Below are 144,179 nucleotides of genomic sequence, written 5' to 3' on the forward strand. Positions count from 1 at the left end.
TCAATCTGTAGTTTATTTAGGTGTAAATGTCTGACCGAGGCTTTTATTGTGGCGGGAGCTCTATCATTCAGCCTAGGTTATAATCTTTTATTTTTAAAGGGTGTCTATGTGGTTATAATGTGGCAGAGATACAGTAGAGGGGAGAAAACTTTGTCAATGGCCTTAAATAAACTCACGATCACTGTTCCCTCTAAACTGCGCGCGTGCGCACTGGCGCACTGCTGACACGGTCTCCGCGCACAGAAAATCTGCGCTGCGCACAAAAAAATCGAACCGGAGTTGAAAATAAAATAAACACACAACAATTCATTCTGCGCTATTTTTCAATGTGAGTCAGTGAGTGTGACCGGGGACGAGCTGCTCCAGACAATTATGTGATTCACAGACGTATTTGAGCAGTTTATCCACGTCATTGAGGCTCCTCATGCGCCACTACCAGAGGTTTAGCCGATGTGGAGCGAAGACTCGCTAATGATGCTAATGATGCTAATGATGCTAATGATGCTAATGATGCTAATGATGCTAATGATGCTAATAATGCTAATAATGCTAATGATGCTAAGTGTTTATCCCCTTAACGTTCCGACGGCCCGCCCTCGGGTGCACTGTTACGCACTGTTTTGCAGCAGTTTTGCGTTTTAAACATGACGAAACGGACAAAACAAAGGAAGTACGTGACCGAGGACACTGTGGATGTTTGTACAAGTTAAACTAGAGGCATCTCGGACCCGGAGCGGTTCATGGAACCGAGTGAAGATCTAATGATGGACTCAGGAGCAGAGGACCTTATGTTTTGATGGACTGGATGCTGTTCCTGATCGGTAAGTGTGGTTTATTCTGCTATTGACTTAATTGTGGGACAAATATATCATGTGTAATTATTAGCGTTAGCTAATGCCAAAGTGTCTTGCCTAAGGACACAATGACAGAAGTTGGTGGGACTCGATCCTCCAACCTCTAACCACTGAGCCTCTGTCACAGAATGACTGTCTCACTGAACAATCATGTCCAGTGTGTTCTTAGTTTACATTTTGAAGTGTGTGTGTTTGTTCAATGTTTGCAGTGTGTGGTTTGTAAATATATATTTATTTTGACCCATACCACTTGTTTTGAATATATTTTATATACAAATAAACATTTTATATTATGTTTTGATATGATATATAAATGTACAGTAATAGAGCAGCTGTGCAGATACAGATTCCTCTCAGTGTGTGTTGGTCTTTGACTGTCACTAGTTTATGAGTTGTAAAAATCAAATGATTGTGTCATAAACTGAAAAAGAGTTAACGGACTGTCTCCCAGACACAGTAGGACAATCTCACTCAGTGCACAAAGCTTCACACAATGGATTATACTCATAATACAAGTCAGAGCTTTATAATGAAAATGTTAAGTGTGTTTTCAACATTGGAGTTTACAGTTGTCTTGGTTTGGTTGAAGCTCATGTTTTTTCATAGTTAAAATTAAATATTTATACTTCCAATAGCATTAACATACTGCACAGGTCATGAGCAAGACCTTTGTCATTTTCATTGTATAAGTGGCTAAAGCACTTAATTAAAAGTCTTATAACAGAAATGTGAATGTGGTAATTTAATTATTTTAATAAACCATTTAACTTGGATGGATGTGATGCAGCATGACCACAGCGCGCACGTCTGATGACCACAGCGCGCACGTCTGATGACCACAGTGCGCACGTCTGATGACCACAGCGCACACGTCTGATGTCGCTCACACTGGTCCATGGGACGCTCAGGGAGTTTGTGTGTTTGCTCAGACTCATGAAAAATTAGAGGGAACATTGGTCACAATATGAATTTTATAGAGATTTTGTCTATAAACAACATGATACAAAATTGTACACAACATCTTCACAAACCTGATGTGATGTGCAGTCGTAAAATACCCCCTCTTTAATACCCCATAGAAGTAAATACCCCCGCTTTAACGATCTTTGCTCTGAAGGTCCATGAGGTGGCTGTAAAGCTCCACACTCTGTCTCTGGTTTGACCCTCTGTGTCAGGTCTGCTCCTTTTCACCTCGTCCTCATTCACTTGTGTTCAGAGATGAGGCAGTTTGTCATTCAGACTGTTCTCTCTTTCCTTCTCCCCCTCTCTTTCCTCCTCCTATCTCCCGTCTGTCCCCGTTTTTCCTCCTTCCGTACCCCCCCTCCCCGTCTTCTCTCCCCCCGTCCCTCCCCTCTCTCTCTTTGTGTTGTCTTCTCATTCATTTACTCCTGTCTCTTCTCTGTTATTAGATCTTTTCCCACACTTCAAAACTCCATTCACAAGAACAGCACTCCACAAACACAACAGGACTTTACCAATGCTTTCATTGTGAAGGGCAGTCTATAAATCACACAGTGGGTTATACCACTTCTACTTATTTTTATTTGTTTATTTATTTGATTTGGACAATGCATGCTAATGAACAAACATGATACAACATGAATGTAAAGACACCGGATTAGAGCCAAAGCATCATGTCCAGCTGTTGTCCCAAGGGCCGGGGTCACAAAAGGGCCAAAATGAAAATTGCACACTACACTCATTGCACACCTCTCCTTTAACCGCCACCTTAACATGGTGGAGGGGGTTGAGCACCTGAATGATCCTGGGCTCTATGCTGTCTGGGGCTTCATGGGTCACCCATGACAAACAGGTCCAGGGGGACGGGTCAGACCAAGAGTGGTTCAAAAGCCTTTTATGATGAGGACAAAATCAAGGCTAAGGACCAGTGTTACCAGGCCCCACCCTGGACAGCGAGTGCCTCGTGGCCCAGCTTTTCCCCACGAGGCCCGGCCGGTCTCAGCCCCAAGGAGCAACATGAGGCCGTCCTCCCGTGGACCCACCACATATGGGAGGATCTGTGAGGGGCTTGTTTGGAGAGATCAGGGAGGCAGTTGAAGGCAGGGGCCTCGACGACCGGATCTCTAAACATGGAGACTCTAGGGACATGGAATGTCACCTCTCTGGGGGAAAAGGAGCCTGAGCTTCTGCAGGAGGTTGAGCGTTAGAGGCTAGATTTAGTCGGCCTCACCTCCACCCACAGTTTGGGCTCTGGAGCCCAACTCCTTGAGACGGGCTGGAATCTCCATTTCTCAATCACAGTCCCCATTATTTCAGTCAGTTTGGCCCATTCAGGACTTTTACATTTTATACCCTCCTCTGTATTCTGCCCAAACATGCAAATATGTCTCTGTAGAAAAGTTAAAATCACACTGCCACTATTGATGAATCATGGTTTGACCATAACCAGTTTTTCATTTGTGCTTTAAAATAACTGTACGTGGGACGTTCTCTCAGGGTTAATGGGAGACTATTGCACAGGTTCAGCCCTTGGACAGATACATTCTGACCAAAGGTGGTGTGTCTGTGGGGGTCACATGTCACCCCTGGTGGTGGCTCATGTGGTCCTTGCTGAATAATAATGTGGTATTTATTATTAAATTCTGAGACCAGATCAAGTTCTACTCTGTTAAGAAAGACATTTGATTGTCTTATTTTAGTATGATGTTTTGAGAAGTACTGTACATACAGACGTTAATTGTGTTTAAAATGAAGCACGAGTCCTTAAGCCAGTTATGTACAGACAATAAGACTGTGAGGACATAAGCAGCTGAACGTTTTTGGCTTGAGTGAAGAAAAAAATGTTTATTGCAAAATTGTAAAATTGCATCATCCGCATACATCTGTGAAAACAAAATTGGACAAACATTTCGTAAGTTATTGATAAAGAGGGAGAATAAAACCGGCCCAAGGATTGACCCCTGAGGGACCCCAACATCACAATGTAAACACAAAACTTTTACACCATCATCTGCCACATACTGTTTCCTGTGGGACAGATACAATGTAAACCACTGAAGATTTAACATTTGATTTCTGTTGATTTCAGTCTTGCTCATAGGCTCTATATATAAATGGACATAGCTAACTTTGGCTCCAATTTACTTCACACAGAAAAATTGTCACCTCTCTTTCTGTAACTGTTGCTGTGAGCCTTGTCATTTTGGTCTTAAAATGTTCGTATTAACCCGCTGTACACGACCCTGGTGTTATTATTTCACTACTGTGTCCATAAATCAAAATATGAACATTTACCAGAGCTCTCTTCTGCTAGCGTTAGGAACAGATTTGATTGACAGCGTTGCTAAGCGCCTGCTCCCTGCTAAACCCAGCGGACCAGGCAGGAAGCGACGTTACCTTCAACAACCTCACTCCTGATTGGCTCTTTGGTCCATATGAACTCGGCTCCAAAATGGCCGCTATAACTGCTTTAGCCTTGATGCGCTTCATTTGACTCAACTGGGGTTTGGTGATTTTATTGTGAAGGGAAGTCTATTATTCAAACATATATAGATAAGTTTTGCCATAGATGCTTTTATTGTGAAAGCCGCTGTGCCACTGGGGGTTAATCTATCGCACTGGATTGAAAAGTCTTTCTCAGTCGTTGCTCCATTGTGGTGTGTTTTATACTTTTATTGCCAAGAGCAGTCATTACTTTTATGACAGATGCTTTTATTGTGAAAGTGTCTGTATCTAGCATCATTGCGGTTGACGTTTCGTACATCAGTATTATTTCTCTCCATCTCTGCTCTAGCATTATCTGTTATGCTTTTACTGTGGAAGGTAGTCTATATGCAGTCTGGCATACATTACTTTTATGACTGAGGCTTTTATTGTGAAAATGTCTATATCTAACAACACTGCGGTTCACCTCTTGTGCCTCAACGTTGGATTATTTCTCACAGTCTCTGCTCCGATGTGGCGTTTTATGCTTTTATTGTGGAGGGCAGTCTATAATAAAGTTTGTTTTAGATGCCTTTTATGACAGAGGCTCTTATTGTGAAAGGGTGTACTGTGGTAGAGTTGTGGTGAGTTAAATACATGGATAGAGAGGAAATCCTAAACCAGAGAGTGGAACTTGTCATTGACTTTCTCTGAACAATGAAGACAACAGAATATAAATCTATGTAATGTCTTTATTTGGAAAGTGACGTTTTAAATGATGGTGAAACTTTGGGTCAAACGTCGGGTCAAATCAACTTTATTACGAATTCAATCTCCGAAAAAAATGTAAATACTCAGTAAAACAAGAACTGTACATCTTTGTTTCTATGGTCCTGCTGTAGCTTACTGACACTTACTGCGGTTAATATCATCAACGTTACCTGGGAGTGTGACGCTAACTAGAGGCACTGCTCTGTCTGAAAATCTGTTACTCAAGCGACGCTGTAATCTGAAGTTTGTTTTAGCGCAATCTGACCAGAAAGAAATGACTTACCGAGAACTACAGCAGGTGATCTGATGTATGACGTTAAATGAGTCCCGCTAAAATAACATTAGCCGCACGCTAGCTAGCATTAGCCAACAGTTTTTCAGTTAGTCGCTCTCATCTTTTTGCTGAAAAATCCATGTCCTAAAGCTCGTATTGATCATAGACTCCTGAAAATTTGTTGTTTAAATCCGTTTATTTATTTATTTTTCTTGACTTTTCAGACAATCTAAAAATGTATCAGGCTGTGTTTGCTGGTGTGTGCGTTGTGTCACCACGGTAACTGCTGAACGCTCTGCCATAAACACGCATTCAGTGCACCACCAGTGTGATGTCACTACAAAGAATTAATTTGCCTTATTTAAACTACATAATACACTGCATGGCTATAAAAAAAAGTCACCACCCCAAAAAAAAAAAGGTCCCACACTCTAATATTTGTTGTTCCGCGTTTAGCTTTGATTACGTCACATATTCACCGTGGCATTGTTTTGATTTTGCTTCTGCAACGTCATAAGGTTTATTTTGTAGTGTATGTGTTATTTTAGAATGTCTTGCTCAAGGACACACGCAGAAGCAGGTGCGTGGTCATGGTTGTTTGAGATCTGCACATTTCAAAAAGAGGATTTAACTGGATTTAACTAAACTCTGACTTCTGCTCGTTCCGCTGCTGTGACGCCTCCGCCAATCAGATTCATTTATACTGCCCCATTCATCTGCTGCCAGCGAGAGACAGTTAGCTCTAAACATAAACGGTAAATAGAAGCGAGTGTGACGTCACCCGCCGCCTTCAGCTGCAGCTAAACGAAGCTAAGTGAGGCTAGCACTTATAGCAGCTAATCTGAAACCAGGGACCATGTTTGGAGCTGCGAGCGCAAAACCAAAAAGCCAATCAGGACCCAGGATGTTTAAGGTACACGCCCCCCTCCCGCTCGCACCCTTAGCAATAGCATAGCAATGACACTGTTAATGAGCCTGTTGCTAACGCTAGCGGGATAGACCTCGGGGAAAACGGCCACGGATTGGTCTGTTATTAATGTTCAAATCTTAATTCAGGGACAAAATCTTGAAATAAAACCAGAGGGTTAAGACAAACGTTTTTTAAATGACCACGTTTCAAAAAGAAATTAGTTGTAACCAAAGCTCGATGGAAGCTAACCCGTGTTCATTTAGATATTTTAATCCAAACTTTGCTTTTAACTGTTGATTAAACCCTGACCAGTGGATTATGAAGAGCAGGTTCAGACTCGTCTCCTCCTCGTCAACAAGGCTAATGTTTAACCACAGTTCCCTTCTCTCCGTCTGACTCTATCTCTAAATCTTCCCTCTTTCTATTTCTCATTCCATCCCTTCACTCCTCCCTCCCTCTTTCTCTCCTCCTCTTCTTCTCCTCTCCTCGTGTAAATATGTTCACATCCGTCTATAATAGAAACTATAAATGTCACGGTCACGTCTCATTCATCTAATAATACCTGCGGTTTTTCCCACAATGCCTCACTGCATGTCGCCGCCTGATCCGTGTTATCAACAGGAAGTATTGGCTTTGAAGGAGGAAGTGAGGTCGTTCCCACCATAAGTCAAATCAGAGCTAATCTAAACCCGCTGTGATGTGTTCAGGGCTCAAACCTCAGAGGGAGAATAAAGAACTGTATAGTGACAGGCAAGTTACAGGCCGGATCTGTGGAGAGGCGATGGTGTGCGCTGGACTTTTAAAATCACAATATTAATCTGAAATTACTTTATCTGAAAAGTGTAGTTTGCAGAATGGGTCTGATTTAAAAAAAATAATAATAATAAAACAAAAAAAACTGTACATGAATAGATAAAAGATGGAGAAAAGTTACATAGTGCCGCTTTAATAAGGATCAGTCTATTAGGTGAGCAGTGTAAATATCAAAATGTGTTACAGGGTTTGAAGAGCTTTTTGAGTTCTGATCTCCCTTACCGACTGCAATACTTTGGCTCTAAGCATCTGCAGATACTCGATATATATATGAACCGATACCAGATCAAAGACTGAGGACAGTATTTATGTCCTTTAAACAAAAATATGAGACAAAACTGATCCAAATGTGTTATGTACCTGCCATTTTCGACAGTTTTGTATGAATAAAAGTCAAAAATACAACCAGGAAATAGTCACATCACAGCACAATCAGCTGCATCCCACTAACTAAACCACTGCACATCGTATCAGGTTTGTGAAGTTGTAGTGTAATTTTGTGTCATGTTTTGTAATACAGTGGTCCCTCGTTGGCCGTTACGTTCTAAAAATAACCCGTAATAGGCGAAATCCGTGAAGTCGTCAGCTTTATTTTTTAACAATTACTCTACATGTTTTTGTCTGTAAAACCCCTCACCACACACTTTATACACTTTTCTCACACAGGCGTTAACATTTTCTCACATTTCTCTCTCGTTTAAACTCTCTCAAAGTTCAAACCTTCGTAGGCGTCTTTGTCGGTGCAGAACGTTTCATCGACATTGTGGGTTTTGTCGGTGGAGAAAACAAATTGCAAACGTACAGCACTTCAGAGTCACACTGAGATCCAACGTTTATGTAAATTTGTCTGAACACATTCTGTACTGGACAGGAGACACGGCACGGAGGAGACTGATGGACAATGGTCTACAGTCCAACAGCCAATCAGGACGCACGACACAATGGTCTACAGTCCAACAGCCAATCAGGACGCACAACACAATGGTCTACAGTCCAACAGCCAATCAGGACGCACAACACAATGGTCTACAGTCCAACAGCCAATCAGGACGCACAACACAATGGTCTACAGTCCAACAGCCAATCAGGACGCAGGACACAATAGTCTACAGTCCAACAGCCAATCAGGACGCACGACACAATGGTCTACAGTCCAACAGCCAATCAGGACGCACAACACAATGGTCTACAGTCCAACAGCCAATCAGGACGCAGGACACAATAGTCTACAGTCCAACAGCCAATCAGGACGCACGACACAATGCACGATCATACACTGTGAAAAAAACATGCAAAATGCTAAATGTAACTGCTAAATTATAAAGGAGTTCCATTTGCTTGTCTCTATGGAAACGTGGCACCTGGCTTGAAATATTCCAATGAGATGACATCATCAAGCCAATTACAGATCAGGTCTGTGGAGAGGCGACCCCACTCACAGTAAGAATGTTTTTCAAGTAATTAAAAACATAAGATAAATACGTATAAATGCCATATGGTGGAACATTTCGGGCAAAGCAATGTTATCTCTGTAGAGACAAGCAGGTGATGGACACACCACCAGAAAAGTTACATAGTGCAGCTTTAAAGGTCCTATATTACACAAATGTGACTCTTGTGACCTTTGAAATGATCCAAATGATTCTAGTGAAGGTGTGTGGAGTTTAAAAACACAGTGGAGCACTTCCTGTATTACCACATGGTGACATCACAAGGTGGAACAGAGTGTTGAGAAAAAGAACTCAGCCTAAATATACAGGGTTTGTGTGTTAAACATGTGTGAATGAAACAAAACACAACTCCAGGTCTGTTTGTGATGAGGAAACATTATAATTTATATCAGAAAACAGTCTAATATAACCTTTAACTTCTTTTTTTTCTGCAGTGTTGGTGGTTGTTTTTTGCAAAAAGAGGCGCAGCAGTGAAAGCAGGAGATAGGAGATGAGGAGATAGGAGAGGAGATAAGGAGGCAGCGAAGGAGGAGTCAGAGATGGAGTGATAGAGTGAAAGAATGAGGGCAGAGAGAAAGAAGAGAAACCAAAGCCGATCACACCTGCACGGAGCAGAGGCTATTTATGTACAGAACAAACATGACTGTAAAACAGGCCAGAGGGGGCGCTGTCACACCAACACTAATGGACACAACATCCCCTTTAACTGCAGGGGTCTATCCGGTCTGCAGAGGTCTGTATGTCAGAGAGGGCATAGACCTGGGTTAGTCCTGGTTTAGTCCTGGTTTAGTCCTGGTTTAGTCCTGGTTTAGTCCTGGTTTAGTCCTGGTTTAGTCCTGGTTTAGTCTTGGTTTAGTCCTTGTTTAGTCTTGGTTTAGTCCTGGTTCAGTCCTGGTTCAGTCCTGGTTCAGTCCTGGTTTAGTCTTGGTTTAGTCCTGGTTTAGTCTTGGTTTAGTCCTGGTTCAGTCCTGGTTTAGTCCTGGTTCAGTCCTGGTTCAGTCCTGGTTTAGTCCTGGTTCAGTCCTGGTTCAGTCCTGGTTCAGTCCTGGTTCAGTCCTGGTTCAGTCCTGGTTTAGTCCTGGTTCAGTCCTGGTTTAGTCCTGGTTTAGTCCTGGTTCAGTCCTGGTTCAGTCCTGGTTCAGTCCTGGTTTAGTCCTGTTTAAGTCCTGGTTTAGTCCTGGTTTAGTCCTGGTTTAGTCTGGTTCAGTCCTGGTTTAGTCCTGGTTTAGTCCTGGTTCAGTCCTGGTTCAGTCCTGGTTTAGTCCTGGTTTAGTCCTGGTTTAGTCCTGGTTTGGACAGTGGTGAATCATTTAGGGGTCGTAGTAAAACGTCCGTACGTAAGTTACATGTCCCATTTTTTCCCTGAGACTGAAGGTCCACACTTGGTCCACACTTGGTCCACACTTGGTCCACACTTGGTCCACTCTTGGTCCACTCTTGGTCCACTCTTGGTCCACTCTTGGTCCACTCTTGGTCCACTCTTGGTCCACTCTTGGTCCACTCTTGGTCCACTAGCTTAAGGCTTAAGTGCAGAGATCCACGTTTTCAGCAGCGAAACTTCTTCATACGTTCGTTCATTATTTGATATTGTTTTTCAAAAGTGCACAACAAATATCCGTTAACTCAAATGTGAAATATTGCTATGGTCCTTTGTCATTTCCTTTTACGTAAATTATACACTGGAAAATTCAATGGGCAATTTATCATCGTGGAACATTTATGCAGACGAGTATCAAACATCGCTTAGTTTCGGGTCTCGTTTTGAGACACTGTACTTTGCTGCTGAAGGATTGTTAAACTTTAGCCATTTCCATGATTTGTCACAGTGACACAGAGGATGATGTCGTCTCAGTGCACACGGTGAACGACAAGCTCACTGTAGAATAAGACGCTTGTGTGTGGGTTTGTGTGTTTTATAAGTTGTAGTCCAAATACACAAACTTGAATTGCAGTTGGATCCGTGCGTGTAAAGTCTAGTCTTGGGCTGTTGTGTCTGTCCTGTGTTACTCCTGATTCTTTCATCTTTTAACCTAATACAAAAAACACCACTGTGTAACTTTAACTTTGCTGTGTGAGTGGACTTAATAAAGACATGTGCAGATTCTGAAGATAACTCGATATATTAAAGTCTTTGTAGCCCACGTTTATCCTCCACTGTAAACGCTGGATACACATGCACAATGTACTGCTTATATTCTGTGGTGGATGAAGTACTCAGTCTTGTTATACTTAATTAAAAGTATTTAAGTACTGGTTTAAAAATGTACTTTAAGAGTAAAAAGTATTTCACACAAGTGTTGTTAATTTGTTAAAATGTTAAATGTACGTATACATATTTTGGTCAACAGTTGCAGTACAAATCCATTTTGTGTTTATATTGTATTTATTTTTGTTTACTGAAAGCTGAAGCTTGAACTCGAAACTTTGGTCAGAAATCAAAATAACCCCTTAAATCATATAAAGTAATTTTTACTTTTGAATCCAATTAAAATGTGAAAAAGTGTACTTTCCAGCACAAAAATGTACTTGTCTGTAAAGTACAGATACTGCTCTCAAATACAGTGAAGTAAAAGTAAAAAGTATCCACTGTAAAATGTACTCAAAAGTACAGTACAGATACCCAGAAATTGTATTTAAGTACAGTATTTACTACTTGGTGGTGATGGAAGGTACTTCATTACCTTCCATCACTGTTTATATCATTGTAAATATTTCATTTACGTTACTACATTCTTCTGTTAGTCATCAGTTTGTTACTAAATCTTTCTTTGTCTTTTTTTTTTTTTGAGATTGAGGCAGGTAACACCTGCTTTTGAAGATTTCAACCACACTGTGTGTAAAGAGACTCTAAGACTCCACAGTAAAATGGCCTGGACGTACAAACTTTGTGCTGTAGTTTTTCTGGAGGTTTCAGGTCATGGACACTACAGTTTGCAGCACAGCGGCTTTACTGCAGCAGTCCACTGGTGTTTACCAGGACTGTATATGCACATTTCAAACTGTAAATGCCCTGAAAATACATAACACAAGTACATCCAGAGGATAAAGTGACTAGAGGAGCCTTCCATGTGTCATTTCTCTGTCCTTTGTTGATTCAAGCAGCTGTTTAATGTAAAGCACTTGGCCATGTGAGGCTCATGCACAAAATGAAACTGTGGATTACTCATTTAAAGACGGCCAATATCACACTAATGTGAAGACAAACTTTAATACGAAGACTAATGTCTCTGATTTTAAGGATGTCATCTTTGTTAGACAATAGCACTCCTTCTGTCAGTGAACTTGACTCAGTTGACACAGATGAGTCTAGTCTGAACACTGCAGAAGTGGATCTTCCTGACACTGCATATGATGTAAACTCAACTTAAAACAACTTTGCCTCTTTGTTTTTAAAAATGCACAGTATTGTGCATGTGTCAGATTGGGCTATACAAGACATTGTTGATAACTTGGCAACTGTATTTTCATAGTCAAAACCATTAACTGTTAAGACAGTTTTGCCTGAGAACAATCAGTCTATAAGTGAGGACGTCCTGAAACAGTCGGTTGACGCAGTCATGAAAATGAACTGCTGTCTGCTTCTGCAGAAGGTAAAGGAAGGTAAAGGTAAAGACTTGTCCACACCCAAAAGGAGGAAAACCTCCTTCAAAGAAAATCAGTTACTGTCTACGGCTGATGACTTGTGGTTATCACTTTTCTTATATGTAGACCAAATTGAATTTTCAAACCCACTGGGCACATCAAGGAAAATCCACAAACTATGTGCTACATTTTGGTTACTTGGTAATTTACCAAACCAGTGTAGATCCAGTCTTCATGTTGCACAGCTAGTTCTGCTGATGTAACTGATGTGTACAGGTGTGGTTATGAGTGTTGTTCTTGAACACGATGGCCTCTTCATTAAAGCACTTGGGCAGTGTGTCAAAGGCACAGTCTTCTGTGTAGCAGCAGATAACTCGGGTGCTCATGGGCTTGCAGGTTTTGTGCCGTCCTTCAGGGGGCCGTACATCTGATGGTTTTTTGTGCTACATCAGATGACATCCAGACTGCTGAAGTTTCTGATGGACAGTTTAGGATGAGAACCAAGGACCGTCATGATCTTCATGTGCAAAACGTCACTCAAGGAGACAGTGTGACACACTGTGGGGTCACGGGGGTTACAGCCCTGAGGAAAGAGCTGCAGTATTTCCATCCTATTTCTGTGCTGACATGCATGACCTGAAGGGATAGTACCTGCTGAGATGGCTCTGTGTATTTGTAAAATGATACAAAGGTACTTTACCCATGGCAATTTGAACAAAAAGATTCACATTTTTGCATATGAACATAATGACAGGCTTGACAAACCACAAACTATACCTAAAACATTTGCAACTAAACTTAGCATTAGTGGAAACAGGCACGAAAATGCCCCTCTGCTGCGTTTATTACTATTCATGATCGGAAATCGAGTCCCAGAAGGAGATGAGGCTTGGGCCATCTTAGTTAAGTTAAGGAATTTAGACATCCACATGTTTGTCAGCTCCAAATCCAGATCGGTTTGACTTACAGCTGCAAATGTGTTTTGGCGAGTACAGTGGCTTCTGCAAGTGTGACGCTTATTTTGAGCATCGAAAAACAATAAAATATTATTTTATTTTAATATTTCAAGATCACAATAATCTTCCAATTTAGAACCATAATTTAAAAAAAAAAAAAACACTAACATGGAGCTGCAGTATAAGGAAGAAAGAGCCACATGTGGCTCCGGAGCCGTGGGTTGCTGATCCCTGGTCTAGACTAAAATGTTTAAAGGGTGTTTTTCAAACTGTGGTCCAGCTCCTTCAGGTGATTCTTGGACAGCTCTTCAGTTTGAGGGTTTGTCTCATTTCGAGTTTATTTGATCCACTTTTTTCATCCTCCTTTGGATCATCATCTGTGGGAATTATGTAGTCCACTTTTAGACCTAGTTTAGATCTGATTTAGCCCGAGATTAAATCTGGAATAGTCCTGTTATAGACCTGGTTTAGACCTGGTTTAGACCTGGTTTAGACCTGGTTTAGACCTGGTTTAGACCTGCTTTAGACCTGGTTTAGACCTGGTTTAGACCTGGTGGTACTTGGGGTAAAGGTTCGAGAGCCTGTGGACTACAGTAATCTTGTTATACCTGGTGAGACACAGGGACCACACACGCAGGTGCAGCAAATACAGGAGGACGAATGAGAAAATGCCAAACTTTTTTCCAAATCCGTCACCGTGTCACCAGCCAGACTCACCGGCCTCAGGACTGAAGCTCCGTGTTTGACTGTGGAGGAGGGCTTAACCCGGGGCACATTCACAAGGACCCACAACACTTTAACCTAATGAAGAATGTCCACAAGTCCAGAGGAGGACAGAGGAGCAGCTGACCACACTGTGTCCTGAGCTAAAAATCTGAACTACAACTAATCACAGTCTGTAAATCAGGATTAAAACAGAACGAGACTGAACCAGGCATAAAATATCGCAAGGAATTCAGTTTGGGATCTATTTAGTATAAAACCAGGACTAAAGGAGAACTAAACCACTGCCAAAAGTAAACCTGAGTATCTAGTTTCAATATTTGATTCGATAAAATAACAGACATTTTTGTAGCTCTTTAGTTTAAATTCATGTAAAAATAAAGCATCGTTGAAAATCCCTTGACGCCGTAGATAACCATTTGTTTTGGTGCAGTGGGTGTTGGGTTGTTAAATCTTTGACTCTTCACAGTTTGTAAATCCACAGGAGACATGACCCCAAAGGTGAGGTCGTCTGGTGCTGGACGACCTTTGAACCGTGTGACCTGTGACCCCTGAGCAGACCACCCTCGCACACGTTCAGTACAGCTCAATACAGACGCGCACAGACTGAGGTTAAGCTGCTCATCTTCAGAATCATGTAAGACGGACATACCCAAAGTCCGGCCCGTCTACAAATCTCCACTGGCCCGCAGCCTCTGGAATAAAAATAATTATGTGTGGCCCGTTTCACTGTTGACCAACGTAAAATACACATTTACAATATTATATTTCACCGAGGATGGCAGCAGGTCCGGGCCGTGCTCCGAGGTCGTGCTCTCGCTGACTTTTAACGGCAATCGGATAAAGACGACAGGTTTAAAGAAATTCGAACATTTGCTAAGAAAATACTGAGTTTGTTTGGTTCTCGGTTATGAACTTTAACTAGAACCGTGCGAGGACAAGACTGACTCACCCGTGTGACGTTTTGCTCGTCCAAACCACCGTCTTTGAGCCGGACCGGGACGATTTACTACAGTCCAGATCTCAGTTTCGGTCCAGTTTCAGTTTGTTCGGTGAATAAATTTGAAAATCTCAGTGAATTAATTTTATTGTGATAATCAAAACCACAGATTAAATGTTTCACTTTTTCATATTTATAATCTGTGTATAATTCATTTTGTTTTTGAAAAGGTGAAAGTTGCAATAAAAAGTAAAAAAAATAATTAAATAGTTCATGTGGCTTTATAATTTTTTTTTGTTATTTTTAGGTTGCTGGTTTTTTTTTTCAGTTTATTTTCTTTATTTATTTATTTATTTTTTTTGTTTTTTTCATTTAATTTTGAGGGGTTTTTTTTGGTTATTTTTTTTGTTATTTTTGAGTTTATTTTTTGAAAAACTGTGTCCTCTTTCCATAACTGCTGCTGTCACTTTTTCATATTTATAATCTGTGTATAATTCATTTTGTTTTTTAAAGGTGAAAGCCAGTTGCAATAAAAAGTAAAAAAATATTAAATAGTTCATGTGCATTTAATATTAATGGTTCAAAGAAAGATCAGGGTGAATGTTCGGCCCCCGCAGCTTTTCATGTCACCAAATCTGGCCCTCAGTGCAAAGAGTTTGGACACCCCTGACATAAGAAGTAAATATAGACCAGAACTAAACCAGAACTATAGCAGGTCTTAAAAAATAGGACTAAATCAGAACTAAACCAGGTCTGAAGAACCAGAACCAAGACTAAATCAGGACTAAATTAAACCACATTTAAATTGTGCCTATAATGAGTTGGTCAGTGACTAAGTTTATTTCTGTACTTTACTTGCGTTGTATTTAAGTACTTATTACTTTGACTCCACTCGATATCCTAAACTTGAAGAGGAAACAAGGAAATCAGCCAAATACTTCAAAGTACTGTCTTGATGTGTTTTGTGTGACTAATGGGGCTCATATAGAGGCGTATTAAAGTATTAAATGAGGTCAAAAACTTAAGTACAATAGAAAAAGTGCGATTAAGAAACCTAAGAAAATCAACTGCCTCGTTTATCCTGGGGGTTACGTTCTAAAAATAACCCACAAGAGGCGAAATCGAAGTATCAGCTTTATTTTTTTACAATTATTCTACACGGCACGGAGGAGACTGATGGACAATGGTCTACAGTCCAACAGCCAATCAGGACGCAGGACACAATGGTCTACAGTCCAACAGCCAATCAGGACGCAGGACACAATGGTCTACAGTCCCTCAGCCAATCAGGACGCAGAACACAATGGTCTACAGTCCAACAGCCATCACATGAACTTTTACTTTCTCATTTTGAAAGTTTGGTTTGATAAACTGGGTCACAAACTGTAACAGAAACAGGAATGAAATATGTTTTTTACAGTTTCTTTTTTCAGAGTTTCGTGATCATGTGACCAAACTCCAAACTGTCAGCGACGCAAACGAACTAAAAACACGGTCTGGAAAAATAATCTTGAAATAAAATAAATTAGACGAGACGACCAGATGAAGCTCATGGGACTAGAAATCAAAGAAATGTGTGATAAAAAAGTGTTTGTGTTTGTGTAATGGTGAATAATCGTGAAATTGTATTGTTTTTTTGTTGGGTTTTTTATATTGACTTTTTTTTGTGTGTGTGCGATGTACTAAAACTTTATTCACATAATTTTTGTTCTCAATAATAAACAGAATTTATTTATTTACTTATTTATTTATGTATATATTTATTTACATATTTTTAATTTATTTATTTTACTTTTTTTTTTTACAAAATCAAACTGACAAAAAAACCCATCCATCAGGACGCAGAACACAATGGTCTACAGTCCCTCAGCCAATCAGGACGCAGAACACAATGGTCTACAGTCCAACAGCCAATCAGGACGCAGAACACAATGGTCTACAGTCCCTCAGCCAATCAGGACGCACAACACAATGGTCTACAGTCCCTCAGCCAATCAGGACGCACAACACAATGGTCTACAGTCCAACAGCCAATCAGGACGCACAACACAATGGTCTACAGTCCCTCAGCCAATCAGGACGCACAACACTTGAAGTATTCTGTATTTTATTATTTTTGTCACTGCGTTTATCAGTCACAACACTGAAATTATTCATAAAAAGTACTTTCAATATTCAATTCAATTATATTCACACAGCTCATTTAAAATACAACTTAAGCTGTCCAAAGTGCTTCACATAAAACAGTTTTACAGAAACATGACACACAGACAAAGAATAAAAAAACATCACGACATCCTGCCCAGAACCAGATGCCCCGGAGAAGAGACTTAATATCAATACTGCTACTCAAGTAATGAAATGCAGTACTTTGACTAACTCTGAACCAGACCTTTTGTCAATTTATTGGCAGAAAATGCTACGTAGTGCTGCTTTAAGACAGAAAAAAACAGAATAACAATCTTTTTTGGAGGGAAGGGGGAATTTTTTTGTTCATAACTTTTTGAATTAAGTTGTCGTGTCCTTTAAGTGAGTTGTATAATCCTCAAAGAAACGGCCCGTGGTAGAAAAAGACCTGCAGGTTTCACCACATCCTCCCAAACGAGTGACTCCTCCTGAAACACCTGGGCGTTATCTCAGAGGTCTTCTTCTTGGGCTTGTCCCATTGTGGAAAGAGTCATCCCAGTCCAGTCCAGTTCACATTGTACCCTTTGTGAGGCGATGGCAGGTTTGAGCAAGTTTAGACTGTTGGAAAATGCACACGCTAAGTAAAAAAAAATAAAAAAAATAAATAAAATGAATGTAAAGAATTAAATAAAACAAAAAAAATAAAAAAGCATGTCGACCAAACCACCTTGAGAAGGCCCGATCTCTTCTCATCTCTGAAGCAGAGCTGGGCCTGTCAGGACTTGGATGGGAGACCACGATGAATATGAGAGATGAAGACTCTAACCCACAACCTCCTGGTGTGAGGGAGGAGACAGGATAACCACTCTGCCACAGACTCCCAGACTGTTCCCAGGTGGATTAAAACTAAAGTATTTAAAAAGCCGCTTGGTTAAACAAAGGATTTTCATTGTGAAATCTCAGGATTTGTGGCATTATCTGAGCTGAGATCTGTAACCATGTAAAACTCATAAAAAACACACTGAACTGTGACTAAAATAGTTCAGATACAACAAAACTTTACACATGTTAAATCATTAGAACCAAACAGAATCTCTGAAGGTCGGTATAAAGGCCAACATTCTTCCAATAAACCTGCTCAAACATCTGTAGTTTTCATCTTTGCTGCAAACTCCATCACAAACTAATAACTATTATTATAATAACTATTTACATTTTTGATTGTCTTGTAAATCCTGAATAATAAACCACATGAAAAGTTAAACAATGTTACAACAAAAGGTTTCACAGAGTTTACAGTGTATCTCCCACAGTGGGGCTCAGGCTCTGGAACCAAACCTCTCATTCATTTTTCCCCTCGACTTTCTGAAACAAACTCGATCTAACGACCACAAGCTCGATCATGTCGTTTAAAATCTGCTTCTGAAACTTTATAAATTGAAAGTTTAAAGTTATTAACATTTAGTAGAATCTTATGTTGTAAATGTGCTATTTTGAATTTAAAACAACCGCGCTATGGATATTAGTTAGCATGTTTCTGGTTAGCATGTAGCTGGTTAGCATGTTTCTGGTTAGCATGTTTCTGGTTAGCATGTTTCTGGTTAGCATGTAGCTGGTTAGCATGTAGCTGGTTAGCATGTTTCTGGTTAGCATGTAGCTGGTTAGCATGTAGCTGGTTAGCATGTTTCTGGTTAGCATGTAGCTGGTTAGCATGTAGCTGGTTAGCATGTAGCTGGTTCACCTCTATGATGCCACTGAAATCTTAATATTTGAAATTTTTGAAAAGTATATGAGAAAAATGAAAGTAAAACGTCGTCCTGGGAGTTGAGCTCCACGCTCAGTCTGGTCAGATCTCTGAGGTGAATGTGGCCGTGAGCGTCGGTGGACAGACACTGTTGTAGTACAGTGCACCATACGGTAAAGCAACCAATACATTATTATTTATTAGAATAAAAACTTTGTATAAAAATTCACACAATTCAATAGTTTTGTTTAATTTGACAGTTATAATTATTTTCTGAGGACCTTTTCACATTCAACAGATGTAACATTCTGATTGTGATCATTTCTTTGACGACACTGACAGGATTCAAATACAAACCTTTTTTTTCAAACCTCTGACTGAATGGAAGAAGGTCTCACTGAATATTTCTTTTGTAAGTGAGTCATGAGTTTAATCTGCCTTTTTACAGATAAATATCCAAAAATACCAAATGTTGAGCTCAGTCACTCAAAAGTGAAGCGTCGGCCGTGGCATGTGGACTGTGAGCTATGCTAATGGTAACAGTGGAGTTAGTGTGGATTAGCATAACTGTGATGGAGGGGCAATTGTTCTGGACAGGGGCAGTTATGTGAGACGGGGGAGGAGGGACGTCTAATATTACACAGGCTCAAGAACAAAACAATGTCCAAGAAATTACTAGACAACACTTTGTTTGGGTAAAACATATTTGAGGAAACTACTACTCGAGTAAAAGTAACTCTGATTTGAAAGACAAAACATGAAATAATGTAACAAACAAGGTATTTTTAAATGTAAGAAAATCATATCTGAAGGAGCTGCAAGAAACACAGATCATTTCATAGCGTCACATAAAGCTCAAGTCACTGGTGAACTTACAGCGGGAAGAGGAACCACAACTTTTACTTAAGTAAGAGTAAATAAGTAAGAGTACTATTACTGTGTACATTATATTACACTGTACAAATAAGCCCCAGTAAACATTTTTCCCTTGTATTTGAACAAAATGTGTCCTACCCCAGTACACATGTGTTGTATGAGCAGCTCTGGAGGTCAAAATAAGTTTCTTCATCCTCTATTAAGTCTAATTAAAGTGGGGGTGTTTTACCTATAAATATATATAATATTATTATATATTATGTTTACTTATATATTATGTTAACTGTAACATATTTAGATCACTATAGCCTTGTTCCATACAGTACATAGAGAGTGTTTCCACTGCATCCATACTGCCCCCTTTAGGGCTCCAAATGGACCACTGGAGGGGGGGGTCCTGTCACGTCCCCGCGCTGTCATTGGAGGACAAGTTGTGTTTGTGTGCTCCTGGGACGGCTCCAGGTCCAGGGACAGGGGTACATCAACAACTGATGTCACCTCAACATTAATATTTACTTAATAAATCTAAGTCGTACCTGAATTATACTCTCATAACACTGATCTAAGCCGATCACAAAAAGACATTTAGTATTTCAAGTGGTGCTAAAGCTAAAGCTAGCATAAACACACATAAACACTAATGTAATCCAGTGTATCGTCAGTTTTTTGCATTTATTTAATTAATCTGCTTTATCCTCTTGTTGGGGTTTGCTAGTGCTAGTTACATTATACTCTGCCAATATAATACTTTTTTTTATCTTGACGGTGCATCAATAAACAGGAAACAGCTGGATCGGTCAGTTTGATCAGGTCCACAGACAAACGGTCATCACTGGAAATACACTGGTTTATCACATGATCAAGTCAGTGTCTGGTGAGAAACTATTATTTTATGTTCATGACTGTTTTTTGCTTCTTAATGACGATCATTTATCTGAGAAATACCACACGCCTCTGACTGTGTGGACATGTATCTGATCTCGTTGTTGTGCTGCTGTTGCTCTATGTTGATGTTCCTGTAGTATCGATGTTTGATAGCTCGGCGCAGGCCTTTGGGTGTGTCTTGCTAGACCTGTGTCACGCCCAAGAGTGGCCTGGGTCTTTTGTGATCAAAATGCTACCTGGCTCTGGGTGCCCCCTCCCCAACTGTTCTGTGCCAAGGCGAAGACCCAAGTGAACTGTGCCAGTGGAAATAAGCCTCATGTTGCCTCTTATAGTTTTGAAAATGTTATATTTGCCCAAAACAACATTCTTTAAAATGTTTTATACATTTAATTATGTTTTTTGATCCTCTGAGTCTCTCCTCCCTTTGCTCTCCGCGTTAAGTCACTCCCCCTTCAGAGCACTATCACAACACAATCAGCTGCATCGCACAAATGAAACTACTGCACATCACGTCAGGTTTGTCACGTCGCTCTGTACAGTTTTGTATCATGTATTTTTATATTTGCGGAAAATAGTTGTGTGGGAGCGTGGGCGATGTAGACTTGTGGGCGGAGCCTCGTACAGCAAACATTAAGAAGGGTTTGAATAAGGCCTGGGAGAGATGCTAAACTAAAGAAAACATTATAACATGGTAGAAAACGTAGAAAGGTGCAAGTGTAACCCACGACTCTGAGAAGAAGAATATTGTTCAAAAGTTACTTGAGTAAACATAACTGAATACAAAGCAGCTCTGGAGGGGTGAGAGCCGGGGCAGGTGAGGAGGGGGGAGGTGGGAGGTGGGGGGTGGGGGAGGTGGAGGGGGGGGGGTTAGGGGGGAGGGCACAAATCCTGTGGGAATGTGCCGGCTGCTGCAGTAATGGCCTGTGTCTATAAATAAAGAGTCTCAATGACAGTGTGAGGAGAGAGGACAAACACAGAGAGCTTTGAAGAGACCCCCACCCCCTTTACTGTGTTTGATTGTACTCTTGAGCAAGACACTTCACTCACCTCGCCTCCAGTTTCCATGTACGCTGGTGTTTAAAGCCACGGTATGTAACTTTTCAAACAACAGACTAAAAACGATCATGTTTTTTGGTAATTTTGGTTGTCTCAGTGGAGAATATTCTACAGAAAGTTACATAGTGTGCGCTTAACTCAGTCCAATCACACACGACGTTCACACACAAGCAACGTGAGTGAAGTGACTTGCCCAAGGGCACAGTGGCAACATGGGATCAAACCTGCTATCTTCAGGTTGGGTTTGTGGTGCAGAGTTCATGGCTGGTGTTTAAACTCGCTGCGTGTTTTAGGTTAAAGGTGAAAACTGGAGCACCCCAGGACGTCTACAGGGATCAAACCGGGGACCCTATCGCTGTGAGGTGAGAGCGTAACCCATATACACTCCTTATACTTAAAACACGGATCATAAATGTTGTGTTCTTTTGAAATGGGACGATGGACATGTGGAGACATGTGTTCCGCTGACCATTGTCATCAACACTGTCCCATCAGACCCTCACCTCTCCTCGCCCCCTCTCTCTTTATCCTCCCTCCATCATCCTCTCTCCCTACTCCCTCACTCCTGCATCTGAGGCTTGTGTGCTTCACCTGCCTCCTATCTCTCCCTGCTCCATACTGAGCTGCAGTTGTTAAAAAAAAACTCACTCCAAACTCACTTCGTCTGGTGCGCACTTTGTCGGTTGCGCACTTCGTCAGTTGCACACTTCGTCGGGTGCTCACTTCGTCGGGTGCTCACTTCGTTGGGTGCTCACATCGTCGGTTGCGCACTTCGTCAGGTGCATTTGAAGGACATTTGTGTAACTTCCGCCCCGACAAGACCTGTCCCGTTTCATGCTCCGGACAAATGCGACTGACAAATGTGCCCTGCGTTTCCATGGAGATCGGCCGTGAACGGAGCGTGCATCCGAGCAGACTTCGCGCACTGCTATATCCCATCATGCACCTTGTGTGACTTCTTCGACGGGAGAAACAAGGTATATTTTCTTAAAGTTACGCAATACTAGCTACAATTGGGGAAAAAATCACCTCAAACATTATATTTGCCAATTGATATTGAAAGGGAAAGATTAATTCCTTACTACATTCAAACTAAACAGAAATAAACACCTGCAACGACGACACCTTGACTCTTCTTCTATTAAATAATAAAGAATTGAAAGTAAAACTGTAATTATTTCAGTGTCCATTTTACACCTTTAGCTCATTAATCAGTAGCCGTCACGGTTGCTAGGCGATGTAACATAAGCTACGTAACATAAGTGCACAGACAGTGGTTGAAGTACGCGCTGTGACGTAGCTTGTCCCATCTCTCCACGGCCATTGCACCCGACGGAGGCTGCACAGAGGAGTACCCTTTGTCAGCCGGGTACTTTGAACTGTGCAACTGTCGAATTAGGACACGGTCCATGTCAGGACTAGAACAGGACCAGACCTGCACCATGACTGGACCACACCCTGTTTGCATCAGGACTAAACCAGGACTAAACCAAGACTAAAACTGGACCAAACCAAGTCTCCATCATAAACGAGGACCATTGTTTCACGCTCTGCTCTATCCCCTCTGTCCGAGTTCAAAGTCCTGCGTTTTTAAATAGCTTCATTCATTCTGCTCCTGGAGGAAAGCTGTGGAATTCCCCAGAACACTCTCTCCCGTTTTCCCAGCATCCTCTGCTCCGGTGTGAGCATAATAGAACCAGGAGTCGTGTGAGTCAGAATGTAAGGAAATGTTCAGCGCAGAGTCCCGGCTTCACGACAATCACACAGGAAACTGTGAGAGTCTTTACATGCAGAGAAATACAGCTCTGCACAAATGTAACTGAATGTTGAAGTCTAACACTCTGAATGTTATTGTTATTAACCTTATTCAAACTGTCATTCTGTTTTACAGGAGAGAAATGATGTGCAGCTTCAGATTGGACTGATCCTTAATACCATTTTCTGCCAATGGTATTAAAGAGGAGGTACTTTACTTCTGCAGGGTATTAAAAAGGAGGTACTTTACTTCTATGGGGTATTAAAGAGGAGGTACTTTACTTCTATGGGGTATTAAAGAGGAGGTACTTTACTTCTATGGGGTATTAAAGAGGAGGTACTTTACTTCTACGGGGTATTAAAGAGGAGGTACTTTACTTCTATGGTATTAAAGAGGAGGTACTTTACTTCTATGTGGTATTAAAGAGGAGGTACTTTACTTCTATGGGGTATTAAAGAGGAGGTACTTTACTTCTGCGGGGTATTAAAGAGGAGGTACTTTACTTCTACGGGGTATTAAAGAGGAGGTACTTTACTTCTATGGGGTATTAAAGAGGAGGTACTTTACTTCTATGGGGTCTTAAAGAGGGGGTACTTTACTTCTATGGGGTATTAAAGAGGAGGTACTTTACTTCTACGGGGTATTAAAGAGGAGGTACTTTACTTCTATGGGGTATTAAAGAGGAGGTACTTTACTTCTATGGTATTAAAGAGGAGGTACTTTACTTCTATGGGGTATTAAAGAGGAGGTACTTTACTTCTATGGGGTATTAAAGAGGAGGTACTTTACTTCTATGGTATTAAAGAGGAGGTATTTTACTTCTATGGGGTATTAAAGAGGAGGTACTTTACTTCTACAGAGTATTAAAGAGGAGGTACTTTACTTCTGCAGGGTATTAAAAAGGAGGTACTTTACTTCTATGGGGCATTAAAGAGGGGGTATTTTACTTTTATGGGGTACTAAACTATAACACATAACCCAGACACAGGGAGAACATTCAAACAGACGATGTGCACCTCCTCATCCTTCTTAATCCATGCGCCCTCTGCTGTTAAGAGTGACTTTCTAAGTGCACTTAAACAAGCACTGACTTACTTTTCCCGGTGTTCCATGGAGTTTCAAACGCATCAGTCTGGAAAAGAGTCCTCTTAAGGGCCAGAGAGAGAAGAGACAGACAGAGAGAGAGAGAAAGAAAGAGAGAAAGGGGGACAGACAGGGAGAGAGAACAGGGACGAGAGAGAGTGATAGAACAAAGAGAAAAAGATAAGAAAGAGGAAAGACAGAGATGAAGGAGAGAAGAGAGAGGGTGAGGAGGTGTAAAGTCTTTAGTGAAGTGTGTCTTGTGTAAACACTTTGCTCTCAGGACGTCTCGGGTCATGTGGGGTCAGGGGTCAGAGGTCAGAGAGGCTCCTGTCCCTCTGAAGGTCACGCCTCATTTCACCTGAAAAAACCTGCTCCTAATGGACCTGAGTCTCCCTCCTCTGACCATGATCTATGTATCAGTTACAAGAGAGCGGAGGTCTGCCAGTGTCACCTGTCTGCTCCTGCTCCTCTCTGCTCCTCTCTACTCCTGTCTGCTCCTCTCTGCTCCTCTCTACTCCTGTCTGCTCCTCTCTGCTCCTCTCTACTCCTGTCTGCTCCTCTCTGCTCCTCTCTACTCCTGTCTGCTCCTGTCTGCCCCTGTCTGCTCCTGTCTGCTCCTCTCTACTCCTCTCTTCTCCTGTCTGCTCCTCTCTACTCCTGTCTGCTCCTCTATGCTTCTGTCTGCTCCTCTCTGCTCCTTTCTGCTCCTCTCTGCTCCTCTCTGCTCTTGTCTGCTCCTCTCTGCTCCTCTCTACTCCTGTCTGCCCCTGTCTGCTCCTTTCTGCTCCTCTTTGCTCCTCTCTGCTCCTCTCTGCCCCTGTCTGCTCCTCTCTACTCCTCTCTACTCCTCTCTGCTCCTGTCTGCTCCTCTCTGCTTCTGTCTGCTCCTCTCTGCTCCTGTCTGCCCCTGTCTGCTCCTCTCTACTCCTCTCTGCTCCTCTCTACTCCTGTCTGCTCCTCTCTGCCCCTGTCTGCTCCTCTCTACTCCTCTCTACTCCTCTCTGCTCCTCTCTACTCCTGTCTGCTCCTCTCTTCTCCTCTCTACTCCTGTCTGCTCCTCTAAATCTGACTCATCCTTCATCCTTGTCTCTGATTTGAGTTAGTTTTAGTCAGGTCTACCTCAGCTGGAGGATTTGACCCGTTGTGCGTATTTTGGATCTATTCATCTGCATTTGACCCGCCCCATCTCTGTCTAGCACCACACGTACACAGGAGGACGGGAGGGCATCTGACACACAGGGACATAGCAGGTTATGATGTCATCTGTACAGTATTCCTACAGTACTTTTACATTGTTAAGTATTTCCCGTGCAGTTAAAGCGGGGCTATTGTGTCACTTCCTGTTCGAGATGGAGGATTGTTGGTCAAAACAATAGTTAAAGATTTAAGCGGAAATTTCAGTCATCCATAAGTGCAGTGTCGTCATGGTTACAGCTGGAGGGGAGGGGCCTAAGGGGCTCATATTAGATCTACGTTTTAATGTCGTTTCTTCATCACAAACGGACCTGGAGTTGTGTTTTTGTTTTTTTTTTGTTTCGTTCACACATGTTTAACACACAAACCCTGTAGATTTTGGCTGAGTTCTCAAACTGAAAACACTCTGTTCCACCTCGTGATGTCATCTCGTGTTAATACCTGAAGTGCTCCACATGTCTTGAATCTCACATGAGTCTGTGTTGTGTAATGTAGGACCTTTAGACGATGAGCAGTTATACCAGGAGGAGCAGGTTTGGACAGATGGGACAGAGGACGAAGTTTAGTTTCTTATGAATTAACTGATCTGAGAAACTATTTCCGCCAAATCCTCCTCCACAAAAATGCCCTGTCGAGATTACACACGCTCACACCTCACCTGGAGCGGAAGTCAGGGAAGTCAGCCAAGAGAGCAGGAGTTTAACCCACCACCTCCATATGAGAGGACAGGATAACCACTCTGCCACGGTAACATACCCTGGTTTAGTCCTGGTTTAGTCCTGGTTTGGTCCTGGTTTGGTCCTGGTTTGGTCCTGGTTTAGTCCTGGTTTGGTCCTGGTTTGGTCCTGGTTTGGTCCTGGTTTGGTCCTGGTTTGGTCCTGGTTTAGTCCTGGTTTGGTCCTGGTTTGGTCCTGGTTTAGTCCTGGTTTAGTCCTGGTTTAGTCCTGGTTTAGTCCTGGTTTGGTCCTGGTTTAGTCCTGGTTTAGTCCTGGTTTGGTCCTGGTTTAGTCCTGGTTTAGTCCTGGTTTAGTCCTGGTTTAGTCCTGACTCTGGGCACCAGCAGGAGGCCGGTCCCTGAAGTCCTCAGAGTGTGAGATGGTTCATGTGGCTCTATAAAGTTTATTCTCTGAGCCACAGGAGCCAGAGACCTGAGCCACAGGACACATGTGTGAAGTACTTCCTGGTTCTAGTCCTGACCCGCAGTGTTCTGGATGTTCTGGATGTTCTGGATGTTCTGGATGTTCTGGATGTTCTGTTCTGTCTTAAGGCTCGTTTGGAGAGTCCAGTGAGCAGGACGTTACAGTATTTTACCTACTGGACACAAATACATGGATAAGTCTCTCTGAGTTTGGTTTTGACAGTTTACCTTTGACTTTTACAATGATTTTAGATGATAAAAAGCTGCAGATGTTATTGATTTGATGTGGCTGTTAAAGTTCAAGTCTGAGTCCATTATTAGCCCGAGATTTCGAGCCTGATTTGAAGGTTTTAGAGAGAGAGACTGGAGCTTTCTCTATGTTTCTGTGGCAAAAATGACGACTTGAGTCTTGTCTGAGTTTATCTGGAGACAGTTGTTTTTCCTCCACACACTGATCTGTTGATGCAGTGAGTGAATCCACTGGTCCATAGTCACCTGCTGCAGTGAGACATAGATCTGAGTGTCATCTGCAGATTTGTGGTAAGACACATTATTGTTGCGTATTAACTGGCCTAACGGCAGCATGTAGAGATTGAACAGCAGGGGTCCCAGGATTGACCCCTGGGGCACCCCACAGGTCAGGGACATTTTATCTGAGACACAGTTTCCAAAGTACTCCCTGTTTTCTAAATTGGACTTGAACCAGTTTTGGACTTGAACCTGTCTTAAAAACAGCATTGTTCAAAACTTTGGAATGTTAAAATGACTCAAATCCCAATCCCGGATGATGCCGGTATTCCAGTGTACCTGGAAGTGGAGCGATGACATCATGACTGCACAGCCTCATAAATATCCTGGTGTGAGCTAAATACTGTGATCAGTGCAGTACTTTAGCTCTCTGTTCACTGAAGTACTTTAGGTTTACACAAAAGAGAGAGGCTCAGAGTCGCTGTGTCTGCTCCTGTCACCTCACCTGTCATTAAAGACTTCAGAGGGGCCTAAACGAGCGAGGGGCGGGGCCCAGACGGGGCAAATATTTACTTATGTGGGTAGTACTCAGCTACATTTACAGTACTTGAGTAACTCTTTAACGAAACTTTTCAGAGTATCTAACAGCATACTTTTACTCCTACTTGTGTAATATGTTGTTGAGTGTAACAGTACTCTTACTTCAGGAGTAATATTATTTGAAGTAAAGTACAATTTGTGGATACTCTACCACCTCTGCTCGAGTAAGAGTACTGTTACTCTACAATATACTACTCAAGTAAAAGGATTAAATCAGGTCTAGTCCAGGACTAAACCAGGACTAAACCAGGACTAAACCAGGACTAAACCAGGACTAAACCAGGACTAAACCAAGATCATACTAGGACTAAACTAGGTCTGAACCGGGACTAAACCAGGAAGGCTTAGGTCAGGGGTGTCCAAACTATGGCCCGGGGGCCAAATGTGGCCCTCAGACCAATTTTTATTGGCCCTCAGGCCTTCAGCTGATCTGGCCCTATTGATCATAATCTGTACTTTTTACGCCACATTTGAGTAATCCTAATAATAAAACCTAAATAACATCACACTGCAGTATCATCCAGACCTAACATTCATATTTTAAGCCTTATTTAAAGTTTGTTCATTGGTCTGTGGGCCTCCGTGTCGAATATATTTCAACATATGGCCCTCGGTGAAAAGAGTTTGGGGGGGGGGGTCTTTGTCTACTTGTCTCTATGAAGATGTTATGTGTAAAAGAAAAGTACTCTGAAAACTAGGTATGATTGTATTTAAAGTTACTCGAGTAAATGTAACTGAGTACGACCTGCCTTTGGTCTAATGCAGAGCGTGAGAGAGAGAGAGAGGAGGGGGAGAGGGTTAATGAGGGCTTAAAAGAGGGAGGGGCACTTTACAACCTGTCCCGCCCTCCGCCCATGATCACACTGCACCAAGACCAGGACTAAACCAGGACTAGACCAGGACCAGACCAGGACCAGACCAGGACCACAGACGGTCTGAGGCTCACACAGGGCGGGGTGTGGGAACATGCAGCAGATGACAGGGACAAAGGCTTTTACCACAGTCGAGAGGAGCATTAGGCCAAACCCAAAGCTATCTGCAAACGACTCAGATGCCCTCCCGTCCTCCTGTACCCCTGTGCCAGATGCCCTCCCGTCCTCCTGTACCCCTGTGCCAGATGCCCTCCCGTTCTCCTGTACCCCTGTGTCAGATGCCCTCCCATTCTCCTATCCGTGCATTTCAGAATGATGAGAAATCAGGACCATTGCCATAGTGATACAACATAAAAAAATAAATAAATCTTTGAGTGGAAGTCCTTAAAATGTTCCATGTAACAGGACGATCTGTGAGTATCCATGTGTGTCAGATGCCCTTCCGTCCTCCTATACCTCTGACCGTCTCCTCCTCTGCCCCATCTGACCCTCTCCTCTGCACCTTCTTCTCCTCTGACCCTCACCTCTTCCTCCTCTTCTCCTCTAACCATCTCCTCTTCCTCCTCTTCTCCTCTGACCCTCTCTTCCTCCTTTACTCCATCTGACCCTCTCCTCTTCCTCCTTTGCTCCTCTGACCCTCTCCTCTTCCTCATCTTTTCCTCTAATCATATCCTCTTCCTCCTATTCTACATCTGAACCTCTCCTCTTCCTCCTCTTCTCCTCTGACCCTCTTCTCTGCACCCTCTTCTTCATCTGACTGTCTCCTCTTCCTCCTCTGCTCTATCTGACCCTCTCCTCTTCCTCCTCTTCTCCTCTAATCATATCCTCTTCCTCCTCTTCTCCTCTGACCCTCTCCTCTTCCTCCTCTTCTCCTCTGCCCCTCTCCTCTTCCTCCTCTTCTCCTCTGCCCCTCTCCTCTTCCTCCTCTTCTCCTCTAATCATATCCTCTTCCTCCTCTTCTCCTCTGCACCTCTCCTCTTCCTCCTCTTCTCCTCTGACCCTCTCCTCTTCCTCCTCTTCCTTGTCTGACCCTCTCCTCTTTGTCCTCTTCTCCTCTGCCCCTCTCCTCTTCTCCTCTGCCCCTCTCCTCTTCCTCCTCTGCCCCTCTCCTCTTCCTCCTCTTCCTCCTCTGCCCCTCTCCTCTTCCTCCTCTTCTCCTCTCCTCTTCCTCCTCTTCCTCCTCTGCCCCTCTCCTCTTCCTCCTCTTATCCTCTGCCCCTCTCCTCTTCCTCCTCTTCTCCTCTGACCCTCTCCTCTTTGTCCTCTTCTCCTCCTCTTTATCCTCTTCCTGTTCCTCCTCTGCACATGTCCAAACCGATATTTAATTATCGGTTCACTCTTTGGTTCCATCTCTAATTGAGGCGTCCTGATCAGAGTCGCTGTAGCTTTAAGTCTAAAACAGGAAGCAGGTGCAGAGGAGGGATTTAAGATTAAAGTTTTCAAATGTTGTTTTCGACGGTAGGATTAAAACTACACCTGTGTCTTAAGCTAACTCTATGAAGCTAACACTCTGAAGCTAACACTCTTAAATTAGCCCCGTCCTCCGCCTGTTTCAAGTGTCCCTGTAATTGTGGGGAGGCAGATTATACAGAACTGATTAGGTAGAAACTCCTGACCAAAACGAGCTCAAGATCTGGAGACAGGTCCCACTGCTCCTGACAGGTTAGACCTAGAGGCACTGAAAGGTGGGTCAAATGCAGAGGGCACATTACCTAGTGTTTTTTTTAATCTTATAAAAGTCCAGCGACTCTCACACCTTTTCACAACAAGTACCATCAAAGAAAGATTTGGCTTTCTGAGTATCACCAGATCTAAACCAGGTCTATAACAGGACTATTCCAGGTCTAATCTAGGGCTAAACCAGGTCTAAACCAGGTCTATAACAGGACTATTCCAGGTCTAATCTAGGGCTAAACCAGGTCTAAACCAGGTCTAAACCAGATCTAAACCAGATCTAAACCAGATCTATAACAGGACTATTCCAGGTCTAATCTAGGGCTAAACCAGGTTTAAAACAGGTCTAAACCAGGTCTATAACAGGACTATTCCAGGTCTAATCTAGGGCTAAATCGGATCTAAAACAGATCTAAACCAGGTCTATAACAGGACTATTCCAGGTCTAATCTAGGGCTAAACCAGGTCTAAAACAGATCTAAACCAGGTCTATAACAGGACTATTCCAGGTCTAATCTAGGGCTAAACCAGGTCTAAACCAGGTCTACACCAGGTCTACACCAGGTCTACACCAGGTCTATAAAAGAACTATTCAATGTCTAATCTAGGGCTAAACCAGGTCTAAAACAGATCTAAACCAGGTCTATAACAAGGCTATTCCAGGTCAAATCTCGGACTAAACCAGGTCTACATCATTTCCACTGTAGTTCTAAACAAGAAATAATCCAAAGGAGGACAAAAAATGTATAAAATTAACTGAGGCAACTCCACAAACATCTTCATCATCATCATCTTCATCATCCCCAAACAGAGAGAATCAGACAGTTTTTTTTTTTTATGGTTTAATTTGGTACTATTTTAGTGTAGTGCTCCGCAGACATTTTGAGGTTGAAGAGCTTTCTTATGATCACGCCTCCACAGCAGTAAAACCACCAGCCCCCCCGTCTTCATCACCTCCTCTTCACCTCCTCTTCACCTCCACCTCCATTATCAGATCTCTAGAGCCAAAGTTTATACAGGTCCATGTCATAAACGTTTCATGGCAGCTCTCTCGTCTCTGCTCTGCTCAAGTGACGACTAAAAACGGGTGCACTTTATCTGTTTAAACACGTCCAATGTGGAGAAATCTTGTTGTGACACTGCAGTTTATGAAGAGGGTGGGATCTGGAAGGGCATCTGGGGTAAAGACCTGGGGCAAAGTTTCCTATTTAACGCAGTAGCCAATAAAAAATCCAGATACGTTATTAAAACTGCAACATGTAACTCGCTCTGCCATCTGCTCATCTCCACGGCCGTGTTATCGCTTTGCCTCAAATGTTCCGCAGTATGCATTAAACTTACCTATCTCCATAGAAACAGCAGAGGTGATGCCATAAGATCAAGTTACGGGCCTGTTCTGTTGCTAAGCGAGCCCACTCACAGTAAGAATCCGTGTTTTTCAAGTTATTTTCAAGCAATAAAACCACCTGTAATTGAGTAAATGCAAGATGGATATGTTTAAAGACAGTGTGGAACATTTCAAGCAAAAGCTAAAACGTTAACGTGAAGACAAGTAGGCGGCGGGCCCTTGCGTGGCTAGTCCAGACTGATCTCTTTGTGTATTTTTTATACAGAGGGATGTCAGTCTGGTCACCATTCCCTCCGTTGGACCTCGAGCCAGAATCAAACACGTCCGTCCAATCAGATTAGTTTATTTCAGTGACACGTGAAACGAAGGAGCTCATTGGTCACCATCATTTTGAGCAGAATGAACCTGATTTTCGTGCTTCTCTCATTGATTCTGTAGAAATCCGCCATGTTTTTCAGTCTTGTGATATTTTTCCTAGCAGCCATGTTTGTTTTGATACAGACAGACCGCGCGTGTCCCTGATTGGCTAATCCACCTGTCAATCACGCCCGTCTGAACTCTGGGAGAACCAACAGAGAACAGACTCACATCTTTTCTAACATTACTTCATCAAAAACACACCTGAAGAGATTTCTGATGTCATCCATGCATGTTTGAGTATGTTAGCGATCTCTCCCGGGCCCTATTCGACCTCTCCTCACTGTTAGATTCTGTACAAGGCTCCGCCCACAAGCGTACGCACGACAATTCTCCATAAATATACAAAAACATGATACAAAACTGTACACTACAACTTCACAAACCTGATGCGATGTGCAGTAGTTTGATTATTTCAGTGGGATAGCGCTCTGAAGGGGTGGTCACTTAGCACTCTCTGTAAACCTCCAGACCTCGTGAGCTTGTGTGAACTCTTGGTCATGCGTGTGGGTGTGATTCTGATCCTGGTGTATTGCTCAAAGGCACGTCCAGACTCGCCCTTTCGCTCTGTCATAATGTGTTTGCATTCTTCTCTGGACTGTAAGCGTCACCATGGAGACATGTACCCGCCCACGACCACGGCTCAGCAAACACGAGAGAGAGGGAGGAGGGACAGGTACAAGAGGAAGAGAGGGAGGTGAAGGAGAGAAGGAGGGACAGGTACAAGAGAGAGGGAGGTGAAGGAGAGACGGAGGGAGGAGGGACAGGTACAAGAGAGGGAGGTGAAGGAGAGACGGAGGGAGGAGGGGCAGGTACAAGAGAGGGAGGTGAAGGAGGGAGGAGGGACAGGTACAAGAGAGGGAGGTGAAGGAGAGACAGAGGGAGCAGGGACAGGTACAAGAGGAAGAGATGTGAAGGAGAGACAGAGGGAGGAGGGACAGGTAGAAGAGAGAGGGAGGTGAAGGAGAGAAGGAGGGAGAAGGGACAGGTACAAGAGGAAAAGAGGGAGGTGAAGGAGAGATGGAGGGAGGGGGGAGGGAGGAATAAGGGGGAGAGATAATAGTCCGATACAAAAACAATGCTCCAGTTTTGTTTTGTTTTTTCATTTAATAAACTCTACATTTTCAGAAAGCACAGGTGACTCACACGTTTATACTCACAGTACTTGGGTCCCGTGGCGTCTGCAGTATTAATCAGGTGACTCTCACGTGTTTATACTCGCAGTACTTGGGTCCTGTGGCGTCTGCAGTATTAAACAAGTGACTCTCACGCGTTTATACTCACAGTACTTGGGTCCTGTGGTGTCTGCAGTATTAAACAGGTGACTCTTGCGCGTTTATACTCACGGTACTTGGGTCCCGTGGCGTCTGCAGTATTAAACAGGTGACTCTCACGTGTTTATACTCACAGTACTTGGGTTCTGTGGTGTCTGCAGTATTAAACAGGTGACTCTCATGCGTTTATACTCACGGTACTTGGCTCCCGTGGCGTCTGCAGTAATAAACAGGTGACTCTCACACGTTTATACTCACGGTACTTGGGTCCCGTGGCGTCTGCAGTAATAAACAGGTGACTCACACGTTTACACTCACAGTACTTGGGTCCCGTGGCGTCTGCAGTAATAAACAGGTGACTCTCACACGTTTATACTCACAGTACTTGGCTCCCGTGGTGTCTGCAGTATTAAACAGGTGACTCTCACACGTTTATACTCACGGTACTTGGGTCCCGTGGCGTCTGCAGTAATAAACAGGTGACTCTCACGTGTTTACACTCACAGTACTTGGGTCCCGTGGCGTCTGCAGTATTAAACAGGTGACTCTCACACGTTTATACTCACAGTACTTGGGTCCCGTGGCGTCTGCAGTAATAAACAGGTGACTCTCACACGTTTATACTCACAGTACTTGGGTCTTGTGGCGTGTGCAGTATTAAACAGGTGACTCTCACACGTTTATACTCACAGTACTTGGGTCTTGTGGCATGTGCAGTATTAAACAGGTGACTCTCATGTGTTTATACTCACAGTACTTGGGTCCCGTGGCGTCTGCAGTAATAAACAGGTGACTCTTGCGCGTTTATACTCACAGTACTTGGGTCCCGTGGTGTCTGCAGTAATAAACAGGTGACTCTCACGCGTTTATACTCACAGTACTTGGGTCCCGTGGTGTCTGCAGTAATAAACAGGTGACTCTCACGCGTTTATACTCACAGTACTTGGGTCCCGTGGTGTCTGCAGTATTAAACAGGTGCTTGGCTCTCTTGGTTCGTCTGTGTTTTTGGTCTGCTTTCAGGAGCAGGTGCAGAGGCTGAACACATGTTCCACATTCCTCTGACCACAGACTCTACACGGGGACACTCTGCTCTGCTCTCTCCACATGCGTTTACCATAGACGTGATTATAACATGTAACTGATACTTTGCAGCTGATGTCACCAACATTCTCTGGGGGTGTGATGCTAACCGTAGGCACTGCTCTGTCTGAGGCTTTGTTATGACTTTAATCTGAGCTTTATTTTAACACAGTCTGACCAGAAAGAGCTGATTTAGTTGGAACTAGAGCAGGTGAGCTGATCTGTGCTGTTAAACTAGTCCCACTCAAATAACGTTACAGTCACAAGCTAGCTAGCATTAGCATTAGCATTAGCCAACAGTTTTTCAGTTAGTCCCTCTCATGTTTTTGTTGAAAATCAAACTCCTAAACAGGACGACAAACACTCGTATTGATCACAGGCTCCAGAAAATGTGCTGTTTAAATTCATTCAGAATTCTTTCCTGAATTTTCAGACTTAAAAGTTTTTGTTTGCATTTTGCTAATGTGTGCACTGTGTCACCATGGCAACTGGCGAACATGTAGAACCCCACCTTCCCACTGTGATGTCACTGCAAAGTTTCGATACATATAGTTTTGATTAAGTCCTGTGGAAAGGCGAGCTTGCTCACCAGAATGTAAATGATTTTCAAGTTTATTTTTATGCAATAACAACAGAATTAGATGTATATGTTTAATGCCATACTGTGGAACATTCTAGGCAAAGATATAGCATCTCTACAGAGAGAAGCATGTGGCAAAACCTCAAAATGTTACGTAGTGCAACTTTTGTCTTACTGTTGTTGTATCACTGAGCAGGACACTCCAGGCAGTTTGTGTTTATTTCGATTTGAACCGGAATTGTATTTGAACTTTTTGAAAGAGTTTGAAAGTTTTTTGTTTTGATTTTTCTACAATGTTATAACATGAAAAAATGTGCCTGAAGAGGTTTTAGATGTCATCAATGCAGGTCTGAGTAATATAGCAATCTCTCCTGGGACCTATTCGACCCCTCCTCGCTGTAAACTGTAAGCGCTCTGAAGGGGGAGTGACTTAGTGTAGAGAGCAAAAGGAGCAGAGACTCAATATAGCATTTTGAAAACAATAAAATGAAACATGGTGATCTAAATATGTTATGTGTTAGCAGCTAATACCCCGGAGAAGTGAAATACCCCCTCTTTAATACCCCATAGAAGTCAAATACCCCCTCTTTAATACCCCATGGAAGTAAAGTACCTCCTCTTTAATACCCCATAGAAGTGAAATACCCCATGGAAGTAAAGTACCTCCTCTTTAATACCCCATAGAAGCAAAATACCCCCTCTTTAATACCTTATAAAAGTAAAATACCCCCTCTTTAATACCCCATAGAAGTGAAATACTCCTCTTTAATACCCCATAGAAGTAAAGTACCTCCTCTTTAATACCCCATAGAAGTAAAGTACCTCCTCTTTAATACCCCATAGAAGTAAAGTACCTCCTCTTTAATACCCCATAGAAGTCAAATACCTCCTCTTTAATACCCCATAGAAGTCAAATACCCCCTCTTTAATACCTTATAAAAGTAAAATACCCCCTCTTTAATACCCCATAGAAGTGAAATACTCCTCTTTAATACCCCATAGAAGTAAAGTACCTCCTCTTTAATACCCCATAGAAGTAAAGTACCTCCTCTTTAATACCCCATAGAAGTCAAATACCTCCTCTTTAATACCCCATAGAAGTCAAATACCCCCTCTTTAATACCCCATAGAAGTGAAATACTCCTCTTTAATACTCCATAGAAGTGAAATACTCCTCTTTAATACCCCATAGAAGTCAAATACCTCCTCTTTAATACCCCATAAAAGTAAAGTACCTCCTTTTTAATACCCCATAGAAGTCAAATACCCCCTCTTTAATACCCCATAGAAGTAAAGTACCTCCTCTTTAATACCCCATAGAAGTCAAATACCCCCTCTTTAATACCCCATAGAAGTCAAATACCTCCTCTTTAATACCCCATAGAAGTCAAATACCCCCTCTTTAATACCCCATATAAGTCAAATACCCCTCTTTAATACCCCATAGAAGTGAAGTACTCCTCTTTAATACCCCATAGAAGTAAAATACCCCCTCTTTAATACCCCATAGAAGTAAAATACCCCTCTTTAATACCCCATAGAAGTGAAGTACTCCTCTTTAATACCCCATAGAAGTAAAATACCCCCTCTTTAATACCCCATAGAAGTAAAATACCCCCTCTTTAATACCCCATAGAAGTGAAGTACTCCTCTTTAATACCCCATAGAAGTAAAATACCCCCTCTTTAATACCCCATAGAAGTAAAATACCCCCTCTTTAATACCCCATAGAAGTAAAATACCCCTCTTTAATACCCCATAGAAGTAAAATACCCCTCTTTAATACCCCATAGAAGTAAAATACTCATCTTTAATACCCCATAGAAGTAAAATATTCCTCTTTAATACCCCATAGAAGTAAAATACCCCTCTTTAATACCCCATAGAAGTAAAATACCCCTCTTTAATACCCCATAGAAGTGAAGTACTCACTACGCACCAATAAAATACGACTTTCCCACAGCTTAAACAGACACAGTAGATAGAGTGGATCCATATCATGAGTGACAGATGTGCACAGATGTGGATTCCTCTCGTCTCACTGTCCTTCTGCTAGAGTGAATTATGGGTAATACTGTGCCTCTGTCAGAGTGAATTATGGGTAATGCGGTCCACTGTACATAGAGGAAACTGTATGTCCAGTCCCATTCACTTTATTCACAGTGTTTATGGTGAAGTATGGTGTAATGTGAAGTTCAATCACACGTTTCATTAACCATTTATTATTAGTCTGTTACATCTCCAAAGCTCAAAATGCTCTGTTCCACCTTGTGATGTCATGAAGTTGAAGTTTTCAGCTTCTTTTACCTTTAGTTCAACAGAGATCAGCAATTCCAAGTCTTAAAATATCCAAATGATTCTAGTGAAGGTGTGTGGAGTTTAAAAACACAGTGGAGCACTTCCTGTATTACCACATGATGACATCACAAAGTGGAACCAGGATTAAACCAGGATTAAACCAGGACTAATCCAGGTCTAAACCAGGACAAAACCAGGACTAAATAAACTCAAAACAGGGATTAAACCATTACTAAACCAGGACTAAACCAGGACCAAACCAGGACTAAACCAGGACTAAACCAGGACTAAACCAGGACTAAACCAGGACTAAACCAGGGCAAATCCAGGAACGAACCAGATAGAAAGTAGCACTAAACCAGGGCTAAATCATATCTAACGGAGAACTAAACCAGGACTAAACCAGGACTAAACCGGGATTAAACCAAGATGAAACCAAGATAAAACTAGGATTAAACAAGAACTAAACCAGGACTGAACCAAGACTACACAAGGACTAATCAAGGACAAAACAAGGATTAAACCAGGGCTGAACCAGGACAAAACCAGGGCAAATCCAGAAATAAACCAGATATAAAGTAGCACAAAACCAGGACTAAACCAGGACTAATAAACTACAGGAGTCAAAAATAAACGTAGTAATGAGTAAACAAGCGGTTGAGATGTTTTATCAGAGGATCGTAAAAATAAACTAAATGAGACTAAACAGAATGTGCTCCCTTTGACTGAGAGCGACTGGAGCTGGACGACACAGACAGTACACAGGAAATACTGCGTTTATGTACTTTTAGGATATTGCTGGCAGTAGTGGTGGATTTTGCTGTGTAAATATCATCGTTCTCTCTCCTGATGCAGATGAGCTGTGTTTGTCTGAGCTGCAGATAGGGGGCGTGTCAGAGCTGCTCCTGCAGGATTCAATCAGAACAGCTGAGGACACGTCACTTATCAGCACTATGTATGTTCCACAATGATTCTTTATTCTTACACTAATAAAACCTATAGAGCCACTTCCAAAGTACAACAACAGCAACTACTACTACTACTACTACTACTACTACTACTACTACTACTACTACTATTACTATCACTATCACTACTACTGCTACTACTACTATAACAATTACAACAACAACTACTACTACTACTAATACTACTCTACTACTACTTCTACTACTACTATAACAACATACTTACTATTACTATCACTACTACTTCTACTACTGCTACTACTACTATTACAATTACTACTACTACTACTCTACTAGTACTACTACTACGACTGTAACAATTACAACAACAACTACTACTACTACTAATACTACTCTACTACTACTACTATTACTACAACTACTACAACAACAACTACTACTACTCTACTAGTACTAGTACTACTACTACTATGACGACGACTAACAATTACAACAACTACTACTACTACTGCTGCTGCTATTACTACTACTACTACTACTACTACTACTACTACTACTACTACTACTACTACTACTACTACTACTACTACTACTACTACTACTACTACTACTACTACTACTACTACTACTACTACCACTACTACTACTACCACTATAATAATTACAACAACAATAACAGCTCTTACTCTTAGTTTACTTGTCTTGTCATAAGTTGCTGCTTCTACTGTTTCTGTGAGTTTGTTCTTTTCCAGACACCAAAATAATCACTTCCCACACTTTATATACACACTTTAAAAAAAGAAAGAACAAAAAGAATCATTTATAATAATTAATCAAGACTGAAACCACCAGGCCAAGTTACAGATCAGATCTGTGGAGAGGCACGCTCACAGTAAACATGGAGGTTTTCCAGTGTGTTTCTGCGCAATAATAAACCAGCAGTTCACTAAATGCAAGATTGTTTAATAGTTTAATGCCATACTGTGAAACACTCCAGAGAAAGCAATAACATCTCCATGGAGACAAAGCACCCTCCGTCACAAAAGTTACATAGTACAGCTTTAAAACTCCTCCACACGCGCAGGTAAAGACCTCTCTGACAGCTTGTAACCCCGCCCTCTCCCCTTTTTTTTTTTTTTACTCGCTCTCTCATTGGCTGTCACCTCCGTCTCGTGCGCCTTCCTCGCTCTCTGATTGGCCATCGCCTTTGTCCGTCTGCTCCGGTGTTCGTCTCCGCCGCTGTGTCCCGCTACTCGACCCCAGGAGCGCTCAGTGCGTGCCGTGGACGCGTGGAGAGCCGCTCTATAAACCAGGACTACACCAGGACTACACCCGGACTAACTCAGGACACGGGCTGCGCTCTGGAGCCGAGGACGAGCGCTCATTCCCGGGTTCGACTGTGTCACGATGCGCTGAGACTTTCCCGGAGTTTTCCCCCATGGTTTTAAAGGACGTGGACTTGCTTAGGACCAGACATGTGGAATTATTTTGGGATTTATTTTAAAGTTGTGGGATTTTTTCTGCTCTTTTCGCTGTGCGCGCAGGTGAGTCAACTTTACGCGCAAGTACGCACAAGAAAAGCGCTTATTTGGTTCATTCTTAATCGGTTAAGGCGAAAGATTAGAGGTTATTTTGAAGTTTTTAAAAGTTGGAGTTTCATTTTAACTTATTACACAAGATTTATTAACTTTAGATTATCATGATTTGGTGATTCAGATGTTCACTTCCAGTCGGCGCTTTTGGCACGCTCATTTTTACGCAAAATCCTCCGCAAAAATTTAACTGTCACACAAAGCCACATTTAATCACAAATTGCGTTTCCAATCATTATGACGTGCGTAATAGTGGCTCGATAAAAACACATTTGGATACGAACTTATGAAAAAAAACAAAACACTGGCGCCACTATCCGGAGTAAATGAGCCGCTCCAAACGAATTTAAGCGTAACTTTTGATTCAGGAGTTGTCCCGTAGCGTGATCTGGTGAGAAAATGCAAAAAAGGCACATAGAATATTTTAGATTTAACCAAATAGTACCGTCCCCAGCTGCCCGTGTTACGCAGGAGCAGAGTCTGTCCCGGGTTCAATGAAAACACTGCAACTTCAGGGGTCAAACTGAGAGTAAACCAGGACCAAGCGCTGAAGCAGAACTAAACCAGGTCTAAAGCAGGACTAGACTTAGCTACACTAGGTCTAGGGTTAAATCTAACAGGACCCAACCTGGTCTAAATCAGGACTAAACCAGGATTAAATCAGGACTAACTGGAACTAAACTGTGTCTAAGTTAAACTATGACTTAACCAGATCTGAACCAGATCTAAACCAGGACAAAACCAGGACTAAAGCAAGACTAAACTAGGACTTAACTAACTAGAACATCACCTGAACTTAACCAGGTCTAAACCAGGTCTCAATTAAGGCTAAACCACACCCAAACCAGGTCTAAACTAAGACTAAACCAGGTTTAAACCAGGATTAAACCAAACTAGAACATAACCAGCACTAAACCAAGTCTAAACCACGTCTCGTCTAGCACCATATCAGGTTTAAAATAGGACTAAGCCTAAACTAGAAAGGATTAAATCTAATAAGACCCAACTCCATCTAAACTAGACCAAACCAAACTAAACCAGGTGTAAACAAGTATCAGGTCTAGAGTCAGACCAGAGTTAACACTTTCACTTGTGGAGCTGATCTGTGGTTCAGTGAATCAAAACATCGGCCAATTTCTCTGCAGTGAAGTGTCTGTATGAATGAGTCTGCTCCTCTCTGCTCCTCTCTGCTCCTGTCTGCTCCTCTGTGCTCCTCTCTGCTCCTCTGTGCTCCTCTCTGCTCCTGTCTGCTCCTCTCTGCTCCTGTCTTCTCCTCTCTGCTCCTCTCTTCTCCTCTCTGCTGCTCTCTTCTCCTCTCTGCTCCTCTCTGCTTCTCTCTTCTCCTCTCTTCTCCTCTCTGCTCCTCTCTTCTCCTCTCTTCTCCTCTCTGCTCCTCTCTTCTCCTCTGTGCTCCTCTCTTCTCTTCTCTGCTTCTCTCTTCTCCTCTCTGCTCCTCTCTTCTCCTCTCTGCTCCTCTCTGCTCCTCTCTTCTCCTCTCTTCTCCTCTCTGCTCCTCTCTTCTCCTCTCTGCTCCTCTCTTCTCCTCCCTGCTCCTCTCTTCTCTTCTCTGCTTCTCTCTTCTCCTCTCTGCTCCTCTCTTCTCCTCTCTGCTCCTCTCTGCTCCTCTCTGCTGCTCTCTTCTGTTCTCCTCTGTGCTCCTCTCTTCTCCTCTGTGCTCCTCTCTTCTCCTCTCTGCTCCTCTCTCCTCCTCTCTGCTCCTCTCTTCTCCTCTCTTCTCCTCTCTGCTCCTCTCTGCTGCTCTCTTCTCCTCTCTTCTCCTCTCTGCTGCTCTCTTCTGTTCTGCTCTCTGCTCCTCTCTTCTCCTCTCTGCTGCTCTCTTCTCTTCTCCTCTCTTCTCCTCTCTTCTCTCTGCTCCTCTCGTCTCCTCTCTTCTCCTCTCTGCTGCTCTCTTCTCCTCTCTGCTGCTCTCTTCTCCTCTCTGCTCCTCTCTTCTCCTCTCTTCTCCTCTCTGCTCCTCTCTTCTCCTCTCTGCTCCTCTCTGCTGCTCTCTGCTCCTCTCTGCTCCTCTCTTCTCCTCTCTGCTCCTCTCTTCTCCTCTCTGCTCCTCTCTTCTCCTCTCTGCTCCTGTCTGCTCCTCTCTGCTCCTGTCTGCTCCTCTCTTCTCCTCTCTTCTCCTCTCTGCTCCTCTCTGCTCCTCTCTTCTCCTCTCTGCTCCTCTCTTCTCTTCTCTGCTTCTCTCTTCTCCTCTCTGCTCCTCTCTTCTCCTCTCTGCTCCTCTCTGCTCCTCTCTGCTGCTCTCTTCTGTTCTCCTCTGTGCTCCTCTCTTCTCCTCTGTGCTCCTCTCTTCTCCTCTCTCCTCCTCTCTGCTCCTCTCTTCTCCTCTCTGCTGCTCTCTTCTCCTCTCTTCTCCTCTCTTCTCCTCTCTTCTCCTCTCTGCTCCTCTCTCCTCCTCTCTGCTCCTCTCTTCTCCTCTCTGCTGCTCTCTTCTCCTCTCTTCTCCTCTCTGCTGCTCTCTTCTGTTCTGCTCTCTGCTCCTCTCTTCTCTTCTCTGCTCCTCTCTGCTCCTCTCTTCTCCTCTCTTCTCCTTTCTGCTCCTCTCTTCTCCTCTCTTCTCCTCTCTGCTCCTCTCTTTTCCTCTCTTCTCATCTCTTCTCCTCTCTGCTCCTCTCTGCTCCTCTCTTCTCCTCTTTGCTCCTCTCTTTTCCTCTCTTCTCCTCTCTGCTCCTCTCTTCTCCTCTCTGCTCCTCTCTGCTCCTCTCTGCTCCTCTCTGCCCATATTTACAGACTAAACTCTTCTCGTTACATGAACGTCCAGATGAGTTTATCACATAATAAAATGCGACGCTTCACAAACATGAACCTCGATTAAAAACGTGTCCAGTTCCGTGTTTGTTGCTCCAGTAAATGTTTTAAACGCGTCTGAATGAGGTTTGTGGCCGTTTTGTTCCTGTAGAGCGTGACTTACGACGGTGATTCTCAAACTTTTCACACCAAATAGGAAAATACTCGGTTTTCTCTAAGAAACCACCAGCTCTATGAACCAAACAACCACAGGAAGGATGTAGCGACTGACATGAACCAAACGGATTACATCAGTTTAACCCTCTGATGCATGAATTATAAAAGCCTTGGACAAGATTTTTTTTTTCCGAAGTGTTTTTATTCTTCTCAGGACATGAAACAACATTGTGAACTGCTTGTAAAAATGAATTAACTTGTGTTCTATTGTAAATACACAAACACATTTCAACACTTTTTGGGAAATTTCACCACTGTATCGGTGCAATGTTTAGCCCTGAATAAGAAAACCAATCAAAAACCAAGGAAATTTACTTGTAGTTACACTGACTGACCACTGAATTGACCTCAATGGAGTGTGGCAGCAGAGAGCACTCTACATATGCAGCTCCACCATTTAAACCAATGCATTAAAGAGAAAGTTCTGTTTTAGTAGCTGCCCACTGCAGTAAAAAATTTTGTTCTGTCATTATTTGATGGTTAGACAACAGCTGCATAACACTTTTGGATCCGTTTTGTCTTATTTTATTTTTGATTTAAGGAAATAAATGCCATATTCGGTCTCTGCCCTGGTATCGGTTGATATTGGGTATCGGTGGACACTTAAAATGACAGTATCGGAATCATGTCAGAGCTGAAAAAGTTGCATCGGTGTTTGAGTTTGAGAAGCTTTGACTTTGACAGTGGTGAAACTGTAATGGGAGGAAGAGCAAAAGTGTAGTTTGGGACCTGGAAACCCCTGGGGACCCTCTGGGAATCTTCAGCGTGGAGCTTTTTGTCTAAAATGTAGGACTGTGTTCAGACGCCAGGAGCATTCACATCTGAGAGACACTGAAATCTCAACTTCAAACTAATCCAAGAATCACATGCCACACATTTCAGAACATGTTTGTAGAGGTCTAAGCTACAGGGTGATCAGCTTTTACACACAATAAGAGATGAAGGAGACACAGGGAGGGCATCTGACACACTGAGACATCTCAAACATGTTTGTAGTTTGTTCTGTGCAGAGAACGTTCTATAATCCTAATGTAGCCTTTGTGATTTGATACTGTGGCAACTTAAACTGTGAGAACACAGAGTACACACAGAGTACGCAGAGTACACACAGAGAACACAGAGTACACACAGAGTACACACAGAGTACACACAGAGTACACACAGAGTACACACAGAGTACGCACAGAGTACACACAGAGTACACACAGAGTACACACAGAGTACGCAGAGTACACACAGAGTACACACAGAGTACACACAGAGTACACAGAGTACGCACAGAGTACGCACAGAGTACACACAGAGTACACACAGAGTACACACAGAGTACGCACAGAGTACACAGAGTACGCACAGAGTACGCACAGTACGCACAGAGTACGCACAGAGTACGCACAGAGTACGCACAGAGTACGCACAGAGTACACAGAGTACGCACAGAGTACGCACAGAGTACGCACAGAGTACGCACAGAGTACGCACAGAGTACGCACAGAGTACGCACAGAGTACGCACAGAGTACGCACAGAGTACGCACAGAGTACGCACAGAGTACGCACAGAGTACGCACAGAGTACGAACAGAGTACGCACAGAGTACACAGAGTACGCACAGAGAACACAGAGTACGCACAGAGAACACAGAGTACGCACAGAGTACGCACAGAGTACGCACAGAGTACACAGAGTACGCACAGAGAACACAGAGTACGCACAGAGTACGCACAGAGTACGCACAGAGTACGCACAGAGTACGCACAGAGTACGCACAGAGTACGCACAGAGTACGCACAGAGTACGCACAGAGAACGCACAGAGAACACACAGAGAACACACAGAGAACACACAGAGTACGCACAGAGTACACACAGAGTACACAGAGTACGCACAGAGTACACATCATGAGAGATGATCTGAGGGTGTCATTCCACACACACCATTACTCTTATAATATTCTGTATATCGTCTCTCTCTTTTTCATTCTTGTCTAGATCCATCTCTCTCTCTAGGCCTGCCTTCCTCTCTCCATCTCTCTCTCTAGGCCTTACCTTCCTCTCTCCATCTCTCTCTTACTCTCCTCCTTTTTCTCCCTCTCCATCTCTTGAATACATTTATAAACAGCTGTTAATGGGAGAAAGAAGAGAGAGAAAGGGAGAGAGGGAAAGAGAACGAGAGAAAGGGGAGGAACAGAGAAAGAGGGAGATGGGATGGGAGATGGGAGGGAGTGAAAGAGTGAGGGATGAGAGAGAGAAAGAAATGAGATAGGAGGGAGTGAAAGAGTGAAGGATGAGAGAGAGATGAGATAGGAGGGAGTAAAAGAGTGAGGGATGAGAGAGAGATGAGATAGGAGGGAGTGAAAGAGTGAGGGATGAGAGTGAAGGATGAGAGAGAGATGAGATGGGAGGGAGTAAAAGAGTGAGGGATGAGATAGGAGGGAGTGAAAGAGTGAGGGATGAGAGAGAGATGAGATAGGAGGGAGTGAAAGAGTGAAGGATGAGAGAGAAATGAGATAGGAGGGAGTAAAAGAGTGAGGGATGAGAGACAGAGCTAAAACGTGTGATGATGACACAGTGAGAGAGAGAGAGAGAGAGGTTACAGCTGAATGATTTGGATTTGGTTGTTTCTTGGTTCAGAGATTGGATCATTTAAAGTGTTTAGAGCTGAAAGTGAAACCAGGACACACTCTTTTTAAAACAAAGTCCGGCTTTAGTCCTGGCCCAGATCTAAAATGAGTCCTGACTCGATTTACTCCTGAATCGAGTCCTGGGATAGTCCTAAATGAGTCCTCCTTCAGACCTGGTTCAGTTCCAGTGGTTCTTATCTTTCCTACCACACACTAGTGAAAGCTTATTGATTAAAGCTGCACTACTGAACTTTTCTTCTAACTGCTTGTCTCCATTGAGATATTAATGCGTGGAATTACCTGGAATGTTCCGCAGTATGACATTGAACACATCTGTCTAACGTTTATTTCATTATAGATGTTTTTATTATTCAAAAATCCCTTGACAAATGTAAAATCTTTCTATGAGGCTCGCCTCTCCACAGATATCAATAAAGTAACAGTACGTAACTTTCTGGGGATGGGGTCAACTGAATGATTCCATGGAAACAGAAAGTTAAAACCACCCTGTCTCCATGGAGATAAGTAGATACGTTGTATTCCACACTGTGGAAAATGAGAGCTATGGACTACATTTCCATGGAAACAAGCAGGACGAGGCCAGTCAAGAGTCAGGTTTGTGGAGATGCAAGCCCGTTCACAGTAAGGACGTGTTTTTCTGTTAGTCAGTGCAATAAATACAACTAGTTAAAAAAAAAAAAAAAAAAAAAGTTACACACTAAGACTTTTAAGTGTGTAATGTATAAAAATAGGCTTTGATAATCACTATATCGACTTTTTGTTCATTATATGAGGCTGAAACTATATTTTTTGGATTAATATTTATCTTGTGAACTTTTTCTTTGCATTCCTGGGACATTTTGGGTAATTTTTTGACTATATGATAAGATTTTAGTAAAAGCTGAAGTTAAAACTGGACAAAATGTTGTAGGATCTCTGGTGGACACTGCCTTATCTGAGGGGAGGAGCTAACTACTCTGAAACTGAACACTGCTTTTGTTTACACTTTCTGTGTGTTGACTTGAGTGTGTGAACTGAGCCTGAGACCTACTGAACATAATCATTCAGCCTAAACGAGCCTAGCTAGCTCTTTGTTTTTTTTTTGTTTCCTTTGTTTTCTTTGGGTCTGAGGATGGAGTTATAAGTCAGAAATAAATTATGTCTAATGCCCCATTCCTGTTCAAGGGAAGATTTGTAAGAATGTTCGATTCTGATTCAACTCTTAAAGACGACCAAGAGACTGAAACATAATGCCAGAGGAGTTTGATGAGTTCCACAGGTAAAGCGAACGATGAAGCAACAGACTCTCTGGAAAGGATAGAAGAGAGTCCTGAGATGTGCATGTGACAGCGTTTATAGAGTCCCCCGGTGTGTGTGTGTGTGTGTGTGTGTGTGTGTGAAGAGTGCCCTTCTTCTAATCTGCACGGCATCTTCATAAGGCCCACGCTGGTCTGCACAACATCTTCATGAGGTCCCGCACATTCCATAGGTGCGCCCCCTAGTGGTCATGTGTTATTTACCTTAGCGTTAGTAAATTAAGACTCGAGTTTGATGTAGTGCTGCACTGCTAGAAAAAAAAAACCTTACAGCTCGTCTTTCCTAACAAAAATAGCTTCTTTAACCCCCCCTCCCAAACCATTTGTTTTCTCTGGCTAACACCTGGACCTCACTGTCTTCAAAGGAGTGGTTAGTGTCTTTGAGGTGGAGATGTACCTCAGACTGGGGTCCCGAGGAGCTCTCACGACGGTGTTTCAGAGCAGTTAGTTCCTCCCTTCAGATAAATATAAGGCAGTGTCCTCCAGAAATCTGACCAGAACTGAAGAAGCGGCTTGAACGAGCAGCGAAACGTCTTCACTCCTACAATGATTTATCCAGTTGACAGATTTAACTTTGTCTTTTGCGATGGATCAGACCTGGACGATGTGGGATTACACAGATGATAATGTTTGAGCCGTAAAAGGTTGAATGACTTAAGTGTTTCATTCTGCTGTTTATTTATTGCAGCTCATGAGTTTTAACACTATTGTAGATTTAGAATGTTTTTTGTGGTTTAAATTGGCTCTTGGGCTTTTGTGTCAATATTTCAGTATTATCATTTACTGTTTATATTTACAATGTATCAAACTTCAAAATGTGGTATCGTGACTAATAAAAAGACAACATGACGTGGAAATCAGCGGCCTGGTCCAAATACTCTGAACTTAAGTTTGAAGATGACATCGGGGAGTTTGGAGATGACGTAGGGCGTTTGGAGATGGTGTTGGGCGTTTGGAGATGGCGTTGGGCGTTTGGAGATGGCGTTGGGCGTTTGGAGATGGCGTTGGGCGTTTGGAGATGGCGTTGGAGCGTTTGGAGATGACTTAGGGCATTTGGAGATGACGTAGGGCGTTTGGAGATGGCGTTGGAGCGTTTGGAGATGACGTAGGGGTGTTTGGAGATGACATTGCTGCTTTTGGAGATGGTGTCAGGACATTTGGAGATGACGTAGGGCGTTTGGAGATGGCGTTGGAACGTTTGGAGATGGAGTCAGAGCGTTTGGAGATGACGTAGGGCGTTTGGAGATGATGTCAGGACATTTGGAGATGACATCGGGGTGTTTGGAGATGACATTGCTGCTTTTGGAGATGGAGTCAGAGCGTTTGGAGATGACGTAGGGCGTTTGGAGATGGTGTTGGAGCATTTGGAGATGGAGTCAGGACATTTGGAGATGACATTGCTGCTTTTGGAGATGACGTCGGAGCAGACTTCACACTCGTCTATATCCCATCATGCATCACAGTTGCTAGGCGTCATAACGTAAGCGCAAAGACAGCGGCTGACGTTTGCATCGTGGCGTAGGCCTGTCCCATTTCTGCACGGCCTTTGCGGCACACGGAGGCTACACAGAGGAGCACGTTTGGTCGGACTGAACTGGGACACGGCTAGAGTCTGTATGTATCTGACCTAAACTGCACTCTTAAGACTATACTTGCAGTTGGAGGTAAATCTACTATTTACACAGAAAAAGTACCATGAAACAGTGTATTGATATAAATACAGAATCAATTTGCGAATCATGAGTTTAATCTGCCTTTTTACAGTTAATTAAAGACCAAAAAAAAACAAATCTTTGGCTCACTCATTCACCCTAAATCTAAATACAACTAATACACATTTTCCACATTCCATCGACCGATAAATTGATTAATCAACTAAACAATGAATCGATTAAAGGACTGGACGGCTCCAGCCCCGTGAGCAGAGGCTGTTACAGTCTGGCTTCAGTTCAGATGTTGTTGCTTTGCACTGTGCGATAAGATTGTTCTCATATTGATTTGATTTGAGTTTGTCTTATTAAAAACAAAATATCTTTGAATAGTAATTCTTTGATTGAAAGCAGACTTTGAATCTGTGTCGTTTCACCCTAAAATAGTGCAATTTCCTCGTCTGAACTCAGCTCCAAACCAGATGCTTTTGCTGACAGAGGATTGGCTGAAATGTTACATAGAGAGAATTTAAAGTGCAAATGTCCAGATATACTTTTTTGAATTATTTCTTGGTTTGATGGAATAGTACCTGTGCTAAATATTTATCATAGTTTTACATCAGTTAAGTGGCAGTTTTGTTAATGTTATGGTTGCTCGGTAACATATGAGCTGCCCGTGTCCAACCAGGAAGTAAATCGATCACCTCCAAAATGACAAGACTCGGCATGTTTTTGCTAAATCTTAAATATAGCGACGTTTTAGTGTAGTGAATTTAACGCAGCTCTATGATAAAACACCGAAAAATCCCCCCACCCCTCCTTAAGGCTCCGAGTGACAGGTGGAACTAGCCAATCAGGAACGAGCGCCTCCCTGAATGAGCACACTGCCTTATTTACTACGCGTCTACATGAATCGTGATCAAACTGAAATTGTGATCTGGCTCAAAGAAAATCGTGATATCAATTTTTTCTCACATCGCTCACCCCTGTTTTTTGTGACGTTGGTAGTAACCTGTCAAATGTACTTAAAGGCAGTAAAAATAATATATATATTCGTGTATTTTCCCCACTTCTCCCTAACCTCGGTGTCTCTTACAGGTGTCGGAGTGCACCGGTTACTTCGAGCTGCAGGTGCTGTCGGTGCAGAACCCAGAGGGCGTGCTCCAGAGCGGGGACTGTTGCGACGCGCACGGACCTTCCTCTGGGGGGCAGTGCGGAGCAGACCAGTGCGACACCTACGTCCGCGTGTGTTTAAAGGAGTACCAGATCGAGGTAACGCCCAAGGGACCCTGCACCTACGGCTCCGACAGCACGCAAGTACTCGGCGGCAACAGCTTCGCTCTCAGGGGAGGGGCCAGAGGCGGGGACGGCGGCAGAGTCGTTATCCCCTTTCAGTTCTCCTGGCCGGTGAGTACTACGCACGGTTAGCTGGAGATGTGTGGATTTGTGCGATTGCTAAGTTCCACATTACATCTGCAAACGCGACAATATTGATACTGTGCAGCGGATGTGATTAACATTCTCTGGGGGTGTGATGCTAGCTGTAAGCACGGCTCTGTCTATAGCTTTGTTAGACTTTGTTCTGAGCTTTATTTTAACAAATTATCAGAAAGAGTTGATTTAGTTGGAGCTTAGTTGGTGAGCTGATTATTACTGCGATACAAGTCCCTCAAACATAAACATTTTAAATCGATTTTGTGTGTTTTCTGGAGTTTTCAGGCTGTATTAAGACTTTTTTTTTGACATTGTTTGCATTGTGTCACCATGGTAACTCCTGAACATTTCACCACAGAGATACATTCAGCGGACTTGCATTTGTTATTAAACTGTAGCAGCTTTTTTGCAGAAGAAAATGCCATGACTCAACATTGACACTCAGTAATAAAGATCCAAAGTCTGTGATGTCATAACCTCGGGAATATTTAATACAGACGGGAGCCGCTAAAGTGAATATTATTGAAATGCAGATTTGTGTTGTAATCACTAGGGAAATCTGGCTCTTCCTCCATCTGGGTGTATGACGTCGTCTCTAGAGATCAACCGATATGTTTTATTTTCATGGCCGATATCGATGTTGATTGGCCAGTGCGCTCGATATTTTTAGACTGATATGTAGAGTAAAGTTTGGTCATTCTCCAGTTTGAATTGAATACAAACTCATCCATGACCTTGTTTTACTACAGACTAGAAAAGAGCGGCGCAGTTCAATGTTTTTAAAGTATCGTGTTTGGCCTAAAGCTAAAAAAGTTTATTGCGTATAATTCTTATGCATATTTTGGCAGCTGGTGATATCGACCTGTGCTGGAGATTTTAAAACCAATAGCCCATACGCAGAAAAATGCAAATATCAGACGGATATATTGATCTGTTTCTATAATATTATCATCATAATTCAAAATATCATGTCTCAAGTATCACTTTTGTCAGTGTGGCCCACCTGTGCACCAGAGTCTCTGTTTGGCAGTGACTTACTTCCACACTGATGTCTCCTTTAATTTGTACACGCTCTTTATCACGAGCCAGAGCAGTCGTTTTATGGCACTGTCTGATCACTCTCCGATCACTCCCAAATCACTCTGGTTTTATAGGCGCTTTGTGAATATTTGTGAATAATGGCCGACCTGTTGGTGCACATTTAAACATCACATTTACCTTTGTGGATGTGGCCAGTTCAGACTTGATTTGAGAATATAAAAACGCTATTGGAATGAGCCATGTCTTTATCATCGCTCTCGTGTTGTGGCTGAAACTAGGGCTCAACGATTTGGGAAAAAATATCTTATTGTGATTTTTGTGACAAACACTGTGGTTGTGATTAGATTAGTGATTTATGTTTTTAATAATACGATTCTGTTCAAAGTTCACATTTTAAACACGTCCAGTGGAATTAACAAAAAGACTGAAATCTGAACATTTCAGAACATGTTTGTACAGATTAAAACCACAGGGTTAGCACGTTTTATGCAGAATTAGAGATTTAGTTTTTGTGGAGGAAATGATGGGATTAAAAAAACTGGAGTCTTTGAGATTTGCTAATTTCGTTTATTCATTTTGCGATTTTAATTTGGATTAGATTATGATTAATCTTTCAGACCTAATTGAAGCTTTGGGCATCTTTGGCAGTTCATTTTATAACTTAAAGATGCAATATGTTACTTTTCTGATGCAGATTGTGTTGTAATTTTATTAGTAAGAAATATACCTTGAATGCCACACTGCGGGACATTTTTCAGGCAAAATAATAACATTTCCATGCACCCTTAAAGCCTCAGTATGTAACTTTTCAGGCAAAAAAGAGGCAAAGATTTGTGTTCATGCTCTGACAAACATGCGCCCTTACTGTGAGCAGGCTTGCATCTCCACAAACCCGACTCTCGGCCTCCTCCTGCTCGTCTCCGGGGAAATATTGTTTCTTTCTACAAACATCGGAAAGTAGGAAGTCTTGTTAAATGATCTGAATCAAAAAATGACTCAGCACAAAAGCGTTTTATCTGAAACTGTCTGAAACCTCTTGACTTTATTTTGAAACTCAAACTTGAGCGTTGACCTCCTTGAGTTCTTCTGAAGGGGACAGAGCTGTTGATTAAGAAAACCAGGTAACTCATTATCAAATCTAAACAGGACATCGGCCAATCACGCGCTGAGAAAGACCGTGGGAAACAGCATTGACCAATCTGACGCGGAGCTGAGGCGTGGGAACCTCGGGAGCGATTTGGCATCAAAGACGTTGAAAAAGGCTGCAGGAAAAGTGTGATAATGTCATCTGATTCACAATCTGTTAGTCATACAGAGGGAGAGAGGGACCCGCCAAAATAAGAGCGAATAATATAAGTAGAACACTGGAGTTTTATTTTGAAAGGGTGGAAACAAGTGTAAGCATGACAGGTGAATCAGAATGATCTTAGTCGAACAGAGGGAGAAGGAGGACCCACCAAAATAAAAGCATAACTGCAGGTGGAGTTTTATTTTGAAGGTTGGATTGAGAGTATGGTTCAGCTCTGGTCTGCTCCTCTTGACGTTTGCTGAAGTGTCTCTCTGTTTTGTCTGAATCCAGGACACCGCTGCAGGCTCCTCTGTATAAATCTGTCTGTCTCTGCTGTCTCTGTGTGAAGAAAGGAATGACAGAGAGAGGGAGGGAGGGAAAGAGGGAGAGACAGAGAGGGGAAGGGACAGTGGTCACTTCTCTGTGCCCTTGAAGATATTTGGGTCCTCTCTCTCTTTTCTTTATCTCTCCCTCTTTCTCTTTTTGTCCCTCTCTCCTTCTCTCTTTCCCTCTATCCCTCTCGCTCTCTCTTCCATCTCTTTCCCTCCTTCCCTCTTCTTTCTCTCTCCCGCTCTTTTCTTCTCTCTCATTGTCCTACATCTTAAATCTCTCTACTCTTGTTCTTTTACTCTCTTCTGTCTCTCTCCGCCTCCTCTCTTCTCTGTCTCTCTCCTCACCTCTCTTCTTTCTCTCTCTTCTAAAGCACCCACTCACTCCTTCTCTTACCGTCTCTGCCCCCCCTCCTCATTCTCCTTCCTTCCCTCTCTCTCTCTGTCGCTGTCTCTCCGCATCGCTCTCTTTTTCTTACTTCCTCTCTCCATCTTTCTTCCCTCCCCTCCTCCCTATCCTCACCCTCTCCATCTCTGTCTCCTCTCTTTCTCTCGTCTTTTCTTTCTCTCTGACACAGTTTCATTCAAATAAAGGCAGAGCTGAGTGAAGAGGGGGATGAGCGGAGGAGGGGTCCGTCTGTGTCTAAAATAGAGCGATTACTGTCAGTCTATTAGCACAGGGATCAGTGCAGAGGATACTACAGTCTGTGTACAGAGTCAATGGAACCAGCCTTTAGGATCCAAGATGGCCGCCGCGGACCCGCCCTCGGCCCATAGACGGCAAAACTACTATCAAAGTTTGAGCATTTGAGCAGGTATCGATACTAAAAGTGTCACATTCACAGGACAGAAACAAATCTTTCCTGAATAACTTTAGAATGATGTCTGTCTGTATCTGTAGTATAAGTATAAGTATAAGTATAAGTATAAGTATAAGTATAAGACATAGAGTAGTGTACACCATGGACCACTATGACCCAACTGCACACTGAGGGAGTACACACATATAAGGAGAAGAAAGTACTGCCATTTAATACTGAAAATCTCATTCTAGTGTTTTGATCATAATCATGTTTTTATATGTAGAATACTTCAGTTCTCTGTTTTAATGTTCATTATGCCTCAAAATTAGCATTAGCATTAGCATTGAGGCACAAACATGTCTCTGTCTAAACACAGAAGTGTCTCTGGTGAAGGATTTATTTTATTTATGTAGTGTTTAACATGTTGTCAGTGACATCCACCTGCAGCTCCCTGTCCACTGTCTGACCCTGACCCCCTAACCCAGACATGGGCAAACTACGGCCCGGGGGCCACGCACGGCCCTTTGGGCTTATTAATTTGGCCCGCCGAACGTGACCAAATGATATTAAAATAGGTAAGGGTAAACCTTGTTCAAAGTTTTTATGCTGTGTTTTATTTAATAAATTATTTTGAAAAACAGTTTATACAATGAGCCCTGCAGATTCAGGCTTTGCTACATGTTACAGGGCAAATCTCTAATGTAATATAAACATATAAACATATATATATATATATATATATATATATATATATATATATATATATATATATATATATATATATATATATATATATATATATATATATATATATATATATATATATATATATATATATATATATATATATATATATATATATCCTCTGTCAAATTTTAGAAACCACTGTGGCCTGTGTGTCAAAAAGTTTGCACACCCCTGACCAAACATCTAACCCCTGACCCCTAACCCACCTGCAGTTCCCTGTCCACTGCCTTATTTTTAAATATTTAGTCATTATTTTAGTGTGACTTAGAGAAAAAACCTCATAGAGATAAAACTGCACAGGAAGTAGTGATGCTAACATTGAGGTCGCTGGGTGCAACAAAACCTATGAGCCAAAAGTTTGAAAAGTTGACCTGACAAACTAATAAAAGAATCACATGTGACATGTTTGTGCTGCTCTAAACTACAGGGTCAGACACTTTTATGCAGAATAAAACTTGAGCATTAACCATATTCACCATAAACCAGGTCAACACATCTGCACCTGACACAGCATCTCCACCTGAGGATCTGACCCGTCTCACGTTAAAATACAGAGATTATCCACAGAAAAGTTCCTTAGTGCAGCTTTAAATCAGCCGTGTGTGTGTAATCTGTAATTGGACAGGTGTTTCATCTGGGCTCAGATTTCGCTTCTCACACAGCGGGTAGTATTTTTAGTCTTGTCCTCCCCTCACCCCTCTCCCCCTTTTTTCTCCCCCTTACTCCACCCCCCCCCCCTCTCTCTCTCATTTCTCCTCCCTCTCACCCTCTCTCTCCCCTCCCTCCTCTTTTCCTCTTTTTTCACCCTTCTCCCCCTCCCCCTTTTCTCTCTCTTTCCTTACCCACCCTCTCTCCCTCCTCTTTTCCTCTTCTTTTACCCTTCTCCCCTTTCTCCCTCCCCTTTTCTCTCTCTTTCCTTATCTCCCCTCGCTCCCTCCTCTTTTCCTCTTCTTTCACCACTCTCCCCTTTTCTCTCTCCCTCCTTATCTCCCCTCTCTCCCTCCTCTTTTCCTCTTCTTTCACCCCTCTCCCATTCTCTCTTTCCCTTGTTTTCTCTCTCACTCCTTATCTCCCCTCCCTCCCCTTTTCCTCTTTTTTCACTTTTCTCCCCCTTTTCTCTCTCTTTCCTTACCCACCCTCTCTCCCTCCTCTTTTCCTCTTCTTTTACCCTTCTCCCCTTTCTCCCTCCCCTTTTCTCTCTCTTTCCTTATCTCCCCTCGCTCCCTCCTCTTTTCCTCTTCTTTCACCACTCTCCCCTTTTCTCTCTCCCTCCTTATCTCCCCTCTCTCCCTCCTCTTTTCCTCTCCTTCCACCCCTCTCCCATTCTCTCTTTCCCCTGTTTTCTCTCTCACTCCTTATCTCCCCTCCCTCCTCATTTCCTCTTCTTTCACCCTTCTCCCCTTTTCTCTCTCCCTCCTTATCTCCCCTCTCTCCCTCCCCCTCTCCCCCCTTTTCTCTCTCCTTCCTCACCCCCTTATCTCTCTCTCTCTCTTATCTCCCTCCCTCTCCCTCTCCCCGTTTTCTCAACCCCCTCCCTCGTCTCTTTCCCCTTACTCCTCTGACCCCTCTCTCTCCCTCTCCTCCCTCTTTCTCTCCCTCTCCTCCCTCTTTCTCTCCCCCTCTCCTCCTAAACCGGATAAACAGGTGTTCTTTAAACTCAATCTAAAGCTCTAATGAGGGTCATTTCCTCCATATATTTTTACTACTGTCAACATCAGCAAAATGACGTCAAGTTTTATTCAAATTGTAAACAAACGAGTATTTCTTGGATCTCTTGTGTAGAGATCGACCGATATGTTTTTTTCCCCCGATGTCCGATAAGCTCTGCCGATATTTTTAAGCTTATATGTAGGGCCGATTTTGATTATTTTCCCCTAATTATGCGATTTAACCTGACGACAAACTCCGCCCAAGCCCTGTTTTTAGCACACACCTGTGAGTCAGCTCTTCATCTCTTCATATTAGAGTAGTATCGGTTAATATCGGGGGTCGGCAGACGCTTAAAGGCAAAGTATCGTTATTGTATCGTAACTGAAAAAGCTGGATCGGTGCGTTCCCGCCCGTCACGGGGCATCTGCTTTACCTCCTGAGCCATAAAGAGCTGAACGGGTTAAACCAGGACGTCCACTCGTGTCATGTTCAAACAGTTTAAATAAAGACGGCCTTGAGTCACATTATCACTTATTATCACAGGACCAGGGCTAAACCAGGGCTAAACCAGGACTAAACCAGGACTGAACCAGGACTAAACCAGGGCTAAACCAGGGCTAAACCAGGGCTAAACCAGGACTAAACCAGGACTAAACCAGGGCTAAACCAGGGCTAAACCAGGGCTAAACCAGGACTAAACCAGGACTAAACCAGGGCTAAACCAGGGCTAAACCAGGGCTAAACCAGGGCTAAACCAGGGCTAAACCAGGGCTAAACCAGGGCTAAACCAGGGCTAAACCAGGACTGAACCAGGGCTAAACCAGGGCTAAACTAAGACTAAATCAGGAAACAAACAGCAGAAAATCAGGACTACACCAGGGGAAACGTGGACTAAACTAAACCAGGACTAAACCAGGACTATAATTGGTCTAGAGCAGGTCCACAGCAATATTTGTTTTTTCCATAACAGCCCCAGTTTCCCACGATGCTTGTGTGCTGGTCACATGACGCTGGTCACATGATGCTGGTCACATGACGCTGGTCACATGATGCTGGTCACATGATGCTGGTCACATGATGCTGGTCACATGATGCTGGTCACATGACGCTGGTATGAGCTGTTTAATCTGAGACCGATTGATTTTCCTCATCTAACTTTGCACAAATGTAAGACAGGACTAAACCAAGTCTAAACCAGGACTAAACCAGGTCTAAACCAGGATTGATTCAGAGCTAAACCAGGACTAAACCAGGTCTAAACCAGGTCTAAACCAGGTCTAAACTAGGACTAAACTAGGACTAAACCAGGTCTAAACCAGGTCTAAACCAGGTCTAAACCAGGTCTAAACTAGGACTAAACTAGGACTAAACCAGGACTAAACCAGGGCTAAACCAGGACTAAACCGGGTCTAAACCGCGTCTAAACCGGGACTAAACCGGGACTAAACCGGGACTAAACCGAGACTAAACCGGGACTAAACCAGGGCTATTATCTTTGGTAGAGAACAGGGAGGCTACAGTGTTATCTTCATTTTAGATGTGAAAAAGCATTTACGGCTCTCAGTGTTTGTTTGTTTTGTTTGTTTTTCCTGTGTAAACCGGGTCCAAATGGCTCTGTCATGGAATCAGAATCAGTATTGAGTATCGAGTGTTAAAATCAAGTTTGAAATGTTAGTATCGTGACAACACTAAGATGAACAGATAAATGGATAAATGAATAGATCGATGGATAGATATTTAATGCTATACTGTGAAATGTTCCAAAGCAATAACATTTCCATGGAGACAGCAAAAATATATATTGTACCTTTAAAAACAGCATAAAATCAGTGATATTTGTAGTAAAAGTGCAGAAGTGTTGCTGACGTCCTGGTCCCAGCCCTGTCCCTGTGTATATGTCCCCACAGGGCATGTTTATAAGTACAGTGTAAATGTCAGACGTCGCTGTCGGAGCGAGGACCTACTGTGGGCGGGGCTGACTCACACGCACGAGCTCTTCTCTCATTGGCTCGTTTACATGTGGCACTTACGTCTTATGTGATTTGAAAGTCATGGCAGAGTGAGCACCTCCCTCACAGCAAGAAGGTTCTGGGTTCAACTCCAGGACTAAACCAGGACTAAACCGGGGCTAAACCGGGGCTAAACCGGGGCTAAACTGGGGCTAAACCGTGCCAAACCGTGCTAAACTGGGGCTAAACTGGGGCTAAACTGGGGCTAAACTGGGGCTAAACTGGGGCTAAACCAGGGCTAAACCAAGACTAAACCAGGACTAAACCAGGGCTAAACCAGGGCTAAACCAAGACTAAACCAGGACTAAACCAGGGCTAAACCAGGGCTAAACCAGGGCTAAACCAGGGCTAAACCAGGGCTAAACCAGGGCTAAACCAGGGCTAAACCAGGACTAAACCAGGACTATTTCAGGGCTAAACCAGGACTAAACCAGGACTAAACCAGGGCTAAACCAGGACTAAACCAGGACTATTTCAGGGCTAAACCAGGACTAAACCAGGACTAAACCAGGACTAAACCAGGGCTAAACCGGGAATAAACCAGGATTATTCCAGGACTAAACCAGGGCTAAACCAGGGCTAAACCGGGACTAAACCGGGACTAAACCGGGACTAAACCAGGACTAAAACGTGTCTAAAACGTGTCTAAACCGGGACTAAACCGGGACTAAATTGGGACTAAATCGGGATTAAACCGGGATTAAACCGGGACTATTTCATGGCTAAACCAGGACTAAACCAGGACTAAACTGGGACTAAACCAGGACTAAACCAAGAATAAGACCGGTGACAGAATGTGTAACTCTGTCACCTCACAGCAAGAAGGTCCTGGGTTCAAATCCCAGTTGACATTGGGCTATAGGACGAGACAATATGCTGAGAAAAAACAAAACGTGACGTGATCCTTCTGATGATCTGTGTCCAGCTCTAGACTCGCACATAGTCACTTCACAATATTCATCTGAAACAAGTTAATATCAGGAACCACTTCACTGACTTCCATGGTCGAAAACTGCCCAGTGGGAGCTGACGTCACCGTAAACATCATCGTATGGTTGTGGCATCTTAAAAATAAGCAATTAATTCCTGAAACATGCACAAATCAGTCCAAATACAACATCAGAGGGTCAGTGAGAAGAAACAGATATAACATGTTTAAACGCTGTAAAAGTCCAGTGTGCAGCATGGGTCTGGTTTAAAGGAAGTACCTGAATCATGATAAAATCTAAATTATGATTTGAATTTTTTGGCTCATGTAAGAATGGTCCTTTTTTCCAGGAATCTCGTCTCCTCAGGTGAGCGTGCTGTGGTACGAGCTTTTGTCTGTGATGCCTCCAGGGCCTTTCCCACGACACTAAAATCACTGTCAGACTGTGGAGCAAAGTGGAGCGAATACGCCTAAGCTTTGTCACAGAACAATGAGACTATCTAAGAGAGAAAGCAGGAGAGGGGGAGAGGGGGAGAGGAGGAGGAGAGAAAGAGGAGCGAGAGGAGAGGGGAGAGGAGGAGATGGGGAGAGGAGGAGAGAGAGGAGCGTGTGCCAAAGTGGAGCGAATACACCTAAGATTTGTCACAGAACAATGAGACTATCTAAGAGAGAAAGCAGGAGAGGGGGAGAGGGGGAGGAGAGAAAGAGGAGGGAGAGGAGAGGGAGAGGAGAGGGGAGAGGAGGAGATGGGGAGAGGAGGAGAAAGAGGAGCGTGTGCCAAAGTGGAGCAAATATACCAAAGCTTTGTCACAGAACAATGAGACTATCTAAGAGAGAAAGCAGGAGGGGGAGAGGGGGAGGGGAGGAGGAGGGAGAGAGGAGGGAGAGGAGAGCTGAGAGGAGAGAGGAGGAGATGGGGAGAGGAGGAGAGAGAGGAGTGTGTGCCAAAGTGGAGTGAATACACCTAAGATTTGTCACAGAACAATGAGACTAAGAGAGAAAGAGGAGAGGAAGAGGAGAGAGGAGGGAGAGGAGCGAGGAGGGAGAGGAGAGAGGAAAGAGGAAGAGAAAGAGGAGCGTGTGCCAAAGTGGAGCAAATATACCTAAGCTTTGTCACAGAACAATGAGACTATCTAAGAGACAAAGCAGGAGAGGGGGAGAGGAGGAGGAGAGAGAAGGAGAGAGAGAGACGAGAGAGAAGGAGAAAGAGGAGAGAGAAGAGGAGAGTGTGTGCCAAAGTGGAGCGAATACACCTAAGCTTTGTCACAGAACAAGAAGACTAAGAGAGAGTGAGAAGAGAAGAGAGAGGAGTAGTACCAGAGAAGAAAGAGGAGGAGGACTAGCGATAGAGAATATGCCAATGCTTTGTTGTCGAATAAAACGAGAGAAAAGGAGGAGAAAGAGAGGAGAGAGAGCAGAGTAGAGGGAGAGGAGGAGAGAGAGGAGGCAGGCAATTTTGGTGTAGAAAGAGAGAGAGGGGGAGGAGAGCTGGTTTAGGTGGAGAGAGAGAGAGAGAGAGAGAGGAGGAGAGCTGGTTTGGATGGAGAGAGAGAGAGATAAAGCGGGGAGGAGAGCTGGTTTGGATGGAGAGAGAGAGATAAAGCGGGGAGGAGAGCTGGTTTGGATGGCTAGAGAGAGAGAGGGAGAGAGATAAAGAGGAGGAGAGCTGGTTTGGATGGAGAGAGAGAAAGAGAGAGAGAGAAGAGCTGTTTTTGATGGAGAGCGAGAGGGAGAGAGATAAAGAGGAGGGGAGCTGGGTTGGATGGGGTGAGAGAGATAAAGCGGGGAGGAGAGCTGGTTTGGATGGTGAAAGAGAGAGAGAGAGAGGAGAGCTGTTTTGGATGGAGAGCGAGAGGGAGAGAGATAAAGAGGAGGAGAGCTGGGTTGGATGGAGAGCGAGAGGGAGAGAGATAAAGAGGAGGGGAGCTGGGTTGGATGGAGAGCGAGAGGGAGAGAGATAAAGAGGAGGGGAGCTGGGTTGGATGGGGTGAGAGAGCAGCTGGGTGGAGCCTGTTCAAATCCAGATGGACAGATAAAGTCACATTTGGGAACATTACACCAGCACTTTTTTTGGCGTAAACATGTTTGTGGTCCGTCCGTCGCAGCTCGGGCCGGAACGCAACACGTCCGTCCAATCAGATCAGTTCATTTCAGTGACACGTGAAACGAGGGAGCTCATTGGTCACCATCATTTTCAAACAAAGACCATTTCCAAGAGTCAGGTTTGTGGAGAGGCAAGCCCACTCACAGTAAAGGAGCAGGTTTTTGTACATTTACTTTTAGTCTATTTTTGGCTAAAAAAGTGACACGCTGTGGCTTTAATCCTCCTGTAACCCGTCCGTGCTCATACCGTGCTCCGTATCGGCCCCTGGATCTCTCAGTCTTATCTGTGATCTGAACTGCAGAGTAACGGGAGCGGTCTTTTGTCCCGCAGAGACGCAAGGACAATACTTAACACACTTTAGCCTGAGAGGTTTGATTCAAAATAACGATCAGGACAACTGTGGCAGAGTGGTTAGCCTTTCTTCTCCTCTCAGTAAGGAGTGGAAAATATTGGTTCCTAGTAGTGTTATTATGATACTAAAATATAATAAAATATAATAAAATAATAAATATAACTGGATGTCGGTACTAAGGAATAGACTTGATACTCAATACTCTTTATTTAGACAATAGGATGTGATTTTCAACTTTAAATGTTTGTACTTTTTTTTCTGTTCCCGTGTGTGTTATATGTGTGTACTCCCTCAGTGTGCAGTAGGGTCATAGTGGTCCGTGTGTGTGTGTAAACTTGTCTATGTGTCTTATACTTGTGACGTCATTCTAAACATGTTCACAAAAGGTTAATTTCTGTCCTGTGAGTGAGACTTTTTAGTATCGATACCTGTGAAAAATGAGTATCTAGTTCGATACTTTTGACGAGCGTAATGTGGACTCCGTTCACACACACTGATGTGAGTCCAGTTTGAAAAATGTTTGCAATATTTGGCGCTGATGTTCCTGTGTGTGAGTGTGTGCATATGTGTGTGTGTGCATATGAGAGTGTGTGTGTGTGTGTACATGTGAGAAGGGGTGTAGGGGCGAGTGTGTGTGTGTACGTCTGTGTGTGCATGTGTACATGTGTGTGTGCGTGTGTACATCTGTGTGTGTTTACATCTGTGTTTGTGTACATGTGAGAGGGGGTGTACGTGTGAGTGTGTGTGTGTGTGTGCATGTGCATGTGTGTGTGCATATGAGAGGGTGTGTGCATGTATGTGTATGTGTGTGAGTGTATGTGTGTGTGTGTGAGTGTGGGGGTGCATGTGCGTGTGTGTGTGCATATGAGTGTGTGTGTGCGTGTGTGTGTACGTGTGGGGGTGTGTGTGCGTGTGTGTGTGCATATGGGGGTGTGTGTGTACATGTGAGAGAGTGTGTACGTGTGGGGGTGTGCATGTGTGTGTACGTGTGGGGGTGTGTGTATGTGTGTGCATGTGTGTGTGCATATGAGAGTGTGTGTGCATGTGTGTGTACGTGTGTGCATGGGGGTGTGTGTGCGTGTGTGCATATGAGAGTGTGTGTGTGTGCATGTGTGTGTAGTGGTGTGCGTGTGTGCGTGCATATGAGAGTGTGTGTGTGTGTGTTCATCAAATTGTGTGATTATTTTTGCAGAAGAGAAAAGTTCATTCTTTTATATTAACACATTTTGTTTTGGTCCACAGCAGTGAGACAAATACTGAATACTGTATCGGCTTAAAAATAGTTATTGCATCAGTTGTGTGTTAGCCTCCTGGTGTGTCCGAGTGGTGTGTGCATGTCCTCGTTGTGTTACTGTGGCAGAGTGGTTATTCCGTCTCTCAGTGAGGAGGTTGTGGGTTAGACTCCCGTAATGACCTCTCTTTGGTAAATGTTTCTGCTGTGATCTCACTGCTGTAGAATGTGACATAACAAACAGGAATGCACTGAAAATGCGGCACTATTTTTGGCGTGGCTGGTCGCTCTGAAGTCACGGTCGCCCGGGGCAGAACCAAACGATTCAGAGAGAGAGAGAGAGAAAGAAAGAGAGAGAGGCAGTCTGCAGCATTAGTCCTGGTTTCACATGCAGCAGTGACACTGATAAACTTTTTCCTTGTCGGTCAAACTCCTCCCTCTCTCTCTTTTTCACACAGTCAAACGTGTGAACTGTTCATCTGCTCCATCTCTCTCTTTCTTCTCTCCCTCTTCCCCTCCCTGTCTCTCTCTCCCTCTCTTTTCTCCTTCTCTCTGTCTTTCTCACACTTAAACACCTCACTCCTCTCTCTCCCTCTTTCTCTTTCACACACTTAAATACACCTGAACTTCCTCACCTCTCTCTCCCTCTGTAATTTTCCGCGTCTCCCTCTCTTTCACACACTTGAACACACCTGTGAACCTCCTCCTCTCCTGTTCTCTCTCTTTCACACACTTAAACACATGTACATTTGCTCTCTCGTCTCTCGCTCTCTCTCTCTGTTTGTCTCTCTCGCCCTTCTCCTTCTCTTTCTTCTCCCCCTCTCTCTCTTTCTCACACTTAAACAGATTTAAACCTTTTCCATACCTCTCTCACTCCCTCTCTCCACTTCCCCCTCTCCTTTTTCTCACACTTAATTAAACAGGCATAAACTTCCTGTCCTCTCTCACTTCTCTCACTCTCTTCCCCCTTCTCTCTCTTTTTTGTCCTCTTAAACACCTGTAAAGTTCTTCTCTCTCCCTCTCTTCTCTCACATCTCTTCTCACCTCCCTCTTTCTTTCTCTCTCCCTCTCTCTTTCACACACTTAAGCAGGTAAAAACTTCCTGTCCTCCATCACCTCCGCCCCCCCCCCCCTCCCTTCCTCTTCTCCGCCTCCTCCCTTTTTTTTATTTTTTAGGTGTGTAGTGTAGAGTATGAATTGTTAAATGTTTCCGTACACTCAAATCATGTTCCTGTGCATCCAAATCATGTTCTTGTGCATCCAAATCATGTTCTTGTGCATCCAAATCATGTTCTTGTGCGCTCAAATCATGTTCTGGTGCACACAAATCATATTTCGGTGCATCCAAATCATGTTCCGGGGCAATCAAATCATGCCCCAGTGCCCAAATCATCTTCCCGTGCACTCAAATCATGTTCATTGTGTTCCGGTGCACCCGAATCATATTCTTGGGCGCTCAAATCATGTTCCTGTGCATCCAAATCATGTCCCAGTGCACCCAAATCATGTTCCTGTGCACTCAAATCATGTTCTGATGCACTCAAATCATGTTCCGGTGCTCCCAAATCATGTTCTGATGCACTCAAACCATGTTCCTGGGTGCTCAAATCATGTTCACCATGTTCCGGTGCACCCGAATCATGTTCCTGTGCACCCAAATCATGTTCTGGTCCACCCAAATCATGTTCTGGTGCACACAAATCATGTTCTTGTGCGCTCAAATCATGTTCTGGTGCACACAAATCATGTTCTTGTGCGCTCAAATCATGTTCTGGTGCACACAAATCATATTTCGGTGCATCCAAATCATGTTCCGGTGCAATCAAATCATGCCCCAGTGCCCAAATCATCTTCCCGTGCACTCAAATCATGTTCATTGTGTTCCGGTGCACCTGAATCATGTTCCTGTGCACTCAAATAATTTTCGGGTGCACACAAATGAAAACCTTGGTCGCACCGGTGCACTCAATTCAACTGGTTACTCTGGCGCCCTGGAGCTGCAGCTGATTTGAATAACCGCTCTGCCGTCTCGTCCTGTGAACTGAGCCTACAGCCAACACAGCAACTTGTAAAGACACAGCTCTGATCTGAGTCACCAAAAATCCCTGTCGGTCCTGTCACTCCTGACATCTTCCCCGGTCTGTCCCTGTCCCCTGTCCACCTGTCTGCCCCTGTCTGCCCCTGTCTTCTGACCCGTGCTAGGGCTTGTTCCTCATTTTTTTGGCAATTTTTGTAGAATCTGGGTAAATTTGCGGCTTTCTGGTGAAAATCATCTTAAGTGTGTCCTGCCTCCAGTGGCCTCTGCAATTTCAAGCACTGCATGACATCACAAAAGACTGAACTGATCACAACCAGGCGTTTGGAATCAGAAACAGTTTGGATACGTGTTAGACCAATCACATTGTTCCTTATACCCCCAGACCCCTCCTCCCCTCTCACTCCCCCCTCGAGTCCTCCAGGTCCTGCCCAGTTTAGCAGCTCCGTTTGAAATGTGTTTGTGAGTTTAGAGTTTAGGGCTTTTCCCTCTTTAAATGTGTATAGAAAAAATGACAAAATGAAATTTGAAGTGAAAAATTAATACAAGAATCACATTTCTGTCTGTCTCTGTCTGTCTCTGTCTGTCCCTGTCTGTCTCTGTCTGTCCCTGTCTGCCCCTGTCTGTCTCTGTCTGTCCCTGTCTGTCTCTGTCTGTCTCTGTCTGTCTCTGTCTGCTCCCGTCTGTCTCTGTCTGCTCCTGTCTGTCTCTGTCTGTCTCTGTCTGTCCCTGTCTGTCTCTGTCTGTCTCTGTCTGTCCCTGTCTGCCCATGTCTGTCCCTGTCTGCCCCTGTCTGTCTCTGTCTGTCTCTGTCTGTCTCTGTCTGTCCCTGTCTGCCCCTGTCTCTCTGTCTGCCCCTGTCTGCCCCTGTCTGCTCCTGTCTGTCTCTGTCTGTCCCTGTCTGTCCTTGTCTGCCCCTGTCTGCTCCTGTCTGTCTCTGTCTGTCCCTGTCTGTCCTTGTCTGCCCCTGTCTGCCCCTGTCTGTCCCTGTCTGCCCCCTGCCAGTGCTGTAATCTGCCCCAGGGCGTGTGGAGGGCGAGTCGAGGTCATGGGAACGCACAGCTGTCCAGATGGAAACACAGAGCACCTGAAACAAGAGAGAAGAAAAGTGGGACAGGGAGAGAGAAGAGAGAGAGAGAGAGAGGGTAAGAGGAGTAGAGGAGAGAGGGTAAGAGAGAGAGAGAGAGAGAGTGAGAAAGGGTAAGAGAGAGAGAGGAGTAGAGGAGAGAGAGAGAGAGAGAGAGGGGAGTAGAGGAGAGAGGGTAAGAGAGAGCAGAGAGAGGAGAGGGAGAGAAAGAGAGACAGGGTAAGAAAGAGAGAGAGAAAGAGAGAGACACAGAGAGAGAGGGGTTAAGAGAGAGAGGAGTAGAGGAGAGAGAGGGTAAGAGAGAGAGAGGGAGGGGAGTAGAGAGAGGAAAAGAAAACATATGGCAACAGAAAGAAGAGAGCAGAAGAGTGGAATAGGGAGAGAGAGGGAGAGGATGGGCAGGTGGGACAAAAATGAAAAATATAACAGTGTTAATCTGGAGCTAAATTAATATAATAAGTCGCTCGGTCGGTCGTGTGTTCGTTGTTTGATCTGAAGCGAAATATTTAAAAGTTAAAATCACTTGAGTTCAGAATCTTTGACCAGTTTAGGTTTATTTTGTTTCTTTATTGATTTTTATTTCAGGGCAAAACTGTCTGTACACGGAGAAGGACTCACTCTTTTTTATTTGTTTTTATTTTGATGTAATCCCAAACTTTATTTTTTCCCAGGTAGAACTAAAAATAGTGTCCGGGTGCGTCACTGGTGCATGCTGGGAGTAACTTCAAGAATTCATAAACCGGAGTGGACGCCCAAAATGTCTACGCTCGGGTCCAATAATAGATGCTAATTTTCATCTGACCGCAGCAAATTAGAAGCGAACGTCATTTTATAAACATTTTAACTCGCGGTAATGTTTAAAGTTTGTATTTTTGTATAAACTTGACCTCTCCGTTTAACTTCCTGTTCGTAAGTGAAGCCGATAATCTTTCCCCCGTTAGCGTGACGTTAGCGTAATGCTAGCGTGACGTTAGCGTGACCCTTGCAGTTTCGGCATGACCTCAGCTGACCTTTGACCTTTGTCGTTTCAGAGAGCCTTCACCGTGATCGTCGAGGCCTGGGACCGAGACAACGAAACGCACGGCAACACAGGTAAGCCAGGCTAACCACTCTGCCGCTGTGACCCAGTTTTGATTTTGAAATTAAAAAATAAATAAATAAATAAAATAAAATAAAATAATAATAATAATAATAATAAATAAAAAAATAATAATAATAAAAAAATAATAATAAATAATAATAATAAATAATAATAATAATAAGATTGAATGATGTGAGGGAAGTTTTGGATCCATGTGTGTTTTTTGAGGACACTACGATCGAACTTTGGTTGTCTGAAGTATTTAAAATCAAATACTGACTGTAAAGTAGATACCGTATTTTCGTAAAGTTGTACATGTTCTCGTAGTTTGCCCGGGCGTGCGACTTATATGTGAAATTGTCTGCGCTTCATGTCGCTGAATAAATACAAATGTGTTATGTTAGCGTAGCCTGTTGTTCTCTATTTTATTAGTTAGTATTAAATATAAAATGTCTGTCCTTACTCGAAGATTTTGTAATATAAATATCTCCCAAAAACGCGACTTATACATGTTTTTTTCTTCACTGTTACGTGTATGTTTGACGGGTGCGACTTATACTCCAGAGCGACGGAAAATGCAGTAAATATCTGAACAACTGATGATACTGATACTAAGAAAATGACCCGTTCCTGACCCGTTATTTTGTGTTGAAAATGACACGCTCCAACAGTAAAACGCAATAAAAAAATAACGTAATTGTATTTTGGTCATCGTAATCCTTATGTGTGGACTATACAGACTCTAAAAATACACACCAGAAGACTCGGGACGCGCCGATCCAGCCTTTTCATTTCAGATACCGATACCGATATCTATACCGATACCAGAAAATAGCACCTATTCTTTGCTTATTACACAAAAGATCCAATAATGTTCTGTAACAGTTATTTTTTTTTATTTGATGACTGAAGAAGTTCAAACATTATGAGACGTTCTGGAGCGTTCTACTCAGTTGAGCAGGTATCGATACTGAAAAAAATCACGGAACTGGCTAAAATGTGAATCTCCCTGAACAGTTTCATCTTCAGTTTGATCAGAACTAATGGAAGACGACATGGTATAATGAACAAAAACTTTTATTTTGTGTTGAAAATTACACTGTGTTTTAGTCCTGGTTCAGTCCTGGTTTAGTCCTGGTTTAGTCCTGGTTTAGTCCTGGTTTAGTCCTGATTTAGTCCTGGTTCAGTCCTTGTTTTAGTCCTGGTTCAGTCCTGGTTTAGTCCTGATTTAGTCCTGATTTAGTCCTGGTTCAGTCCTTGTTTTAGTCCTGGTTTAGTCCTGGTTCTGTCCTGGTTCAGTCCTGGTTCAGTCCTGGTTCAGTTCTGGTTTAACCCTAGTCCAGTCCTGGTTCAGTCCTGGTTTTGTGCTGGTCCAGTCCTGGTTTAGTGTTGGTTCAGTCCAGGTTTAGCCGTGGTCCAGTCGTTTTTTGGTATTTATCTGTGTACTCCCTCAGTGTGCAGTATGTTCATAGTCGTCCGTGGTGTACACTGGTCACACATGTGTCAAACTCAAGGCCCCCGGGTCAAACGTGGCCCTCTGCATCATTTTATGTGGCCCTCGACAAGATAAATTAAAAGGTTTGATGGTCTTAAAGTGTCATTTTTATCAGGAGATACAGTTACACAGTTGTATTTTTACATCTAGACAAATGGACATGCGAAATCTGTAACTAGAATAAGTCATAAATCCAGAAACAGTTAATTAACAAGTTTAAAAAGTAGTTAGATTTATTTTACAATTGGCCCTTTGAGGTTGGCCATTTTGCTGATGTGGCCCTCGGTGAAAATGTGTTTGACGCCCCTGTTCTAAAAGGTTAATTTCTCTCCTCTGAACACGACTGATTCGATCCCGGTTTTAGTATCGATTAGCGTCCGATCTCCGACGCTACATCGTGGTATTGGATTTGAGTCTTGTTTGTGAGTGCGTGTTTGCCTTCGCCGTGGTTTCGAGGAGGTTCCTGAAGTGTTGTGGACTTGGCTCGGGCTTAAAACAGCTCCTCTCTCTCCTCCAGCTCCTCCTCGTTCTCTCCTCTTACTCTCCTCTTCCTCTCCTCTCCTCCTCCACGCTCTCCTTCCTCTCCTCCCTTCTCTCTCCTCTCCTCTTCCTCCTCTCTTCTCCTCTTCACTGATTACATAAACAGGTTTACTCCAGGTTAGTTTCGATCCTGTGGGATTTCCATGTTTTTGGGTGAAAGTGGATGGCGTCATGAACAAGCTGCGTCCTGTTTGTGAGGCGGAGGAGCAGCAGGGAACCAGCATCACAATCAAACACAAGAATGTGTGAGCGCATTTAAGTCGAAATCGTTTTTTGATTGGCTCCAATTATCAAAGGCTGCAGTTATTCTGGTAATAGAAGCAAACCCCGTGTTAACACACGCAAACATGTTGGGAAATGTCTGTGTGTCAGATGCCCTCCCTGTGTCCGGTTTAGTCCTGGTTTAGTCCCGGTTCAGTCCTGGTCCAGTCCCGGTCCAGTCCTGATTCAGTCCTGGTCCAGTCCTTGGTTTAGTCCTGGTTTAGTCCTGGTTTGGTCCTTGGTTTAGTCCTGGTTCAGTCCTTGGTTCAGTCCTGGTTTAGTCCCGGTTCAGTCCTGGTTTAGTCCTGGTTTAGTCCTTGGTTTAGTCCCAGTCCAGTCCTGGTTCAGTCCCGGTCCAGTCCTGGTTCAGTCCTGGTTCAGTCCTGTTTCAGTCCTGGTTCAGTCCTGTTTCAGTCCTGGTCCAGTCCTGGTCCAGTCCTGATTCAGTCCTGGTCCAGTCCTTGGTTTAGTCCTGGTTTAGTCCTGGTTTAGTCCTGGTCCAGTCCGTGGTTCAGTCCGTGGTTCAGTCCGTGGTCCAGTCCATGGTCCAGTCCTTGGTCCAGTCCGTGGTTCAGTCCTTGGTCCAGTCCTTGGTTCAGTCCGTGGTTCAGTCCGTGGTTCAGTCTGTGGTTCAGTCCGTGGTTCAGTCCTTGGTTCAGTCCGTGGTCCAGTCCTTGGTTCAGTCCTTGGTCCAGTCCGTGGGGTCTTATTCTGTGTAAAACCTGCTGACCCTGTAGATTAGACGAGGTGTAGAACAATATTTAAATTTTGTGTCATTAACGATTATATCACAATAATGATTAAAGCTGCAGACAGTTTTAAAACATTCTGGATTTGAATTCTTATCATTTTAATGTTTAAATATGGAACTTATTCATCATAACTTGTATATAATTGTACTGTGTTATCAGTGAGAATAACTACCATCTAGTGGAGAACATTAAGTATCTTTTTTCTGCACATTCTGGAGATATAATGGAGATGATCTTTGTTGGAGATTATCACAATTATATAAAATGTCCCATGAAAAAGGTTATTGTGGAACTTTTTTCGTGATTATTCTCTTCGAGGAGTTTAAATTTCAGATTTCATTCGTCGTCTCAGATGTGGATTTCTCATGAAGGGCGTAAAATGTGACCTCTGAACTGAAAATTGTTCTGGAAAATAAATTACAAATCACAAAATTGAAATCAGTGAAAAATAAACCCTTCACTGGCCTTGAATGTGAATGTGCACCAGTCAGCTGATGGGAGCTGGGGGGGGGGGTTATTCGTTAGCAGTTACTTGTGGAGTTAGTGTGATTCTCCAAAATGTTTACAACTGTTGCTGTTTTTTGTTTCAGTTTCGCTGTGATTACGGGTAGTACAGTTTTAGGGTTGTGATCATTGTGAGAATAAACCCCACAATTATTATTAACCCTCTACAAATATGTTGTGAAATGTCCATGTGTGTCAAATACCCTTCCTCTATGGGGTCTTATTCGGTGTAACCCTGTAGTTTAGACCTCTACAAACATGTTCTGAAACGTCCCAGTGTGTCAGATGCCCTCCCTGTGTCTCCATGGGGTCTTATTCGGTGTAACCCTGTAGTTTAGACCTCTACGGACATGTTCTGAAATGTCCCAGTGTGTCAGATGCCCTCCCTGTGTCTCCATGGGGTCTTATTCGGTGTAAACCTGTAGTTTAGACCTCTACGGACATGTTCTGAAATGTCCCAGTGTGTCAGATGCCCTCCCTGTGTTTCCATGGTGATTATTCGCAATGATTAACACCAAAAAACTGTTAAATCCTTAGTTTTCCTTTCGTTTATGTTCTACAGGGTGTGACCCGGTTTATGAAATCAATTTTTCTGAGTGACGTGACATAAACAGATACAAAAGCGCTTTCGTTTTCATAACATTTTTGAACGTAAATGACTTATTTTGTCTTCTAAAACTCTCACGCTCATCATACTGCGGCCTAATCATATAATCATGATATTCGATGAACCTAATTGTCTTGCGTCCTCGCCCTCCTCACCCTCAAGCTGCTCGTGGTTTCTTCTTTTCGTCGGTTTGTTTTCGTTATAATACCCCTTTCGATTGCGTGACGTTTTGCTCAGGCCTCTGTAGATCTTTCCTGGAAATTCCCAGTGTGTGCTGTTGCTTCCTGCGAGTGTGTCGGGCTTTCAGCAGGATCGATCGGACGCTAATTGATACTAAAACTAGTACTGAAACTAGATACTCAGTTGAGCAGGTATCGATACTGAAAAAAATCACGGAACTGGCTAAAATGTGAATCTCCCTGAACAGTTTCATCTTCAGTTTGATCAGAACTAATGGAAGACGACATGGTATAATGGACAAAAACTTTTATTCTGTGTTGAAAATTCCACTATGTTTTAGTCCTGGTTTAGTTCTGGTTTAGTCCTGGTTTAGTCCTGGTCCAGTCCTGTTTTAGTCCTGTTTTAGTCCTGTTTTAGTCCTGTTTTAGTCCTGTTTTAGTCCTGTTTTAGTCCTGTTTTAGTCCTGTTTTAGTCCTGGTTCAGTCCTTGTTTTAGTCCTGGTTTAGTCCTGGTTCAATCCTGGTCCAGTCCCGGTTCAGTCCTGGTTTAGTCCTGGTTCTGTCCTGGTTCAGTCCTGGTTCAGTTCTGGTTTAACCCTAGTCCAGTCCTGGTTCAGTCCTGGTTTAGGCCTGGTCCAGTCCTGGTTTCATGCTGATCCAGTCCTGGTTTAGTGTTGGTTCAGTCCAGGTTTAGCCGTGGTCCAGTCCTGATCCAGTCCTGGTTTAGCCCTGGTCCAGTCCTTGGTCCAGTCTTGGTCCAGTCCTGGTTTAGCCCTGGTCCAGTCCCGGTCCAGTCCTGGTTTATCCCTGGTCCAGTCCTTGGTCCAGTCCTGGTTTAGCCCTGGTCCAGTCCTTGGTCCAGTCTTGGTCCAGTCCTGGTTTAGCCCTGGTCCAGTCCTTGGTCCAGTCCTGGTTTATCCCTGGTCTTTGGTTCTGGTTCAGGTCTGGTCCACATTGAAACAGGAGCTGGTCCTGATTTAAACCTGGAGACACTCTGAGATTCTTCACATTCTTAAATCTGCAGAGGAACATGAGGCAGAAGGAGCTGTGTGTGTGGAGCACTTCACACTTTCACTTTAGAACAAAAAACCACAACTTCCAGAGAACAGGGCGGAGTTTGGTCATCAAAGTAACACCAACAACACCTCGCACGCTCAACCCAAAACATGCACAGCGGGTCAAATCCTCCAGCTGAGGTAGTCCCACTGCTCCTGACAGGTTTAACCCAGAGACACAGAAGGATGGGTCAAATGCCTAGTACTTTTGCTTAGATATATATACTTTTTTTTTTTAAATTTTATTATGTATTTTCTGGACTATAAGTCACTTTTTTGTTTGTCCGGGGGTGCGACTTATACTCAGATGCGATTTTTTTGATGAGGGAACAACATTATAAAACAGTATAACGCTCCAAAAAAGTGCATTGTGCAGACTACCCCCGCTTTAAGATGAATATTTTTAAAGCGATCACAAATATCATCCGCCCGTGTCCGCCCGTAGCGCAGCGCCGTCTCCGTCGTGTGCGTCTGGATGTGCCCGGACGTATTCCTCTTCCCGAGACATCACCTCTGATCTCAGCGAAATCATGATTTATCAATTGATTTAAGATTTGATTTATGACTGTCAGAGCCGCGGGCGAGTGTTTTTGGCACAGGGGGTGGGAGGGGCGGGCGGGGCGCGGCGGCTCAGACACGCCCCCTGCTGGTGACAGAGCAGATGTGAGAGAAAAGTACCGTCATAAATTATTGTGGAGAATGTACAGTGTCTGTCCGACTCCGTACGAAGCAAAAGAGGGAGTGATTTTTTTTTTTACGAGTGCGTACGTGTGTCCTGATGGTGCGGTCATGATACAAACATTTCAAAGTTGATTTCGATACTAAGGGATAGACTCGATACTCGATACCGATTCCGATAGCATGGTCAAAATTAAAAACATTCTGTCTTTACGCAGTAGAATGAGATTTTCAACATTTATTTCAACATTTTCAACATGTGTGAGTGAACATTTGTACCGGCGCATATGCTGTTTTTGTGTCCTTGGGCAAGACACTTCACCCTCCCTGTCTATGTACAGTGTGGATGTGGAGACTGGGGGAGTGGCGGTGGTGGTCAGTCAGGCGAGTGGTGCAGATTATCAGCCACTTCTTTGCCAGTTTGCCTCGGGACAGCTGTGGCATCGTGTAGCTGATAGAGTGCGGAGGATTTAAAAAATGGTCTGCTGTTGCGTTTTGAGGATTTTGATCAAGTTTTTATAAATTTAATCGAAATACAGTTGTCCCTCGCTATATCGCGGTTCACCTTTCGCGGTCTCGCTGTTTTTCGTGGATTTGGTTCGTGGAGACGGCAGAGGAGAGTGCTTGTACAAGTAATTTGTAAATGAGAAAGGAAGGTGTAGAGAATATAGATTGGAAAAAATAAACACATAAAAAATAAAAAATAAATAAATAATAATAATAATAATAATAATAATAATAATTATTATTATTATTATTATTATTATTATTATTATTATTATTATTATTAATAATAATAATAATAAAAAATAAAATATAATAATAAATAAATAAATAATTAAATTAAATTAAATTAAATTAAATTAAATTAAAAAAAATGAATTAGGTATTTTTTTTGTCATTTTTTGCCTTTTTTAAATTTATTTATTCTTGACAAAATTCCAGTTCTGAATCTAAACCGGACTCAGGAAGTGCTGTGGAATGTGATTCACAAAAGCGTTGTTTTGCGGTGCCCGAGCCCACATTGGCAATCGTTAGCATGCTAGTTGTCCTCAGCTTTACCACTCACTGCAAAACTCTGATCCCTGAGAGTTGTGAAAAGCGCTTATAAACTCATCTCTTTGAATAATGAGGATGCTCAGGATGCATAAGGTAAGTGAGGAATAACTTTGGAGCACTGTTTAAAATGCCAAGTCTTTTCCTGTTACCGAAACTGACTTTGACATTTTAGTATCATGAAACATTCTAGTACGATCTGTGTCTCCGGCTCGTCTTTATTTTAAGAACCGGACCGTGATAAGAAACCCCCAAACAGGAGATGTAGACAACTTCCCTGCGTCTGCTCTGTCCTGGTCCCCTGTCTCCGCTGCAGTGCATTGTGGGTCGTGTTCGGGGGGTTAAAGGTCGTTTCCGATGTTCGTCTTCCTGCCGGTCTGGGATTGTTTCCTTTTTGGCTCTCGTGACGTTGAGTTGCACTTCCTGATCGAGACACGGGGCCTGAACGTCACATGGAGGACATTTCAAACAACATCTTTTCTCAATGTGTATTTTTTAATCGTTTTAGTCGTGTTTTGGCAGTTTGTATTTTCATTTTCAGCTAATTTATTTATTCTTGACTAAATTCCAGTTCTGAATCTGAACCGGACTCAGGAAGTGCCGTGGAATGTGATTCACAAAAGAGTTGTTTTGTCTGAAGTGCCTGAGCCCATTATAGACACGTGTGTTACTATTTAAAGAACGTTTCTGCTGACATCCTGGTCGTTCTGTTTGAAAGAATTTGGAATTATTTAGGTAAATATTGAATCGCGTGTGTATGTCAGAGCAGGTCGTCGCTGTCAGATTTTTTTTTGTCTGGGGGCATTAACATTTGAGAAAAGACTGAACTGTTAAACTGATACAAGAATCCTACGCATTTCAGAACATGTTTGTAAAGTCACGAGGACGAGAGCATCTGCGGTTGTGTTGTGTGTGTGTGTTGTGTGTGTGTTGGTGTCAGTAGCGCGTTTGTTCCAGCTTCTACAGATGAATGCTGTTGCTGTGTTCTTGGGCAAGACACTTAACCCGCTCCGGTGTCTGCGTACACTGATGTATGATAAACTAATCATGATCTAATCCAAGTAATGATCTGCTGTACGGGTGAAATCGCCATGGTGATCCAGTACAGTGCTATGTACGCACACACACACACACACGCACGCACACACACACGGTCAGGGAAGAAACAAAAAAACAGGGTGGGTAAACAGTAAAGTAAGAAATAATTTAATGAAAAAGGTTATAAGAGGGTAAACTAAACATAAGGGACCTAATATATCGAAACAAAGGGTAAAACACAGGGTTTTAAACAAAAGGGTAACAAAGGTAAAGTTTAACTAAGACAAACTTTACAATAACGTAACAAAATCTTGACAAACACCGAGTCAGTACTGTCTCAACACATTAAGAGACACACACAAAATCTGTTATCCCGGCCCCAAACAGGTGAGCTGAATCTTTTTTAAATGGGGGGAGGTGGCTGCAGGAGAAACACAGGATTGGCCAGGCGGGGAAACAGCCGTCCAATCACAGGCAAGGGCTCACACAGCCGGGATCGCATGGGGAAAAGGAGACAGATTCAGGGACACACGTGAAACATAATAGACAAATACGAACAATGACAAGAAATTAAGGCCTAGAGCTGGAACATTAGGAAAAAAACGTTTGAAATCTGAAGTTTAAACTAATTTAATACATTTCAGAACATGTTTGTAGAGGTCTAAACTACAGGGTCAGCCGCTTTTGGCACAAGTGTGAGACGCAACACCTTTAAAATCATGTTGTTTAAATACTAAAATACAAAAAAGTACAACCATTCAAATTTTGTCATGTCTGTGTTCAGATGAGGAGCTGCTGATTGGCCGGAGCATCCACAGAGCCATGCTGAACCCCGGAGAACTGAGTCCGCCCGTGGAGCACCGGTCTCTGGGCTTCTCTCTGGAGTACAGCCTGAGGGTCCGCTGTGACCCCAACTACTACGGCCCCAAGTGCAACGTGGTCTGTCGGCCCCGGGACGACTACTTCGGTCACTACGTCTGCGACCACAACGGAAAACCAGAATGTAGGGAGGGGTGGAGCGGAGAGTCCTGCCAGAACGGTGAGAAAAACGTCCTCTCCTCCGTCTGACCCTCTCCTCTTCATCCTCTGCTCCATCTGACCCTCTCCTCTTCATCCTCTGCTCCATCTGACCCTCTCCTCTTCATCCTCTGCTTCGTCTGACCCTCTCCTCTTCATCCTCTGCTCCGTCTGACCCTCTCCTCTTCATCCTCTGCTGCATCTGACCCTCTCCTCTTCATCCTCTGCTCCATCTGACCCTCTCCTCTTCATCCTCTGCTCCTCTCACCCTCTCCTCTTCATCCTCTGCTCCATCTGACACTCTCCTCTTCATCCTCTGTAACTCTCCTCTTCATCCTCTGCTCCATCTGACCCTCTCCTCTTCATCCTCTGTTCCTCTCACCCTCTTCTCTTCATCCTCTGCTCCATCTGACCCTCTCCTCTTCATCCTCTGCTCCTCTGACCCTCTCCTCTTCATCCTCTGCTCCATCTGACCCTCTCCTCTTCATCCTCTGCTTCGTCTGACCCTCTCCTCTTCATCCTCTGCTCCGTCTGACCCTCTCCTCTTCATCCTCTGCTCCTCTGACCCTCTCCTCTTCATCCTCTGTTCCTCTCACCCTCTCCTCTTCATCCTCTGCTCCATCTGACCCTCTCCTCTTCATCCTCTGCTCCTCTGACCCTCTCCTCTTCATCCTCTGCTCCGTCTGACCCTCTCCTCTTCATCCTCTGCTGCATCTGACCCTCTCCTCTTCATCCTCTGCTCCATCTGACCCTCTCTTCTTCATCCACTGCTCTATCTGACCCTCTCCTCTTCATCCTCTGCTCCATCTGACCCTCTCCTCTTCATCCTCTGCTCCGTCTGACCCTCTCCTCTTCATCCTCTACTCCTCTGACCCTCCTCTCTTCATCCTCTGACCCTCTCCTCTTCATCCTCTGCTCCTCTGACCCTCTTCTCTTCATCCTCTGACCCTCTCCTCTTCATCCTCTGCTCCATCTGACCCTCTCCTCTTCATCCTCTGCTCCTCTCACCCTCTCCTCTTCATCCTCTGCTCCTCTCACCCTTTCCTCTTCATCCTCTGCTCCGTCTGACCCTCTCCTCTTCATCCTCTGCTCCGTCTCACCCTCTCCTCTTCATCCTCTGCTCCATCTGACCCTCTCCTCTTCATCCTCTGCTCCATCTGACCCTCTCCTCTTCATCCTCTGCTCCTCTCACCCTCTCCTCTTCATCCTCTGCTCCTCTGACCCTCTCCTCTTCATCTTCTATTGTTTAAACATATTTTTTTTTCTTCAGCCACCTGTAAACCGGGCTGCTCTCCTTACCACGGGACCTGCAGTTCACCAGGAGAGTGCAAGTGAGTCTTTGTCCGATTTTATCTGACATATTTTGAAATGTGGTGATAAATTAACCAACACGGACAAAGAATGAGACACAATTTAAACTTAACGTGGAATAAACATTGTGAGTAACACGAGTAAGCCATGGTAAGTGACGATGCCTTAGCAACAGCATGGATACATTTAGACCTGTAGACCTCGTTTCTCAGACTATTTCAGGACTTGTACTGCGAAACGGCTCCATTGTTCTGCTTCCTGCTCCTCAGTCTACAGGCGTGTTATTTTCAACATGTTTCTGTGTCATACAAACATGCGTCCTGCAAAAGTCAACATAAATGAGTTAAACGGCATAACGCGAACATTCCAGGGAAAAAAAAAAATGACATATCCGTGGAGACGAGCAGGTGGTGGACCTCTCCGTCAGAAAAGTTTCATAGTGCTTCTTTAAAATGATTTCAGTTCACAGTAGTTATTTGCGTGTGGGTGTAGTGTTTTGCATCGTAGACTTTTATTTAACCTCCTGAGACCCGAGCTCTTGCAGGACTTTATTTGTAAAAACTATTAAGTGCTTTAACACAGACATTTTGTGTAAAAAAACAAAAAAACAACTGTGCCTCTAGGAAAAATGTGTCTCATTTGTGCTGCTGTCAGGTGCAGGAAGACATATGCCTTTAAATAAAAATAAAAATAAAATGAAATAAAAATATATAAATAAATAAAATGAAAAAATAAATTAAAATACAAAAAAAAATAAAAATAAATAAAATATAAAAATTAATTAATTAAAATACAATAGAAAAATAAAATATAAAACAAATAAATAAAAATAAAAAATAAAAATAAATAAATATTCTAAACTCTTAGAAATATTCAAAATTGACCATGTTCTTGTTGCTGTTCTTCTAAAAATTTGCACTGTGGCCTAAACAATCCAAAATGTGTTGTCCACAGATGAGGACACCAGGTCTTAGGAGGTTAAGTGTAAGAATGGTACGGAATGGGATGGGGGAAGCGTGTACCGAGAGGAGCTCCCAAGGTTTTTATAGCCCTCATGTCCAAACTATGGCCCGGGGTCCAAATGCGGCCCTCAGAACTATTTTTTTTTGTCCCTCAGGCGTTGACCATCGGCGGCTCTCCTCTTCAAACATGTTTCTCTGTGCAGCTCTTGTCGTGGGAGCTTGTTTTGGCTGCTCCGACGCCCCGGAGAGGAGGGGTGGATGTGGGATGGAAGTGCGGTGGGTTGGCCCCGGGTGAGAGTACCTCCATAGGGCTTCTGGTTCCTCTCTTATCTGCGTACCCGCTGCTCTGGATCAGGGTGGTCCCAAAACAATCCACCTCCTTCGGTGACAGATGCACTCACTCAGGGGGGGGCTTATCATGGAGGTCTAATGCAAAATGTGAAATCAAAACAAAAATACTCGAGGACAGAAGAATAGAAGGAAACGCTACGTGGCTACTGTATGAAAGATTTAGTCCTGATAATGTTTTTTGGAGTTTTTTTGTTGTTTTGACTATTCTTCAAGTTTATATCCATTTATTCACTTTAGTTATAGACACATTTTACAAACAAGAGGTCGGACGCAACTGATTTAAAGGCCCTGTACCGGATTTTTTAGCAAAAACAAACAAAAACACTTTAATCGTTTGCAGAGATCCAAAGTTATCCCTCACTTACCTCATGCATTCCATTTCTGAGTATCCTAATTACTCTCTGTGATGACTTTATAAGCTTTTCACAACTATCACGCTCAAGCTAACAAACAAATTTTGCACTTCCTGATTACCGTGGTTACATTTTTACACCTTTATTAGACTTAATTCACTGCTGATTTCCAAGTATATAAGCGCAGTCGTGTTTTGATCCTTGTTTTAGCATCGATTAGTATCTGATTTTCGATTTTTGAGCTGATACTGATATATCTAGCGTTCGTATTGCTGCTGTAACTGATTTACAGATGCCGAAATGACGATTTTAGAAGCCGTAGCGTTAAAAACATCCCAAATCCCTGTGTTTTAAACAGTGTCTCTCTGTCACATGTCCGGGCACATCCTCCTCTCTCTGCTCCTCGGGCTCTTCCCATGTTACACTTCAGTTTTATGAGATCTTTTCTGATAATGCTGTTGCCCTGCGAGCGCTCTCACATACGCCTTCCACGGTAATCACTATATCGACTTACCGTTCAACACACGACAGCGGGAACCATGTATCTATTTAGGGCTCAGTGTTTATCGTGTGTGGGGAGATGTTTTTTTTATTTATTTATTTTTTATTTTTGAGCTGTAGATGGTTTTGTAAGTCGCCTGTTTGACTGATTCTTAGTTTCCTTTTGCTGTTTATTAGTCGTAGCGCGGTAGTGATGTGACGTCCACGAACGAGCCAGCTCTTTTAATAATAAATAATAATAATAATACATTTTATTTATACAGCGCTTTTCAAGACACTCAAAGTCGCTTCACAATACAAACAAGAGTAAAATATCACAAAATTTACAACATAAAATCAAACATTAAAAGCGATTTTGAACAGGTTGAGGGGTTTTTTGAAGGTGGGGAGGTCAGAGCAGTCACGGAGTTTGGGCAGTGAGTTCCAGAGGGTGGGGGCAGCGATGGAGAAAGCTCTATCCCCCCCAGGTTCGGAGCTTGGTCCTACAGGGTAGGGACAGGAGGTTTGGAGCTGGAGGAGCAGAGGGAGCGAGATGTGGAGTGTGGAGGTGGAGCAGGTCTGTGAGGTGAGGAGGGGCCAGGTTGTGGAGAGCTTTGAATGTGATGAGAAGGATTTTGAAGTGGATGCGCTGAGCGGGTGCGGGTGAGGAGCCGGGCAGCGGAGATCTGAACGTACCGTCGTCTGTTGAGGGTTTTGGATGTTTGTACCGTAGAGGATGCTATTGCAGTAGTCGATTCTGGATGTGATGAATGCGTGGATGAGATCTTTTGAACGATTCCGTTGGAACCAGGTCTCATTTTTGAAAAGAACCTACTCTTTTTCTTACTAGTTTTTATGCATTTTTACACCGATTAATGCCAAACCACCACAAGAATCAGCACAGAAGCAAAGAAGGCGTCTCGATTGAGGACTTTTAGAACAAAATATTGATATATTTAGTTGTCCCTCCCTAGATCGCGGTTCGTCCTTAATTAAACAAGAAAGAAATGTGAGAAAATGTCAACGCCTGTGTGAGAAAAGTGTATAAAATGTGTGGTGAGGGGTTTTACAGCTGCAAAACATAGAGAATAACCGTAAAAAATAAAGCTGATACTTCACGGATTTCGATTATTGTGGGTTATTTTTAGAACGTAACCGCCACGATAAACGAGGGACCAGTGTAATATGGCATCACACACATTTTTTTAAAGTCTAAAGCAACATTTGATATACATTATGCCTGATTTCAGTGGGTAAACACACTCCCACTCTCACAACCAATCAAAAAGAGCCAGATTTGGATCCCATAAAAGAGCCTAAAGTCCCATCATTACAGTTCAGGCATATTTAAAATGGTTTACTGGGATTATCTTACTTTATTTGAATCGTATCGGTGGCTTTAAGCAGTTTTAACATCATCGTTTATCGCAGTATCTCTGTAGCGATATGTTGTGCTACTTTTTGTGCATGTTAGGGTTAATGGGAGAAACCGGAGTGTCAAGAGGAAACCCACACACAGAGAGAACATGCAAACTCCATACAGAAAGGACGACCTGGGAGTTGAACCCAGAACCTTCTTGCTGTGATGGACTGTATTAGGCTATTTTCTGTCATAATGTTGTGTTTGTTATTTCTTTGACACATGTTTAACACACAAACCCTGCATTTTAGTTCTTCTCTCAATCAGAAAACTCTCCTTTAACAATACTCTGTCCAGATGTTACATACCCGGTGTCCTGGACTCTAGTTTCCAGTAGTTTTCAGTCCCGATTTATGGTGTAATTGTTGTGTTAGCTTTGGCGTTTGCGTGTCCTCTGTAGCGTGTCCTGTGTGTGTTAGCATATTGTGTTAGCATGTTGTGTTAGCGGTCAGAGTGTGGACAGTTTGTCTGAGGGGAAATGTCTGAGTGACCACAGCTCACATTAGCCCAGCCACAAACTGCTGCAGCTCCACTGTCCAGAGGCCCAGGGACTCAGACTAGACCTGGACCAGGATCACGGACCGGGATCAGGGACCAGGATCAGAGACCAGGATCAGGGACCAGGATCAGGGAGCGGGATCAGGGACCGGGATCAGGGACCGGGATCAGAGACCAGGATCAGGGACCAGGATCAGGGACCAGGATCAGGGACTGGGATCAGGGACCGGGATCAGGGACCAGGACCAGGGACCGGGATCAGAGACCAGGATCAGAGACCAGGATCCAGGACGAGGATCAGGGACTGGGATCAGGGACCAGAATCAGGGATCAGGATCAGGGACCACGATCAAGGACTGGGATCAGGGACCGAGATCAGGAACCAGGATTAGGAACCAGGATCAGGGAGCAGGATTATGACCAGGAACCAGGATCAGGGAGCAGGATCAGGGATGACCAGGATCAAGGACAAAGATCAGGGACTCAGACTAGACCTGGACCAGGATCTGGGACCAGGATCAGGGACCAGGATCAACTACAAGGTCTGGACCAAAATATTCCCCCCATTGTGGCTAACGCTAATGTCGCTAACCCCACCTCTGTCCCTGTATGTGGCTAACGCTAAAGCGGCTACTGCCCAGACCACACCCAGAGAGGGACTGTGCATGTCCCAATGATTTACTCTAGTGGAATTTATATTTGTCCTTGAAAGCTGCTGTAGTGGAAATGAAATATTTGAACCACAACCCTAAATTATAATGTTATATTGTTTGTTTATTTGTTTCACGGACCAACGTCAACAAGTCGTAGGTTAAGGCTACCTTTACTCTTTACACCACAACAAGTAGTCTATTATAATGATGCCATTTTTGGTGAGGGGACCACCATCTGCTTGTTGCTATGGAGATGTTAATACTTTGCTTGGATTGTTCCACAGTACGGTAATGCACAAGTTATGTAATTACTGGTCTGTCCTGTAGCTGGCATTACTTCCTTGTCTTCGTGCAGATAGATCATTTTCTGTGTAATATTGTGCGACATTCTAGACCAGCCGGTTGTGAATACTCCACCGGAAAAGTTACACAGTGCACCTTTAATTGGTGGCACGCTCGTGGTGGCTAATCAACACCTAAACTATCTCATTTACATGGCTCAGTTTGTGTTTAGCTGCAGCGGTCAGTCACATGCTTTAGATTCCTGCTCCAGTGTAGACGTCTGCGAGGGGCGTCTGGTCCTTTTAAAGCCCCAGAGTGGAGCTCGTCTGTGGGGGAGAGTCCTGGGATAAGGGGAGTCCGGTGGAGGGGTGTGTGGTGTGAGTGTGGATGTGTGTATCGCCCTAACTCAGGTATCAGGCAAATAAATCTGTTTACTGCAGTAGTATAGGGTCACATACTAACCAACACTATGAGTATCAAAACTAGATACTCACTTGAGCAGGTATTGATACTAAAAAAGTCTCAATCACAGGACAGAAATGAATTAAATGTTCTTGTTTTAATGATATGGATGTCGTAAATCCTACAAAATATCAGGATATATCACCTCAAACACTGCTCTTCAGATACTATTTAATTTTATATTCTTTTTAAATGTAAAAAGCTGAGAGTCCCCCCTGGTCTGAGTGTGCGTCTGAATGGGTGTGGGTGTGTATGGGTGGTTGTGTGGGGGGTGTGGAGGTCTGGAGAGGGAGAGGGGGGGGGTGTATGTTCCTAAAATAACGTCAGGGGCGGTGGCAGGGGCGATGGTGGAAGAGACAGGACAGGTGCAGAGGTCACGGCCTTGAACAAACACAGACTCCATAAACCAACAGACGAACGACCCTCACAGCCCACGGGACCCTCTGTGCGCCCCCTGTGCACCCTCTGCTCTGTATACACCCTCAGTATACGCTCTCTGTATACACCCTCTGTATAGACCCTCTGTATAGACCCTCTGTATAGACCCTCTGTATACACCCTCTGTATACACCCTCTGTATACACCCTCTGTATACGCCCTCTGTATACACCAGATGTAAATAAATCTAACTAATTTTCAACTTGTTAATTAACTGTTTATGTATTTATAACTTATTCAAGCTACACATATTGCATATGCATTTGCCTAGATGTAAAAATATGGCTGTGTAACTGTGTATCTCCTGATAAATTGAGATTTTAAGACCATCAAACCTTTTAATTTACCCTGTCGAGGGCCACATAAAATGATGTGGGGGGCCGCATTTGGCCCGCGGGCCTTGACTTTGACACATGTGGTATAGACTCTTATCTGTACAGGTTTAATTATTTCTACACCCGGACTGTGTGCAGACCTCCCCACTAATGCACTCTCTCTGTTTCTCTCTTTCTGTCTCCTTGTCTTCTCTTGTATATATATATATATATGTGTATATATATGTATATATATATATATATATATATATTTATAGGTGTAATTACGGCTGGCAGGGTCCTCTGTGTGATCAGTGCATCCCATACCCGGGCTGTGTTCACGGATCCTGCGTTGAGCCCTGGAAATGTGACTGTGACAAGAACTGGGGAGGCCTGCTGTGTAACAAGGGTCAGTCCACACTTCACACTTACACATATCAGATTTATCGCAATATTTTTCTCGTATTTTAATGTTTCTGGGTTGTTTTATCAGATCTGAACTACTGCGGGACTAACCGCCCGTGTAAAAATGGTGGCACTTGTATGAACACAGAGCCAGACGAGTACCACTGCGCCTGTCCGGACGGGTACTCGGGGAAGAACTGTGAGATTGGTGAGTGAACGAATCAAACGCACCCTCACTGTATACACGCTGTTTACGACGACCCGACGCACCCTCGCCTCTGCGCCCGTGTGTGTATAATAGCCTTGAACAAGTATGGAAAAGTAAAATAGTACTGTACGGTTTTTACATATTTTGATTAGATTTGTTAGAAATTTGTTGAAATGTTTGTTTTAAAATAAAGATTCAGTTCACAGTTTACATTTTAAACCCGTTAACGTTTGAGAGACGACTGAAATCTGAACTAAACTACTCTAAGGATGTATTTCAGAACATGTTTGTTGAGGTTTTATCTACGTCATTATCATTTCCGCAGCGGAGCACGCCTGTGTGTCTAACCCCTGTGCTAACGGAGGCACGTGCCATGAGGTGCCCAGTGGGTTTGAGTGCCACTGTGCCCCGGGCTGGTCCGGACCCACCTGTGCCAAAGGTCAGAGGTCAAACTCAACTCTTACAAACTTTATTCCAGTTATACTCTGACATTCAACATGCTTTTAGTTTTAGTGGAGGTGCGTTATGTCATTTTTGGTGGTGCTGGTTTTGTCTGGAGTGTTTCGCCGTAGGTGTTCGCAGTTTATTTTTTACATTATTCTCTCTGTTTTTGTCTGTAAAACCCCTCACCACACACTTTATACTCTTTTCTCACACAGGCGTTAACATTTTCTCACATTTCTCTCTCGTTTAAACTCTCTCAAAGTTCAAACCTTCGTCGGCGTCTTTGTCGGTGCAGAACGTTTCATCGACATTGTGGGTTTTGTCGGGGAGAAAACAAATTGTAAACAGAGAAGAGAATTGAGGAGAAGGAAGGAAGGAAAGAAAGAAAGAAAAAAGAAAGAAGAGAATCGAGGGGAAGGAAGGAAGGAAGGAAAGAAAGAAGGAAAAAAGATGGAAAGAAAAAGAAAGAAGAGAATCGAGGGGAAGTAAGGAAGAAAGAAACTAAAATAGGAAAGGAGGGAACTAGGAAGAAAAGAAAAAGAAACAAAGAGAAAAGCATGGGATGGAAGATGAAAGACAGAAGAAAAGAAAGAATACTGGATAAAGAAGAAAGAAAGAAATAAATGAATGAAATGAATAAAACCGGAATGGTAGGATGAAGGAAAGAATTCTGAAAAGACGGATGTGGAAAGGAAAGAACAGAGAGAAAGGAAGGAAGGAAGGAAGGAAGGAAAAGAAAGAATTTTCTCACATTTCTCTCTCGTTTAAACTCTCTCAAAGTTCAAACCTTCGTAGGCGTCTTTGTCGGTGCAGAACGTTTCATCGACATTGTGGGTTTTGTCGGGGAGAAAACAAATTGCAAACGTACAGCACTTCAGAGTCACACTGAGATCCAACGTTTATGTAAATTTGTGTGAACACATTCTGTACTGGACAGGAGACACGGCACGGAGGAGACTGATGGACAATGGTCTACAGTCCAACAGCCAATCAGGACGCACGACACAATGGTCTACAGTCCAACAGCCAATCAGGACGCACGACACAATGGTCTACAGTCCAACAGCCAATCAGGACGCACGACACAATGGTCTACAGTCCAACAGCCAATCAGGACGCACGACACAATGCACGATCATACACTAAAAATAAACAAAAATAGTACTAAAAAAATCCGCAAAAGGTGAATTGCGTTACAGTGAGGTACAACTGTATCTGGATATAATGTTTGCAATAAAAACACTTATAATTGAATAAATGTCATACTGAGGAACATTCGAGGCAACTAAAAAAAATTAAAGCATCGATCAACTAACAAATAATAATAATAATGCTAGTGGAGCGTGTTTAAATCCTGTAATTGCACATGTTGTTTTCCTGTTTGGTTTCAGACACAGACGAGTGCGAGTCTGCCCCCTGTGGTAATGGAGGCACCTGCATCGACCTCCTGAACGGCTTCGAGTGTCTGTGCTCGGAGCAGTGGAGCGGCAAGACCTGCCAGATCGGTAACTATCTCCAACACTACTATCTTTAACACAACTGTTTAGACAGGTTTTGATTTAGCACGGGAGACCTGCCAGATCCGTAACACCAACACTACTATCTTTACCACAACAGTTGAGAAAAGGTTTGATTTAGCACGGGAGGCCTGCCAGATCAGGAAGTACACCATAGATACAACTGTCTGTGCCACAACAGTTTAGACACGGGTTAATTTCAAACAGAAAACCTATTTAAAGTGTTTAGCTTTGAGTGTTTATCTGGAGCAGTGGAGCAGAAAGACCTGCCAGATCGGTAACTACGCCATAGATACAACTATCTTTAACACAACAGTTTAGACAGGGTTAGATTTAGCACGGGAGACCTGCTCATGAGGTTTAGCTTCCTGTTATAAGCGCCATTTTGAGGACTTTGAATTGTTAATCGCTATGGCAACGGTCCCAATCCTACATCCTTCTGAAACCCACGGCTGGAAACTTTATTTACGGATTTAACTTTATCGAGCTTATCGCGTTTGCATTGACAGTGCTACAAAAGTGACCTAGCGGTAGAGCGTCCACCCGATAACCCTAAGGTTGGTGGTTCGATTCCAGCTCGGACCAGTGGCGTTGTACCCTCGGGCAAGACACTTCATCCACCTTGCCTCGTGTGAATGTTGCGTGGCCGTGTAATTCAGTCTGCTTTTTTTAGACGTACTGCAGAGACAAAACTTTATTTAGTCGTAAATACATGTATATAGTTTGTTTTTTTTGCGGCTGTAAACCTGTGTGTCATAACTGATGTCCTTAAGTCACTCCCGCATGTAGTAAAAGTATTCGTGTTACAGTACAGGTATATTTGTATTGCAGTAATCGTGCTTGGTTGGTGTTACAGTCTGTTTATGTAATGTTTTAACTGTCACCCTCACTCCTCCTCTCCCCCCTCTCTCTCCCGTCCCTTTCTCTCTCTTCCCTCTCTCCTCCTTAACTCCTTCTCCCCACCACTTTTCCTCCCTTTCTACTCTCTCTCTCTCCACCTTTTTTCTCTCTCTTCCTTCCCTCTCGCGCTTCCCTCTCTCCCGCTCTCTACGCCCACTCTTCCCTCTCTCCCCCTTTTGCTCTTCTCTCCCTGCCGCCCTTTCTCCCTCCTCTCCTCCCTCTTTCTCCCTTTGCTGTTTGCTTTCTCCCCTCTCATCCCCCCTCCTCCATCTCTCTTCCTCTATCCCCACTCTCCCCACTCTCCTCCTTTTACTCTTCTCTCCCTCCCTCTGTTTTTCCCTCCTCTCCTCCCTCTCTCTCCCTTTTCTCTTTGCTTTCTCCCCCCTTAACCCCCTCCTCCATCTCTCTCCCCCTCTCCCCACTCTCCCCACTCTCCTCCTTTTACTCTTCTCTCCCTCCCTCTGTTTTTCCCTCCTCTCCTCCCTCTCTCTCCCTTTTCTCGTTGCTTTCTCCCCCCTTAACCCCCTCCTCCATCTCTCTCCCCCTCTCCCCCCTCTCCCCACTCTCCCCACTCTCCTCCTTTTACTCTTCTCTCCCTCCCTCCCTCCCTCCCTCCCTCTCCTCCCTCTCTCCTCCTTTTACTCCCCCCCCCTCCCCTCTCTCCCTCCTTCCCCTCTCTTCAAAGTGCAACCCGATACAGGTGCGCTAGAGTAAAGCTAAATTTACCATCCCGCCTGGCAACTGCGACCTTCCCAGTACTTAAAATACTGCAGTACTAATGCAGTACTATGAGATGTGAGGTATTGAAGTACAGGGGTTAAGTTTGACCCAGACAGGGGTGTGTTACGAGCAGGACACGCCCATTTGAAAGCAGCCAGGAAACTGTGAGAAGACGTAAACAACAAACTAAACATTGGGTATAATTATATGACCAGAAATAAGAATCAGATAACTAGAGTAATCGGATAATCCAGTAACAGTGGTGGAAAAGTACAGAGAATGTGTAGTAAAAGTACAGGTGCATGACTATGTACTCAATTACAAGTACAAGCTTTCAACTCTATGGTAACTAATGACCACAGTTTGTCTCTGGAACTGTAAAAACTGCTAATTTACTCAAGCGTTTTACAGAATTTTGTATTTTAAATGTGCTTTTTGAACTTAAAACAACAGCGTAGGTTTAATTCGTCATCTGTGTATGTTTGAGTCATTTAGTGATCTCTCCCGGGCCCTATTCGAACCCTCCTTGCGGTTAGCTGGGCTCTGAGAAGGCTCTTTTGGGAGGTGTCTAATTTCAGTGGTGGACAGGTGCCGTCTATCTCCCGGGATCTCACATTAAAATAGAGAGAGCTGATGTGATCTTAAAGTCCTTTCTACTGACGAGAATCACGTCAGCCTCCTGTTGGATTGGCTCAAATAATCATAATGACTACTCCTTTACTGCAAATTGAAGTAATTCTGCAATCTTAACCTCGGTAATATCACATTGCATTGTGATACAGACCTAAAGTGAATGTCCCCGGCCTCAGTAAAGGTGCAGCTCCGTCAAACTCATGTAAAATGCTTAATTAGATCAACTCACAGTGACTCACAGTGAATCTGTTTAATATGTGGAGGGTAAAGTTTGAGCAGCCCTGATATCGATATAAACCATAAACCAGGTCAAGATATCTGCATCTGACACTTACACAACAAGTCCACCTGAGGATCTGACCCGTCTCAGCTCAGGTTAAACTATAGGGATAGAATTCTGTCAAATCCAGGTTTAATCCTGGTTTAGCCCTGGTTTAGTCCTTGTTTAGTCCTGGTTTATCTCTGATTTAGTCCTGGTTTAGTCCTGGTTTAGCTCTGATTTAGTCCTGGTTTAGTCCTGGTTTATCTCTGGTTTAGTCCTGGTTTAGCTCTGATTTAGTCCTGGTTTAGTCCTGGCTTGATGTCACATGGACCTTGTACTGTCCCACATGTAAACACCTTCAATAATCCCCACAATGTCTGATGCATTTTAACCTGTCTTTGGTGTTGTGTCTGTGTGTCTCGTACTGTCCCGTGTCTGTGTGTCTCGTACTGTCCCGTGTGTGTCTCGTACTGTCCCGTGTCTGTGTGTCTCGTACTGTCCCGTGTGTGTCTCGTACTGTCCCGTGTGTGTCTCGTACTGTCCCGTGTGTGTCTCGTACTGTCCCGTGTCTGTCTGTCTCGTACTGTCCTGTGTCTGTCTCGTACTGTCCCGTGTGTGTCTCGTACTGTCCCGTGTGTGTGTGTCTCGTACTGTCCCATGTCTGTCTGTCTCGTACTGTCCCGTGTGTGTCTCGTACTGTCCCGTGTGTGTCTCGTACTGTCCCGTGTCTGTCTCGTACTGTCCCGTGTGTGTCTCGTACTGTCCCGTGTGTGTCTCGTACTGTCCCGTGCGTGCTAACCGCTGGGTGCTGGCCCTGCTTGTATTGCAGATGTGAATGAGTGCGCGGGGAGACCCTGTCTAAACTCTTACTCTTGTAAAAATCTGATTGGTGGATATCACTGCGCCTGCTTTCGTGGATGGGTGGGCCAAAACTGTCACATCAGTCAGTATCCAACAGCTCCAAACTCCAAACCCAATCTGTCCACCGGATCTGTGCTGCTAGCTTTAGCGCTTCACTGCTAGTTCTGCTCTTCCACTGGCAAAACACAGCCCTCATGTGACTCCAGTTCTTAAAGGGCAAATATTACGCAACTTTCTGATGTATGTGATTATTACAAACAGACCTGGACTTGTGTTTTGTTTCATTCTCACATGTTTAACACACAAACCCTGCATATTTAGGCTGAGTTCTTCTCTCAAACAGAAAAAACACTCTGTTCCACCTTGTGATGTCATCGTGTGGTGATACAGGAAGTGCTCCACTGTGTTTTTAAACTCCACACACCTCCACTAGAATCACTTGGATCAATTTCAGCCCTGGAATTGCCACTTATCTCTACTGAACTAAAGGTAAAAGAAGTCGTTAACTTGAATAAACTACCACTTCATGACATCACAAGGTGGAACAGAGCATTTTGAGCTGTGAAGATGTAGAGCACATGTGTCAAACTCAAGGCCCGGGAGCCAAATACAGCCCGCCGCGTCATTTTAAGTGGCCGCGACGAGGTAAATTAAAATGTCTGACAGTCTTAAAATGTCAGTTTATCAGGAGATACACAGTTACAGTCATATTTTTTATTTTATTTTACATCTATGCAAATTTGAGGGCAACATTTTGCTGATGTGGCCCTCGGTGAAATTGAGTTTGACGCGCCTGATGTAGACAAACTATTAATGTGAGTGAAACAAAACACAACTCCAGGTCTGTTTTTAAGGAGGTAACGGCATTATTAACAATTTTGTGCAATACATGACCTTTAATGACAAGTTTACCTGTCAGTTTGTGCTACGTTCAGTCAAAAAGATAAAAAATACGTCTGTGGCGGCGACTAATTTGTACTAGAGATTGGGAATATGTTTCTAAAGCTCCACTCACACGGAATTTACAGGGTACGAAAATCCCGGGTACAAAACCAGGAAACCAAGCAAGTTTTCAGGCTTTATCAGGATTTTAAGACGTGAAAGTTGCAGGGTTAATTGAAATGTTAAAATTATATTTATTTTACTAGGTGATGCCTTTCTTACTTATTTACAGTCAGGATTTGCGGGATCGTTAATTAATTTTTTATTTTATTTTATTTTTTTATTTTATTTTTTGTATTATTATTAATTTATATTATTTATTTACTTTTGAAGTTTCAGTTTTGTTATATATAAAATTAAAAAGGTGTGAATGCATTTGATGTTTTAAATGACGTAATATTTTTTGTAATATTTGTTCACACATTAATAAAAATATGAATTAAAAAAAAAAAAATTATATATATTTTTTGCTATAATTCATAAGGTTTTAGACAATACCAGATACAATCCAAATGAAAAGCTGTGTTTGTCAGTGGAACAGAGCGCTCCTTCCTCCTCTTCGTTTCCTACAGTTCTGGCTTAAATCTTAAATCTCTGGCCTCAGTTCAATCATTTTACAACGTTTCAATTTTTTCCCACAAATCTCAGCCACATCTTTTATATCTGTTTTGTCTGTAATTCCTAAATAATGCATGCTCACTTGTGTACGGCCCGAGCATGAATCACACGTTGATCTTCTCTCGTCTGCCGCATGTTACAGCTGCTACTACTTCATCATTTCGACTTCATTTATCAAACTGATTTTTAATATTTTTGTTTATTTTCCAGATGTGAACAGTTGCCATGGACAGTGTCAGAACGGAGCCACGTGCACGGTGAGAGATGTATTATGTGCTCTTTATAACTTTGACATTTAAGTCCTTACCCGACTTACTAATAAATACTAAAAGAAAGATAGAAACTGGATTTGGGCAGGTATCAGTGTGACAGTTTAATAATTACTGTGTTTTCCAGAGTAGACGTCGCTCTGGAGTATAAGACGCACCAGCCAAAAAATGTATAATAATGAAGAAAAAAAAATATATATATATAAGTCGCACTGGAGTATAAGTCGCACCAGCCAAAAAATTTATAATAATGAAGAAAAAAAATATATATTTAAGTGTATATATATAAGTCGCTCTGGAGTATAAGACGCACCAGCCAAAAAATTAATAAAAATGAAGAAAAAAAATATATATTTAAGTGTATATATATAAGTCGCTCTGGAGTATAAGACGCACCAGCCAAAAAATTTATAATAATGAAGAAAAAAAAAATATATATATATATATAAGTCACACTGGAGTATAAGTCGCACCAGCCAAAAAATTTATAATAATGAAGAAAAATATATATATATATTTAAGTCGCTCTGGAGTATAAGACGCACCAGCCAAAAAAATAATAATAATGAAGAAAAAATATATATATATAAGTCGCTCTGGAGTATAAGATGCACCAGCCAAAAAAATAATAATAATGAAGAAAAAAATATATATATAAGTCGCACTGGAGTATAAGACGCACCAGCCAAAAAATTTATAAAAATGAAGAAAAATATATATATATAAGTCGCACTGGAGTATAAGAGGCACCAGCCAAAAAATGCATAATAATGAAGAAGAAAAAACATATATAAGTCGCACTAGAGCAGTGGTTCTCAAATAGCGCCCCCCGGTGAGATGCCGGGGGGGCGCGTATGACTCCGTGTATGACACTGTAGTACTGTACACAGCGCGCACAGCAAAGAGCAGGAGAGAGTGAACAGATCGTGACACAGGGCAGTGAACAAGAAACACTTTTGCTAAAGAGACACTATGGAAAACATTTTAACAGGGATGAAAAGAAAGGCGGAGATAGACGGAGGTAAAGTCACCCGAAAAATAAGACGAGGAGGAGTCTGATGAAGCGTATTTAGCACTTGGCTTCACTGTGACTCTGGTGGGACACGAGGACAGACCGGTGTCTGCTGTGGCAGTGGACAGTATGAAGACAAATAAGTTAAGATTACTCCTCATTACACCTCAGTCACGCTGATAAGATCCTGGAGTTTTTCAGCGTAAACGTGTCAAATATTAACAACAATAATCCACTTTGTGAATGTCACTTAAAGCAGCAGCACTGAGCATCATATAAGGTGGCTACCAAACTGCTAAATTACTTGTTTTAATTTGATATTTATTTAATTTTAATGTATTATTTTGATATTTATTTAATTTTAATTTATTCATTTGATGTTTATTTAATTTTAATTTATTCATTTGATGTTTATTTAATTTTATTTTTTTATTTGATATTTAATTAAATCATTCATTATATCATTTCATTTATTTAATTTCTTCATTATGGGGGGGGCATGATAGAAAATAATTGAGACGCTCTGCACTAGAGTATAAGTCGCAATTTTTGGGTACATTTATTTTACAAAACCTGAGACTTTATCTGTCTTTTAAATTACCATAATGTTGAAATTTTAAATGTTCAGTGGTACAGGAGGAGTAGATTAAGATGCGAAATGATATATTTGAATAATTTCACATATAAGTCGCACCTCTGGACAAAAAAGGTCTGGAAAATATTCTATGTGAAAATAAATACTTTAAAATAAAATGTATATATCCACATACACACATTAAACTTATCTATATCCATTCAAACAAGTAATTGATGCCACCTCTCCCAAGTTCCAGGTCAGATCTGTGGAGAGGCGAGCCCATTCACAGTAAGAATGTTTGTTTCAAGGTACATTTTAGCAAGATATCCATGGGTTTCAGAATGATGCACAGTTGTCATAGCGATTAACAATACAACACAGAGACAGGTGTAGGCTGGTGAGGAAAAGTGACACAGTGCACCTTTAGGGAAACTATTAGCGTAAGTAGCGGCGGTAATAGTTTTAATAATTTATTGCAATAATAAAACCGATATTGAGAGCAAAACTTTTTTTCCTTGGTATCAGAAATGAGCTTAAATCTTTTTTATTTGACAGCAGTTTGACTATTAAAACAGTGGATCTTTGTTGGTGGAAAGTTGCATCAGAGAAAAGAGGAGGAGGAGGAGGAGGGAGAGGAGAGAGAAAGAGAGAATGTGGCAGGAGAACAGAGAGAATGAACTCAGCTGGGGTCAATACAGCGGCTTCAATCATTACGTTACAGTTTCATCGGGTCGTCTCCTAAGAACCTCCAAAAACAAATAAATAACTTTGTGAGATTCATGGTTAAAACTATCGATACTTTAGGGGGGGGGGGGGGGGTGAACTGGAGGCTAACTGGAGGCACTGCTCTGTCTGAAGCATCGTTCCTCAAGTTAAGACATTAATCTGAGCCGATTTAACACAATCTGACCCAAAGAACGGACTATAAAACTACCCACCCCGGCTTCACTGTGGTCCGGCATGTCGGCTTGAGTGACAGCGCCTCGTAAATTTAATAATCTCGGGTTTCCGGCGCTCGCAGACGCAGCAGATACACGCGGAGTTAACGATCCGAGCGATTCAAATGAAACGTTTTAACCAGAAGATTGAGGATAATTGTGATGCGTTTGAGGCAGCGGTTTAGACACGTCTCGCGCTGTTGACTCTGAGCTCATTTTATGTCATTTATGCAAACCCTGAAAATGAATAATAAGCATTTGACCCGCTCCCGTCTCGGTTGTTTGTGCGTTTTTTGAACATGACCTCACTCTGTCCCCAGTTGGCTTTTTACTGATAACACTTTCAATGCTGATTTATTCTTGATTTTCAAAAAAGATTGGCCGTGATTTCCCATTGACTTATGTTTATAATGATTATCCAAAAAGACCCGAACCGTTTTAAAGCTGAAATCCAGTTGGTTCAAACCTAAAAAGGCGTCTCTGATCTGAAAGGTCACGACGTAAACCCAACGCAGCCTCAGTTATGATTGTAGCTTTTATAAAACTGTACGTAAGCGAGCTACAGGGCCGGTTCAGCCTATAATCAGACTGAGCAGCTGCTTAGGGCCCCGAGGTCATCAGGGGGCCCCCAACAGCACATACATTTATATTGAAAATAGTATAATATATCAGGTTTTATTGGACACAGCCTAAATATCCCTCTAAAACAATTACATTTGTTTTATATCTATAGTAACCTACATGTGTTTTTGAGTCGGGCAGAGGTGAGGGCAGCTCTGTGTTTACACCGGAGCAAGGACCCGACATAATGTAAATTTAAGCCCATTATCGCAACTGGAACACATTAAAATCCACCAGAAACCTGTCTAGAATTCTTTAACCCCTTATATGTTTGTGTTCTGTTCTTGTGTCTGTGGTAGTTGTGACATTCTGGATGTTTTCAGTCTGATGTTGTTCAGATAAACTCAAATATAAACTGGTCAAAGTGATGAGAGCAGAGTCAGAATGGGTCAAATGTGAATCACCAATGGCTGAGTCAGGAGGGGCCCCAGAGACAAACTCAGCTTAAGGCCCCCTGAAAGCTGGGGCCGGCCCTGTCAAACTACATACAGTTCTTTAAACCGGCCTATTTTACCTTAAGTAGTACCTTTACTTTTTGAAAATCTACTTCGATAAAGCCAGTATCAAATATTTGGTGTGTCCTTTCGAGGATCTAAGCCTGGACAAAGGTCTGCCGATGCTTTCTGACCTCTTATAAATGCACTCAGTTGAATTATTCTCCTCCGTGGACCTAAATCGCACAGTTCCAAAAAGATCCTCCTCCTTTTTTTTTTCAAACCATCAGACAGAGAATCAGCTCCAGACTCCGAAACTGTCTGTAGATTTGAATCATTTTACTGGAAATTTGAAAAAAGTACATTGCACCTGATAGATTTTTTAATTGGTTTGGACCTTTTTAAACATACTGTATTGGACATGACGACATTTATTATATTTTTCTGCTAATGTCAATGACGAACTATGAGTCTTATAATGTAATTGCGATGAAATGTGTGTTTTTAATGTGTGTTTTTAATGTGTGTTCACTGCCCATGGACTGCAGAGGGAAAGAGGCAGCAGCTAAATCTGGAACAAATCATCTCCTCTTTTGTAAGATTGATGAGTTTGTACATGATCCCTGACAAATAAAGAAGAAAGAAAGAACGTTTATGGCCCTCGCTCGGTGTTTGGACAGCCCTAGTTGAAATGCTGCAGGGATCTAACAGAGGATACAGGAGGACGGGAGGGCATCTGACTCTTTCCTTTGCGTTGTCAGGAGGGCTCCAGAGGGTACCAGTGCCTGTGCAGACCGGGCTTCATGGGCAGACACTGTGAGCTGCAGAGAGACCAGTGTGAGAGCGCCCCCTGTAGTAACGGAGGGCAGTGCGTGGCTGTAGCAGACGGATTCAGGTGTGAGTGTGGACCCGGCTTCTCCGGAAAACTCTGTGAGGTGAGAGGAATTTAAACGATTAAAGTTTAAATGTCTGAACGACAACGAAACGTAAAGGATCTGCAGACTGATCCTGACGCCAACACTGCTCTCTCCAGGAAGATGAGACAAGAACTAACCAGGACTAAACCAGGACTAAACCAGGACTAAACCAGGTCTAAATCAGGACTAAACCAGGTCTAAATCAGGACTAAACCAGGACTACACCAGGACTAAACCAGGACTAAACCAGGTCTAAATCAGGACTAAACCGGGACTAAACCGGGACTAAACCGGGACTAAACTGGGACTAAACCGGGACTGAACCAGGACTAAACCAGGTCTAAATCAGGATTAAACCAGGACTAAACCAGGACTAAACCAGGACTAAACCAGGACTAAACCAAAACTAAACCAGGGCTAAACCAGGACTAAACCAGGACTAAACCAGGACTAAACCAGGACTAAGCCAGGACTAAACCAGGACTAAGACAGGGATAAACCAGGGATAAACCAAAACTAAACCAGGGCTAAACCAGGACTAAACCAGGATTAAGCCAGGACTAAACCAGGATTAAGCCAGGACTAAACCAGGACTAAGACAGGGCTAAACCAGGACTAAACTGGGACTAAACTGGGACTAAACCAGGACTAAACCAGGACTAAACTAGGACTAAACCAGGGCTAAACCAGGACTAAACCAGGACTAAGACAGGACTAAACCAGGACTAAGACAGGGCTAAACCAGAACTAAGCCAGGACTAAACCAGGACTAAGCCAGGGCTAAACCAACTAAAGCAACACTAAACCAGGACAAGTATTTAATGAGGACTTAATCAACACTGAACCAGGACAAAACCTTGTCTAAACCTGGACTAAAGCATGACTGGATGAAATAAAAGACAAAATAGTACCAAAATCCAAATCAGCACTGAAAAGCTGGACCGGTGCATCCCTGTACTTCAGCTAACAGCGGTCAAACCTTTTGTTTACATTTATTTCCATGTATTTCCATGTAATCAGATCCAGGCCGACCCGTGCAGTCCCAACCCGTGCCAGAACCAGGGCCAGTGCTCCAGTGAGGGCGGAGTCTACTACTGCAGCTGTCCAGAGGAGTACGAGGGGAAAACCTGCTCAGAACGCAAGGATCACTGCAAGACCAACCACTGCAAAGGTAAAAAGTACTTTGCAATCAATACTACAAAACCGAATACTGTAAATGTAAAGATGTTTAGCACCTCTCCTCTGTGTGTGGCCTCAGTCCCTTTCTCCTCTTCTTTTTGCCTCCTCCTCACCACCTCTCTCTCCTCTAACCACACTGGGCAAAGCGGTGGAGGAGGTGGAGGAGGTGGAGATGTTTGGCACCTGTCCTCCTCCTCCTCCTCCTCTCTTCCTCTTTGACCTGTTCTTCTTCTCTCTCTCTCCTCAGTTCTGGACAGTTGCACCATCGTCGTCTCCTCTAACCACACTGGGCAAAGCGGTGGAGGAGGTGGAGGAGGTGGAGATGTTTGGCACCTGTCCTCCTCCTCCTTTTCCTCCTCCTCTCTACCTCTTTGACCTGTTCTTCTTCTCTCTCTCTCCTCAGTTCTGGACAGTTGCACCGTCGTCGTCTCCTCTAACCACACTGGGCAAAGCGGTGGAGGAGGTGGAGGAGGTGGAGATGTTTGGCACCTGTCCTCCTCTGTGTGTGGACCTCATGGACGCTGCCTCTCTCTGCCTCAGGGAAACTTCAGCTGCTCTTGTGACCCGGGCTTCAGCGGCGCCTACTGCCATGAGAGTGAGTCATACACGAGTTTCAGTTCTTTCTTTGAGTACTTCGTGTTTACAGAGCGGGTATTGTACAGAATCGAGTTTTTTTTGTGTTATAACATTGTTACCTCAGTGGTTTTATATGTTGTTTGTGTTGTGATAGCGCTCTGAAGGGGGAGTGACTTAGCAAGGGGAGTTGAGCCCTGCCCCCTTCATTTAACCTTAAAGTTGGCAGCAAAATTGCGAGTTGGAAAAAAAAATGTTAACTTTCCCCATCTACTACTGTCCCCCTTCCCCATCTCTCCTCCTCTCACCCCCCGCCCTCCCTCTCCCCTCTCTTTTTTCCCTCCCCCCTCTCTCTTTCTCACTCCCATCCCACATCTCCCTTCCCCCCTCTGTCCTCCCCTTCCTCTCTCTCCCCCATCTCCTCCCTCTCTCTCTCCTTCCCTTTTCTCTCTCTCGCTCTACATCTTCTCCCTCTCTCTCTCCCATCTCCTCCCTCTCTCTCTCCTTCCCCTTCCTTTCTCTCTCTTTCTCTTCAATCTCCTCTGTCTCCTTCCCCTCTCTCTCTCCCTCCCTCCCTCACCTATCTCCTCCCTCTCCCTCTCTCCTTCCCCTTCCTCTCTTTTTCTCCTTCCCTTCCTCTCTCCCATCTCCTCCCTCCCTTTCTCTTTCCCCTTCCTCTCTCTCTTTCTCTCCCATCTCTCTCTCTCCTTCCTCTTCCTCTCTTTTTCTCCTTCCCTTCCTCTCTCCCATCTCCTCCCTCCCTTTCTCTTTCCTCTCTCTCTCTTTCTTTCTCTCTCTCTCTCTGTCTCTCTCTCTTCCTCCCATTTCCTCCCTCTCTCCTTCCCCTCCCTCCCTCTTCCTTTCTCCTTCCCCTTCCTCCTTTTTACTTTCTCCTTCCTCTCTCTTTATTTCTTTCTCTCTCTCTCTGTCTCTCTCTTCTTCTCCTCCCATTCCCTCCCTCCCTCCCTCCCTCTTTCCTCTCCTCTCTCAGACATAAACGACTGTGCGTCCCTGCCGTGTCTAAACGGGGGCACTTGTATCGACGGGATCACTTCGTTCCACTGCCTGTGTCCCGACGGGTGGGAGGGACATCTCTGCAACATCGGTTTGGATTTTACGCACAAATTTATATTTTTTTCCTTTCACTAAATAAAAATCCATAAATTCTAACATTTCGTTTGTATTTATTTGTATTAAAGATGTGGACGAGTGCAGCAGCGCCCCCTGTCTGAACGCCGGGCACTGCGTCGACCTGTTCAATGACTTTTACTGCGACTGTGTAGAGGGCTGGAAGGGCAAAACCTGCAGCTCACGTAAGTTTAAAGTGAAACTAAACCAAAAAAAATCCACTTTCGCAAATTTCACGAGCGTCGTCAGCAGGTTTTTGTTAATTTTAAAAGTTTTTTGTTAATTTTAAAAGTCCTACGTTACACACATTTGACTCTTGTGAGCGTTAATCCGTGTTATAATCTTCAAAAACAGACCTGGAGTTGTGTTTTGTTTCGTTCACACATGTTTGAGTCACACTTTATTATTAGTCTCCATCTCCAACGGTCAAAACGTGACGTTCCACCTTGTGATGTCATCAAGTGGTAGTTTTCAAGTGAACATCAATCACACTGTTCCCTCGTACCGCAGACCCCACCCCCTCCTCCCTCCTCTTCACTCTCACCTTTACTCCTTCAGACTCCGCCCCTCCTCCTCACTCTCCCATTTACTCCTCCAGACCACGCCCCTCCTCCTCACTCTCCCCTTTACACCTCCAGACTACGCCGTTCCTCTTTCTCCTCACTCCTCCCTTTACTCCTCCAGACCCCACCCCTCCTCCCCCCTCCTCACTCTCCCCTTTACTCCTCCAGACCCCGCCCCTCCTCCCCCCTAACTCCTCCCTTATCTCCTCCAGACCCCGCCCCTCCTCACTCTCCCCTTTAGTCCTCCAGACCCCGCCCCTCCTCACTCCTCCCTTTACTCCTCCAGACCCCGCCCCTCCTCCCCCCTCACTCCTCCCTTATCTCCTCCAGACCCCGCCCCTCCTCACTCTCCCCTTTACTCCTCCAGACCTCGCCCCTCCTCCCCCCTCACTCCTCCCTTTAGTCCTCCAGACCCCGCCCCTCCTCCCCCCTCCTCACTCCTCCCTTTACTCCTCCAGACCCCGCCCTTCCTCCCCCCTCCTCACTCCTCCCTTTACTCCTCCAGACCCCGCCCTTCCTCCCCCCTCCTCACTCCTCCCTTTACTCCTCCAGACCACGCCCCTCCTCCCCCCTCCTCACTCCTCCCTTTACTCCTCCAGACCATGCCCCTCCTCCCCCCTCCTCACTCCTCCCTTTACTCCTCCAGAACACGCCCCTCCTCCCCCCTCACTCCTCCCTTTACTCCTCCAGACCTCCTCCCTCCTCCTCACTCGCAGATTAGCCCTGATCTTTATTTTGACATTCTATGAGGAAAAAAACTAATTTACTTCCGCAAGCAGGGATGGCGGTCACTGTTGGACTCCATATTGAATGGGTGGAACTCGGAAAGCCATAGACACACATGTAGTTTGCTGCTGTTTAGTAAAGGAGGACCGCGTCACTCCTTCTTAGCAATCTTAGCATTAGCGACAATTTGATTTCTATTACTCATCATTGTAATTTCCAGATTTAGCATATCCGTGTAAATTAGGACGAAATAACTGCACAATTCGAGTAAGTGTTTTGACAGATCCGAGCTTGTGTGGTCCCGGACTGCGCTCAGTTACACCGGGATTACGTCGCATTCATTTAAGGATTATTCAGATAGTTTGGGAACACCGAGACCTGTCATCTCCCTCGCTTAAAATGTTTTTTGTTTGTTTTGTTTTAATCCAATCTTCCGCATGTTTTTGTACAAACCTGTGGAACGATTATTTCTGACAAATTCTGGATCATGTATAAGCAACATCAAACAGCTCAAAGATTAGAACATGTTTTCGTTGAGGTGAATTGTGGGTGAGCAAAAGGTTGTTGGTTCAATTCCCACCACCAGTTCATGCTCATGTTGTCGTTGTGTGATGATTTTGTCTAGTGTGATGCTGATGAAGTTAGATTGTATATAATAATAATAATTTTGATCAATTACAATGTTGCGTTTTGTTTATTTTTGTGTATACACTGGTCCCTCGTTTATCGCGGGGATTACGTTCCAAACATAACCCGAAATAGGCGAAATCCGCGAAGTATCAGCTTTATTTTTTACAATTATTCTCTATGTTTTGTCTGTAAAACCCCTCACCACACACTTTATACACTTTTCTCACACAGGCGTTAACATTTTCTCAACAAAAAGAAGAATTGAGATTAATAACGCAAAAAAAATTACTCCAGTTCCTTCCTCCGTCACTCCCCCGACCTTGTCTACGAATGTGTCTAAAGCCTTTGTAAAAATTTCCCATGATGCCTCTGTGCAGGGGAGAGCCAGTGTGACCCTTTGACCTGCAGTAATGGCGGCACGTGCGTGGACCATGGAGACTCGTTCCTCTGCAGCTGTGCTCCGGGCTGGGGCGGAGCCACGTGTAACACAGGTAGGACCCTCGCACCTCGCCATCCGCACCAGGGACGTCCGCTTAGCATCGCTGTCAATCAAAACTGTTGCTAACGTGAGCGGGAGTGGCCTCTGCGACACCTGATTGGTCTGTTATTAATGTTCATGTCTTGATTTATGGATAAAATAGAGAAATTAAGACCTCGGGATCATGTAGAGCGGGTTAATACCAATATTTTAAGACCAAAATGACGAGTTTGAGGGAAGAGAGGACGCAGTTTTTCAATAGAAAGTGAATTGGAGTGCTCCCATGTGCACTTACACACATACATATATATTTATTTATGTATTTTGTTCTTCTGTGTCTTAGCAAAGAACAGTTCATGTGACGCCGCCCCCTGTCTGAACGGAGGGACATGTGTGGGAGGAGCCGACGGCTTCAAGTGCATCTGTAAAGAGGGATGGGAGGGGCCGACCTGCACACGGGGTAAGAGCGACAGAGACGTCACGGCACGTCCACGCAGTCTTTAAGGGAAACGCGGCGTCACCCGATCTCAGCGCTAAAAAAGACCCATGAGCCTCAGCGAACGGCGGCGCCCCCTGTGTCGTCACCACAGTATAGACACGTAATGGAAACATGGATCTGATTAGAGAGAGGAGAGGAGAGGAGGGAGAGGAGGGAGGAGGAGGAGAGGAGGGAGAGAGAAGGAGAGAGAACGAGAGAGGGAGGAAGGAGGAGGAGAGAGGAGAAAGGGAGGAGGGAGAGAGGAGGGGAGGAGGGAGGAGAGGAGGGAGGAGAGAGGGAGAGAGAACGAGAGTGGGAGGAAGGAGGAGGAGAGAGAGAGGAGAGAGAGAGAAGAGGAGAGAGGGAGGAAGGAAGAGAGAGGAGAAAGAGGAGGGAGAGAGAGAAGAGAGGCAGGAGAGGAGAGGAGGAAAAAGGGAGAGGAGGGAGAGAGAAGGAGAGGAGGGAGGAAGGAGGAGGAGAGGGAGGAGAGAGGAGAAAGAGAGGAGAGAGAGAAAGGAGGGAGGAGAGGAGAGAGGGAGGAAGGAAGAGAGAGGAGAAAGAGAGGAGGGAGAGAGACAAGAGAGGCAGGAGAGGAGGAGAGAGGGGGGAGAGAGTGAGAGGAGAGAGGGAGGAAGGAGGAGAAGAGAGGGAGAGAGGGAAGGAGAGAGGAGGGAGAAAGAGCAAAGGGAGGGAGGGGAGGGGAGAGGAGAGGAGGAGAGAGGAGAAAGAGGGGAGGGAGAGAGAGGAGGGAGGGAGGACAGGAGGAGAGATGGAGGAGAGGAGGGAGTGTATTAGTGTGTTTTAATAGACTTAAATAAAATATTGATGTACAAGGGAAATACTTGCAGCTAAAAATAGAACATAAAACTATTCGTCTTTACAAGCAGAAAATAAATACACCTCCGAATAATGGATGGATGGACAGTTTTAATATTTCGATATAATAATATGTTCATATATTATTATCAGCAAAAATGTGTGTAAAATGAAAAAAAACAGTTGGTTTGGCTGAGTAAATCACGTCACACGGCACTTATAGATGTTACATGGATATAAATTTGAGTCCATCTTGCCGTCGCCCGGAGGCAGCCATCTTGAATCTTCTGCAAATGAGAGACTGCAGCTTTATAATGACACAGAGATAAGATGTATTTATGACCCCAAGTTATAATTATCAAACTCTCTTTCTGTGTAAGTGGACCGTCTCATCCACAATCATGTGTCATCTCTATGAATCAGCTTTGAATGTCCCAGATGATGTCTTTATTCTCCGGCCAAAAAAGTGATTTGCTTTTATTAAGACTCGGTGTCGTTTGAAATTACACCTGCATTAAACGCTGAAAGAATTCCCTTACCAAAGTAGTAAACATAGAATTATCCTGAATTACCAAGGCTTAAACCAGGTTCAAGTTTGATTTGACAACACTTTGGTTCTTTGTCTGCGTGGTGGAGCATATTTAGGCGTTTAAAGGTCTTATATTACGCTAAAATGACTCCGTTACCTCATCGAAAACATACGTGGAGTTTTGTTTTGTTTCATTCACACATGTTCGCGTAACCCTTCATCAGAGCGGAAATGATCCACATGATTATAGTGAAGGTGGAGTTTAAAAACACAGTGGAGCACTTCCTGTATTACCTCATGACATCACAAGGAGGAAGTGGTTTTTTTGCCTAAATCTGCAGAGTTTGTGTGAAAACAGATCAGAAAATAGCGTAATATGGGCCCTTAGCATAATATGGGGAAAATAGCATAACATGGGCTTTTTTGTTCGTTCTGTGGCTTCTGTTGTAATATATTTGTACTTTTTATTTTGCAGATGTTGATGACTGCAACCCACATCCATGGTGAGTGTATTTTTATCCAAAACCTTTCAATATTTCAATGGGATCTTAATCTTGGGTCAGAAATAACCAGACTTCAATCAAATATGTGTTGAAATAATATAATAAGATGTTCTAGCACCTTTCAGCTCCCCTTTTTATTAACTAATATTTTTTCCATCTTTAAGACGATAATTGAGTATAATTGAGATGTTCGTTCCTTGACAGTTCCTTGGCTCAGTCGCGTCCATTAAAAAGTCTGATTGACTTTTCTCTGGCTCCTACACACTTCCTCTTTGTCGTCCAGGCCTCACACAGACTCAGACTTGGACTAGACCTGGTTTAGGTCCAGGTTTGGTCCTGCTCTAGACTTTGTTTTAGTCCCGTTGAGTCCGGGGCAGAAAACTGGTTTATTTAATAATAAGAGGTGGATGTTTACTCTCCCAGTGCATTGTGGTTATACTGACCGGTCTGTACTATCTGTTACTTTTCAGGGTGTATTATGGGAAAATTTCACTTAGTGGACTTTTGGACAGTATTAAAAGAGAGTGAGCCCCTGAACAATGCCCTAAGTGTGGGACAGTGTGGACATTTGAATGGAGCGTGGGTTTTCTCTCCAGACCTGGTTTAGTTTAGTTGAGTCTTGCTTTGACCCTTCTCTAGACCTGGTTTAGTCCTGGTTTAACCCTGTTTTAGTCCTAATTTAGACCTGGTTTAGGCCTGGTTTAGGCCTGGTTTAGTCCCGATTTAACCCTGCTTTAGCCCTGTTTTAGTCGTGGTTTAACCCTGGCTTAGACCTGGTTTAGCCCTGGTTTAGTCCTAGTTTATCCCTGGTTTAGTCCTAGTTTAGACCTGGTTTAGTCCTAGTTTAGACCTGGTTTAGGCCTGGTTTAGTCCCTATTTAGCCCTGCTTTAGTCCTGGTTTAGCCCTAGTTTAGGCCTGGTTTAGTCCTAGTTTAGACCTGGTTTAGTCCTAGTTTAGACCTGGTTTAGTGCTGGTTTAGGCCTGGTGTAGTCCTGATTTAGCCCTACTTTAACCCTGTTTTAGTCCTGGTTTAACCCTGCTTTAGTCCTGCCCTCAGTCTTTGATACCTCCCTGTATTCCTCTGCTCCCTGTCTTCCTCTGCTCCCTGTCTTCCTCTGCTCCCTGTCTTCCTCTGCTCCCTGTCTTCCTCTGCTCCCTGTCTTCCTCTGCTCCCTGTCTTCCTCTGCTCCGTGTCTTCCTCTGCTCCCTGTATTCCTCTGCTCCGTGTCTTCCTCTGCTCTGTGTCTTCCTCTGCTCCCTGTCTTCCTCTGCTCCCTGTCTTCCTCTGCTCTGTGTATTCCTCTGCTCCGTGTCTTCCTCTGCTCCGTGTCTTCCTCTGCTCCCTGTATTCCTCTGCTCCGTGTCTTCCTCTGCTCCCTGTCTTCCTCTGCTCCGTGTCTTCCTCTGCTCCCTGTCTTCCTCTGCTCTGTGTCTTCCTCTGCTCTGTGTCTTCCTCTGCTCTGTGTCTTCCTCTGCTCCGCGTATTCCTCTGCTCTGTGTATTCCTCTGCTCTGTGTCTTCCTCTGCTCTGTGTATTCCTCTGCTCCCTGTCTTCCTCTGCTCCCTGTCTTCCTCTGCTCCCTGTCTTCCTCTGCTCCCTGTCTTCCTCTGCTCCCTGTCTTCCTCTGCTCCCTGTCTTCCTCTGCTCCGTGTCTTCCTCTGCTCCCTGTATTCCTCTGCTCCGTGTCTTCCTCTGCTCTGTGTCTTCCTCTGCTCCCTGTCTTCCTCTGCTCCCTGTCTTCCTCTGCTCTGTGTATTCCTCTGCTCCGTGTCTTCCTCTGCTCCGTGTCTTCCTCTGCTCCCTGTATTCCTCTGCTCCGTGTCTTCCTCTGCTCCCTGTCTTCCTCTGCTCCGTGTCTTCCTCTGCTCCCTGTCTTCCTCTGCTCTGTGTCTTCCTCTGCTCTGTGTCTTCCTCTGCTCCGCGTATTCCTCTGCTCTGTGTATTCCTCTGCTCTGTGTCTTCCTCTGCTCTGTGTTTTCCTCTGCTCCCTGTCTTCCTCTGCTCCCTGTATTCCTCTGCTCTGTGTCTTCCTCTGCTCTGTGTCTTCCTCTGCTCCGTGTCTTCCTCTGCTCCCTGTCTTCCTCTGCTCTGTGTCTTCCTCTGCTCTGTGTCTTCCTCTGCTCTGTGTCTTCCTCTGCTCTGTGTATTCCTCTGCTCCCTGTCTTCCTCTGCTCCCTGTATTCCTCTGCTCTGTGTCTTCCTCTGCTCCCTGTATTCCTCTGCTCTGTGTCTTACTCTGCTCCGTGTCTTCCTCTGCTCCCTGTCTTCCTCTGCTCCCTGTATTCCCCTGCTCCCTGTATTCCTCTGCTCTGTGTATTCCTCTGCTCTGTGTCTTCCTCTGCTCCCTGTATTCCTCTGCTCTGTGCCTTCCTCTGCTCCCTGTCTTCCTCTGCTCTGTGTCTTCCTCTGCTCCCTGTCTTCCTCTGCTCTGTGTCTTCCTCTGCTCTGTGTCTTCCTCTGCTCCCTGTCTTCCTCTGCTCCCTGTCTTCCTCTGCTTTTGTATTTTGCTGCTGGCATGTGTCTCTCAGTCTCTCTCTAGTTTTAACAGGACGCCTTGGAAACTCTGAGGGCTGATTTGTTTTGGGGCAAAGTTCACACGGCGCTTATCTTGTAAATTGTGTTTTAAACGTCTTTAACAAAGCTTTGAGTGTGATCCTGCCAAAACATGAGGCCAGAACTGTTGCAAAACTCTGCTTCTATTAGTCAACCCTTAGCAGAAAAATAGAGTTTTGAGTTTGACTAATTGTGATGTCTAATCTCTCAGGCGTTTTAGTTGTGCTTTAGTGCTGGTTTAGTTCTGGTTGAGTCTTGACTTAATCCTGGTTTAGTCCTTGTTTAAACCTGGTTTAGTCTGGTTTTAGTTTTGGTTTAGACCTTGTTTAGTGATGGATTGGACCCGGTTTAGTCCTGGTTTTGTGCAGCTTGTGTGGGGTGTTCCTAGTCCAATCAGAGGCGTTTTAGACCTGGTTTAGACCTGTTTTAGACCTGGTTTAGACCTGTTTTAGACCTGGTTTAGACCTGTTTTAGATCTGGATTCATCCTGGTTTATACCTGGATTAGTCTTAATTTAGACCTTGTTTAGTTTTGGTTTAGGTTTGCTTTAGTTCTTGTGGTATAGATGTTGTTTAGTCCTTGGTTTAGACCAAGTTCATCATTGGTTTAATTCTGTTTTAGTTGTCCTGATATAGACATTGGTTAGTCCTTAGTTTAGACCTGGTTTAGTATTGGTTTAGACCTGGTTTAGTCCTGCTTTGGTTCAGCCTTTAATCGTCTATTCATCCAACACATAATTTTATCTTAATCCTGATATTAAAATGATTGCTGAGTTACACCCGATTTAGTCCTTGGTTAGTCCTCGTCTAGCCTGGTTTAGCCCTAGTTTAGACCTGGTTAAGACCTGGTTTAGTTCAGCTCTTGTTCATCTTTTCATGTAACACGTAGACACACATTCATTTTGTTGCTAATGACCCTGTGTTTGTCCCTGGCAGTTATAACAGAGGTCAGTGTGTGGATGGAGTCAACTGGTTTCGTTGTGAGTGCGCTCCAGGGTTTGCTGGACCCGACTGTCGCATCAGTAAGTTCATCTCAAATCATTTATAAACCATACCTAGTAGCTCTGTTATTGTTTACTCAGAATGGTGGATTACAGTAGCCTAGATTAGTTTATGAGCACCACCTCCACTTTAAACCGAGCTGCGTCATCAGTGAATTGAGCTAAAAACCCTTCACATTTGACTCACTATCGTAAACTATATATATAAATAGACATAGCTAACCTGCTAGCCGCCATGTTCCAGTTAGGAAGTGATCACGTCCGCACTTCATCTCCGTCGACTCTGGCTCCAATTCACTTTCTATTGACAAACCGTGGCCCCCTCTCTCTGTAACTGCTGCTGTCGGACTCATCGTTTTGGTTTTAAAATGTTCGTATTAACCCGCTCTACATGATCCTGTGCCCGTAACTCAAGATATGAACAATAATAACGGACAAATCGGGCGCCTTCTTTTCCCCGAGGTCGCTCCTGCTGGCCTTAGCAACAGGTTTGATTGACAGCGTTTCTAAGCATTGCGGATGAGAGGAGGCGTTACCTTCACCAGCGTTGTTCGGGATCGGCTCTTCGGTTGCTATGACACTCGCAGTCGGAATTCCTAATACGCAACTCGGCGGCTCCAAGTTTGCTCCGATAACCACTAGCCTCGATGCCCATTTCAATGCTTTTTTTTCCTACAAACGCCAAAGTTTCATCTGTCAAATGGACGAAACGTTGTAGGAGTGAAGACGTTTCGCTGCTCATCTAATCCGCTTCTTCAGTTCGGGTTAGATTGCTGGAGAAGCGGCTTGGACGAGCAGCAAAACGGCTTCACTCCTACCACATTTTGTCACATTTGACGGATTTAACTTTGACTTTTACTATGGATCAGACCTGGACGAGTCGGTCGAAGGGGCTGATGGCGCGGATTGGCAGCAGCGTATCTGTCAGCCCCGGGACAGCTGTGACGAGACACAAGTAGTTTCTCCGCGCAATGAGTCAATGAACAGTGTTTTTTCACAGTCGTCCTCCCTGTGCTCCTCAGACATAGATGAGTGCCAGTCTTCTCCCTGCGCCGCGGGCTCCACCTGCGTCGATCAGATCAACGGCTTCAAATGTGTGTGTGCCCCGGGATACACAGGGCCACGCTGCCAAGAGTGTGAGTGCAACTAATCTATCGCTCCTCTTATATTTAATGAGCCGTGAGATTTTTATTTTAAATTCCATAAACGTGACCTAACTCAGGAGCTAAACGTGTTCAAATCAAATATAGCTCTTAGCAGTTTTAATGCTCATTTATTCTCAATTACAAAAACATTCAGCGTGTTGGACAATTTAATTACATTTAGATTGTTATCCAGTCAGAAAGCATGAGGCGTTTTAGTTGTGCTTTAGTCCTGGTTTAGTTCTGGTTGAGTCTTGACTTAATCCTGGTTTAGTCCTTGTTTAAACCTGGTTTAGTCTGGTTTTAGTTTTGGTTTAGACCTTGTTTAGTGATGGATTGGACCCGGTTTAGTCCTGGTTTTGTGCAGCTCGTGTGGGGTGTTCCTAGTCTGCAGTTGTCCATGTCAATCAGAGGCGTTTTAGACCTGGTTTAGACCTGTTTTAGACCTGGTTTAGACCTGTTTTAGACCTGGTTTAGACCTGTTTTAGACCTGGTTTAGACCTGTTTTAGACCTGGTTTAGACCTTTTTTAGACCTGGTTTAGTCCTGTTTTAGATCTGGTTTAGACCTGGTTTAGACCTGTTTTAGACCTGGTTTAGACCTTTTTTAGACCTGGTTTAGTCCTGTTTTAGATCTGGTTTAGACCTGTTTTAGACCTGGTTTAGACCTGTTTTAGACCTGGTTTAGACCTGTTTTAGACCTGGTTTAGACCTGTTTTAGACCTGTTTTAGACCTGTTTTAGACCTGTTTTAGACCTGTTTTAGACCTGGTTTAGACCTGTTTTAGACCTGGTTTAGACCTGGTTTAGTCCTGTTTTAGATCTGGTTTAGACCTGGTTTAGACCTTTTTTAGACCTGGTTTAGTCCTGGTTTAGACCTGTTTTAGACCTGGTTTAGACCTGTTTTAGACCTGGTTTAGACCTGGTTTAGACCTGGTTTAGACCTGTTTTAGACCTGTTTTAGACCTGGTTTAGACCTGGTTTAGACCTGGTTTAGACCTGGTTTAGACCTGTTTTAGACCTGGTTTAGACCTGGTTTAGACCTGGTTTAGACCTGTTTTAGACCTGTTTTAGACCTGTTTTAGACCTGGTTTAGACCTGGTTTAGACCTGGTTTAGACCTGGTTTAGACCTGGTTTAGACCTGGTTTAGACCTGTTTTAGACCTGGTTTAGACCTGGTTTAGACCTGGTTTAGACCTGTTTTAGACCTGTTTTAGACCTGTTTTAGACCTGGTTTAGACCTGGTTTAGACCTGTTTTAGACCTGGTTTAGACCTGTTTTAGACCTGGTTTAGACCTGTTTTAGACCTGGTTTAGACCTGGTTTAGACCTGTTTTAGACCTGGTTTAGACCTGTTTTAGACCTGGTTTAGACCTGTTTTAGACCTGGTTTAGACCTGTTTTAGATCTGGTTTAGACCTGGTTTATACCTGTATTAGTCTTAGTTTAGACCTTCTTTAGTTTAGGTTTGCTTTAGTCCTTGTCTTATAGATGTTGTTTAGTCTTGGTTTAGACCTAGTTTAGTTTTGGCTTAGTATCGGTTTAGTCCTGGTTTAGTTCTCCTGGTATAGACGTTGGTTAATCCTTAGTTTATACCTTTAACATTGTTCTCTCTGTGTTTCCCTCAGTCATCGGGTTTGGTCTGCCGTGCCTGGTCGTCGGTCGGCAGGTGTCCTCTGGCAGTGGACAGATGCCCCCTGGCGGTCGGCAGGTCCCTCACGGCGAGCGGTGGACCGAGGAGTGTAACAGCTGTCAGTGCGCAGACGGACACGTGCGCTGCTCCAAGGTCAGAGTCATGAACACCTGCGTTTGAAGCAACTGTCAAAGGAAATGCATTTTAAAGGTCCCTATGATGTAAAACACAGAATGACAGCCCCTCCTCCTCCTCCTCCTCCTCCTCCTCCTCCTCCTCCGGCTCTGCACAGTCTGTGGAGTGGACTTTGTTTATGTCTAGTGGGTTATTTCATACATCCATCACAGACACTTACAGCTCAACAAAATAAAACTCACCCCAAAGTCTAGACGAAATGTATGTAGCAGGAGAAGGTTGAATTCTGTCGTGACAAAAGCTTTTTAGAGTTACGTTTTGCCACTCTTTGAAAAGGCCTGGTCAGTTCCTCCGCAGCAGCTTCCCCTGGCTCTGAACTGTCTGTGAGCTGGGTCTGTTTATGTTTAGTGGGTTATTTCATTTATTCAGTACCAGGAACAGGTCAATAATGTTAAACCTGCGCTGATCCCAAACCTGGAACGCGCGTCAAGAATTTAAATATCAAAAGAAGGTTTCGTTCTGTCAGATGGACAATGTTTTTTAGATTGAATACATTTCAGTCATCCAGGAGGCTTTTTCAGTCTCAAGCTGGCAGCTAACTACACTGAAACTGAGAATTTTTCCTGCAGAAGGAGGAAAAATTTGCGCATTTGCTTGTTTTCTATGAATGTTGGAGCATCCGTTTATGACCTGCTGCTGTTTACAGAAAGTAAATGTTTGTGTGATTAGTTAATGAAGTGAGTTTGTGTTGTCGAAGTTGAGAGAATTCAACCTTCTTTTGCTCTAGATCCTACGTAGACGACTGATCACAAACTGAAGGATAAAGTCAATGATCCCAATATACACTGCCTGGCCAAAAAAAAATTCGCCACCAAAAAAAAAGCTCACACACTCACACTAAATATTTGGTTGTTCCTCCTTTAGCTTTGATTACGGCCCATTCACTGTGGCATTGTTTCGATTTCGCTTCTGCAATGTCACACGATTTATTTCCATCCAGTGTTGCATTAATTTTTCACTCAGATGTTGCATTGATGCTGGTGGAGTCTGACGCTGCAGCTTCTCCAGCTCATCCCAAAGATTCTCAATGGGGTTAAGGTCTGGACTCTGTGGTGGACAATCCATGTGTGAAAATGACGTCTCATGCTCCTGATCCACTCTGTCACAATTTGAGCCTGATGAATCCTGACATTGTCATCTTGGAATATGAAAAACTCCTGGTCATTCAGTATATTCAGGTGTCAGCTGACCTCATTCTTTGAACCTAGACCTGACCGACTGCAGCAACCACGTACCTATTTGCTTAGTTAAATCCAGGCGGTGACGTTGTTTTTTTTTGGATCGTGTATTCAAACCCATCTTTTCGTGTGCAGGTGTACTGTGGTCCCCGCCCCTGCCTCCTCCCTCCCTCCACCTCCTCCTCTCCTGGGTCAGACCGCACCCACCTCTGCCCGGCCGGAACGCAGTGCACGCGTCACCCCTCCCTCTCCTGTTTCTCCGAGTCGTGTGACCTCTGGGGGGTTTGCTCCTCCCCCTATCGCACCTCCCCCCCGCAGACGCAGTGTCAGCCCAACTCCGAGCTCGTGGATCCCGACTGTGCCCGGATTTCTCTCATCTTCGACCGGAGCAAAGTGCCGCAGGTAACATAAGTGCTTTTATAAAGGTCCTTCATGATGCAAAAAAACATAATAACCAATTCCTTATTATTCAGCCTGTTGTAGAATAAATTGTTGTAGCCTGAGAGTTGAAGAGAAGACGTAGACGTAGAAACAGAGAAGTTTATTTACCCAGTGGCCCTAGACATGAACCCTCAGCACATTGTGATAGTGTTGTCCAGCCCCGTGTCAGTCAGCCCGTCTGCCTACGCTTCTGTTGTAGGGAGTATTATACCTCTAATGACACAGGAATGCAATGAACAAAATGTAAAACCATGATCTACTTCAGCTGTTGTTCAAAACTAAATAGCTGAAAGAAGGAAGGTGGATGTTTATAGCTCCCTGATGATACAAAACACAGAAACACATCCACATCTCATCAGAATTATCGAGACGTAATTCCTCAGTGTTGAACATAAACCATTGTTCGTGTTCCCAGGGCACGTCGGTGGATCAGATCTGCTCCGAGCTCCGGTTTCTCCCCGTGGCTCAGACCCTGGCTCAGAACAGGACTCTGCTCGTCCTGTGCGAACGCTCCACCACCAACGCGGATGCCGTGGAAGTCGCCATGGTAACAAACATACATACCGATACCAACGTAATGTACGATACGCGCAATATGTTCTTTTACTGCATGAACGACTGACAATAAATACAAAATAAATGCACTAAACATTTCACAAACTCACAAAAATCCAGCCGGCATGTTTTTCAACCGCAGACTGTACGTAAATGGACGTAGCTAACCGTCCCAAGCTAGCCGTCCCAAGTAGGAAGTGAGCGTGGTCGCGACGTGGTTCCCTCGAGCATTGGCTTCAATTCACTTCTATTGAAAAATTGTCACCCCGTCTCTGTAACTGCTGCTGTCAGAGTCGTTATTTCGGTTTTAAAATGTTTGTACTAACCTGCTCCACGTGATCCTGATTTTTTTACGTCTCTGTTTTGTCCATAAATCACGATATGAACAGTAATAACGGACCTTCTTTCGCCGAGGTCGTTGCTAACCGCCCGTCCCTGCTAAATCAGCAGTGCAGCACTTGCTCTCGGTTGATTTTTTTTTTTGTTTGCGCGCTCGGATTTCCATATACGAGCCCTGGTTGCTGATTAGCCGCTATAACCGCTCTAGCCTCGATGAGCTTCGGGCGACGTCGCACTCACTCACTCAGTCCACTTCTTTAAACAAGCGATGGTTTCAACAGGAGCCGTTCCAGAGTTATCTCAAAGTTTCATCTAATAAGAATAATAATTATGTCTGTAATTTTAGGTAAAGTGGGTCATATATTTTGGATTTGACGTCTTAAAAACGCTCATAAAAAAAAGCATTAACCGCTCAAACCTCATCAGATCAAAAAGAAACCTCAGGAAGTCTTTTGTTGTTCATTTGTTCCACTGGAGAAGAACCACATCTGCTGCACATCCTCCTGTCCGACCCTGCAGTTAAAGCGGCTCAAGCTAATCATTTTTCATGTTACAGAGTGAATGTATCTTGCCCCAGCACAGATTTCTTGCATAAGCAGCTCTTGACGTCAAAATGAGCCTGTTGTGCTGTTAGCATGTAGTCGTCGGTAGGTTATGCTACACTTACGAGCCTCTGTGAAGGTATTGCGTCCTCTGCATTTGACCCATCCTTCAGTGTCTCTTGGTTAAACCTGTCAGAAGCAGTGGGACCCAACTCCAGATGTCGAGTTTTGGTCAGGACTGTTTTAAATGGAGGATTTGACCTACCGTGACGGCAAAACTCCGCTTTGGTCTCTGAGTTGTGAAAAGGACTTATAAACTCATCGCAGTGAATAATTAGGATGCTCTGAATGAATAAGCTAAGTGGGGAATAAGCTGGGACGTCTGTAAACCGTTTAAAATGAACTATTTCTGTTTTTTTAAGACTTTAAATGCAGATTTTTGGTTGAATTTTGGTCATTTAAAGAAGAACTATCGAGCTTGTATCTGCTGTGGTTATGATCTTTGACACCTGTGGATTATTATGTTCTAATTTTGGGTATTTTAAATCATAATATTCATCTAAAACAATTTAATAAAAGCAAGAGTTGTCCAGCTGTCTGCACGTGACACTAGCGAGCATCAGATTTTACGTATTTCACCAATTAAGTTACGTCACAGTGGGCGTGTACCGGAGTAACGACGTCTTGAATACAGATTACTCAAATATACGAAACTCTAAGTACAATATCAAAGGGTCAATGAGGAGGAAATGACTATGATTTGGTTAAAAAAGTTGATTTGGCAGAAAAGGTCCGCGTTAAAGCCGTGTTTGGCGGTTCCTCCCAGTGCAGAGGCGGCCTTCTCCCACCGTAATCCTGTAATCAGTGTGTCTCATTGGGTTTGTGTTTGTGGAGGTTTAAAGGCGCGGAGGAGGAAGAGGAGGGGCGGCCACTCCTCTTCCTCGCTGCACAAAGAAGAACAGCAGGGTTTTAGGGTCGGGCTGGAACTGGGAGTGGAGATGTGAGGAGAAAGAAAGAGGGAGAGAGGGAAAAGGGGAGGAAGAGCGGGAGGAAAGAACCAGCTGATCTGAAGATTATAAGAAAGATTTAGATTTTAGTTGGAAAAAACAGACCTGGAGTTGTGTTTGTGTTTGTTTCGTTCATACATGTTTAACGCACAAACCACGCGTTTTTAGTTAATCAAACAGAAAACACTCTGTTCCACCTTGTGATGTCATCATGTGGTGATACAGGGAAGTGCTCTACTGTGTTTTAAAACTCCATCCACTTTCACTTTCACTAGAATCATTTGGATCATTTCATCCCATGCCAATCTCTACTGAGCGAAAGGTAAAACGTTGCTGTTAAACTTGAAAACTACCACTTCATGACATCACGAGGTGGAACGGAGCGTTTTTGAGTTCTGGAGTTATAGACAGCCTCATGTGTGAAGGAAACAAAACACCACTCTAGGTTTATTTATGAGGAGGTAACAACATTATAACGTGGCCATTTTGTGTAATCTGCCATCTTTAATACAGACGGGCAGCTAAAATTTACGTAGTTAAAATGCAGATTTGTGTTGTAACAGTGAGTAACATTGAGTTCTGTTTTCAAGTCACTAATAGAAATGGCAAAATACAGTGCAATCAATAGGAAAATCTGGTTCTTGTCCCCAGCTGGGAGTAGAATACAACATTGGGAGGAGCAGACTGGCTAGTGATCTTGATTCACAGCAAGAAGGTTCCAGGTTCAACTCCCATGTCGTCTTTCTGTGTGTAGTTTGCATTTTCTGTGTCTGGGTGGGTTTCCCAAATCAACACAACGGGTCACATCCTTCAGCTGAGATAGTCCTGACCAAGCCCAGCTCAAGATCTGGAGATGGGCCCCACTGCTCCTGACAGGTTTAAGCCAGAGACACTGAAGGACAATAAAAGACAATAAAAGACTTTATAATTAAATGCAGACAGTACACAGTTGACTTATTTCGACCTCAAGAGCTGCTTATACAATATGTCTGTACTGGGACAAGACATATTTAGGTCAAATACATAGAAGAAACTAAATAAATGTTTGCTTTATCGTTGTGTGCTTTAGTCTTTTGAGTCGGACGGCTGGTCCTCAGACTTGGAGCGCGCTCAGATCCACTCAGCCTGCACCTCCATCATCGCCTCAATCCCCCGACAACACAACAGTGCCATCCTGCTGTCGGTGACGGAAGTGAAAATGGACTGCGCCGCACAGGGCCCACACATTGGTGAGAGATAACCGTCCATGTGCGTCAGATGCCCTCCCCGCGCTTCCATGGGGTTTTTATTCTGTGTAAAAGCGGCTAACCCTGTAGCTCAGACCTCAGCAAATATGGTCTGAAATATCCCTGTGTGTCAGATGTTCTCCATGTTTAGACCTTTATAAACATGTTCTGCAGAGGAGGAAGAGCACAGGATGAAGAGGAGAGGGTCAGATGGAGCAGAGGATGAAGAGGAGAGGGTCAGATGGAGCAGAGGATGAAGAGGAGAGGGTCAGATGGAGCAGAGGATGAAGAGGAGAGGGTCAGATGGAGCAGAGGATGAAGAGGAGAGGGTCAGATGGAGTAAATGATGAAGAGGAGAGGGTCAGATGGAGCAGAGGATGAAGAGGAGAGGGTCAGATGGAGCAGAGGATGAAGAGGAGAGGGTCAGATGGAGCAGGGGATGAAGAGGAGAGGGTCAGACGGAGCAGAGGATGAAGAGGAGAGGGTCAGATGGAGTAAATGATGAAGAGGAGAGGGTCAGACGGAGCAGAGGATGAAGAGGAGAGGGTCAGACGGAGCAGAGGATGAAGAGGAGAGGGTCAAATGGAGCAGAGGATGAAGAGGAGAGGGTCAGATGGAGCAGAGGATGAAGAGGAGAGGGTCACATGGAGCAGAGGATGAAGAGGAGAGGGTCAGATGGAGCAGAGGATGAAGAGGAGAGGGTCAGATGGAGCAGAGGATGAAGAGGAGAGGGTCAGATGGAGCAGAGGATGTTTCTAACCTCTCTCTTTCTCCTCAGATTTCTTGATGCCGTTGCTGATCTCGGTCTTCTGCCTCCTGTGGCTCTTCTGCATCGTGGTTTGCGTCTGGTGGACACGGAAACGAAAGAAGGAACGCGAGAGAGCGACCTTCCGCCCGGACGAGCTCACCGTCAACAACCAACTCCGAAGCCCCTCCCCCAAAGACAACCGCGACAAGGACAACCAATACGAGTGCAGGAAGCTGATGGCCACGCCCCCGGAGAGGACATGTGACGGGGCGGAGGCGGAGGAGGAGGGGCTGACAGACGCGGGCGGGACGGGGGAAGGGGCGGAGGTGGAGGCGGCGGTGAGGGGCGGCCATATCGGAGTGGTGCGCACGAGTCAAAGCGTACCGATCCGCTCGCCGCATCGGACAAAATATAGTCCCAAAGACAATCGCTGTAAAAACTTGAACGCGGCGAGGCTCAGCGAGGACATCAAGGACCACTACGTATAAAATAAAGAGTTATTTTATACATAGAAATACATTTTAATGACTTTATCAAACTCAAACGGAAAATTACGCAACGTTTTGGATCGGAATTTAAGTTAAACACTTCCTGGAGTTCAAATTTCCAATGACATTTTTGTTGAACTGAAATGGAAAAATTGTGGAAAACTTTGGATAAATTTTAAGTTAAAAAAATTCCTGGACTCATCGCCTACCTGGATTTGAATTTCCAAATGATGTTTTTGTTGAAATGAAATGGAAAATGATGCAAGACTTTGGAATTTTTGGTTAAAAAATTCCTGCAGACATCACATTTCTGGATTTCAGTTTTCAAACCACAACTTGTTTGAACTCAAATGGAAGATTACGCAAAGATTTGGATCAAAATTTAAGTTTAAAAAAAAAAAATTCCCGGACTGATTACTCACCTTCCCGGATTTCACTTTCCAAATGACGTTGAACTGTAATGGAAAATTATACGAAACTTTCATTTTTAAATTTTACAGTTTTAACTTCCTGGAGTTTTCAGTTTTCTGGATTTACAGCTGTGGATCACTTTGGATAAATCACATCTTTTGGAAATCGTTTTTTAAAATCAAAATGGAGCTTGGTTGATCTGCTGTTTACAAACTGTTTCGCTGGTTTCGGAGTTTCGCTGGCAGCTGTTTTCCCGGGTCTTTTCTACTCCACAAATCTTTATTTAAATGAGAAGAAAAAAAGTTTATTTGCAGATTTTATAAACAGAATCTATTGTAAAAAAAATTATGTTTACATTCAAAATTCTTCTAATGGTTCTATATTTTTAGCTTTTGATTTTGGACGTCTTAGCCCTGGTATTTAAACTTTTGACAGTTTAACGAACGGAAATATAAATAACGGTAATTCTGACCTTTCTGAAGGAACTTACTGGAACTTCCTGGATTCCACCTTATGATGTCACGAGGTGGAAGAGAGCATTTTGAGTTCTAGAGATCTTTGAGCTTGATCTAGGAGAAACGATGTTGATCACAGAGGAGTTTGGAGAAGCAGACCGGAGCACCGTTTATGTTTGTTTAAATGTATTTTCCTTGGATCGTGGGCCATAGGGAATGTGACTATTATTATTTTTAGTGATTTGATCAAATAGTTTAATCCGATTACGCCACTTTTAAATCTGAGAACGTTGTGGCTGTTTTAAGGCAAGATCCGCCAAGTCGTCAGCTTTATTTTTTAACAATTATTCTATATGTTTGTAGCTGTGCCAGGCCGTGCTTTCTTTATGGCGACACGTCCGGTTAAGCGGGAATCTCGTTTGGGAATTTGGGAGTTTCAATGTTCATCTGACGCACAAGTCGACACCGCGCTGATTCTCTGAGGCTTTAAAAACAGCTCTGTGATTCCTGTAGAGCTTATTTACCGCAGCCCGTTGCAAAATAATACAACTCAAATGACGACGGCGGCCTTAGAATTCTCACGGACCATGGGATAAGTTGAGTTTTTATGTTGGAAGTTTGCGCCGAAGCTCCACCTCTTCACAATAATCGCATTAAGAGTCCAGTCGTCCGAAGTAAACCTGCTTTTTACAGATTTCCGATAAGCCCAAAACTTAAAAAAAAATGAATCCTTTTGGTTAAACTTGTCTCTTTTCTGGCGGAGCATCTGCCACCTGCTCGTTTCCATGGAGATGTTTCAGCTTTTCCTAGAAAGTCCCACAAAATCGGAACGTCGAACTCATGTACATCAGGGTCTTTCATATCATACGTTTATTGAATTTACAGATGTTTTGTTGCTTAAAAAGTAGTCGCAGAAAAACGTTTTTTTAACCACGGGATCGCCTTTCCGCAGATCTGACCTGTAACTTTCCGATGGTAGCGTCACGTTTTTGCCTCCGTTAAGACAGATTTAACGGTGAACTGTGGAACTAGGGAAGGCCATGACATCTCCATAGAGGCAAACTCCACCGAAAAAGTTCTATACTTCAATTTCGGCAGTGATTTCTTTTTTTTTTTAAGCCCATTCTTTTTGTTTTTTTTTCCGTCTGTCCATCGTTTCGTGCTCCTGTCTGCCTCTGCTGCCCTCCCCCACCTCCTTCGGTTTAACGTCTTCTGTAATATTCGTGTTTTAAGTGCCTCGAATGCAGTTTTGTCCAGTCAAAGGGATGTGTCCTGCGCAAACCTGTAAATACAAATCTCTGTGTATTTTGAGCTGATAACTTATGTGACTTTTGTATGAAAACATTTGAGTTTAAGTGTTTTTTTTTTGTTTTTTCAAATGTCATTCCTTTTTCATGTTTTATACAGAGCGTTTCATGTCTGTGTCATGGTTTCAGCATTTCCACGGTTCATAAAGTTTCACATGAGAATCAATACGACTTTGGGTTTTATTTTAACGTCGAGAAAAACGTCAGTGTGTGTCGGACATTTCTCTTTAACTGCACTGAAGGAAATGGGTCAAATGCACAGGTCCTCAAACCCACTCTTTGTTGTTTGGGTTAGACCTGGATAAATCATGTTTAGTCCTGGTTTAGTTCTGGGTTAGACCTAATTTAGTCTTGAATTGGGCCTGGTTTAGACCTAATCCAGGGTTAGTCCTAGATTAGTCCTGGTTTAGATCTGGGTTAAACCTGGATTAGACCTGGTTTAGCCCTGTGGTACATTTCAGTTAGTCTTGGTTTAGTTCTGGGTTTAGTCCTTAGTTAGATCATCGTTAGTCCTGGTTTAGTCCTGGTTTAGTCCTTAGTTAGACCTTGGTTAGACTTGGTTAAGCCGTGTTTTAGTCTTGGTTTAATCCTGGGTTAGTCCTTAGTTAGACCTGCGTTAGCCCTTGGTTAGACCTGGGTTAGATCTGCGTTAGTCCTTGGTTAGTCCTGGGTTAGTCCTGGGTTAGTCCTGGGTTAGGTCTTGGTTAGACCTGGGTTGGTCCTGGGTTAGTCCTGGGCTAGTCCTTGGTTAGTCCTGGGTTAGTCCTTAGTTAGACCTGTGTTAGTCCTGGGTTAGTCCTTGGTTGGACCTGGGTTAGTCCTGGGTTAGTCCTGGGTTAGTCCTTAGTTAGACCTGGGTTAGTCCTTGGTTAGTCCTGGGTTAGTCCTTAGTTAGACCTGGGTTAGTCCTTGGTTAGTCCTGGGTTAGTCCTTAGTTAGACCTGGGTTAGTCCTTGGTTAGTCCTGGGTTAGTCCTTAGTTAGACCTGGGTTAGTCCTTGGTTAGTCCTGGGTTAGTCCTTAGTTAGACCTGGGTTAGTCCTTGGTTAGTCCTGGGTTAGTCCTTAGTTAGACCTGGGTTAGTCCTTGGTTAGTCCTGGGTTAGTCCTTAGTTAGACCTGGGTTAGTCCTTGGTTAGTCCTGGGTTAGTCCTTAGTTAGACCTGGGTTAGTCCTTGGTTAGTCCTGGGTTAGTCCTTAGTTAGACCTGGGTTAGTCCTTGGTTAGTCCTGGGTTAGTCCTTAGTTAGACCTGGGTTAGTCCTTGGTTAGTCCTGGGTTAGTCCTTAGTTAGACCTGGGTTAGTCCTTGGTTAGTCCTGGGTTAGTCCTTAGTTAGACCTGGGTTAGTCCTTGGTTAGTCCTGGGTTAGTCCTTAGTTAGACCTGGGTTAGTCCTTGGTTAGTCCTGGGTTAGTCCTTAGTTAGACCTGGGTTAGTCCTTGGTTAGTCCTGGGTTAGTCCTGGGTTAGTTCAGTTCCAGTTCTGATTCTCTCCACCTTGCCTTTGCTTGACTGTGATGTGTTGCAGGTGTTTGGAGGAGCTGATGGTGCAGATTTGCAGCCTCATTCTATAAATCTGTCCCAGGGCAGCTGTGTCTACAATAACATGAGATTAGACATGATGTATGTAGCCAAACCTCAGGCTTGTAAAGCAAAATATAAATGTGAGAACATGAGAGTCAGGCATAACTTTCTTTTCTTTTCTTTTGCCTTGGTCCTTGTTTTTAGTGTAAATTCTGTTTGACTTTAGTGTTTTGTTCATGTGATGTTGATTTGTGACGGTGTGTGATCCTCCTGACACACCGTAGAAACGATTAAGAGAGAGGAGAGCAGCTGCACGCGCTCAGTCCAGCTCCAACAAGAGAGAGAGAGAGAAAAGAAAGATCAACAAGAAGAGACAAACAGAGAGAGAGAGAGAGAGAGAGAGAGATCAACAACAAGAGAGAAACAGAGAGAGAGAGATCACACCCAGCCACGCTCCAACAAGAGAGAAACAGAGAGAGAGAGAGAGAAGAAAGAGAGATCAACAACAAGAGGGAAACAGAGAGAGAGAGAGAGAGAGATCACACCCAGCCACGCTCCAACAAGAGAGAAACAGAGAGAGAGAGAGAGAAGAAAGAGAGATCAACAACAAGAGGGAAACAGAGAGAGAGAGAGAGAGAGATCACACCCAGCCACGCTCCAACAAGAGAGAGAGAGAGAGAGAGAGAAGAAAGAGAGATCAACAACAAGAGGGAAACAGAGAGAGAGAGAGATCATACCCAGCCACGCTCCAACAAGAGAGAAACAGAGAAAGAGAGAGAGAGAGAGAGAGAGATCATACCCAGCCACGCTCCAACAAGAGAGAGAGAGAGAGAGAGAGAGAGAGAGAGAGAGAGAGATCATACCCAGCCACGCTCCAACAAGAGAGAAACAGAGAAAGAGAGAGAGAGAGAGAGAGATCATACCCAGCCACGCTCCAACAAGAGAGAGAGAGAGAGAGAGAGAGAGAGGGGGCACCCATCCATGCTCCAACGAGAGAGAGAGAGAGGCAGAGAAAGAGAGGGTGAGGGACAGAGAGAGAGATAGAGAGGGGACTCAGCCATGGTCCAACAAGTGTCAGAGAGAATGTGAGCGTGCACGAGGGGTGAGCGTGCACGAGGGGTAAGCGTGCATGAGGGGTGAGCGTGCATGAGGGGTAAGCGTGCATGAGGGGTGAGCGTGCACGAGGGGTGAGCGTGCACGAGGGGGTGACCCAGTTGCTGTGAAATAAAAGAACAGATCATGTGTCAGAAACAACAGAAACATGATCTGATGAGAGACACGCCAAACGCAGCACCTACAGGATTTAAAAAGCAAAACATGACACGCCAAAGCTAATTAAAGCTGCACTGTGTAACTTTTCTAGTGCACAGACCAACCACCACCTGCTTGTCTCCATGGAGATGTCATTGCTCTGCCTGGAATGTTCCGCAGTGTGTCATACATGTAAACAAGCCTCAAGATCAAAACGACTGTAACTGAATAAATGAAAAAGACGAGTTTAATGCCGAACTGTGGAACATCTCAGGCGAAGCAATAACATCCATTTGTGGACGAAATGCTACTTAATGCAGCTTTAAACTCTGCTTCACATAACATCTCCAACACAGGGGCCTTTTATTACAACACAAAAACTGACAATATAATAAATCCATGTTTTAAAATAAGAGATAAGAAAAATATTGTAACTTAACACAAAATCTAATATTTTTACCACTAAACTGTGTATATTTTATTAGCATTATCTGCTGTTTCTCATATTTACTTATTTATTTATTTATTTATTTTATTTTATTTTTTCTTATTTTATTTTAGTTTTTTTTTTCTTTTTTTTTCTTTTTTGTAATTTTTGTGGAAACTGGGTCAATTTGAAGCTTTCTTGTCTAAGTTTGCGTTTCCTCCAGTGGCCTCTGCAATTTCATGTACTACATGACATCACACAGGACTGCCCTGATCACAGGAGCGGAGTTTGAAATGACACCTGTTAGACCAATCACACGTCTCTTCCTCCCCCCTCACTCCTCCCTATAGTCCTCCAGACCACACCCCCCCACTCCTCTCTTTAGTCCTCCAGACCACGCCCCTCCTCCCCCTGACTCCTCCCTTTAGTCCTCCAGACCACGCCCCTACTCCCCCTGACTCCTCCCTTTAGTCCTCTATTTGAAATGTGCTTGTGAAAATAAGACTTAAAGTAAATGATTATCTCTCTGTTCTGTTTCTCCGGCTCAAGTCTGGACAGAGTCGGTGTCAAACTCTGTCTCTGGATCATTTGGTGCTCGTCGTTTGGATCAGTGAGAAGGCGCACAGCCGTTTCCATGGAGACAGAGGGCATTGAGAGTTCAGTCGACAGTCGACAGAATAAAGTGTACAAACCAAGAAGTACATCAGGTCTACACCAGGTCTAAACTAGAACTACACTGGGTCTAAACTAGAACTACACTGGGTCTAAACTAGGACTACACCAGGTCGAAACTAGGACTACACTGGGTCTAAACTATGACTACACCAGATCTAAACTAGGACTACATCAGGTCTACACCAGGTCTAAACTAGGACTACACCAGGTCCAAACTAGGACTACACCGGGACTAAACTAGGACTACACCGGGTCTAAACTAGGACTACACTGGGTCTAAACTAGGACTACACTGGGTCTAAACTAGGACTACACCAGATCTAAACTAGGACTACATCAGGTCTACACCAGGTCTAAACTAGGACTACACCAGGTCGAAACTAGGACTACACCGGGTCTAAACTAGGACTACATCGGGTCTAAACTAGGACTACATCGGGTCTAAATTAGGACTACACCAGGTCGAAACTAGGACTACACCGGGTCTAAACTAGGACTACATCGGGTCTAAACTAGGACTACACCGGGTCTAAACTAGGACTACACCAGGTCGAAACTAGGACTACACCGGGACTAAACTAGGACTACATCGGGTCTAAACAAGGACTACATCGGGTCTAAACTAGGACTACACCGGGTCTACATATTACAGATTACATATTACAGATTAGAGATTACAGATTACATATTAGAGATTACAGATTACATATTACAGATTACATATTAAAGATTACATATTAAAGATTACAGATTAGAGATTACAGATTACATATTACAGATTACATATTAGAGATTACAGATTACATATTACAGATTACATATTACAGATTACAGATTACATATTACAGAGGTGCGCTCCAGTCGACTGAACAGTTTTATTTGACGTGCTCGACTCGGAGAACCCAAGGGCGATGCATTTTACACAAGCCTGAACTCAAACAGAGTATCAATGATGTGTACTCTGAAACAGTAAGAGAAATATAAAACTGAGAGGAGTGAGGTACGGACATGTACGACAAAAGTATTCAAATCATTATTTCAGTCAGAGTAAAAAGGTGAAAATACTTCATGTGTCTGTACTCACATATTTGAGCAGCACATGGGGTCAAAATAAGTCCACTGTGTACTGTCTGCATTTTTAGTTATAAAGAGTCATGTCCGATAATCTGGAAGTGTGCTGTTAGCATGCTAGTTGTTGTTAGCTTTACCTTGATGGCAAAACTTTGTTGTGGTCCCTGAGAGTTTTTTAAAAGTGTGTATTAACTCATAATTAAGACGCTCAGAATGCACGAGGTAAGTGAGGAATAACCACTGCACAGAAAGATAAATACTGGTGTATGTATATATTTGGTAATAAAGGAACAGTCTGTAACTTTTTAGGTTTAGGTGGAGGGTCTGAAAACTACAATTCTCCATGGAGATGTTGTTTGGACTGGAATGTTTCACAAAATGCCGTCTAAAACTAAACATTCCATCAGATGCCTCAAACCAAACTTGAAACACCTATAATTTGGCAAGTGAAAGATAATAGTTAATACCATACTGTGTAACATTCCAGGCAAAGCAATGTTTTCATCAGACAAGCAAGTGTCTCACATGAGAAAAGTCACACAGTGAAACTTTAATGTACTTATCCATAGAGATATTGATGTGATGATGTCACTTCCGGGTCCAATTGATACTTTGCAGCTGATGTCATGAACATTCCCTGGGGGTGCGATGCTAACTGTAGGCACTGCTCTGTCTGGAGCTCTATTAGACTTTAATGTGATCTTCATTTTAACACAGTCTGAGCAGAAAGAGCTGACTTAGCTAAACTCCAACAGGTGAGCTAATTTGTGCTGTTAAGCTAGTCTCTCACACATAACATTACAGTCACACGCTAGCTAGCATTAGCCAACAGTATTTCAGTTAGTTGCTCTCACCTTTTCTGGACCAGGCTCCTGAAAATGTGCTGTTTAAATACATTTTATAGTTTGTTTGTTTGTTTTTTTTAGTTTTCAGACAACTTTTTTGTCAGTGTTAGCTTATGCGTGCATTGCGTCTCCATGGTAACTGCTGAACATTCTGTCATAGGCATACAGGCAGAACACCCCCAGTGTCACTGCAAAGAATCAATTGGCAACTTCACAGCTGCTCTAGCTTTGATTTTTAAAAATGTTGCACAGTTGTGTCTGTCTTGGACCCGGACGTGGCATCACACTTAACAACTATAAACAACTGATAAATGAAAAACAGACAAATTAATGGCTTACTGTGGAACATTCCAGGCAAAGCAACATCATTTTCATGAGATAAGCAGATGATGGAACCTGACTGATAAAAGTTACATAGTGCACTTTTAATGTATGTATCTGCAGAGCTGTGAGAGTAAAGAGACATTTTATGAACAGAACTCATTATTCTCAGTTCTTTTCAGATCTTTGGAACCTGCTCAAAGTTGAGTCAGAGCATTTCAGCCTTTCAGTCTTGTGTTTCTCAGTGAATGATAATAAGACGAGAAAACTTAATCTGTCATCAAAAGCTCAAGAGTAAGTGACTAGACACACAAACACCACATTAATAAAATATGATGTATGGAGATAATCACATAGTTAATCAAAACTGTTCAAAACTGTCAATAAATACACACTGCCTGGCCAAAAAAAAAAAAAAAGCCACCTGGATTTCACTAAGCAAATATGTTGTGGTTGCTGCAGTTGGTCCGGTCTAGGTTCAGCAGAATGAGGTCAGCTGACACCTGAATATACTGAATGACCAGGTTATTCCATCAATGGATTTTTTCTTCCCTGATGACACGGGGCATATTCCAAGATGACAATGTCAGGATTCATCAGGCTCAAATTGTGACAGAGTGGATCAGGAGCATGAGACGTCATTTTCACACATGGATTGTCCACCACAGAGTCCAGACCTTAACCCCATTGAGAATCTTTGGGATGTGCTGGAGAAGCTGCAGCGTCAGACTCCACCAGCATCAATGCAACATCTGAGTGAAAAATTAATGCAACACTGGATGCAAATAAATGGTGTGACATTGCAGAAGCGAAATTGAAACAATGCCACAGCGAATGTGCCGTAATCAAAGCTGAAGGTGGAACAACCAAATATTTAGTGTGTGACCTTTGACCTTTTTTTTGTCCAGGCAGTGTGTGCAGGTTTTGTGTTAAACGTGTGAATGAAACAAAACACAGCTCCAGGTTTGTTTGTGACGAAGAAACAACATTAGAACAAAGATCAAAAATAGTGTAATATGGGCTCATTCATAATCTGATCTTCATGCTTTAATTTAAAGTGCAGTTATTGGTTGAAAATTGGACCCGCTGACTCTGAGGTTGATGGTTCAATCCTTGTGGTGTCCTTGGGCAAGTAGGTTTAGATGAAAAACTGCAGCCACATCTCTGCCAGTCTGCCTCAGGGAAACTGTGGCCACAGACCAAATGATAAGTATCATTAATAATACTTGTGTTTTAGGTGTATGTCCAGGATGAGTCCTCTTTTTCTGATTTAGACTTGATTTAGTCCGACTGTAGTCCTGGTCTAGTCCTGGTTTAGTCCTGGTTTAGTCCTGACACAGTCCTGACACAGTCCTGACACAGAAGCAGGTGTCTGGCATAGTCCTTTGGTCTCTATGTTTCTCATATCTCTGCTTAAGATGTGCTTTTTTGTTGTTGTAAAGCTCCGTGACAGAGTCACGTGTCCGTCACAGTGTGAGGCAGTTGAGTTTTAGTAACAATGCACCTGATTGGATGAAAGGAGCTTCTCTATTAGTTATTACCGAACCAAAACCTCTGTAAAATGTATGTGTTTTTTCAGTCAGTTTTTGTATCTATATTTACAATATATTGCATATTATAATGGAAATTTATCTCAAGCCATTTAAAATCAAGTACAGGCCTTTTAAATAATGACAGAAACCAGAGACATTTCCATAACCCGGTTTGAAGAAGACTGAAGACGACCTAGAAACATGGAGTATTTTCTTGGAAAAAAAACTTTGGAATGAAATGCATTTATCCCTCTAGAATGTTGTGTAAAGCGAAATATGAATGATTAATGTTAAGGCAATAAACAGAAAGTCACATTCTCATGCAGAGCATTTTAAAGACAGAAAAAAGACAAAAACAATGATTTTTGGGGTGAATTTTTGTATTTATTTATTGAATGCATTTTGAATAAAGGTCACATGTCCTCTCAGAGAGTCGGTGTAATCCTCATTTGAATGGTCCATAGTAGAAAATGAATCGCAGGTTTCATCACCTCGACTTCAAAAGTGTCCAGATGATGACCTTTGACCCTTCTCTACCATGCCCTCCCAAACAAGTGACTCCTCTTCAAGGACGCACGGGCGCTGTCTAACAGGCCCTCTTCTTGGGCTTGTCCCATTTGGAAAAGAATCGGGCCAGACCAGTTCTGGGCCGGTTCCTGAAGGTGGTGAGGCGCATGTTCAGATGTTTCATGGCGTCCTGCTGGAACTCTGTGGGCTCTGGTCTTAAAGCCATCTCCAGGAGCTTACAGACAGAGCCGTATTCGTAAATTAAGTCTCTGGCTCCAGCTTTGCCCAGCTTCTTGATGTTCTTGGGTTTGAGGTAAACTCCATCTGGGATTCTGAACTGGTCCAGAGCCTTCTCCAGAGTCTCCACTACTGTGTCGTGGTAGGACCTCATTCTGGCTGGCAGCTTTTGGAGCAGTTTCTTGACTAGAGCGTGGATCACTAGGCTCTCCACTGAGCTCAGGGTTTGTGAAGCCTGAGGAGCTGCAGTGGGCTCTGGAGCTGAGGCTGGCTCTTCTGTCTGCAGCTTCTCACACTTATTTTCTACTATTAGGTCCTCTATAATTTGGGGCTCCACCTCCTCTGGGTTTGGCTCCTCTGCTGGAGTTTGGAGATGTTTTTGGACCTCCATTAAAGAGAGACTCTGGTCTCCCTCTGAGTTGCAATCGAGCTGTTCTTGACTCTCCTCTGGAACAGAATCCTCACGACTTTGTAGTTTCAGTCCAGTTTCTTCTGACGCTATGTTTTGCTCCTCTTCAGAAAGTCCAACTGTCTCTGGAGCTCTGGATGCAGGAGCTTCCCTGGATTCAGGAGCTGAGTCGAGATCTTTCATCAGTTCCTTTTCTAGATGTTCTGATTTTTGTGTTGCCTCTTGTTCTGGGTGCTCATCTAGACCTCCGTTGTCAGTCCAATTTCCATCAAAGGACTGCAGAAATCTGTGCTCTTCTTCAGTAAATTCTAAGCATTGAAGTTCCTGTCCATCTTCTTCCCCCAGTTCCTCCTCTGAAAGTCCAAGTATCTCTAGAGCTTGAGTGGACTCTGCAGCTAACACTGGTTCTGGGTTCTGGTCCTCCTCTGGACTCTCCACTGGACGGTATTCATCCTCTGGAGTTTGTAGCTTTTCTGCTTCCACTTGGTCCTGGGTCTCAGTCGGAGTTTCTAGGTCCTCTGAGTTTTCCACTGGACCTTTGTGGAAGTCTGGTGTCTCATCCGGAGTTTTGGCAGGTTTCTCCCGGAGCAGGTCCTTCTCTGGGACTGTGAAGCCCATCATGAGAAGCAGTGCAGTGGACGCGCTCCTCTTGGCCTCCTTCTTTGAGCGACCGGAGCCAGAGGCGGTGTACTGGTCCAGGGACACCTCCATAGTAAACACCCAGCTGCCGTTCACTAGTTCCCCACTCACCGTGCGATACTCGGGGGGCTTCTCTCTGCGGATCATCTGCAGCTCGGACAAGCGAGTGCTGGGGTCCTTCTCCAGACGGAAGTCTGGAAGGATGTGAGCAGGTAGAATGCATCTGCTCTCTTGGGCTGAAGCTGTTTGGTTTGGAGTCTGGTTCTCCAGAGTGTTTTCCTGTTCAGGAGCAGGTTCTGCTGTGGTCTGAGGAGCAGGTGGGGCCAGGTCCTCCTCTGGGACTGTGTAGCCCATCATCTGGAGCAGAGCTGCAGTTGCTCTCCTCCTGGCCTCCTTCTTGGAGCCTCCTTTTCCCACCGCAGTGTACTGGTCCAGGGACACCTCCATGGAGAAGACCCATTGGTCGCCGGCCACCATGCCCTCCAGCAGGCGATACTGGGCGGGCGGGTGTTTCCGGGCCATGAGCAACTCGGACAGGCGAGTGCATGGGTCTTTGCCCAGACCGAAGTCTGGACAGCTGTGGGGCTGGACGTCAGTGTCCCCGTCAGCGTTGACCTGGTTCTTGTTTGCGTCCAGTAGCCTTAGGACCAGGACACAGGCCCGGGTCTTGGCTTCCCTCCTGTTGGGCCCGTGCACTTCTCCCCACAAGTTCCCGACAGAAGCACGAACGATAAAGATGGTGCGGGAGTCTCGTTCCAGGGTGGACTCCGTGAAGTTCACGGGCAGACCCAGTGTGTATGCCACGGAGTACAGCCGTTTGATGATTGGCATGTAGCTACGCGCGGCCATGTTGAAGCTGTGTGTGTACAGTGGAGTAGAGAGATTCAAAGTCTTTGGTGAAGTGCTGTCTCGATCTGAGCTGCGTCTCCGACAAAGGTTTGGTTCAAAATGAAGATATCTGAGCTGTGTCTCCACTACTACAAATCACGATGGGAATCCCGGTGATGTCACACAGCAGTTTGTGACATCACCATCACCATGACATCCACCATCTCCACGGTGACGGCAGCTCTGAGGAGTTCTAGAATGTTGGAAAATGTGCAAATTAAATAAAAACAAATATATTGGACAGAGCCATTTAAAATGAATAAAGACTTTTAAAATTATTTTTATCAGTTAATTTTATTTACTCAAGTGGAAGCAATAAGTAATTCAACCGTTTGTCAGACGAAAGGAAAAAAAGTAGTTGCCTGGTCCCGATTAATGTGTGTGTGTGTGTGTATATATATATATATATATATATATATATATATATATATATACATGCATTTTTATGGTTTCTAAAAACACAGTGGAACACTTCCCATATTACCACATGACATCACAAGGTGGAACAGAGAGAGAGTTTGAAAGAGGAACTCAGCCTAAATACACTGCTTGGCCAAAAAAAGTCATCTGGATTTAACTAAGCAAATATGTTGGGGTTGCTGCAGTCGGTCAGGTCTAGGTTCAGCAACAGTCTGTGCTCAAAGAATGAGGTCAGCTGACACCTGAATATACTGAATGACCAGGTTATTCCATCAATGGATTTTTTCTTCCCTGATGACACGGGGCATATTCCAAGATGACAATGTCAGGATTCATCAGGCTCAAATTGTGACAGAGTGGTTCAGGAGCATGAGACGTCATTTTCACACATGGATCGTCCACCACAGAGTCCAGACCTTAACCCCATTGAGAATCTTTGGGATGAGCTGGAGAAGCTGCAGCGTCAGACTCCACCAGCATCAATGCAACATCTTGACCTTTTTTTTGGTGCCAACTTTTTTTCTTTTTTGGCCAGGAGGTGTATTCAAAATGTTTTAATAATTTTTTTTTTTTTTTACCAAATTACTTAAAGTCCAGCGAGCGTCTTATTCTGTGTTTGGTGAAATCACTCATAGTCATTGAATTCACTTACATTTACGATTTGGCACTTGGACGTCAAAAACACTTCACAGCTGGTCACTTTACTATTTTCACTTGAGTCAGTGTTTCATTTTTAACGGGGCACGTCACTCTCCCTCAGTCACTTCTCTACACAGTCTATAAAACCAGACACAGGGAGAACATGCAAATGCCACACATACGCCAACAAACTTTACATTTAATCTGTTAATTGCATCTTCATTCTTTCCGACTGGGGTAACGTTGGTCTGAAGTGACATTAATCCGAGTCCTGTCAGTGAGTGATCTGTGAGGTGCGTTTGAAAAGCTGACAGGTACAGCTGGAGGCGGGTGGAGACATTTCACCTCGTTTACACAGACACCTCCTGCGGTTAAAGAGCGATGTTTAAGAGCTCAGGAGTCTAACCCACGACCTCCTGGTGAGAGGGAGGAGCCGGGATCACCGCTTATTGTTTATTTATGGAGCGCATTTTGCTCGGAACCAAAACAAAAGCCGGACTAGACACGGTTCATTTTGGATTTAAAGCTTTAATATGAGCCGTGAGAATAAAGAGTAAAACAGTCGGAGCAGATGGAGTTTAGGACTTTAATAATAAGAGAGTGATGAATAGTAAAAATCATTAAAGATGTGCTGTCTGCTGGAGGAAATGAAAACGTAGCTGCTTCCTTTGCCTGGAATGTTCCGCAGTATGGCATTATATCATTTAGTCAATCACCTCTTTGGAGATTGGTGGGTTTTCTCTCTGTCTCTGTCTCTGTCGTCTTTCTGCCTCACCCCCTCTCTCTTCTCTCTTGACAACCGTCTCATTTTCTCTTTCTCTTTCTCTCCTACCTCGTCTCTGTCTTCCTCTGCCTCCCTCTCTCTATCCTTCATCTCTCTCCCCCTCTGTCTTTCTCCTCTTTCTCTCTCCCCTGTCTTCAACTTTCGTCCTCTCCCTCCTCTTTCTCTCACTCTTTCTCCCTCTCCTCTCCCCTTTCTCTCCCTGTCCCCCTATCTCTCTGCCCTCTCTCTGCCCTCTTCTCTCTTTGACTCTCTCCCCCCTCTCCTCTTCTTTCCCCCTCTCTCTTTCTCTCCCCCCTTTCTCTCTCTCCCCGCTCTCTTTCCCCCTTTCTCCCTCTCCTCTTTCTCTCCCCACTCTCTCCGCCTTCTCCCCTTTCTCTCTCTGCCTCCCTCTCTCTTATCTGTTTCACCTCCCTCTCTTCTCCCTCTCCCGCGCTCATTCTCTTTTTCTCCCTCTCCTCTCCCCTTTCTCTCTCTGTCCCCCTCTGTCTCTTCTGTCTCTCCTCCCTCTCTCTTTCTCTCTTCTCCCCTCTCTCTTCTGTGTCTCTCTCCTCCCTCTCCTCTTTCTCTCTCCCCCCTCCTCTCCTCTTTCTCTCTGTCCCCCTCCCTCTCCTTTGTCTCCCCACCTTTCCGCCCTCTCTCCTCTTCCTCATTCTGTCTCTCCTACCTGTCCCTTTCTCTCTTTCTCCCTCTTCTGTCCTCTTTCTCTCTCCCAATCACTCCTCCCTCTCTGTTTCTCCCTCTCCTCTCCCTTTTCTCTCTCTGCCCCCCTCTTTCTCATCTGTCTCTCCCCCTTCTCTTCTCTCCCTCTCACTTTCTACCACTCCCTTTCTCTCTCTCTCTCTTTCTCTCTCTCTCTCTCCGCTCTTCATCTCTTTTTTTGCTCTGCAGCTGATTCCCGTGTTGGCTCTTGCATCAAAGTCCACATTCGTCTTTCACCCAAATCTGAGACAGGAGCCGTCCCAGATGGTCCCGGTTCAGTCCCACCTGATCCTGGTTTAGTCCCACATGGTCCTGCTTTAGTCCCACATGGTCTGGTCCAGATCCAGATGATCCTGATTTAGTCCCAGTTCTGGTCTGCCCTGTTCCCAGGACCAACTTCTGCTTTGGATATTTCCACAGTAACATTTCAGTTTGCAGTTTTGTTCATTCATTTTCATTAAAGGGGCTGTATTTTGCTTTTCTCTGGTCTATGTTCTAATGTTGTTCTTCGTCACAAACAGACCTGGACTTGTGTTTTGTTTCTCCACCTTGTGATGTCATCATGTGGTAATACAGGAAGTGCTCCAGTGTGTTTTTAAACTCCACACACCTCCACTAGAATCACTTGGATCATTTCAGCTCTGGAATTGCCGATTTTCTACCGAACTAAAGGTAAAAGGAGCTGTTGAAAAATATCACTTCATGACATCACGAGGTGGAACGGAGCATTTTGAGTTTCGGCGTTGTAGACAGACTAAATACTAAAGTGTTGTTCAAACGTGTGAATGAAACAAAACGCAACTCCAGGTGTGTTTTTGAGGAGGGAGCGGCGTTATAACACGGCTTAAAGCTCACGGGAGTCAATTCCGTGTCATGTAGGAGCTTTAAACTAAAATGGGGTTAAATTGGTTTGAAAAAATGTTTATGCCAGATGCCCTTCCTGGTGCAAACACTCGCCTCTGTTGTTGTGTTGTCTCTCATGATTGTGGTTGAAACTAGCATCCCAAAATGAGAGTCATGTGACGCTCATTCTGCTTCTGATTGGATAATTGTCTTAAGAACCAAACACCAAATTATAACTTGAATAAAAACCAGTATTAAAATTATTATCGGTAAAAGCTGCATTTGGTTTGAACATGTTTACGTCATAAATAGGGACACGGTTAATTTTAAGTCAAGTTTATGAAATTTAACATCAAAACCTTACGTACAGTTAATTAAAACTCCAGGAGTGTTTTTTTTTTTAGAGAAGTATGGCACCTCATGACATCATCAAGTGGAACAGAGCGTTTTGAGCGTCGTATTCGTGTTCCTCTCTGTTTGTCCCGTGAGCTGCAGCTGTGGTCGTCCTCAACTCCGTTCGTCCCGCCTCATTTCAGGATTTGACCTTTGACTCCTGCGTTTGACATTTCAGAGTCGTGTTACCGTCGGAGCGCGCTCAGATGCAGCAGCTGAACGTGAGGTTTACACGAAAAAACGATCGGATGTTAAAGTGAAGCAGCTCGTGTGGAGACGGGACCAGAGCCACAGTCATGTCGTGTCTGATGTTCACCTGTAGAGGGAGCAACGCCGGGACCGAGTCGTTGTTCTTTAAGTATCAAATAAGTCTTTGGCCTCAAGTCCAAGTCGAGTCCCGAGTCACTGGCGCACAAGTTTCAAGTGAAGTCCTGAGTTCCAGACAGGCAAGTCCAAGTCAAGTCACAGACCGGCGAGTCCAAGTCAAGTCCAAGTGAAGTCCAAGTCCAAGTGAAGTCACAGACCGGCGAGTCCAAGTCAAGTCCAAGTCCAAGTCAAGTCACAGACCGGCGAGTCCAAGTCAAGTCCAAGTCTTCTGCTTTGAGCTTCAAGTCCAAGTCGAGTCCAAGTCAAGTCCAAGTCAAGTCACAGACCGGCGAGTCCAAGTCAAGTCCAAGTCTTCTGCTTTGAGCTTCAAGTCCAAGTCAAGTCCAAGTCAAGTCACAGGCCGGCGAGTCCAAGTCAAGTCCAAGTCCAAGTCAAGTCACAGACCGGCGAGTCCAAGTCAAGTCCAAGTCAAGTCACAGGCCAGCGAGTCCAAGTCAAGTCCAAGTCAAGTCACAGACCGGCGAGTCCAAGTCAAGTCCAAGTCAAGTCCAAGTCAAGTCACAGACCGGCGAGTCCAAGTCAAGTCCAAGTCAAGTCCAAGTCAAGTCACAGACCGGCGAGTCCAAGTCAAGTCCAAGTCAAGTCCAAGTCAAGTCACAGACCGGCGAGTCCAAGTCAAGTCCAAGTCTTCTGCTTTGAGCTTCAAGTCATTTCAAGTCTTTAAACTAAAGTACCAAATCTAGCTTGTCTTTTTACAATGTATATGGTTTATAAAGAAACAGAACTCCAAAAAAAAAAAAAAAAAAAAAAAGTCCTGGTTAAGGTGAGTGATTTTGATTTTTGATGATTTTGGACGACTGCAAACAGTTTAACATGAGCTACTTCTGTTTTTTCTCATTTTAAAACAGCAAAAATCAGAAACAACCTTTAACAGTATGAAATAGATTTTGAGACATAACCAGTGCATTCTTGTATTTGATTGAAGCAATAACTTAAAAACATATATAATTACATAATTGTACGGCCCTATAGGCACCACTTTATTCTGACAGGTTTGCTTATATAGAATCCATCATTTGAAAAGTGTATAATTACCAGCCATATTTTTGACTTGTGTGTCGAGACTCGTGTTGTTTGAATGACGGCTGACGGCTGTTCTTGGACTCCTTTCAGTTTCGTTCTAAGCATACATCTGTAGGTCTGCGTTGTAGCCAGTTTGCTAGCTCTGACGTAGCATCTGAGTGAACGTACAAAACAGCGTCGTCGGCGTACACCTGGCGGACGGCATCGGATGGATCCATTTGGGGAAAGTCATTAATGCGCACGCTGAACATCAATGGGCCCAGTATTGAGCCTTGAGGCACGCCAAGACACCAAGATTGTTTTGAGATGTTGGAGATTTCCCATTATTACGCAAACGACACTGGACTTGATGTTTTTCGATGAGGTAACATAGAGCAGTCGCTATAAAACTGCATTTGCAAAAGTCAAATCGCCTTGGGTTTAGATTGTACGTACTTGTATTTAAATGCTCAGTAAGTGGCGCTATGACCGACTTTTCAGCTGCTTTTGAGATTATCAATTAAAGTGGGGTCCCCCTTTTTGAAACTTGGTGTAATGACTCCAACCTGAAGAGAATATTACCGATAATACTTGTGTGTGTGTGTGTTTTTTTTTAAAGATGGTGCACAAAACGAACACAACTTTGGATCTTGAATTCTTGAGACTGACCTGCTCCTGCCCACAGTAGATTCAGACATTTTTTATTTATTTATTTGATTTATTTATTTATTTAAAAAAGGGACAATGCACATTAACCCTCTGATGCATGAATTATAAAAGCCTTGGGGTCAAGACGTGTTTTTGTTCTTCTCAGGACATGAAACAACATCGTGAACTGCCTGTAAAAATGAATTAACTTGCGTTCTATTGTAAATATACAGACACGTGTTTCTTTTTATGCTTTGAAAAACATTTCAACATTTTTTTGGGGGAAATTTCAACACTGTTTAGATGCAACGTTTAGGCCTGAATAAAAAAAAAAAAAAAAAAAACAACCAGAGGAAATTTACTTGCAGTTACACCAACTGACCACTGAATTGACCTCAATGGAGTGTGGCAGCAGAGAGCACTCTAGAGGCTCCAGTGCATTAAAGTTCTGTTTTAGTCGGACATAATTAAAAATATGTACATTTACAAATACCATCGGGTCAAAGTAAACACGGGGGCTGGGGGATCTAGAAGGTTTTCCTCCAATTGTGTAGATAAAGTCTTCACTGAGTCAGAATTAAGAGCCTGATTCGTTTCACTTTGGTATTTGTTATATTTTCATTTACCTTTAACTCCTCGATACAGTGATTTGTAGCATATTTCCCTGCCCGTTTCTTTATATTCCTCCAGATTTCCTTTCACATTCTTCTGCACAGTTAAAGATGTTTTTGTGATTGTGGCGACACCAGCACATGGCTCTACATCTGTCAGGACACATTATATAAACCATTAAGTCTTTTCTAATGTGTGTGATTCCTCTGTGACCTGAGCAGATCTGTGCATTTACACACAAACCACATCAACAACTGGACTAACCTGGGACTAAACTCACAACTGAGCCTTGACTATAGACCAGGACTAAACCAGGACTAAACCAGGACTGGAACAGGACTAAACCAGGATTAAACCAGGAATAAACTATGAATAAACCAGGACTAAACCAGGACTAAACCAGGACTAAACCAGGACTGGAGCAGGACTAAACCAGGACTGGAGCAGGACTAAACCAGGACTGGACCAGGACTAAACCAGGACTGGACCAGGACTAAACCAGGACTGGAACAGGACTAAACAAAGTCTACATTCGGACTAACCTGAATATGCTTGTATACATATGTTTGGATGTGTGTGCATGCGTGTGTGTGTGTGTGTCTGTGTGTGTGCATGTGTGTGTGTCTGTGTGTGTGCATGCGTGTGTGTGTGTGTCTGTGGGGGTGTGTGTGTCTGTGTGTGTGTCTGTGTGCGTGTGTGTCTGTCTGTGTGTATGTGTGTGTGTTGATGAATGGAGGTGTTGCCTGTCGCTGTCCGTCATTTTGCTCAACAGCTGTTCTGTGTTTTCAATGACAACTGTCTGCACCAATCAACTTACTACTACTACTAGTACTACTACTACTACTACTACTACTACTACTACTATTAGTACTACTACTATGACTATTAGTACTACTACTACTACTGTACATCATTACTGCACTCACCATCTTCTGTAAAGCAGCTACTTTTAATACAATTATAATCACTACACTCAAACTGCTACAGCGAACAGTTACACTCATGTAGTTCTGGATCGGCTTTTCAAATCAACTACCACTACTACTACTAATCTTACTACTACTACTACTACTACTACTGCTACTACTCTTACTACTACTACTACTACTACTACTGCTGCTGCTGATATTCCTACCTCTGACCTTCGTATACGTGTACAGCTGTTGTGTTAGAATGGCATTTGTCTCTACTCATCCTGAACTTAAACCACAAACTGAGTCTGTGCCCTGACTCACTAACTTCACACAGACACACACAGACAGACAGGCACACACACAGACAGACACACACACAGACACACACAGACACACACACCCCTACACACACACCCCGACACACACAGACACACACACAGACATCATGAGACAGCTCAGGCCCAAACAGCATCTGTGACGAGTCATGTCTGATAAGCTCAGTCTGATAGGCTTGTCAACGTCCTTAACGGTGCTTCAAGGTAATTCAAGGTTCTTAAAGGTTCTTAAAGATCTTTCAAGGTTATTAAAGGTCCTTCAAGGTACTTCAAGGTTCTTAAAGGTGCTTCAAGGTACCTCAAGTTTCTTAAAGGTAATTCGATGTTCTTAAATATCCTTCAAGGTCCTTAAAGGTCCTTCAAGGTAATTCAAGGTTCTTAAAGGTCCTTCAAGGTTCTTCATGGTCCTTCAAGGTTCTTCACAGCCCTTCAAGGTACTTCAAGATCAAATATGTGAAAGTTGAAAACAGCTCATTCTTATATAACTCATTACATAACTCATTGCTCTGTCTGTGTGGTTTTCCTCCAGTTTCCCTCATCGACCCAAACATACACAGTGGGTCAAATTCTCCAACTAAGGACCAAGACTCAAGAGGCTCAAGATCTGGAGATGGTTTAACCCAGAGACACTGAAGGATGGGTCAAATGCAGCGGACGGTAAACAAAAGATGAAGTTTTAAATCTGTCAACTGGACAAACGGTTGTACTCGTCGACTAATCGTTGACAGATTTAAACGGTGAACCTTAACTGCTCATAGTTCAATAGTCCTTAAGTCATCCATTTTAAAGTGTCGTTTATGGCAAAATATTTGATTAAATGCAGTGTTGAAACTTGTCTTAATGAATCATTTGGTCACAAGAACCGGGAATCGCTGGGTCCCTCATGAATCAATACATGGCTCACGATATGGCAGTATTTATATTTTGTACATGATTAGTCTGGAAGGATGAGTCAAGAAAGTGGACCTCAATCTTAGACTCCTCTGTGCAATACCGATCCCGATACCACGATGATAATAAAAACACTCTTTATCCTCCTGAGACCCGAGCTCCTGCAGGACTTTATTTGCAAAAACTATTAAGTGCTTGAACACGTACATTTTGTGTAAAAAAAAAACAAAATGAGAAACAAATGTGCCTCTTGGAACAATGTGTCTCATTTGTGCTGCTGACAGGTGCAGGAAGACGTATGCCTTTAAATAAAAATACAAATTAAATTAAAATAAACAAATACATTAAAATACAATAAAAAAAATAAAAAATACAAAATAAATAAATACATTAAAAATTTAATTAAAAAAAATAAAATACAAATAAATTAAAATAAAAAATAAATAAAATACATTAAAATACAATAAAAAATAAATACATTAAAAATTAAATAAAAAATAAAATACAAATAAATAAAAATAAAAAATAAATAAAATACATTAAAATACAATAAAAAATAAAATAAAATAAAAAATACATAAAAAAATACATAAAAAATAAAATTAAAAAAATAAAATACAAATAAATAAAAATAAATAAATGAATAAATAAATATTCCCTTGAACATGTTCTTGTTGCTGTTCTTCTAAAAATTTGCACTGTGGCCTAAAAAACCCAAAATGTGTTGTCCACAGATGAGGACACCAGGTCTCAGGAGGTTAAGCAGACGATATACAGTGGTCCCTCGTTTACTTTTTCTACTTTTCTCAGACAGACATTAACATTTTCTCACATTTCTCTCTCATTTAAACTGTCCTGTGAGTGTGAATGTTTTAGTATCAACACCTGCTCTAGTTTCGATAATAGTTTTAGTCTCGATTAGTGTCTTTTGATTTTGAGTACTTTTGACGGGCCTGGTGTGTACTTCTGCTTTTTATAGCCACATCCCTCACAGCCCAAACACTCTTCTCTGTGTCATTTATGGGAAAATGTCTGATTGAATCCAGTGTTGAAACTTGTCTTAACGACTCATCCTCGTGTAACCGTGACGCGCTCTGGCAGAGGTCGTGTGAGAACCAGCTCCGGCTCCCGTACTCACCGTTACAGCTTTGTTTCGGTGTCGTTTGGTGACTCTCATCTGCAGCTTAACCAGTTTAGCTTCACAATATAGTAAATATTAATTAATTCCACTTTTCCCATAAACCCAGTTCCTGTGTGATCGTCTGTGCTGTGGGAGCGGTTCACTCTTTGTCCTGGTAATGATTATTTTCTAAGTGTTTCTGCAACTGTCTGCTCCTCTGGCTCTGCTCCTCTGACTCTGCTGCTCTGACTCTGCTCCTCTGGCTCTGCTCCTCTGGCTCTGCTCCTCTGGCTCTGCTCCTCTGGCTCTGCTCCTCTGGTTCTGCTCCTCTGGCTCTGCTCCTCTGGCTCTGCTCCTCTGACTCTGCTCCTCTGGCTCTGCTCCTCTGGCTCTGCTCCTCTGGCTCTGCTCCTCTGGCTCTGCTCCTCTGACTCTGCTCCTCTGGCTCTGCTCCTCTGGTTCTGCTGCTTTGGTTCTGCTCCTGTCTTCTTCTCTATGCTCCTGTCTGCTCCTCTTTGCTCCTGTCTGCTCATGTCTGCTGCTCTTTGCTCCTGTCTGCTCCTCTTTGCCCCTGTCTGCTCCTCTTTGCTCCTCTTTGCTCCTGTCTTCTCCTCTTTGCTCCTGTCTGCTCCTCTTTGTTCCTGTCTCTTTGCTCCTGTCTGCTCCTCTTTGCCCCTGTCTGCTCCTCTTTGCCCCTGTCTTCTCCTCTTTGCTCCTGTCTGCTCCTCTTTGTTCCTGTCTCTTTGCTCCTGTCTGCTCCTCTTTGCCCCTGTCTGCTCCTCTTTGCCCCTGTCTTCTCCTCTTTGCTCCTGTCTGCTCCTCTTTGTTCCTGTCTCTTTGCTCCTGTCTGCTCCTGTCTGCTCCTCTTTGCTCCTGTCTGCAGATGTTTGTATAATAATCATTTCTTAGTGTCTCAGGTTTGAGTCAAAGCTTCAGTGAATCAGACATAAATACTGTTGTTGTTTTAACGTCTCACAGGAGAGACTTAGTAATGGAATGAGCTCTAAATCTGATGTTTGTGGCTAATGCTAATGCTAATGCTAATGCTAGCTACCTCCTAACTGGACTGTCATTTGAGAGGGACTTGTTTAACAGCACAAATCAGTTCACCTGTTACACTTCCAGATAAGTCAATTCTTTCTGGTCAGAATGTGTTAAAACAAAGCTCAGATTAAAGTCTAACGGAACTTCAGACAGAGCAGTGCCTACAGTTAGCATCACACCCACATCAGCTGCAATGTGTCACTTGCCTTGAGAAACATGCATCTTTACTGTGAGGGGGTCGCCTCTCCACAGAGACCCTGCTCCCGTCTGCTCCCGTCTGCTCCCGTCTGCTCCCGTCTGCTCCCGTCTGCTCCCGTCTGCTCCCGTCTGCTCCCGTCTGCTCCCGTCTGCTCCCGTCTGCTCCCGTCTGCTCCCGTCTGCTCCCGTCTGCTCCCGTCTGCTCCCGTCTGCTCCCGTCTGCTCCCGTCTGCCGTTATAAACACTTCTACATCATCTTTTTTCGTTTTGAAATGCGAAAGCAAAATTAAAACGCAGCTTGTCATTAAAAATCCAAAAAATTAATTGCATTTAAAGCTGCATTGTCATTTTTCTGTCACTTTCTTGTCTCCATGGAGATGTTATTTCTTTGCCTGGAATATTTCACAGTATGGCATCAAACTTACTTACCTTCAGGGAGACAAAGAGGTGGAGTGACACTATTAGTCTAAGCTACAGGTCAGATCTATGGAGAGGCGAGTCCCCTCACAGTAAGAATGCATGATTTTCAAGGGTTGCTCCTCCCTGTGTTTTTGTACTTTTCTTCTCAACTTTTTTTGTAAAACTATGATAAAACTATGACTGACCACAGGTATTATGGACTTTAATGCCATACTACGGAACATTCTTGTAACATCTCATTCTAAAAGTCGCTCACACACACAGAGAGAGAGAACAGAAGCCGGTCTAACACTGATTAACGCTTAAGCTTTTACTTCTTTTAAAAGTTTAGTCTGTGAATGTCTGAGCATGTCAGAACATACCTGGCACCCTCGCCCAAGTGTGGCTCAAGGGCACGAAGGAAGAAGGAGGGAGGAGGAGGGAAAGAGAGAGAGGGAGAGAGAGGAAGAGGAGGGCATACCTGGCACCCTGGTGTGGCTCGAGGGCATGAAGGAAGAGAGGGGAAAAGAGCGAGGGAGAGAGGGAGGGAGATAGAGGTGGCGTACTTGGCATCCTCGTCCAAGTGGAGAGGAGGAAGAAGGAGGAGGAGGGAAAGAGAGGGAGAGAGAGAGAGAGAGAGACGAGGGCATACCTGGCACCCGGGTGAGGTTCGAGGGCAAGAAGGAAGAGAGGAGAGGGAGGAAGGAGGGAAATAAAGCGAGAGAGAGAGAGAGGAGGGGATACCTGGCATCCTCGCCCAAGTGGAGAGGAGGAAGAGGGAGGAGGAGAGAAAGAGAGGGAAAGAGAGGGAGAGAGAGAGAGACGAGGGCATACCTGGCACCCGGGTGAGGTTCGAGGGCAAGAAGGAAGAGAGGAGAGGGAGGAAGGAGGGAAATAAAGGGAGAGAGAGAGAGAGGAGGGGATACCTGGCATCCTCGCCTAAGTGTGGCTTGAGGGCACAAAGGAAGAAAGGGAAAAGAAAGAGGGAGAGAGGGAGAGGAGGGCATACTTGGCACCCTCGCCCAAGTGTGGCTTGAGGGCACGAAGAAGAGAGAGGGAGGGTGGGACCGAGAGGGTGTGCGAGGTAGAGAGAACGAAAGAGAGAGAGGGGAGGGACAGAAAGAGGAGGGCATACCTGGCTCAAGCGTTTGACTCATGGCCACGAAAGAACAGAGAGAAGGAGAGGAGAGAGGGAGGGAGGGACAGAAAGAGGAGGGCATACCTGGCACCCTGCGCTCAAGTCTGGCGCAAAGGTTCAGAAGGAAGGAGAGGTTGAAAGAGAGCGAGGGAAAAGAAAGAGAGAGTGAGGGGGAGAGAGCACATCGGTAAGTGCAGCCCCAAGGCACAAAAGAAGAGAAGAGAGAGAACGAGAAAGAGAAAGAGAAAGAGAAAGAGGGGGAGACTACACTTCACGTCGTCTTTGTAAACTGTAAATTCCTTTCACGCTGTAATTCTGTTATCACGTACATGAGACCAGGTGTTTAATACGGCGGCATCACTCTGGGGGGTACTACATCTATGTCTATGGAAAAATATTCAGCGGTTCTCATGGCGACACGATACAAACATTAGCAAACAACAGCCCGATAAGTTTAAGATTGTCTGAGGGGGGGGGGGAAAAGATTTAAACAAGCACATTTTCAGGTAGTTTTCAGGTTGAGTAACAGAGCTTCAGACAGAGCAGTGCCTCCAGTTAGCGCCAGGGAGTATTGATAGTACCAGTTGCAAATGATGAAAAAAAAAAAACAAACAAAAAAACATCCATACACAAACCTTACTTAAACAAATGAGGAAATATAACCCTGTCCTACTTTATTTTCTCTTCTTTGTTAAGTACTCTGCAGTTTGTTTCTATGTACAGTTCATATCTAGAGCGCCCCCTGTCTGTCATGTTCAAACGGCGGTGATTTCCCCAGAGCTCCGGCACACAGCCCGAGGTGAGAACCATCTATTCACTCAACACTTTGGATTATTACAAGACACTTTCTTTTTTTTTTTCTTTTTTCTTTTTTTTTTTTTAAATAGCAAAGGCACAAACATTTACAGGATTCATATATTTTTTTTATCCATCCATCCATCCATTTTCTTCCGCTTATCCGGGGCCGGGTCGCGGGGGCAGCAGTCTAAGCAGGGACTCCCAGACTTCCCTCACCCCGGACACGTCCTCCAGCTCCTCCGGTGGGACCCCAAGGCGTTCCCAGGCCAGCCGAGAGACATAGTCCCTCCAGCGTGTCCTGGGTCTTCCCCGGGGCCTCCTCCCGGTGGGACATGCCCAGAACACCTCCCTAGGGAGGCGTCCAGGAGGCATCCTGAGCAGATGCCCGAGCCACCTCAGCTGGTTCCTCTCAACGTGTAGGAGCAGCAGCTCTACTCCGAGCTCCTCCCGTGTGACCGAGCTCCTCACCCTATCCCTAAGGGTGCGCCCGGCCACTCTGCGGAGGAAGCCCATTTCAGCCGCTTGTATCCGCGATCTTGTCCTTTCGGTCATTACCCAAAGCTCATGACCATAGGTGAGAGTAGGAACGTAGATTGACCGGTAAATAGAGAGCTTCGCCTTCCGGCTCAGCTCCTTCTTTACCACAACGGACCGATACAGCGACCGCATCACTGCAGACGCTGCACCGATCCGCCTGTCAATCTCACGCTCCATCCTTCCCTCACTCGTGAACAAGACCCCGAGATACTTGAACTCCTCCACTTGGGGCAGAGACTCACCACCCACCCGGAGAGAGCAAACCACCTTTTTCCGGTCGAGAACCATGGCCTCGGATTTGGAGGAGCTGATTCTCATCCCAGCCGCTTCACACTCGGCTGCAAACCGCCCCAGTGCCTGCTGCAGGTCCTGGCTCGAAGAAGCCATCAGGACAACATCATCTGCAAACAGCAGAGATGAAATCCTGTGGTTCCCAAACCAGGCCCCCTCCGGCCCCTGACTGCGCCTAGAAATTCTGTCCATAAATATAATGAACAGAACCGGTGACAAAGGGCAGCCCTGGCGGAGTCCAACATGCACTGGGAACAGGTCTGACTTACTGCCGGCAATGCGAACACAGCTCCTGCTCCGGTCATACAGGGACCGGACAGCCCTTAGCAAAGAGCCCCGGACCCCATACTCCCAGAGCACCCCCCAAAGGACACCACGAGGGACACGGTCGAATGCCTTCTCCAGATCCACAAAACACATGTGGACTGGTTGGGCATACTCCCATGAGCCCTCGAGGACCCGATGGAGAGTATAGAGCTGGTCCAGTGTTCCACGACCAGGACGAAAACCACACTGCTCTTCCTGAATCCAAGGTTCAACTATCGGTCGGATTCTCCTCTCCAGCACCCTGGAATAGACCTTACCGGGAAGGCTGAGGAGTGTGATTCCCCTGTAATTGGAACACACCCTCCGGTCCCCCTTTTTATACAGAGGGACCACCACCCCGGTCTGCCATTCCACAGGTACTGTCCCCGACCGCCACGCGATGTTGCAGAGACGTGTCAGCCAAGACAGTCCCACAACATCCAGAGACTTGAGGTACTCAGGACGGATCTCATCCACCCCCGGAGCCTTGCCACCGAGGAGCTTGCCAACCACCTCAGTGACTTCAGCCAGGGTGATGGACGAGTCCGCCTCTGGGTCCCCAGTTTCTGCTTCCTCCTCGGAAGACGTGACAGTGGGATTGAGGAGATCCTCAAAGTATTCCTTCCACCGCCCGACAACATCCCCAGTCGAGGTCAGCAGCCCTCCACCCGCACTGTAAACAGTGTTGGTGAAGCACTGCTTTCCCCTCCTGAGGCGTCGGACGGTTTGCCAGAATCTCTTTGAGGCCGTCCGATAGTCCTCCTCCATGGCCTCCCCGAACTCCTCCCAACCCCGAGTTTTTGCCTCTGTGACTGCCCGAGCCGCGGCACGCTTGGCCTGCCGGTACTCATCAGCTGCCTCAGGAGTCCCACGAGCCAACAAGGCTCGATAGGACTCCTTCTTCAGCTTGACGGCATCCCTTACTTCCGGTGTCCACCACCGGGTTCGGGGATTGCCGCTGCGACAAGCACCGCAGACCTTACGACCACAGCTACGAGCAGCCGCATCAACAATAGAGGTGGAGAACATGGCCCACTCGGAGTCCATGTCTCCAACCTCCCCCGGGATCAGGGAGAAGCTCTCCCGGAGGCGGGAGTTGAAGACCCCCCTGACAGAGGGCTCCGCCAGACGTTCCCAGCAGACCCTCACAATACGCTTGGGCCTGCCAGGTCTGTCCGGCTTCCTCCTCCGCCAGCGGATCCAACTCACCACCAGGTGGTGATCAGTTGACAGCTCAGCCCCTCTCTTCACCCGAGTGTCCAAGACACGCGGTCGGAGGTCAGATGACACGACAACAAAGTCGATCATTGACCTCCGACC

The 144,179-nt window shown here is 43.9% G+C and overlaps 1 protein-coding gene across 2 annotated transcripts; it reads left to right on the forward strand.

The window, feature by feature from the left end:
- Positions 1–39,337: 39,337 nt before the first annotated feature.
- Positions 39,338–117,543, forward strand: LOC117390148 (protein jagged-2-like). 2 transcript variants are annotated; one of them, XM_055230890.1, is made up of 25 exons: positions 39,338–39,601; positions 49,314–49,622; positions 66,285–66,345; positions 75,284–75,538; positions 76,787–76,847; positions 83,319–83,449; positions 83,534–83,653; positions 83,979–84,092; positions 85,489–85,602; positions 90,761–90,807; positions 95,163–95,336; positions 96,339–96,489; positions 96,901–97,092; positions 98,062–98,175; positions 98,270–98,383; positions 100,495–100,608; positions 100,939–101,055; positions 102,894–102,921; positions 106,412–106,497; positions 107,499–107,612; positions 109,242–109,399; positions 110,755–111,021; positions 111,476–111,607; positions 114,573–114,732; positions 115,508–117,543. In XM_055230890.1, the coding sequence occupies exons 1-25, from the start codon at positions 39,533–39,535 to the stop codon at positions 115,963–115,965; spliced, it is 3,660 nt and encodes a 1,219-aa protein (XP_055086865.1). In that variant the 5' UTR covers positions 39,338–39,532; the 3' UTR covers positions 115,966–117,543. The 2 variants fall into 2 exon arrangements, with proteins under 2 accessions (XP_055086865.1, XP_055086866.1); XM_055230891.1 differs by lacking the exon at positions 83,979–84,092 and having other exon boundaries at positions 39,344–39,601; positions 115,508–116,051.
- Positions 117,544–144,179: the final 26,636 nt, after the last annotated feature.

This window comes from Periophthalmus magnuspinnatus, chromosome 22 (genome assembly GCF_009829125.3).
Source record: "Periophthalmus magnuspinnatus isolate fPerMag1 chromosome 22, fPerMag1.2.pri, whole genome shotgun sequence".
Lineage (NCBI taxonomy): Eukaryota > Metazoa > Chordata > Actinopteri > Gobiiformes > Gobiidae > Periophthalmus > Periophthalmus magnuspinnatus.

Coding starts and splice junctions, on each gene's coding strand:
- LOC117390148 (XM_055230890.1), top strand. CDS start 39,533: ATGTGGAATTATTTTGGGATTTATTTTAAAGTTGTGGGATTTTTTCTG. Junction 95,337..96,338: donor TCTCCGGAAAACTCTGTGAG/GTGAGAGGAATT, acceptor CCATGTAATCAG/ATCCAGGCCGACCCGTGCAG. Junction 102,922..106,411: donor GACTGCAACCCACATCCATG/GTGAGTGTATTT, acceptor TGTCCCTGGCAG/TTATAACAGAGGTCAGTGTG.